The 110,408-nt window shown below is 37.3% G+C and overlaps 11 protein-coding genes and 1 long non-coding RNA gene across 18 annotated transcripts; 4 read left to right on the top strand and 8 right to left on the bottom strand.

The window, feature by feature from the left end:
- The first annotated feature begins 29,801 nt into the window (after positions 1–29,801).
- LOC116211621 (chitinase 2-like) lies at positions 29,802–31,026 on the top strand. Its single transcript, XM_031546079.1, has one exon. It carries the CDS (start codon positions 29,933–29,935, stop codon positions 30,848–30,850), a length of 918 nt encoding a protein of 305 aa, XP_031401939.1. The 5' UTR covers positions 29,802–29,932; the 3' UTR covers positions 30,851–31,026.
- Positions 31,027–31,110: 84 nt separating this feature from the next.
- Positions 31,111–32,316, bottom strand: LOC116211622. The gene is made up of 2 exons (XM_031546080.1): positions 32,185–32,316; positions 31,111–31,794 (listed from the first exon to the last, which is right to left on the bottom strand). The coding sequence occupies exon 2, from the start codon at positions 31,783–31,785 to the stop codon at positions 31,414–31,416; it is 372 nt and encodes a 123-aa protein (XP_031401940.1). The 5' UTR covers positions 31,786–31,794; positions 32,185–32,316; the 3' UTR covers positions 31,111–31,413.
- Positions 32,317–33,686: 1,370 nt separating this feature from the next.
- On the bottom strand, positions 33,687–35,948 carry LOC116211623. The gene is made up of 2 exons (XR_004157708.1): positions 35,659–35,948; positions 33,687–34,098 (listed from the first exon to the last, which is right to left on the bottom strand). It is a non-coding gene; the product is annotated as an uncharacterized LOC116211623 (long non-coding RNA).
- Positions 35,949–39,336: 3,388 nt separating this feature from the next.
- On the top strand, positions 39,337–40,458 carry LOC116210884 (chitinase 2-like). The gene has a single exon (XM_031545000.1). The coding sequence runs from the start codon at positions 39,414–39,416 to the stop codon at positions 40,329–40,331; it is 918 nt and encodes a 305-aa protein (XP_031400860.1). The 5' UTR covers positions 39,337–39,413; the 3' UTR covers positions 40,332–40,458.
- A 455-nt stretch (positions 40,459–40,913) lies between these two features.
- On the bottom strand, positions 40,914–44,851 carry LOC116210883 (probable receptor-like protein kinase At2g42960). Its single transcript, XM_031544999.1, has 10 exons — positions 44,452–44,851; positions 44,269–44,351; positions 43,707–43,956; positions 42,957–43,613; positions 42,621–42,869; positions 42,365–42,528; positions 42,197–42,276; positions 41,947–42,094; positions 41,653–41,802; positions 40,914–41,561 (listed from the first exon to the last, which is right to left on the bottom strand). Exons 1-10 carry the CDS (start codon positions 44,645–44,647, stop codon positions 41,316–41,318), a joined length of 2,223 nt encoding a protein of 740 aa, XP_031400859.1. The 5' UTR covers positions 44,648–44,851; the 3' UTR covers positions 40,914–41,315.
- A 20,317-nt stretch (positions 44,852–65,168) lies between these two features.
- LOC116211678 (farnesylcysteine lyase) lies at positions 65,169–67,985 on the bottom strand. Its single transcript, XM_031546152.1, has 5 exons — positions 67,232–67,985; positions 66,866–67,039; positions 66,382–66,741; positions 65,981–66,156; positions 65,169–65,642 (listed from the first exon to the last, which is right to left on the bottom strand). The coding sequence occupies exons 1-5, from the start codon at positions 67,793–67,795 to the stop codon at positions 65,375–65,377; spliced, it is 1,542 nt and encodes a 513-aa protein (XP_031402012.1). The 5' UTR covers positions 67,796–67,985; the 3' UTR covers positions 65,169–65,374.
- Positions 67,986–70,556: 2,571 nt separating this feature from the next.
- LOC116211041 (RNA polymerase II transcriptional coactivator KIWI-like) lies at positions 70,557–72,812 on the top strand. 2 transcript variants are annotated; one of them, XM_031545236.1, is made up of 5 exons: positions 70,557–71,028; positions 71,229–71,334; positions 72,159–72,181; positions 72,271–72,331; positions 72,457–72,812. In XM_031545236.1, exons 1-4 carry the CDS (start codon positions 70,897–70,899, stop codon positions 72,328–72,330), a joined length of 321 nt encoding a protein of 106 aa, XP_031401096.1. In that variant the 5' UTR covers positions 70,557–70,896; the 3' UTR covers position 72,331; positions 72,457–72,812. The 2 variants fall into 2 exon arrangements, with proteins under 2 accessions (XP_031401096.1, XP_031401095.1); XM_031545235.1 differs by having other exon boundaries at positions 72,271–72,638.
- Positions 72,813–73,173: 361 nt separating this feature from the next.
- LOC116211039 (NAD-dependent protein deacylase SRT2) lies at positions 73,174–77,160 on the bottom strand. The gene is made up of 11 exons (XM_031545234.1): positions 77,012–77,160; positions 76,841–76,883; positions 76,524–76,722; positions 76,268–76,333; positions 75,968–76,013; positions 75,420–75,580; positions 75,160–75,289; positions 74,582–74,746; positions 74,074–74,201; positions 73,679–73,778; positions 73,174–73,586 (listed from the first exon to the last, which is right to left on the bottom strand). Exons 1-11 carry the CDS (start codon positions 77,045–77,047, stop codon positions 73,533–73,535), a joined length of 1,128 nt encoding a protein of 375 aa, XP_031401094.1. The 5' UTR covers positions 77,048–77,160; the 3' UTR covers positions 73,174–73,532.
- Positions 77,161–78,121: 961 nt separating this feature from the next.
- Positions 78,122–82,134, bottom strand: LOC116211036 (lipase-like PAD4). 5 transcript variants are annotated; one of them, XM_031545229.1, is made up of 8 exons: positions 81,978–82,134; positions 81,524–81,890; positions 80,640–81,338; positions 79,387–80,516; positions 78,902–79,259; positions 78,759–78,802; positions 78,542–78,616; positions 78,122–78,442 (listed from the first exon to the last, which is right to left on the bottom strand). In XM_031545229.1, exons 1-4 carry the CDS (start codon positions 82,034–82,036, stop codon positions 79,737–79,739), a joined length of 1,905 nt encoding a protein of 634 aa, XP_031401089.1. In that variant the 5' UTR covers positions 82,037–82,134; the 3' UTR covers positions 78,122–78,442; positions 78,542–78,616; positions 78,759–78,802; positions 78,902–79,259; positions 79,387–79,736. The 5 variants fall into 5 exon arrangements, with proteins under 5 accessions (XP_031401089.1, XP_031401091.1, XP_031401090.1 ...); XM_031545231.1 differs by having other exon boundaries at positions 78,542–78,802; positions 78,902–79,015; positions 79,180–79,259; XM_031545230.1 differs by lacking the exon at positions 78,759–78,802 and having other exon boundaries at positions 78,902–79,015; positions 79,180–79,259.
- Positions 78,368–79,403, bottom strand: LOC116210939 (tRNase Z TRZ1-like). The gene is made up of 6 exons (XM_031545103.1): positions 79,377–79,403; positions 79,140–79,259; positions 78,902–79,015; positions 78,734–78,802; positions 78,542–78,616; positions 78,368–78,442 (listed from the first exon to the last, which is right to left on the bottom strand). Exons 1-6 carry the CDS (start codon positions 79,401–79,403, stop codon positions 78,368–78,370), a joined length of 480 nt encoding a protein of 159 aa, XP_031400963.1.
- Positions 82,135–85,801: 3,667 nt separating the features above from the next.
- On the bottom strand, positions 85,802–88,468 carry LOC116211038 (lipase-like PAD4). The gene is made up of 4 exons (XM_031545232.1): positions 88,332–88,468; positions 87,887–88,244; positions 87,021–87,719; positions 85,802–86,896 (listed from the first exon to the last, which is right to left on the bottom strand). Exons 1-4 carry the CDS (start codon positions 88,352–88,354, stop codon positions 86,126–86,128), a joined length of 1,851 nt encoding a protein of 616 aa, XP_031401092.1. The 5' UTR covers positions 88,355–88,468; the 3' UTR covers positions 85,802–86,125.
- A 15,500-nt stretch (positions 88,469–103,968) lies between these two features.
- Positions 103,969–109,679, top strand: LOC116211810 (ultraviolet-B receptor UVR8). Of its 2 annotated transcripts, none has more exons than XM_031546331.1 (12): positions 103,969–104,334; positions 105,742–105,928; positions 106,027–106,173; positions 107,114–107,195; positions 107,352–107,507; positions 107,602–107,775; positions 108,176–108,247; positions 108,353–108,424; positions 108,545–108,663; positions 108,831–108,916; positions 109,043–109,095; positions 109,248–109,679. In XM_031546331.1, the coding sequence occupies exons 1-12, from the start codon at positions 104,223–104,225 to the stop codon at positions 109,332–109,334; spliced, it is 1,347 nt and encodes a 448-aa protein (XP_031402191.1). In that variant the 5' UTR covers positions 103,969–104,222; the 3' UTR covers positions 109,335–109,679. The 2 variants fall into 2 exon arrangements, with proteins under 2 accessions (XP_031402191.1, XP_031402190.1); XM_031546330.1 differs by having other exon boundaries at positions 103,970–104,334; positions 109,245–109,679.
- The last annotated feature ends 729 nt before the right edge of the window (positions 109,680–110,408 follow it).

Genomic DNA, 110,408 nt, shown 5'->3' with positions numbered 1-110,408 from the left:
GCAGTACGATTGAGCCATGCGGGTCCGACTAGGGTTATAGGCGTGCGATATCGAGCAAGACAGATGACAATACAGATGTAATTAAGTAATTGGCCCCACCAGAGGCTTATCCATGAATCACAAACCCTCAAAATTAGGTCCGACAATTAATTGCAAAATTGGCATGTCGCAAAGACGACGATGCTGAGGTAGATCTACTGCTAATTAGTGTGCTTAGTTTTATTTATTTTTATGTATATTCGGTAACTCATATAATAAAAATAAATAAATAAATATGTACATGCATAATATCGAAGAGGTAACGGCATAGATAATATCGATCAAGCCATCAAGGCACAGGCAGAGAAGATCTAATGATTTGATTTACACCCAAGAGAGGAAGATTAAATTAATTAAGCTAGCTAATTAAGCTCGCAAACACCCACACTGGAACAACCGAACATAACGTCGATCGTATTTACATTACCGTTCCTTTAGGGATAAACTCCGTACATTGGCCATATATAGACCGGCTACATACAGATATAATAAGCCTTTTTATCATCGATGGAGATAGGGTTAGCCAGCTAGCTAGCTAGCTAGCTAGCTTCCTCCCAGCTCTCATATAATAAAATTACAGATGATTGATTTTCTCATCTAATTCTCTAAGGGCTACTTACCCCGGATTATGTTTTTTATAATCTGGCCGCGCGGAGGCGGGAGGTTGGCAAAGGTGGAGGCCGGGTGAGGCGGCCTGCCCGGAGCAGTTGTCGGAGGCGGCGGCGGCTGCGGCGGCGGGTTGTTCCCGTTGTCCATCCTGTCTCGGTGGTCGGTCGGTGGGATGAGGTCGACTGCCGATCGAGGGCCTTGGCCGGTGACAAGAGTACAGAGAGGAGAGGGAGTAGAACAATATTAGACTGAGCGGACACACTCAAATGCTTCCTTTATTTATTTTTATAGAAAGAGAGCAAAGGATCCTTGCCGTTTGTTCACCAAATTTATTTATTATATGGTCCTCAAAGTTTAGCCAACTTGCTTTTTGTCTATATATCTAAAGTTTAAACTTTGGCCATCAATTTATCTTAGAATTGTATGTTTAGGCAAGTTAACACCATGTGTAAGTTCAATTTTTATGATATTGAAGGAAAGCTTGTGTTGTTATTAAATTCAAGAATTCTCTTTTCTTTCCATACCATAGCTTAAGGTATTTTTCAAAAAGTTCATTCAAGCTAAAGTAGACATATTCAGAACGATCATAAAACGAAACGCCGTTGCATGATAATCTCATTTCCTTTTTTAATAGAATAACTTCTTACAAATAAATAATGTCGTTTATTTCAAGCATATTCTTTTCTTTTTCTTTTTACTTCTATCCCGGTTTACGCATAAAAATGCAAAATGTGGTATATTTGAAGGAAAAGAAGTAATTAAGTTGCATAACTTGTGGAAGTTATATCTAGAATATGTAGTTAAGATGGGGGTGGTGATCGCCTTACACGTAGAATTAAGTGGTGAATCATGAAAGTTCGAAATCAGGGTGATCAAATTGAAGTAACGGGATTGGGGGAGGGATCGATTTTTGCGATTTTCCATTATTGGGTAACTGAATGAATCACAAGTTTGTAAGTGAAGATAACCATGAGAAGAATGTGGACCCCCCACCAAGCAATGATGTTGTGATGATGCAAGAGAGTGACGTACGGATGCATGATGAGGGCAACAAATCATGTATTTGTTCTATATATTACACATATATTTCGAAATGCTTAACTAGCTAAACAATATAATTTTAATTTGAGTAGACTACCACTATCGCCCTCAACTTATTCATTAGTAACCGTTTTTGTCCATAACATATTTTGTCGTCAATTAGTCCCAAACGTTGACATTCCGTCTAACATTTATACCATTCCGTAACAGAAAAGTGACGAAAAATATAATGCTGTTTATGAATTTTGCATCGCGGAGGTTAATGAAAAAGTATAAATATTAGACGAAATGCCAATATTTGGAACTAATTGACGACAAAAATATATCAAAAATAAAAATAATTGATAATAAATAAGTGAAGGGCGACGGTTATAGTTGACTCATTTGAATTTGTATTCCTATAGGACAATATAGCATGGCCCCTTCGTTGCCTTTCACCATAAATATAAATATATGTATCTTTATATATATATATATGTATATATGTCTTCTTCAATTAATATATTCACCAAAATTGCTTTATGATAAGCAGTCTGCCGCCGCCACTGCCATTAGCTCTCTTTAATGAACTCTTTCAATGCTAAATTATTAAACAGGCGAATGAAAGCGAGTAGAGATATGTCCCCGAACGAGTTACGACGGGGTTGTAGTAAAACTCAAATAAGGATGGACTTGGAGCGAACATGGGACGGGTAGAGAATTGACAATGATTTCAATGTTATTGCATTTGAGAATTAAATTTAGTGGAAAATATAAGAGATCAATTAATTTCAAGAAATGATAAATAAGTCAAAAACTCAAGGTTGAATTCATAAAACGAGATATATATACACGTTGTGTATATGTTATCACAAATAACAACACGAATAGTAATTGGCCATGAGAAAAACGCTAATGATAACGGCAGAGGAAAATCGATTGATCTCATGTATGTGTATAAGGCTTCAATTGGAGAAAAGGTCTAGAATTAATTCGATTAGAAAGAGATACATAGTTTTGTTCCCCGAAAGAAAAAAAAGAAGAGAAAAGAAAAGAAGGGACACGTAATAATTAATTAAGCACATCTATTTGTTTCTAGAAATTCAATCTTGTCTATACCTTTTTGAACTCAAAGCTACATCACACTCATAACATATATGATATATCAGATATAGCAACATTAGAAATATAATAATTTCTTGACGGTCAAAATCAAATTCAAACTAATTAATCACCGTTTGAATTTTTCTTTTGTCGTCTAGATAATATTATGGGCGATACGTCATCGGGTTGAATTTTCCCCAGTTAGTAATGCCATACAGCTTTGGAATGACCTATATTATCCATTCTCTCTCTCTCTCTCTCTATATATATATATATATTCTCAGAAAACCATTATATATATATATATATATCAATTTTCTGGGATTGGATATAATATGTGTCAGTTAATTCAAATTCGATATTTTACATTTTAAAGGATATATGCTATCACACAAGTATCGTATACGTGCCTGACCTTGTCGACATAGTACACTTCATCGAAGTATCCACGCGTACGTAGTAATCAAGTATCAAATCTGTTTCTCTATATATATATATATATATATGTGTATGTAGGTTCTTCATCATTATTGAGCAAAGGAATGATGAATTATTAATCAAAAGATCATGTACGACGGTGTTGGATGGATTGGACCCACCCAGCTGTCTAAATTCGATGAATCTAATTGATTCCCTAGGAAGAAAAAAACAAAACCTTTTTTATATTAGTACATGCGAACCAAATGTTTGAATTGGTTCTTATAGCTAGGGATACGAAAAACTCTCATAAGATATTTTGGCTAAACCTACTCTCCGTCTTTTTCTTTTTCTAACCCCTTCTTCTTCTTCTTCTTCTTCTTCTTCTTCTTCTAATTAGTATGAGTTTCTTGGTTTATTTTTAATACTCAGTATTAGTCCATAAATTCCTCTTTTTGTTTGTTTGTTTGTCTTTTTAATCTTTCCCTACACCATTTGGAAATTGGGACAAGGCAACATCTTCTTCCTTTTAGTTCTTTTTCTTTTGCTTTTTTTTTTCTTTCCCGGCTGAATAAAGATACTCTTCCTCCTTTTAGTTGCAATTTGCATACAGGCAGACCGATTTATATTTTATATAAATCTATAAAGAAGTCCAACATAGAGCAAGGGGGAGGAGGGCCCACTACTCACATCAAATGAAACGAAAAGAAAATGCCAATCGTGAACGGAGGATTTTCTTATTGGATGGGGCCCTTTTGTAATGGGCGAACCGTAGCGTCAGTTAATTGGACCTTGAGCCCATCAGGAAAAGGCCCATGAGGCCCAAAATCCTAACTTCGGCCCACATATCTCCCGTCCGGACAACCACGTTCGTTCGCTTGACAGGTTCCGCACGCTCCCTAATATATGCATCCATTGATTGCGTTGCATCAGTCAGCTTTCGGCCAGGAATTCAGTCGAACAACGTTTGGTTCTATCGCCGAACTTTGATCCCGTCGAGCTCTGGAATAAATTTAAAATGGCATAACTACGTCTGTACTAGCCAATAGAATTACATGTGCACTTAAAAGGATTTGTGGAAAATTAAAACTTCATCTGTTGCTATCTGACTGTTCGACTCCCAAATTCCTCCTCCACCCTACACCAATCGATTACAATCCTCTACTGATCGATCCTCCTGAACCCTAATTGCAAAACCCCGTTATCAGTTTTGGTGGAAAAGAGACCGAGAGAGAGAGAGAGAGAGAGAGATCGAGACTCAAATAGACACGACAAATAAAATAAAATGGAAAGAAAGACCGAAGAAAATTAAGAATGGGCGGGAATGGTCCAACGTGCCAATGGGGGAGCCCACATTGAAATACATGTCGGCACCATTAGTGTGTTTAACCGGCCACGTCAGAATTGCCGTAAAAAAATGGATGATAGTGTTACAGCATGATAGATGTGAAACCAAACTATTAACATTTGACTACTTCAAAAAGAAAAAAATATTGAAAATTAGGATAAAATTGAGAAAATATGAAATCGTTCGTATACAATGTGCTATTTTCCCATTTGTTATTTGTAATTGATTTCTGGAACTCTTCTTTGCTATATGAGTTTCCAAATTTTTTCTCACGGTAAATTCTATGATGGAACATTAATTTACTATCTCTTTTTAGTCATTCCAATTTTGAAGGTAACATTTTCGCCTATAGAATTTTCGATTTCGTCTCAAATCTATCGGGACACACATATAGTAAAATAAATTTAGAGGGACGCTTAGTGGTTAAAAGAAATGTTGGTGGTATGGACATATGGATGACGTGTCGATGATGTGGTCGGATTAGAGTGGACCTGTTTAGATGAAAAAATTGGTTTATACCGGTCGGGTTACTTTTGCAACATTCAATTTCATAGAATCGATTTACAATTTAATAAAATGGTTCGTTCTACCAGTTTAATCGTTTTCAAGGACAATCGGCAAGGCTAGCGGCAGCGGCTACCACTGGCTTTCACCCATAGATCGCTCAATTTACTTTTGTGACATCGAGTTTCATCTTGAGTTACGTTTGAATCGACTGGTTCATATAATTGATTTAATCATTTTCAAGGTAAGTTCGCTGCCAAGGCCAGTGGCGATGGGGCAACCATTAGGTTTTGGCCATAAATTGTTCATAAAACTTTTGCAACCTTCACTTTACATTTTGATTTGCGAATTAATCGATGGATTCATGTAATAGGTTTAATGGTTTTTAAGGTAAGACCGCCGCCGAGGCTATCAGTGGCCACTGCCTTTCATTGAAGTTCAATAATGAAACCGATGACAACCTGAGTCCACTCGCTACCAGAGACGTGCTTCCATCCCTCTCAGTGCCTTTCTTTTTTTGGTCGAATCATAACTTCAACCAGCCGAAAACCGATTTCGATTTAAAACCAATCATAATTGTAAACCAAACCATTTATGTTTGTAAGCCGAAAAATATCAGTAAACCGGTTCGAACCGATTCTCTTATTAGTGTTGCTGACGTGGTGGTTACATGGATGAAATGTTCATGTGATGTGGTCGAGTTGGTGAAGTGGCAATGAAGGGTGATGTGGTAAAATATGATTGGTAAAAGTGGAAGGTAGATTTGACAACAGTGGTATAGTATTGTGGGCAAAAGTTGTAAAATAAAAGTATAAAGGATTGCAAATATTATGGACAAAATATACAAATAATTGATGGATGAGATTACAAGTTAGTAAGATCTAATGGCTGAAATTAATGTTTTACCATGGAACTCAAATTAGCATTTCATCCTAAAATTACCTATTTTCTCACATGATAAATGGACTCTTCAATTCAAGAAACAAATAACAAACTTACATTTATGAAAATACTAATTCTAACAATATTAATTACCAATATAGGTCGGTTGAAGCGGTTCGGTATTTGTGTTCCTTAACAAGGCCTCAAATTCAAGTCTTGTAAAGTAACGGAGAAAATCCATGATTGGTAGAGTTTTACCCTTTGATGGGACGATCTGACTTGAATAGAATTAGTCGGCCACTACTGAGCCAATCGAGGTTTCCAGCCTAGGGTTGCCGACGACCACGATTGGCTCAGTGGTGGTTGGAATCGGGCCACCACCATGCCACTCTACCTCTTTCCCTCTCTTCAACATGAGAGAGATATAGCGTAGATATCTGCACCTGTGGTTGCTCGATTCTAACCAACACCTCTCAGACAAGGTTGTCTGGGCATGCTAACGACTTTGCCTGGGTGGTGGTAACTGAAGTCGGGCAACCACTGCCTAACACAGTTTTTCAATGACTGGTTTCCCCTTTCTAAAAGAAATTGAAAAAAAAATATTTTTATTTTTAGAAGTTTTTCAAAAAAGTTATAATCTAAGGGTACTTTTGTCATTTCAATATATATATATATTTATTTATTTATCCCAATCGCATATCTATACATACCTCCAACACTTGATTAAGATATTAAGTATCCTAAAGACTTCAAATTTCACCATTCTACTCCTATTACAATCCATAACTCGACGACCAAACATAGCGAGTATAACTTAGTGCTCCACTTTAGGGTCTTCGCCAGAAAGCAAGAGATATGATTGCAATTGAAATTTACAAAGAAAAATGATAATAGTTCAAACCTCTTACCCTTTATCCTTTTGGAGGTCTAATGCTTTAAAAGATTAGATGGGTAGCAAATTCTTGAGCATGCCATTCTCTTTACTCATTTCATGTATTTGTTATATATATAGATATAGTTATACGAGATACACAGTTACTAAATGAACCTAATTGAATGCATGAAAAGTTGGTCTCTTGTTTCCACTGATACTATTGTTATAGTCATAGTAAATGTTGTTCGTAACACTGTACATGTCAGTTTTGTTATTAGAGATTACCTTATACACACACACACAGATATATATATATGTAAAGAAGCTGAAAAGCTTTTCCTGCAGGTGAAAATTTAATATTGCGACGTCCCATAACTGAAAATCGTTACAACTTTATCATGGGGGACCATTCACAAACCTTACCAACTTAGTAGTTAGTTAATCATATAAGAGAAGCAAGATCAATTGTGGTGGAAACTAATACTTTTGACCGTGTTCTATTTTTAAGTTGGGGGATTTCATGTTATGGTTGAATTGTATTGTCCAACTTACCTCTGTTTTTTTTTTTTCCAATTTAGTTTTGATGTAAAAAGTGTATTACCTGCTGGTTATTGTTGTCTTTTCCTATAAATAACGAAGATGATGATCTGATAACAAACTCTATATATCTGTGTATTTTTTTTTATAAGGGAGGCTTAAGCGTCTAATACAATTAATTATAATTTCTAATAATTAATAAAGAGGCATAGATAACATCACTAAGTATCGAATTTGGAACTTTTTAATTTCTAGACGAGAGCATGCACTATTACATTATACAATCTTTTAATATTTGTGTAGTTTTGTCATTGTCTATTAACACGTCCTTCTTTCTTACTATATTTATAGATTGTTGCAGTTTTTCTGTTTGAGTAGTATAGTCTTCCCTTTTTTCTGTGTGTACGATTGAGTCATCTCCTCTTTTCAGACATTGCTCTCGTAATTCCGAGAGATCGATAATTAAAAGTTATCCTCCTCTTAATAGCTGCGTTTCCCAAGGTTCGAACTTTTGTTCATCTCCTTACGAAATTTTGAATTACTTACTATTCAACCAACACACTTGATTGGTAAGTCTTCCCCTTTATTCGCTCTGTTTCATTTGTCTAGTAATTGGTTTTATAAATTTTTATTTTTTCCCTTGAACCCCCAAAAAGTTCTTCTTCTCTTGGAATTTCGCACTAAATAAAGTAAGTTTTCTTATTATAAAATCCTTTTAAGGAATGAAATAATTCTTTCATGCAGTTTAAAGTTAATAAGTTCATGAAAATGTCATTTATCATCGTCCTGCATCTATGACAATCGAATAATGTCATCTGTCAATGGATGAGTAATGTATACAATGTATTTGGAGAACCACTTTGAAGTTAATCAGTCATGAAAATGTCATTCATCATCGCTTTGCATGTATGACAATTGAATTTCTCGCATGCAAAGCACGTGATTTCATACTAAGGAGATGAAATTGATCTTTAAGTTACACTTGTTTAAAACCAATGTATCTTTCTCCAATTCCAGTGATCTATTTCATGCAAAATGCAATCCATCAAACCAAGCCGAAATGATAGTGACAATCTATGTGGGAAAGGGAGAGGTGAACATACCTTATGAGAATTCACAGAGATCAAATCCGATCTTCTCACGATATATTTTAAGCAAGAAGAACACACATAAACCATAACCGAAAGTTCAATCTCTTCCAATAAACTAGTTTTCTATCTCCTGCGTTGCATTGGTTCATTTTCATATATTCCCATACCATTTCTTATTGTAATTATTTACATTTTTTAACACAAATTGTCGAATAAGAAATTTTCAATTTTCAATTATAATGTCATATATTTATCTTAACATTTATTGCTACAAATTAGAGTAAGTTAATTATTCTTTTGCTGCAAATCAAGTTAATTATTATAATAATATTTTGAAAATATTTATTTCAATTGGTATGCATCATCATATATTTTTAATTATTAATATAGATTGATATATATTGAGTTCAGTAATTAAAATAAAACTTAAGTTCGCTAGTTTTTTAAACAATATATATGAGATTCTTATTTTTTTTAATTTTATTTTAATTTTACTTATGAGTTTAACCTCGTAGCGCTATATTATGATTATTCCATTTATAAGACCATAATTTCTTTTGGAAATTACATTTTTATTTACGAGCTCAAAACATTTACATATTTTTTATAATGATTATTTTGAATTTTAAAAAATATATTGGCCCTTAACATGATAAAATATTTTTAATAATTAATTTTAAATTTCATCCTATACTTAAATAATAAAATTAGACTAATTTTGCATGGTTCAATATATTTTTTACAACAAACAGTCTGAATAAGTAATCATTATATTATATATTTATTTAATAGTAAGTATATTAGAGAAATTTGTTGTAGATGACATCCTTACAATGAGTTCATATATACTATTTACTTCATCAAAAAAATTTAAATACCAAATATTGTGAGATCATTGTTTAAATTCTTAATTTTTTATATTATCATAAGTTTATAAATAATAATAGCAATTTTGATCCTATATTAGAAATTAGGTTAACTTCCAATTAAAAAAAATAAAATTCACATCATTAAACCAACCCTTGTAATTTTTAAAATTTTGTTCGCTGATGAGAGATCATTTATTAATATAGGAGTAAATTTTAGTTATATGACCATAAGTTCGTAGAATTAGTGATTTGTTATTATTCATTTGGGAAATTTTTGTACGAAAATATAATTATTTTTCAGGGTCCTATCTTGGTATTATACGCGGATTCATCATTTATATAATAAATATATATATGTTTTTGATAAGTATGGGCAAATTTCATTAATAAAAAGGGAATTACAACAGTGAGTGAGAGGTTATACAGAGACGACTACCTCTCAAGAACAAAATGACTTACAACCATGGACAAGTTGAACTACTCTGAACAAACAATCATGAATCACCACATCCCATAAACAAAATGAATTACAGAGCTCGAAACTAGAAGATACAAGCTGATTGGGAAGGTGGCCATACACAACAAGATAATAACATTATATCGTCAAAAAGGATAACCAGACCACAATGATTCCCAAAGGCTGCCAAAGACGAGAGTAATCGGTTTTAATTAGTTGAGCTAGTCCATGCAATGAATTCAGCTTCCCTATTTGCACCTTGTTTCGCCAAAAAAAAAAAATGCCATGCAATTGCCCTCTCCGAGTGTATGAACAAATTTTACCTCAGCAAAGCGATCTTGCAGAGCCAAAATCATGTTGATGTCAGCAGATAGTCGCCAGGGATGCCCCTTGTTCTTTGTCACCCAAGTGTAAGCATTCGAAGAGTCCAACTCAACAATCAAACGCAGCCTATCAGCACCAGGCGAGGAACCTGTGTTCTGCAAGGCCCTTCTTAGAGCAATCACCTCAGCTTCATTTGACTCTTTCATCCCCATTGGCGCCGAGATGATGCAGAGGATGAACCCATATGAGTCTCGTAGAATGCCTCCAATACCAGATCTTCCAGGCTTGCCAAGAGAAAAGCCGTCAACGTTCCACTTGAGCCATCCATTAGGGGGCTTTGTCCACTGCAACTGTCTTCTAAGCCTGGACTTCCTCGACCATCTTTTGACTCCATCAGCAGAGCGAAGAAGGTCTGCAGCTGAGTATGGGAAGTTGGTGTTCTTCGCCTTGATCCAAACCGACACCCTGCAAATTATAAATGGAAAGAGCTCTTGACAAGACAAAACTTTCCTGTTGAAAACTATACTATTTCTTTCCGACCAAACAGTCCAAAGATGTAGCAAAAAGAACCATATGCACAATTTGTGATTGGATTTTGCCATTTGCAAAGAGAGACCATTGATGAAAAAGGTCAGATAAGGAAGAAGGGAATACCCATACCAGACCCCACCATCTCGCCACCTCATTCCAGATGCCCCAAATGCGTACACATTTAACGAAAATGTGTGATGAAGATTCACCCGCCGCACCACAGAAAGGACAGACTTTTCATCAGCGGTGACCGTCCCAATTTGAGAAAGGAAGTCTGTCTCTAGTATTCAACTTTCCAAGAATGGCTAGCCAAGCAAATACTTCCACTTTTGGGGGAGCAAGGCCAAGCCAAACAAAACGGCTTGAAACGTTTGAAGAAACCGCCTCGATTCTGCTTGCTTCAAGGCAAAAAGACTTGTCGGTGTACTTGCCATCAGGGGCGTACTTCCATATCAGCTTGTCCTTAGCATTCGGGCATAATAGGACTCCTTCAATAAGCTTAATAAGGAGTTCACCTCTCTGCAACTCTTCCCGATCGAACGAAGACCTCCTCCAACTTAAACGCCACACCCAATCTGATCCATTCCACATGCCCAGATCAGCGATAACAGCATCTTTGTCCAATGAGAGGGCGAAAAGTCGAGGAAAAACTCTCTTTTAATGACGCTGCTCCAACCCCGCAATCATACCAAAATTTTACTGAGGTTCCGCATCCAGCCGAAATGACTAGCCTGGGCTTTATCTATCAACTGCCTTAATTCTGAAGTGTCTTGCCACATCTTTTTAATGTCATTCCAAACAGTAGATACATCGGATACCCTGGATTCCGGCAACCAAGCATTTGAATCTACTCGATACTTCTCACATATAATCTTCCTCCAGAAAGCCGCCTTCTCATTTCCAAATTGCCATAGCCATCTGAAGAGTAGAGCTTTATTTATTTATTTTTTTTCTAATTATCAAATATTTTTTTGGATGAATGGCAAACTTTCATTAATCAAAAGTAGTTACATCAGAGGCCATTAACTCAGTACATCATGAAAGACTAAGAAACCCCAAACTCCACCCAAAAAAAATAAAAAAAATACTAATTAGCTGTGTGCAAAATCAGGAGGGTTAAACATTTGACTGACTAAGATAGCATTTACAATTTTGTATGAGAGACGAGGGTAAACACTCAACTTCGCTTTCACATCTGCAAAAACCTTCCGAACTATAGTCGCTGGAGGTGAGATTTGCTTTTGGTAAGTCCCGGTATTCCTCTATCGCCATATACAGTATATGTAGTGAGTCCAAAGAAGTTTTAGGCAAATAACATTAAGCTTCCTGCCTCGAAGGGAAGTAATCCAGTTGAATTCCATATTCCAACTCAGCATAGTTCGGTACAAACCGATTCGAGCTAACAAACTTTTCCAAATTCCTTGGGTGACTGGACATTCAAAAAAAAGATTATCACGAGTCTCCCTCTGCATACTGCAAAATTCACACTCAGTTGATGCGAGTTGAATCCCCCATTTTAATAGCCGGTCCTTAGTAGCTAATCTATTATGTACACTGAGTCAGCTAATAAAAGAAGACCGAGAAAAATGTCCATCAAACCATATTGCATTCCTCCATTCCACTTTTGGGCCTCTAGGTCTAAGACACTGCCAAGCATTAGCAATAGAGAATTGCCCAGACTTCTGGGGGGTCCATAAGACTCTATCTTGATTGGAAGATTCGAGTGTAGTAGCCAAGTCTCGGATCAAAGTAGCCTGTGGGTCCGAGCTCCTCGGCCGGTGCCATTGCCCTTCTACCAGAACTGCACTAATTGTTGCATGCTCCTTGAGTGAAGGGAAGCATTGGAGTCCTCTGCAACAATATTTGATCAACGGGCCAACATGTAGACAGGTATCATACCAAAAGGACACAGCTATGCTTGAACCAACTCTGCATCTAATATAAGGGAACATGAGAGCTCTGATCTGCATTAATTTCCTCAAGTTCCATGAGCAGTCTCCTGGTATCCGTAAAGATCAAATACTGCGGCCTTTTGTTAAGTATTTATTTGCCCAAGCCACCTAAAGAGAGCCCGAACTCACAAGGAGATACCATAAGTTCTTCAACACGCACACCTTGTTCCACAGATTAAAATCCTTGATACCGAGACCTCCCTCAACTTTTGGGAGGCAAATGGTTTCCCAACTGATCTTGCCCCCACCTGCATGTTGCTCCAGACCTTTCCAGAGAAAGGATTGACACTTCTGTTGCACAAGTTTGATGACTTTTTTGGGGAGAATAAAATCGTAACACCAATAGCTGGCCATACTAAAGAGCACAGAGTTGATCAACTGCACTCTTCCTGCGTAAGACAAGTACTGCACAGACCAACTCTTGATTCTTTTTACAATTCTCTCAATAAGAGACTCACAGTTTTTCGAAGAGAGTTTCCCGGAAACAAGAGGAAAACCTAAGTATTGCACATGTAGTAAGCCTCTTTTAAATCCAGAGCAAGTCACCAATTCAGAAACAGAATCCCCAATAATGCCTCTCGTAAAAATCTCAAATTTTTCAGGGTTCAACTTCAGACCAGACCAATGATAAAAGGTATTCAAAACATCAAGGATAGTAATGATGGACTCCTTTGAAGCATTTGTGAATAAGAGCAAGTCATCCGCAGAACAGAGATGGGTTAGTTGTGGTGACTTACATCTTGGATGATAGCCGACTTTACCCTCAGCAGCAGCCGAATCCATAATGCGGGAGAACACCTCCATGTCAATGACAAATAGATATGGAGATATCGGGCCACCCTGTCTCACTCCACGCTTACCAAGAAAGTAACCAGCTAAGGTCCCGTTGATAGCCACAGAGAAATAAGGGAAAGTGATACATCCCTTAATCCACCAGAGAAAACTGGGCGGGAAATTCAAGGCTTCCAAACTGTTGAAAATGAACTCCCAACTTAAAGAGTCGAAGGCCTTCATAAGATCGATCTTTAGAGTACAACGAAGGGATACGCCTTGCTTGTGGTAATTTCTCACAAGCTCGTGAGCAAGTAATACATTATCCAAAATTTTCCTACCCTGCACAAAGGCTGTCTAGTTCAAGCTAATAATATCCGGGAGCAATTCCTTCAATCTATTTGCCAGCACCTTTGAAATAAATTTGTAGACTACATTGCAACAAGATATAGGCCAGAAATCTCTCATGCAGTCTGCTTTTTCCTTCTTTGGAACAAGGGCTATGATAGTTGAATTTACCGCTCTTCGAAGCTTCCATGAGGAGAAGAAATGTTGCACAACATTAATGAAGTCCTTTTGGACAATTTGCCAAGCATGTTTATAGAAATAAGTTGTGTAGCCATCAGGCCTTAGTGATTTGTCATTTCCCATCGAGAACAAGGCTGCTTTAATTACCTAAACTACCATCCTTTTTGCTTCTTATGAGTTCCTCCCATTTAACTCTGAATAAGCTTGCTTTATCAGGATTTCCACTCCAAAAGAAGCGTCTCATAATGGATTCGAGCTTCTTCGCAACTCCCTTAGGGATCTTGAATGGCGACAAGTAATAGAGCGGGAGATTGACAATTTAATTCTTAAGAGCCATAAAAATATCAATAATAAATATTTTAAAATTTCACATAATAATCTTTGTATAAGAATCTTCGATGAAATTAGACTAATTAACTTATTCAATATATATATTTTAATTCTCTTGCAAAATTTAATTTATACATTTTTATACTCAATTTCATATATTTTAATTTTTTTCACACACATATATAATCAATTCATTATTTTTCAATATAAGTTATATAATATCAAATTAAATACTTTATTATTATATAATTATAAATTGACCATTTTAAACCTATTAATTATGGCCCCATTTAATGCAAAGTGGGGTCAATTTTACTATATATATATATATATATATGTGTGTGTGTGTGTGGATGTTCCCAGGTAAGTCCTAAACGTTCAAGTGGCCAATCTACGCTGCCCAGCCCGATTGGTTCTCTTCTCGCTTCACCCAAGCCTTCAGTGGTGACAGGTTTTCTATGTGATGACTTGTGGAAATTATATTTATGTGATCAATGATGTCGTCGTTGATGGAAACTAGATCGTATTTGTTACCTTCTGTGGAATCAAGATGGGACATGGAATCGAGATGAAAGGCTTGGACAATTTCCGAAACACGTCGTTCCTGGCCTCGTAGAGGTAAAAAAAGAGGAGTAAGAGATGTTGGGTTGCCATAGTAAAGGAGGGTTCGAAAACTTTATAACATGCAACTAACACTGACCAACCCACGCTGATATGTGATATCATATATATTGCATACGTGTATTCGACAACCTAAGCAAGCATAGGTGTCATATATATATATATATATATACATACAGGGGCGGAGCCACATTGTTGCTGGGGGGCAATTGCCCCCCTGGATTTTTAATTTCTTTAAGATTTGCGCCAACAACTTATAAAATTTTAAATTCTTGCTCTATAATATGTATATTATATCATTATTTGTCCCCGCTGGAATTTATTATATATATCAACTGTCAAGTCATTATTTTGCCCTCGCTAGAAGAAAATTCTGGCTTCACCCCTATATATATATATATATATATATATATATATATATATATATATATATATATATATATATATATATATATACACGCTGATAGACTATAATCTGTATTATATATACTATGTCATTATTATTTCTTTGTGGTTTAATTCATTATTACTTAACTATCTTTTGGATGAAACAATATGAAAAGAGAGAAAAAAAAAGGGTGGCTAGTTCTGTCCTCGTGGACTATGTTGATTAACTATACTTTTTTTTTAAGTTCTATATTTTGATATCTGTAAGCCTATGGGACCTTCGTTTATTAATACATAGAGATTAATGAAAAATAAATATATATATATATATATAACCAATACGGATTAGTTTAAGCGGTTTGACTTGTTCCCCTTAAGTGAGGTCTCGGTTTTGAATCTTGCGAATGGAAAAAAAATCTGCACTATGAGACTTTTACCCCTTAATGGATCAACCTAACTCGAACTGAATTAGTGGACCCATTAGGCTCCCAAATACTTGGGTCCGAACTGGGAAAAAAGAACATAGAGATCAAATAACTGGGAAATATTTAGTCCTTATAGCTAATACGAGTGGAAATTATTAATAGCAAAGCCATTGAGTCATACAACCGCTCCGGCAGTTGGCAGTTATTAAAACCATTGGGCTTTTCTTGTTCATTTCCCGGCCTATTCCATGAACTATACACCTATATATTCTGTTAATTTCTCTCTGTAGATTGACTATACTCATGTCGATGAAGATGTTCGAGAACGCCTTGGCCACATAACATTCTTCTGCGCCCTCTGCTCAAGCCCTATCGCAAAGTCTTCGGATATGCCAACTCTCTACAGATTCTACGTTCGTGTAAGTCTCTCTCTCTCTCTCTCTCTCTGAAATCTATTAGCTCGTCGTGCGCTGTTATGTGCAGTCGCTCGGGAAATTAGTAATTCGGAAGAAGCATGTTCTGCACTTTATAATCATTCTTTCCATTGTTATGGATGAAACGGGAGGACAATAGAGTGGAGAGGATCGAGGTCTTTATGGAAGCGGACATATATTAAATTATTAACTTAGGTTGCGTTTGTTTACAATTTAATTAAATAAATGCTTAGAAGTTAGTTATATAGGAAAATGAATAAGAGAGAAAGAAAAAGATAAAAGATAAAGGTCTTATCTATTTAATGATTGAGTCAAAATTCACTTAATGAGTAAGTAAAAATTTTCACTCAATGAAATAAGTCATGTTTCACTTATTGATACTTTTTTTCCTCACAAAATATTTTTTTATCCTTGTCATTCCTACACTCTTTTTATATATTTTTTCTTTAATTAATTAAATGCTTAATTTTTAAACACTTAATTTATCAAACACCACCTTAGAAGTTCCTTTTTTTTCCCCACTATTTCTTTCATTCAATTGATCGTGCAAGATAAAAGAAGAACTTCCCTTTAGAGTACGAATGTATTTGTAAATATTGTGTGCCGTGTTTCATTTTTTTATTTTATGTTCAACCTAAAATGTGTGAATTAATTGTATAGTGAGAATGTGCGAATCTATTATCAAAGGGGGAGAACATTTGTAACTCGTCGGGGGACAGCGGATCATCTTCCCGATGTCCATTGTAATAGATGCGACGCATATCTGGGAGTGAATCAAGTAAGACCGATCATCCGATAATACTATTCCTCCGACTTTTTCCAAATTGATTTGTTCTTTGATATTTTCAACTTATAGTCGGGACGGGAAGGATGCATGTCTTAATACCGTTTCGATTCATATATACATCAGCGCTTTGCCAATAGCCGATGGGAGGACGAGGAACCGGGATTATTCATCTTCATGCTAACGTAAGTAATCAGAAGCGATAAATTTGTTTCAAACTTTTGTCTCGATCTATTTATTTACATGTCTCTTAATGCAATTACTGCAAGCATAGTAATATATAGTATGTGTTGTAATTGTTATGGGATTCATCATTCTCATGCTGATTAATATTGATAATTCTTGTTTGCGGGGATACACTAAACATTGTTGATGATCCGTGATTGTTTCATCCATCTGGTCACACTATACGATGTCACCACCCATTTCAATATTTCGTGAACTAAGCTGCCTCTAATAAAATAGCCAGATCAGGTTTTGATATATCTGGAGAATTCTTCTCGTGGGATGATTTTTCTTTTGCTTACGTGTTATGATCGATGGAATTTCTGGACCTTTTGAGATATTATGTGTCCGGTGGCGATATTGATGGTCTTTCGTGTCAACATATGGCAAAACTTTTAGCGAAAATGAAATTGGATTTTTCACTGTGAGAACGATTTCATTGGTCACACTTTGCATTAATTTATAAGGTCCACTTTCAATAGTTAAATACGTTCGACGCTTTAAAAGTACGTGGTTCATTTCGACATCCTAAAGTAAGGAGGGTTTGAAAACTATATCTATGTTACTATTTAAAGGGAACGATTTTTTTTGTTAATTAGCCAAATTACGAAGTTTAATAATAGTAATATTAAATTAAATAACTAATGTGAGTTGACTCAAGCAGTTTTGCGCTTGTTCCGTTTCAGTAATGCCTCGGGTTCGAGTCATTGTAAATGCAGAAAATCCATGCTATGAGAACTTTATCCTTTAGGGGGCCGACCCAGCTCGACTGAATTAGTCGGGGTTTAATTGAACTTCCGAATACTAGGATTCACACTGAAAAAATATTAAATTAAATAAAACGCATATTAAATTAAATAGAACACAAAATATGAGTATAAAATTCCTCTTCCGCAACTTTCTTTGCTTTTGGACTAAATTCACAATTCGGTCCCTGAAAGATACACCTCGCTGCAAATTGGCTCATGAAAGATTTTTTGTATATTAATTGATCCCTCCATTTGAAACGTTAGTACAATTTAGTCTTTTTGTTAAAGTTTTATCTAGTCCCTGATGGCAAACATTTACATAGCCCTTTATACGCTGACCTAGCCCGTTAAAAGCCACGCTAACTATACGGCACCCGAAAATGACGTCATGTTTTACTCTTTGTAAGTGACTTTTTTTTTTTTTTTTCAGAATTGGGGCCGAAGGTGTGAGGGACATTCGGTGATCCCACCCAATTGGGTGGTCGTGAAAATGGGGGCCCTGATCTCTCCCTCATGCCCTCTCTGTCTCCTGGTTGAAGAGAGAGAGAGAGGATGGGGGAGACCGGGGCCCCCTCCCAGCAACCTCTCCATGGGCGAGATGGGATCACTTTTCGATTGCTTTCATTTGATTTCTAAAAATAGTCCATCTTTTAAACGACCATAAGAGAACAAGGGATGTGCCTTGGTTGATCTGTTAATGTTTATCCAGCAAAAACTACTGGCTTAAATCGTATATAAAGTCCAAGCAAAGCTTTTTCTTATATAATAGTTAAAATCTATAATTACGTGCTAAAATATAATACTTAATCCTTTCATCAACAAAACAAATGTGAAACTTAATCATAGATAAGATAATAAGTATAACTACGAGTAATGCCGCTCGTAGTGAGAGTACTCGATCTAATTCTTAATTAATTATCTATTTATCATTTGTGATAGTAAGGTTTTGTTGTTGCGAGAGAAATATAAGAAAACGCACATGTGGTCAGAAAATTGTAGTGGCCGAAAGAAATCAGAAAATTGTATATCATCTCATCATTTTCGTAATTTGACAATTCAACATTTATTGATCTTTTGGATGAAACGTTAATTCTGCGTACTGTATATGGAGTAAACAATATATATAGGGATCTTTACTGATGTGAATTCTATATGCAAAGCACGCAATCAGTTACGTGCTTTACAATGTTACGTGCTTTACAAAAAAGAAAAAGAAAAAGTTACGTACTTCCAGAGTCGTCGGTGGCAATATATACATATATTTTACCAAGGCGGTGCAATAATCTTTTTTCACCAACGGCGGTGGCAATAATTTGTGGGTTCTATTACTCCCGTCTTGATTACTCGATAAATAATTAACTCCATGGAAATTTCCTATCTAATCTGTTTACATATAATGCTTCTAAATAGTGTAATACTAATGTTTGCAGCAAATCAAAACAATAGGATATTCGAGAATTGGCAAAACCAAACTATATAACTCTGAGATGTACGATCGTAATGGATCCATCCGATTGGGTACAGGCAGGGTTGAGTCAGAGCAGATGGATTGATCTTAACATACTAAAGTAATATGTTGTTTCAGATGAAATTTAATAACTGATCTTTTTTATGTGCACCACCACCTGATATTTAGAAATCCAGTGGATCCCGACAAATTCAGGATCGAATCCGGTCTCCCGACTTGGATAATATCCATTTACAAGACACAAAAGCGAGTCATAACTTAAGGATAACAAGTACGAAATGACTTGAACCAATTTATGTCGGTTGGTAACAAATCATTAATTATATGCATATATTTCCTTTTTTTCCGATTACAATGGAAGCCATGAGCCTAATTTGGTTGATAACTGATCATTAGTTACATCGATGATGCATATCTTACAATATGAGAAATTCGGCCATGCACATGAACGAACAGTGCCATTTTAATCCATAGCTAAATATCGGTGTGGAAGTAGTTATTATTATCACGGTCGTAGAAACAGCCTCTTCATTCCATCGACCCGTAGCCTCTGTCGGCAGTGAATTAGGAGATATATATATAGAAGAAACTGTACGTCCGATAATTCTTTTATTTTAAGTTGACATATAGTAATATGGAAAAAAGAACGTAAATTTCTCGATTCTACTCAGTATATACAAATTTATCATTTTTGGGACAGAAAGATTCTCATCAAAATCCAACTACGAAGTACCAATTCATACATACATATATATATGAGTTTATGGAAGTTTTGCAATTTTGCAGAACTTTAGAGGCAGTTTGTCAGAGACATTCTAAAGAATTTCTGAAACTTTTTGGAGGAAAAATCATTTCTGGCCAAGATTCGATAATTTACTTATGGATTCTTTACATTTTTTTCCCTGTGGTAGCATGTCGGGAGTGGGATCAGGAGTAAGCCAGGTGGAAAATACCTCTCTTTTCATTGTCTCGAAAACGAACCGAGGGAACTCTCCTGGAACAGAAGAAAACGCACCAATAGCAATGTGCCAAGACGAGGCAATGTATGTAAAAGCAACACATTCATTCGCAGGGTTAATTGGGTACTCTAAGAGATTGAACTTCCCGACTAGCTATAAAATGGGTTGAGGTGAAGAAAATGGGTCCATCAAGAACAACTCTTCTCTCCAAGTCCGATCCTTTTATTGCTCAGCAGCAATCCAGTTCCCGTAATTCCCACTGGTTTTACAGAAAGATCACCAAGTAAAAGTTAATGAAATATTAAAAGTGAGATAAAGTCTGATTGACTTAAATTAAACTAAGAACACAAAGTGATCAATCGATCAATAAGAAGAGATTATCTTACAGAGTCAGGAAACACCACCCAGCATGAATGTTGAGAGCCTGGCAATGGCTTTCCACTTCAACCTAACCATTAAGTTAATAATAATGAAATCGTCAACAAGATACTATTAAGTGATTGATCGATAACTAAATTAACAGTACAGCAGAGATGGAAAATTTATCGACCGAATCCCATCGTGTAATGTAACTCACATATTTGTCCCCTAATAGATAACAACATTTGGTGCAGTGAACATCGACTGACGTCCAACCTTCATCAGGGTAATGGTATTTATGATCATCATCAGTCCAAACATTGGCCCTACACATGCACACATATGTATGGAAAGCTACATGAGAAATATATAAAGGTCATCTTTCAAATTTTCTCATGAAATAATTAAAACATGCATTAGATATATGGGATGCTTGGAATTAAGAATTAATGTACGTCGGCGATACCAAAGATCGAAAAGAAATTATAATTAGAATCAACAAAAGTCAAGTAATCAAAAAACATTTAATTATGTCATTAATTAATTTAAATCAGTGAATATTTGTTTGAAAGTCTTACACTTTGGTGAAGGTTCCTCGCACTCTACTCATATTCTGTTCGTCAGCTGGGGTCATGCCGGCATCAAAGAAAAAGAGAACACCTCCTCCTTCATTCACCTGAAGAAAAGAACAAGAAATCCTAGAATTTCAACCGGTGCATCTGCTAGTAATTACCATGTACGATCAAGAACTTCGTACGTATGTGAACCCGATGAAATTCTATCATTTCTCTTCTTTCTTGTTCAATGATTAACAGATGTTGTCAATATATGGGAGAATTAGAAGATTTGCACAATAAGATATAGATTATACGTACCGCCCTTCTGAAAATATCAGTGAGAAACGCAATGGTAGTATGGCATTGTGGGCACACACACCGCTCCCAGGCACCCTTGGCAGGATCATCCATATCGACTAAGAACAACCTCCCCATAACTCCGAATGTAACTCGTCGAGTTCGAGAACAGAAGAACTCGATCTTCTCTGGTCGCTACTAGATCAGTCGAATGTTTGCGCGAGAAGTTTTCCGGGGACCAGAAGATTTGGATGAGTATGAATTTTATAGGAGTGTAAAGTAATCACTCTGTGAAGGAATAATAGATGTTCACTCTAGAAGATCATTCGTAACTGTAATCAGGTGGTGATGCAACCGACTAACGAACTATGGTCTATGTATATGCATGCATGCATGTATGTATGCATGCATGCATGTATGTATGTAGGTAGGCTTGCATGCATTAATAAAATGATAGTAATGCGTTATCAGCTTAACGTGCCATGTCCCGTTGTGCAAATTCGGGAAGTAAGTAAAGGATGAGAAGCTTATTCTGTACTTCGTAAAGGATTTGAAACAGGCTGCCAGTAGAGGCATTAAGGTCGGAATCTTCAAATTGTGTACGTATAATAATAATCTATACACTAAAACGAAGCCGCCACGACAAACACGTACATTAATTTTTTATCAATATATATTTTTAGATGAGAGAATTCTCCCCAGTAGCTATATATTTTTTTTCTTTTTACCTTCTTCAATAAATGCCATAAAGTAGTTTTAGTGGAAATGAATTGATGTCTCTCTATATGATTTTCTTGAATTTATTGGACGATTCACTAATTATGATTAACGGAAAATGGGAAGGTTCTCAAACCCTGATATCGTTAGCAGAATCTAAGCACGCATAAGAGGCTATTCAAACCGTGATTCCCCCCTGCCCCAAGGCGCGACTGTTCCGTTGTGCTCGGAAACGTTACATATGCTTGCATCCTGTGCATCCACATAATTTAAATATCCTGGAAAAATAAAGTTCAAGTAGAATAAATAGCAAGAGATCCAATAGAAAGCTTATCAAGGTTTACCAATGTGCTTGAAACTCTGTTGGCGTGGCACTCGAAGAAAGGTTTTCCGATGAGCTTACAGAGATATGTATGATTACCAATATTAACTTGATACAGGGTCCTCATATTGAGAGGAACATAGGAATGCGGGTTTCGAGAATTATCACGTGTATATACAGAGAGCCACGAAGTCGAGAATTACAGGTTTGGAGAATGATCGCGTGCATATACAGAGAAATTTACAAGTTCACTTCAAGGGACATCGAATAAATCAATATAAAGGAAATTAACCAACCGATAATAAAGTCATTGCTTCATGTTCCCAGGCTTAATTAGCACGAACCAATACAATAGTTAATTAACAGTTAAAGAGACCGACTGGCAGTTGACAGTTCAAGAGGGGAAGAAAGGAAAGACCGTGGGTTTGTTTTCCCCTTTTCCCGCTCAATCTCATTCTGTTCCTTCCTCAAAGAAATTTCCATCTCCAAGTTGTAATTTCTCTTTCATCAAACTCAATCTCTCACTTCTTGATCACCCAAATTGTAATTTCTCCTTCACAAAGAAATTGAAGGAAAACCATGGCTGCAGCAAATGCTCAGTGTGCCAACAAGCCCAACGTGATTATCCTCAGCGATGATGATAACGATAACGATGAATGCGAACTCTCAACATTCATCTGCACTGCTTGCACGACTCTACTTGCCCATGAGACAGATCTTCTCGGTCAGATGGCATTTAATCTCACTCTCGAGATTTTTGTATCATCCTGCATCCCAACCAAGACCATAAATACATAATTGCTATTTGCTCGATACATTTGTATATGTATGTATGTATATCGACAAAGTATTATTATCCAATAATAGGCGTTTTTTTATTTGCTGACAAGCTACGTTAAATATATATGATATTATGATGACTTAGGAAAAGGGATCGGGGAGGATGGCAGGCATGGGGCTGCGGTCTTTTCCAGACTGTAAGATAACATACAAATATGTTCTTTCAAGAGTGCCGTTTCTTGCTACATGACATGTAAAACCGATTCTGTCTTATGCAAAGCCTTAACGCACTCATCGGTCCAGAGAATAGACAACTTGAAGAAGATGAGATGGCAGCTAGGATCCTGTGTACAAATTGCAGTATACCCTTGGAATGGAAACTGGTGAGTACCCGGCCAATAATTAATCTTAATTAATCCTCTTGAATATTTGCTTACCAAATCGTCGGAACAATGTCCCTATCGGATATTTTAATTTCTCAGGTCCGTGTGCCTCGTCCTCATGATATGATCCAACAAGGAAGAGACATACTGCACTTGTAAGTTAACGGTTATTAATGTTATACTATATCGTTAATAATTCATCTCTACTATCTCTGATTATAATCATATTGCAGCTCTAGGGTATCCCGGATTCCGGTGGATAGTTCAATAGCTTCTACATCATCCGAAAACTGACCGAGGATATATTCCGGAAGATTTTGAACGGTCGATGAATCTTTTTTTTTTTTTTTTTGGCCCTGTCGGGTCATCATCTGCTGGATGATTGATGTATTCTAGGACTAATAGATGTGTACTTAGTCTATACGTCGAGTTTCATACACGATATATCTGCAAACTCTTTGATATTGATCATAGCATTGCTCCCCTCTCCCGAGTTTCATCATGCTCGACCGTTCGGTGCAAAGAAATCATATGAATATTTTTTACGTTTTCTCAGCCACACGTCAGTTGTCGAAGAATTTTGATTGCATTAAAACTATTTAATTTATTTATATATAATATAATATAATATAATATACACATATCTCATGCCTACATATATAGTGCACCTGTTATGTGCTGATAGGGCACAAGATGGAACGATAATCACTATATCACACCCTTTGAGGCCGTTTCTCAATTGTTAACCGCCAAAATTTCGATCAACCGTTTCACTCAGCAAAGCTTTTTTTTTTTGGTAAAAGCCTTCACTTACTGATTGTAATCTGCCCGGAGAGGACGAATTTGGGTTGATTTTGCAGAACTAGATCTCATTATGTTTGAGTTTTTATTTATGTAACACCATTAGTATTCATAGCGCTTCCTGCTAGAGGGCTGATCTTTACAATATTTTTGCACTTTTTTATATTCTTATGAATTTTATATTAATTATTTATTTAATTAGTCTCTGTTTTTTAAAAATATTTTATTATTTTATCCTATTTTTTACTATTCTCGGATTTTAATATGTTACTTTTATGAATTTATTAAAAATTAGATAAAAACCCGCGTATTGCGCCGACGATTATAAAGGAATTTAACATAGAAATCTTGAAACATCAAAACTTATTCGTATTGTTAATTAAAATTGGAATACAAGTAATCAATATTGAAAAAATTAGTTTGAAAAAGAAATTACTTTACAAAATTCTTTCTACAAATTAAAATTCAGTCAAAGAATAAGAATAAATAAATAAAACTACTAAAATTTAATGGAGAAAAGATTTTTATTAAATTATGAAAAATAAGAACAAATATAGGTATATAGATTGCATAAGTTTTACCGTTACAGAAGCGACGTCCATAATGGAACTCGAATAAAAATCATGTTAAAACGATCAATATCAAAATAATTAATCTCGAATAAAGTTCATTGAACAAATTAAAGTTCAATAAAAAAAGAAAATTATTTTGGAGAAGATTATTAAAACAATAAAAAAATTCTATTTATGAATCAAAATTCAATCATAAAAAAGAAAATTTGAAGAAGAAAGTGAAAAAGAGATTTGAAATTATATGTAGAATATTGTTCTCCTTTAATCGATACTCGGCTAGGCAGAGAACTATACATACACAGAGATTGAAATGTCAGAAAACGACAATTATATATTTAATCTATATATAGTAATCATTATAATCTATATATATTTAATTCAAGCGGCAACTATATATATGTGCTATCTATATATATTTTGTTGTGGCAACTATATCTTTTATATTATATATATATATATAGTAATAAAAATTATTGTAATGCCCCTATTGAGCTATATTCTATTATAATCTAAATATTGAGAGATGTATAGATAATCTATATAATTTATTGCATATTTTGTTCCATTGTATATATTCCGTGTGCTTTATGTCATTTTATTCCCTTATATGTATTTCGTTATGCCTTATATATATATTTACTATATAATTAACGAATTAAATTTCCTTAATAAAAATATAAAAAAATTCCTTAGTATAAGTTTTCTCCTTTCTTTATAAGAATATAATAATTTTCTTAATATAAATCAATAACGTGGCAACGTAAGATAGCTCCGTTTTCTATTTTTAATGATGTGGCGGCGTGAGAATTGGACTCATACTTTATTTTCATATGTATATAGATTTCTATATATATATATATATATTTTTTTTTTACTTTTTAGTGAAACTTTTTATTGGTGTTAATTTATTTTTTAAGAATTTTCTAGATTTTAATTGTTACTTTTATAAATATCTTAAAAAAATTTGGAATAAATCTTTAATTTTTTATTGCCTTGAGTAGAGAAAGAAAGTACCAAGGCAATTCATTTTAATTTTTGCTTTTTTTAACCACAAGTCATTTGCCGATGAATTATGATTGAATTGGAACTGTTCAAATAATATATATATATATATATATATATATAGAGGGTTGCACTTATTATGTATCGAAAGGGCACAAGATAGAAGGATAATGTATATATAATAGCCTTCCAGGCCATTTGTCAATTGTTTACCGCCAAATCTCAAAAAATCCGTTCCATTCAACAAAGGCTTCATCACTTACTGACTAAACCGCTGGGAGAGGAAAACGAAAGAGATGGCACAACCAGGCGACGAATCTGATCAAGAAATGGAACAACTGAGCGGCGATGAATCTGATAAAGAAATGGAATTTCCGGTCAATGATTCTTCTCCTAATTCGAGTGTTGATCCTCACTTCGCCTGTTCTTTTTGCTCTACTTGTATCGCAGGGTTCTTCTATCTGCATTACGCCTACAGTGTTGATGTAATCTGTCAAACGATCATATGACAATATGGTATGCTTTTACTGTGACATAGTTATTTTTTGTCAACTGATCAATTTTCGATTCTTTTGGATTGAGCAGACGGCTTCCGGAATCTGCAGAGATGTTGGAGTCTTTAGCGGAGTGTAAGTAGGTCGTTCCGGTTTTTTTCTTTTTTTCTTTTTCACTTCACTATCACCAATCTCGTACATTGGATTGACGGATCAGACAAAACGCATATATTCAGAGTGAATAATAATCGAATTTATCTTCTCATATATATGTGTGTGGCAAATAATGTGTAATGCAGGGGCAATGTGCTGATCGATGATGAAAGGTTGGAAGGTTACGGCATGGCCGCTCCAGTCCATTGTCTAACATGCCTCTCCTTCTTGGGATGGAAAATTGTAAGCGTATACTCAATAAGATAATGTTTCTCATCTTTGTCATCCATTTGAAATCTTTCTCGCATTCAGAAGCACAGTATCTGAGATGACTTCTCGCTATTATTTGTCAGGTCAATGTATTTTGGTGCTCGGAGTCGAGTATCCGGAATGGGAGATATATTTTCATCATGTACGTACTGACCTTTTAGCTATACTTAAATCTTATTATTATTTCCGAATAAGAGCAAAAATTCACTCTATTTCTCTAATATCAGTTCTGCTACCAAAAATTCGTCTGCATGCATTGCAGGGATAAACTCACTCTATTTCCCGAGGATCCATAATTATGGCACCAGAATCCCAATTACATGCATTTGGATTTTGCGCGAAATAATAACGTTCCGCTGAATAGCTAATGTAATGGTGATTGAGACCAGATTAATTGTTTGTCTTATGTATTACAAAATTGCATTTTGAGACATGTAATTCCGTTCAAGCGGGATACTTTTTGGATTTCTATACCGTGCACGACCGTGGAAACCAATTTTTATAAGTATTTTTTTATAATCATTTTTAGTAATATATTACATATATGGTAATATAAAAATAGTCATGTATATAAATTTTCATTCTTATTATCTGTACTTATCTGGAAACTGCACTCAAATGATAAGAAAGAAGGGAGGTTAAAGAAGGGGCGGGCAAGGGAGAGGGGGTGGGGGGGAACGGTTGGTGCCTTTTGGCGGCAAGCGGTGCCGCGTTGGCCAATGTTCACACTCTGCCGCCGGCGGCCAAAAACCGTCAGCGTGTCTTTTATGTTTTTTTCCCGCGCCATTTCAAGAAGCGCACCCTGTTATTCGGGTTTCTGTTTAATTAATTAATTGAGTTGATAATTTTATTTTAACTGTTGACATATCTTATGCAAACGAAAATAAAAATCATTCACCCCCCAAATCGAGTTAAGATAAGTCATTCACGACGCTTGATCCAGACCCCTTGCGGTGGAGGGGCGCGTTCACTCGATGAGTGACCAGAAGGAAAACCCCCGATGAACAATGATCGTAGGAAAAAACATGTCCGCTTATACTTTTCATTTCTTTAGTCTATTGTGAATGCTATGTAATGCAATACGATGCGCTATCAGGTTAATTGACCCTCTTGAGGTTAGGTTAACTTGTTAATTCATGTAGAGAATAAAACCTTGATTTGTTAAGTTGCTAGTTATCTTTATGAAACTCAATTGCATGAAGCCTAGCTATATTATTAGCATCAAAATTATAATTTATAGAGAAACACCAATCCTTATTACTTAATTAATTAACAGTGATTCTGATTTCGGCTTTTTTTTTCTTAATTACAAATACAACATAATTAGACAGCTTTCGTTGCACTCTATTCTTATAGTGATTTGTTATCATCTTTTGAATACAATAGTCATACCTGGTCTAGCCAAATAAGAAGAAAGGAATTCTATTTTATTTGTGGTATAATTAATAATAATAAAAGTAGATCGAAAAATATGAGGCACGTGAGTATCTTGCGATGACACTGACCATTTTTTGATATCAAGAGTTTTTGGATTAGATTTTTGTTAGTAGAATATTCGATACCCCTTCATTTATCCTTTCTCTGTCGGGCCTATCCCGCTGCTAAGTCCTTGTAGCCAAAAACAATTTAATAAATAATGAGGCAACAGAGTGAATTTGAATTTATTCGGCCCGTTCCGTTGATTAGAAATTGATTATTTTTGGCCATGATTAGAAATTGATTGATCATGAAAACTCCGATGACTTTAATAGGCTAAAAGCGATTCGTGGGGGAAAAAATCGATAAATGGAACAACGAAAACTCGACATGATGCAGCTCAGGGGCGAAGTTAGGATTTTCATTCAGGGGGGGCAAACTCATACTTTTGGGGTAAAATTTTAAAAATTTAAATTTCAGGGGGGGCAAAATACTAATTTTACATTTAAAAAACTCATAGTTTTGGGGTAAAATTGAAAAAAATCAAAGTTGGGTAATCAGATCGAGCGATCCATGCATGTATTACCGGAGGCATTTGATTCTTCGTCTCTCGAGTCTAGCTAACTAGTGATCATCAAGGCAAGGGATACATTCTAGGGATTGCTACATCCTTATCGTAGTCTTTAAATTGACCGTCTTATCGTAGCCTTTAAATTGTCACGTTATAACTCGAGTCACGCTAACTTCGAAAACAGACAACTAGAATGGCCTTTGTTCTATAGTGTTCATGTCATAGTTCATATGGTAAGCTCATCTCATCAGGCAATTCATTTAAGGTAGTTATTTATAATGCATCGTATGAGTCTTAGAACTTATTTGGATAGGAAGAAAGGGAGCGAATGAAAAAGAAAGTCGTATAGAATTTCTAAAAACTCTCGTAGTAGAACTTTCCATCCCCTTCCTTTCTTTTTCCCTCAACCCAAACGAAGGGTTGGACAATGTCTCCCTGTTCGTGGGGTAAAGGCTAGTTAATATTACAAGGAAGAAGCTCAACTTGACCACCCAACTAATACGTTGGTCAGACTTTTCCACTCTCCCTGGGTACGACTTCATTGAACCGATCATAGTTTGAAACGTACATTTGAAGTAGTTTCTCAAGTTACATGCTTCCCGGGCGACAAATGCTGGGCTATCATTCAACAGGCTCTGTCAACAGGTTCGGGTACCGAGCCAAATCCAAACCCTTGTGCATCAATAGGTTGATAACAGAAATAGATGAACTCGCGCGCCTCGGGTTCGCTCGCCTGCAATCCCTTTTTTACAGGTTGTACGTAGCCAGGCTCACCCGAAGTCCATAGATGTGGGGTTTATTTCCACACGTAGCTCGGCAAGAAATTTCTCGCCGACAATTAAGTCGAGTCAGAGCGCTATTTCCGCCTTCTCCCATTAGCGAAATGTATCTCTTTAACAGCAGACAGTGACAACATTAGTATAAGACATAGCTCGGGAAGAAATTTCTGGCCGGCAATTAAGTCAAGTACAAATTCACCAGAGACAATCAACGAACCAATGGCTCCCCACAAGCACTTGATCGCCCTTTTGATTCTTCAATCGCTTCTCCTCTCGTCTCAGTTCCCGGCCCTATGGGCGGCCCCGAGCTCAAACTTGTTCAGGGAGTACATTGGTGCTCAGTTCAAGAACGTTCGCTTCTCCGATGTCCCCATCTACGGAGGGGTCGACTTCCACTTCCTCCTCTCCTTTGCCATCGATTATGACTCCTCGGGCTCGTCCCCGACAGACGGGAAGTTCAACGTCTTCTGGGACACGGACAACCTCAGCCCCGATCAGGTTTCCTCGATCAAGGCCCAAAACTCGAAAGTGAAGGTGGGCCTGAGCCTAGGAGGCGATAGCGTGCACAGCAGCAAGGCCTACTTTGACCCTTCCTCCGCCCAATCCTGGGTTTCCAATGCCGTCGCTTCACTTACATCGATCGTCCAACGTTACAATCTTGATGGGATCGATATCGACTACGAGCACTTCAAGGCGGACCCCGAAACATTTGCAGATTGCATCGGGCAGCTCATAAGCTCCCTCAAGAACAACGGAGTGATTCAGTTCGCTTCGATAGCCCCGTTTGCAGACGACGATGTTCAGTCGCACTACTTGGCCCTGTGGAGAAAATACGGGCAAATCATTGATTATGTCAACTTCCAATTTTACGGTTATGATAAGGGCACCACCGTGTCTCAGTTCCTCGACTACTTTGATCAGCAGGCCTCGAACTATGATGGTGGGAAGGTCTTGGTTAGCTTCATCAGCGATGGGAGCAGTGGACTGTTACCAGAAAATGGGTTCTTCACGGCATGCAGCAGGCTCAAGAGCGAGGGCAAGTTGAACGGGATATTCATATGGTCAGCAGATGATTCAAAGGCAAACGGGTTTCCATACGAGAAACAATCGCAGGAAATGTTAGCGAGTGCCAACTAGCTCGGAGTTATCCGCAGTACGCATAATTTATTAAGAGAGAGCAGAGCTGTGTGTGTGGATTTGTGTTGTATGCTTCTATTCGACGTTTTATCAGCGTGTGGCCACATGCTGTATAGTATCGTAACATATACAAGTAAAGATCGATATAATGTGATATCTAGTCGATAACCGAGTTAGTATCTCTCTCATAATAACGGAACTTGATTCCCGAGCATCTCTTTACTCTGCTTCTCTGCAACCTCAATGCATACACCAAAACAGAAACAAATAATCATCCATCGAATGTATGAAGTGCGAGTTTATTGCTGAACCGACAACTCTGTGATCGACTAATATCATCCTCAATATCACATTTTGGTTTTCCCCAAGTAGAATATCCCAACTTGAATTTGAATCTGATCAGAACAGCTGAAAGCCAGCCTTTCCCATCGATAGTCAAGACGACTATGGCGCTGTTGTACATCGCCTCCACGTTGAATCTGCTTGATACACATGCACCTTCTCTACCAGTGGAGGTAACTGTAACTACAACTTCATCATTCCAGGGCAGGGAAATCATGGAACTACTGGGGAGCTTTATCCGCGACAGGCGGGGCCTTGTCTGCTGACACAGCGGCAGGAGGTACTCCTGTAGCCTTCTCTGCTGCTGCTGAAGATGATGAAGCTGAGGCTGCTGCAGACTCCTCCTCAGCTCGGACGAGCTCCCGGAGTCTCTCCTGAAGGACTCGGACCCTGTCCTCGGTCCTCCGGAGCTTCCTCCACCGGTAAGCCATCCAAAGGCCGAAACCGCCATAAACAACAACGTACGAAGCCCAGACATAGGGGTAGGCCTCCGCATTCTCTTTGATCTTCCGGTACTGTTCTTCCACCGTTGCTCTCCACCCAGCCGCTGAGGGACCCACGGCCTGCTGATCTCCTTGTTGCTCATCCGCCATTGCGCTCTCCTGCACAACGAACAAAAACAAGTATCGATCAGACCAGACACAACCTCATGACTTTTCATCTAAGCAGAAACGCCCCCCCGCCGATCACCAAATCCCACCCCAAGTCCCAACTTCTGCAGCGCATTTCCACAAACACATAGTAAGCAATGCACCATGCCCCTCGCCCAACAGCATCATCCTATGCCGTCAAATTCCTCACACCCAAAGGAGTGACGACGCAGTATTCACAAAGATATTGATTTTCAGATCAATCCAAGATCTTCTATTTCTTCTAAGCAGTCGAAGAAGATCGCAGCTAGCTGATACACCTTAAACTCCATATCCTACATATAGAAGCTTGGGAACATTAAATTCCATATCCTACACCATAGAAGCTTGGGAATTAATTACCTTGAAGCGAGCTGGTTGATTCTGCGCCCGCCTAAAGATTTATGGAGAAGGTGATGGTGATCGACCGGAGCTCAGTGGTGATCGATTCGAAGGGGGGAATGAGGATTCCACAGAATTCGAAATCCGACCCAACTAAGAGCCGAGGAAGGCAAACTTTAATTAGAGGCGGAATTGGGCCGGAATAGAATTGGATTTCGGCCCAACCAAACGGGCCATAAGTCCCAAGTTGTTTCTCTTACCGACAGATATTGCATATTTTTTTGTTGCTGATAGATATAGTTCATGATTGTTAATTTCGTCCATATCAACTATGTCGCACAAGGTATGTTTCCTTCATACGTCCTTTGGTTTTTTCCATAGCTAGTTAGTGACGTTAAGCCGTCATTATAATAAGTTACTCGAACAGTACTTTCTGATCGACTCATTTCAATTATAGAATTGTGTTTTCCCTTTAGTTTCCTCGTGTCATGACGTCGGCTTTTCTCGACCTCCCATAAAATAAGTGCCCAGGTAGTCTTTGTATATCAATATATGACATGACTCATTCCGGTGAATGGATCGGAATCTGAAAACCGGCCTCATACCGTTGACAGCATCCATCATCTTTAATAGTCAGAAGTGATGGCTTGCATGAGCCACACTCGAAACAGTTTTGGATAATTAGAGAATAAATTAACCAAACTATAACAATTATATGTAAGATCGAAATAGCTGTAAAAAAGAAAATACATGCATGTTTGATTGAAATAGATCGATCTGATTGAGTGGCATGGATGGACATGTACATGTCATACATCAGAAGCAGAAGGGCGAGAAAGAACACTAATATAGCATTGAAGATATTGCATATTGGGCAGCCTGAACGGGTGGTAGTTCACCAATTGTCCATGTTCAATTCTTTTACCTTCTTTTTTTTTTTTGGGTGATCTAGTTCGAGTTCGCAAGACTTGAATCCGAAATATTGATTAACGAGAATAATGCCGAACAGTATGAACCTATCCACAGTACAATGAAAGAGAAATAAATAATAAAGAGGCACGCGTAATCCCACTAAGTATTGAACCTGCAACCTTTAGATCAATAAGCGAGGGCATGCGCCATTGCGCTACTCCCTCTTTTGATTACAAACCTATTTTTAGTTAGTCTTCAATTTCTCATTAATTTAGATACACTCTAATCTAGTCTATCTAAGAACTATTGACAAATATAATATTTTTGAGCTCAAATAATACATATGAAGTGCACATATGTAGTTTTGCAGATTATACGACTGAATCATTGTCGACATATATTTTACAACTCGCATCTCCATTTCAGTATCTCTTTAATATTTTAGAATTTCCGTTATAAATAACATACGCGAGCGAGTGCTTTATAATTTGTTTAGAGAAATTTAAGGCAAGAAGTCAAGAACCCAAGCTAAGTGAGATCGATTTACAGGTTTCATTTCACGGGGCATCCGGTGAATCGATACGAAGGAAACTGATCAATAATAGAGTCAATTGCTTCATGATCGATCCCGAGTTTAATTAGGTATTATTAACAATTAAGAGAGGCAGTTAATGAGTTCGTTATATAGTTACCTTACCGCCATAGTGTGAGAAGGAAAACCGTTGCTTTCTCTTTCCGCTTTCCCTCTTAGTTTTTCCCTCTCAGTTTCAATATCCATCACCCCGCAAATATATTATCATCTCAATCACATACAGTTCTCCCAGAGGAAAACGATATATTGATCGATTGATGGCTGCAATAAATCTTCAGTGTGCTGCCGATCCTTCAGTGATTATCCTTAGCGATGATGATGAACAGGAGTTCGAACCCTCAACATTTATCTGCACTGCTTGCACTACTCAAGTTGCCCATGAGAAGGATCTTCTTGGTCACATGGTAATGATCTTCCCTCCCCACCTCTATCTGTCTTGCATCAATCACGATCCCACTAAACATTATTAATAACTCGTGTTGCTAATTAAACACGTGTCGATCGACCAAGTATTGATTAATCAGAGGTCAGCATGTAATTTGTATATACAAGAAATACATATGTTTTCTAATGAGCTTATAACCTTTACCACTTAGGAAAAGGGAATCGGAAAGGATGGCAGGCATGGAGCTGTGGTATTTTCCAAAGTGTAAGATCGATATGTAGCGTACATATATTCTTACGCACTTTCAAAGTCATATTTCTTGCTTTATTATATATATATGTGTGTGTGTGGATGGCAAGTACAAATTTACGATACTCTATCTTACGCGAATTAATTCGCAGTCATGATCGTCAAAAGTTTGGAGACTAGGCAGCTTGAAGAAAATGAAACAGCGGCCAGGGTCTCTTGTAATAACTGCAGTATCCCCTCGGGATGGAAATTGGTAATTAACGCCTTGACTGATCGACAATTTATCTTAATTAAGTTTGATTACCGAATCTCAGACCAACGTTCTTATCGGATAATTTGTCAGGTTCATGTGCCTCGTCCTCGTGGTATGATCCAGCAAGGAAGATATATACTGCACCTGTAAGTTCATAGTTTTTCTTTTCGATAAGTAAGTTCGTTTGTTATAACTGTTATATATTGTTATTATATACAATCTCTGTTGTGTTGATATTGCAGCTCTAAAGTATCCTGAATTCCGGTGGACAGTTCAACAGCTTCTACATCACCCGATAAGCCGTAACTTATCGAGGATATATTCCATGACATTTCAAATCAACGATACTGCAACCGTCATTTTTATTTTTATTTTGCCCTTTTGGCCATCGGGTCATCATCTTTTGGCCGTCAGGTCATCATCTGTTAGATATGAACTTAACCTATACGTCCAGTTTCATATTTCAGCAAATTTTCTTTGACATTGATCATAGTATTGTCCCCTCGCTCCCCAGTTCCATGTTACGAGTCACTAAAATTTAACAAATGACAAATTAGATGAAAAGCTGATATCTTAAAATTGTACCTGGAAAGACCAGAAAAAAAATATTCATCGTGCACAGGAATGGATCTCATGTATTATACTATTTTATGAATCATTAAAATGAAAAATTCATATCTTGAAATTGTACCTCGAAAAGACTAGAGAAAAATATGCGCCAAGCATAGGAATGGATCTAATGTATTATACTGTTTCATGAATCACTAAAATGACAAATTACATGATAAACTGATATCTTAAAATTGTACCAAGAAAGACTGGAAAAATAAAATTTAGATCATACATAAGACGGAACAATATACACACACATATATATTTGTCAATATGTATAGTCCCATGCATAGTGGGGATCATGTCTGTAATATATATATTTTTATATATATAATACACTTCTTACGGGTCGAAAGGGCACGAGAGGAATGGTAGTTTCTGCTAATTTCACGGGGCGCAATGGAAGCGAAAAAGGAACAGAAATTCAAAATTTCCTACCTGTGAAACTAATCCCTAGACCTACTAGAAGAATAAGAGTAAATAAAAGCGTACCTGTAATATTTAATATAGTCGACCGAGCGTCCCACGCGTGACGCCTCTACTGGTATCCACACCGACTTTGTCGACGAGTCTTCGAGATCGGCGGTACTAGCGACCAACACTCGAAAGAAACACCGATGCAACACCCGAAATTTTTAAACTAATGGACCAATTTGAGTTTGAACAATTCAACCCAAATTATATTAATATAAACTTATATGCATACACATATCATATATGTATATAAATGTCTGCACGTGTATATATATATATGCATACACATTATACATATAAAACATACACACACACTTTTTTGAATCCATCTCTTCTACTGCTTTTATAAGCAAATGGGGAGACAATTTCTTTTCCCATGACCGATGTGGGATGAAGGGAAATTAGTGTCCCCAAGTGACATGTGTCCATACACATGTCCATCCAAACAAAAGCCATGTGTCACCATATTAATCGTGCATCAATTTAGTCCATTTAATCTAATAAATCGAGTCTAATTAATCGACAAATTTAATCTCATTAAATATCCGATTAATCGGTCACACCATAAATCATCTAATCTCAATTAGACGTTTTTATTATTTCAAAATATCTCGTCAATTTAGTCGTAGTGTGTGACCCTGTAGGTTCCCAATTACGTTGACAGTAATATCGAAATCTCTATTTCAATATTACAAACAATGAGCGGCATCTAGCAATGCATCACTATTACTCAAGTAATCGGAAAGTCAATTTCTCGACGAACCTTGTGACCTACGTTACCATGTAATATAATCCATTTGTCCTCTATATCTCTATTGAGCCCAAGGCATGGTCGATGACATCCTTGTATGGCTCAATATCTCTTTTTCTTGGTTTACCGGGTAAGTCTATCAGAACAAATGAGCTCGATATCGTTATATCGACTCATTTGGGTATGCATACACTTTTAGACTTAACCACCAAGTGGCCGTGAGATATCGCTCCCGTTTCGTAGGAGGGACAAATCCTATCTTGGTTACTCACATTCCTCTCCATGCTCTGTGATATACCCAATAACTGTCTTTATAACCAGCCTGTTACGGTAGCGTTTGACAGTATCAAAGTATATGACATTACATGTAGGAATCCATGGTGACCTCAAGTCAAAGGACCATTACACTATAGTCACTTTGAGATATGCTAATGACAATCACGTAACAAACCATGTATCAATCTCATGGCGGGTCAGTCCAATACACATTACTCTTAATGTATACATGTGGTGTGATTTGATATCTCCATATCCATGACCTATGAGATTTGGTCATCAATCAACACTCACACTAGTCTAACCGTATTACCGTTGTCCTAATTAACGATAATATTTTGACTATGGACATTTAGGAATAATGTTCAGTAATTATAGGATCTCACAATCAAGTCACACTTGATGCCTATTGAACCTACTATTCCAAGGACATTATTGTGTAAAATCATATTTAGCGCAATCTACACAATAACAGATATGCCTCGTTTTATAATGAAATAGATATCATATTACAAAACTGATTATAAATTGCCTCTAGGGCATACACCAATTCCCAACAGTTTCTATATAATTACCTTTCGAGGAAGGGCAACTATTATATATAATATATATAATGCACCTGCAACTATTATATTTTTTCTTTAGCGGAGTGTACGTAGGTCATAAGTTCTCCTTTTCCTTCTTCTTCACAATCATCAATTACATTCAATCGAGCAGACGTACTTTTGAAGTGAATAATGATCGAATAGATGTCCTCATATATCGAGAATGTACGGTTTTATGCGGTGACAATGTACTGATCGATGATGAAAGCTTGGAAGGTAACGGCTCGGCAGCTCCCATCCATTGTCTCACATGCCTTTCCTTCTTGGGATGGAAAATTGTAAGGGCGAGTATACTTAATTATGATGTATTTCTCTTGTTAGGTTAATCGACTTCCATCTTTTCGCATTTTAAAAAATCTAACACGTCTGTGTTAGATAAAACACATACACTTGTTGATGTTTTTGTTATTGTTAATTTGTCAGGTCAATCTGGTTTGGTGCTCGGAAACGAGCATCTGAAATGGGAGATTCATTCTCATTATGTATGTACTGATCCTTCACGTTATTGTTCAATCCTTGTTAATATTTCCACACCTAACAAATCGAATGATTGTTCAGAATTGCGATTCTTTTTGTTTTCTGTGATTTAATTGTTCATTTACCGAAAGTAAATTCTTCCGCACGGCATGCATTTGCAGGGATAAACTCACTCTATTTTCTGAAGATCTAAGTTACGGCACCAGAAATTAATCCCGATGACAGGCATTGGGATTTCGGACAAAACTAATTAATAAAGTCCCTGCGTATAAGCAATGGCGATCGAGCCGACGAGATTAATTTATCTGTCTTCTGCATTACCAAGTTGCATGCTATGACATGTAATTGTGTTCATCTGGAGATTATTTTTTTTTCGGTAGATGGAGATTATATATTTTATATATGGTAATATATATCTATTCACTTATGTGAAGACTGCACTCTTAATAGGAGGGAAAGAAAAAAATAACCTTGGTGTCTTTTCGCCGCAAGTGTTGCCGTCGGGCGCGGGTGAAAAAAACCGTCGGTGTTTTCTTTTAATTTTTTTTTCCTTGCTGTGCTATTTCAATAAGCATTTAATTTATGTCGGATTTATGATTTTATTACGTGTTAAGTATAAATTTCGTAGTGTTATCATAAGTTTTGGCATATATTTTTATTAAAGTAAAATAAAATTGAGGCTCATGCAATTATATTTTATCCCACGAGCAATTAGGTAGGAGGAAGATCCTCGGGGAATTGTCGTAGGAGAAACTTGTCCTCGTGCACTATTCATTTCTTCAGTTTTATTTATGAATGCAATGCGATGCGATCTGCTATCAGGTCGACCGTCTCAGTGTGTGATTAATTTGTTAAGTCACACATAGGATAGACATTTATGTTGTTAAGTCGTTAGTGGTCTTAATGAGGCTCAATTGCCTATGAAGCCTAGCCAATGCTAACACTAGTATAGTTGTCAATTGATTAATAAATTATTCTAATTCCGCTCCTTTTTTTAATTACAGATAAAACATAATAAGACAGTCTTCCTTGCACTGCATTCTTAGTTATTTATTTATTTATTGATCCGTTTGAACACTATAATATGCCATATCTGGGGAAATCGGAAGAAGAGGGGACTCTATTTTATTTTATTATATATATGCTTCAAATTAATTCAGCCGCCCTGCAAGTTGCAACACAATAAATAATCCAATGAATAAAAAAAAAAAAACGCACACACAATACGAGAGCTTTTAGTGCAATAGGATATGTCCTAATTAATAAACTCGAAAAAGTAAAAGATTTCACAGTCAGTTTCCATCAACGTGATCATCCGTATCTCTTCATTTCATTAGCCTAGCCTATGGACATTTCCCGTTAAATCGGGGTCTCTTACGACCGATAAAATAAATGGACGTGCCTAGGATTATATTTTGACAAATCTTCCAACTATTTTTCTGAGATAAGAGTTCCTTAGACGGCAAATAGTCCTACAATAATAATTTAGCCGTCCCACGTCTCCATCCCATATTTGGCCCCTTCCCCTTATTGGCTTCCTCATCGCATCCATCCGTCGCTATATGTAGAGAGGACTAGCAACGACCCTCAGCTCAATTGACTCACCTCTCTCCAGTCCAGAGCAGAGCTTCAATAGCTCAAACCCACAAAAAAAAAAAAAAAAAATGGCTTCGCGCAATCTCTTCATCGCTCTTTTCATTCTTCAATCGTTCCTATTCTTATCTCAGTTCCCGGCCCTACGGGCGGCCCCCAGCTCGAACTTGTTCAGGGAGTACATAGGCGCGGAGTTCAAGAACGTCCGCTTCTCCGATGTCCCCATCCATAGCGGGGTCGACTTCCACTTCCTCCTCTCCTTTGCCATCGATTACGACACCTCAGGCACCTCCCCGACGGATGGGAAGTTCAATGTCTTCTGGGATACGGACAACCTCAGCCCGGATCAGGTCTCCTCGATCAAGGGCCAGAATTCGAATGTGAAAGTGGGCCTGAGCTTGGGAGGTGACAGCGTGCAGAGCGGCAACGCCTACTTCAACCCTTCGTCGGTCAGTGCTTGGGTATCCAATGCCGTAGCTTCCCTCACATCGATCATCCAGAAATACAACCTTGATGGGATAGACATCGACTATGAGCACTTCAAGGCGGACCCGGATACATTTGCCAATTGCATCGGACAGCTCATAAGCACCCTCAAGAAAAACGGAGTGATCCAGTTTGCTTCAATAGCCCCATTTGCAGATGACGATGTCCAGTCGCACTACTTGGCCCTGTGGAGGAAATACGGGCACATCATCGATTACGTGAACTTCCAATTCTATGCTTACGACCAGGGCACCACCGTGTCTCAGTTCCTCGACTACTTCAACAAGCAGACCTCGAACTATGATGGCGGGAAGGTCCTGGCAAGCTTCATCAGCGATGGGAGCGGCGGACTGACGCCGGAAAATGGGTTCTTCAAGGCGTGCAGCAGGCTCAAGAGCCAGGGGAAGCTGAACGGGATATTCATCTGGTCGGCGGATGATTCAAAGGCAAATGGATTTCGATATGAGAAGCAATCGCAGGCACTGTTAGCGTCTGCTCACTAGCTCAAACTTATGTCATACGCATAATAATTACCAAGTAATAATGAAGAGTGTGTGAGTGCGTGTGTATTGTGTTGTATCATGTATGCTTCTATATGACCATGAAGATCTTCATTATAGTTTTGGTGCATTGGTTTCTACTTTGTCGACACCAGGACGTGCAACTCCTACCGGAGGCAGATGGGGCATGTAGTATAAATTCCATTTGAATTGAATACCATAATGTTAAAGTGATCGATAATCAAAGGCGAATAAAAGTCGGTCCAAAAAGAAGCAAGACGTAAAAAGAACGGAGAAAATAAACTATTTGGAAAGCCATGCCCACCAAGAAAAGAATTCAAGAGCAACGCGACAGCCAAACGCAATATTGTAAAGGAAGAAAGGACAGAATCCAAGAGGGATTGAAGAAAGGAAAGAAATACCTACCTTAAACCAGACAGCATGTTCAACCCAGAAAAAGGGGGGGGGGGGAAGAGGAAAGAGAAAATCATAAACTCGTCGAAAAATTTAACTTAAAATACCGTAAATATGTTTATTAAGTTAAAATGACATAAAATAAAAACAAAAAGGAGCAAAGACAATATCTAGAATGCCAATAACATCAACAGCTGAGTATTAAGATGAAGCAGCGGCAACAGTAGTAGTTCTTGTGTTCTTAATCAGAAGAATTCCTCATTTACAATTGGAAGATACTACACCAGAGATTTACACTAACGATTTGGAATTAGACGACACGAATCGAGCCGAAACAGAAGGTGCAACGACTTCCAAAACAAAACCGACTGCCTGCAAAGTGGGCTGAAACGTGCAGACCCAGAAAGTCCAGGAGGGGGCAGACATCTTTCGAAAGAAACCTCTCTTCCAAGACCTATCCTCAACTCATCAAAGCCAGCCGTGGAAAATAAACCGAAAACCATTGGATTACATACAAAAATAAGAAGATTTGACAGATGTCTCTCTCTGGCTTCGACTAAAGATACAACTGTTTTAGTCAAAGCTCGAGGACCGACTCCATCTTCCCCGCATGTAATCCTCCAACAATGAGATGCTTTGCTCCGTGCTGCTGGTGGAAAGGGAGTCATCCTCCAAATCTTGCAAGGCGAGATTGAGGTGACACTGGATGGTACTAACAGGGGAGTCTTCCCCGTCCAAACCATCGAGTTCTGATGACGAACTAATTTGTTCCCTTGCCCACTTTATTGCTTCCTCATCGCCTTGGAGAAGCTTCAATATCTGTACATCAACCGTGGAATCAGCTCAACAGATACAAAAACAGAAATAGATAAGGTGGACAGAGCAATAGAGAGGAAGGTAAGAAACATACAAGGCTAATTTCAGGACGAGTTTGGGGCGAATGCCTGACACAAAGGGTAGCGGCTAAAACCATTCTTCCGATGTGTTCATGGTCATAATCACTTCCCAAGCTCGGATCTAGCAATTGGGAAACCTTCCCAGACCGTAAAATGGGCTTCGCCTGCAAATGTTTATTGACCCATGGTGTTCAGATAAGTGTCGCCTTTGACTAAAAGGATAACCATATAAACCTCGTAATGAGAAGCTTTTGCAGTTTAAGATTTGATTTACCGAAAGAGATCTTCAAAGAGCAACTTATACTTACCCACATGACCAGGCTCTCTTGACCCTTTGGGTACTCACCACCAATCGGCTTTCTACCAGATAGAAGCTCAAGAATTACAACACCAAATGCATAAACATCGACTCTGTCGCTCACTTTGCCATGCATGAAGTACTCTGGAGCCAAGTAACTGAAAAAACAAGACATGTCTCAGCCAATGCATTTATTAAAGAAAAACTAGACATCGCAAATCATGATAGCTATGTTCCAGCCAACAAAATATACAGCATACCCAAAGGTTCCAGCAACATCGTCTGTGGTCACTTGACACGACAGATCTGCAACCCAACTGGCAAATCCAAAATCTGATAACTGAAAAATCAACCAAAATGTGGACGAATGAGCACAAGATCTCGACCAAGGTAACCAAGAAGAAAATGGAAATTTCAAATGCAGACACCTGTGGCTCAAAATCCTCAGAGAGAAGAATGTTTGAAGACTTCACATCTTTGTGAATAACTGGTTGAGCACAGCCGTTATGTATGTAGTCCAGTGCCTCAGCTATGCCGACCGTGACCTTGTACCTCTCTCGCCACCCAAATGCATGAGGATCCTTCTTTTCACCTGCAGAGCATCGATGAACAAAGCAAGCATAAATAAAAAGAAGTAAAGATGCCTACACCTACTTCCATCCAAGAAAATTTGCAATTATGTACCATGAAGATTCTCCTCTAAGCTTCCTCTTTCTAGAAAATCATAAACCAAGGCAAGGTTGTTGTTCTCATAGCAGAAACCGAGCAGGGATATTATGTTCTTGTGATTTAAGGTAGTAATGATGTCAATTTCCGAAGCAAATTCCTTCACTGCATCATCAGATGGCTTCAAGATTTTCACTGCCAGTTCCTTGCCATCAGAGAGACGCCCTTGATAGACCTGACTGCTTCCACCTCTTCCGACCAGATTCTCTAAAATCACATATATTAAATTAGTACACAAAATTTTCACCATATTATCAAAATCCAAATCCCACAGCCAATGATTTATCAGTATACCAGGCATCAAGTTCGAAGTAGCTGCCAAAAGTTCCTCATAATTGAACAATCTGCAAGTGGAAGAATATTTTTCGTGTAGTCCCTCCAATTCCTTTAGAGTACTCTTTGAGGCACTGTCAAGTGAAAGAGGACAGACACCTTCAGATCCAATGGGTACAATAGCACCTCGCTCTGCATTCAAATCACAAGATTGATCATCGTTTTGAACATAGTTGCTCTGCTTTTGATCAGGATAGACAACGGCAGAGGACTGCGTGCTTGGTAGTCTCAAAACCCGTTGAACAGCAGTTATCTTCTTTCCGGTAGATTTTTCTGCTTGTTGCCACTTTGGCAAGAACATCCGCTGAAGAAATGACCAACCAGGTCTAAATCCACGCGATTCTCGAACTATTATGGAATCTGAGCTTGTGGCAGCCTCCTCAATCTCCTGAAATGGTACCAGGGCCAAGGAATTGTCAACCGCATCATCTTCAGCCTTTTCTGATGATAATGTGACATCCTGAGAAGACGTTTCTACACAATCCTTCCTCAACCCACATGAGGAATCAGACTTATGCACGCACTGCCTCCTGCCAACATCACAATTCTCAGCCAATTTCAAGTTTTTGCTCAGAGAATGATGGAGCAGGCGCGTGTAAGGTTTGTGCCTCTTATCATCTGTTCCGCAAGACGAAGAAAACAAAACATGTCAGCATCACTATGAAATTTCCATTTTTTATGAGAAACTTCCATGAAAGAGAAGAACCCTACCTTTTGAGGGATCTGAATTGAGCTGAGACACATCTCTCTTGAACACAACCTTTCCACTCTCAACGGCCCAAACTGAGAAATTCTTGGACAAATTCCTTGCACAGTACTTAGCTACACAAGCAGATGACCGGATTCTGTGTTGGGTCTTGGAGGTTCCCACAATTATCTTTGCTGATGGGGACAATTTTGCTTCCCGAACTAACACTTTACTCACTGATGGCCCTCTGCATACCTTCAACTTCAAATCCACCTACAAACAAACGAGTCAACCAATAGAAGCTCAGCTTCCAATATCTCTCGGTTACACCACATTAACACGACAACAATTCAATACCAAAAGGGCTCGGAAGCAAGTGACAAGAGGGCTAGATGACCAACACAAAAGCATAATTATGACACAACAAGAGATCATACCACTCTGTCAAAAGAACGAAAAAAATGATGTTTCGGCAAATGTCGTTCAAAAGGTTTGCTTTTTCTTACCCCCACACACACAGAGAGAACAAGCTCCCTTTTCCGGAAGAAGGAAAGAGAGAAATTCAAGGATTCTGCATGTTTTTACCTCTTTCAAGTTGCAGAAACCTTCATAGACAGCGAGCACGGAATCAAACGCATTCACCAGAGAAATCAACGACGATGTTCCCTCTGCAAAACGAAAACAAGAAGAATTTTAGCAAAAAATAGAGAGACGATGAAGGACGGAAAGAGAGAGAGAGAGAGAGGGCAGGGGGGAAGTGGAATTTACCAATGGAGGAGGAGGAGGAGGAGGAGTCAAGGACGTGAAGAGCAATGACGCGATCTCCAGGCTGAGCAACCTTTACCAGGGCCCAAGTCAGCAGCTCCTTGCTCTCCCCGTCTAATTTCACACCGACCAGCACCACCGCCCCTCCACCGGCCGCTCCCCCACCAGCGCTCGCCGCACGCTGCCTGGTCAGTTGCATCTCCCTCTCTTTACCAGGTCCGCCACCACCAAAGTCGCCGTTCCACTACTTTCTCTTCCCTCTCTGTCTCCCTCTCACACGCACTCTTCTATATGTCCTCTCTCTCTCACCTCACTTTCTCTCTCTAATGGGGGGAGGGGGAATGGAGGAAAGGCAGGGAAAGGAGGACAGTTGCAGTCACTTCCTTGCATTTTGTATCGGGGAAGGTGAAAGAAAGGAATCTCACGTTTCGGGGACTAACTGCTCTCTCTCTCTCTCTCTCTCTCTCTAGGCCAGATGGGCTTAGATCCTCTGCTTCGCGGGACCGCAGCCTTGTCGTGCGGCTTCAGCATCAGTCTGTCTGTCTTGTGGGGACCGCTTCTTTTGTCGGACGGTAGATCTTGACCCCCAAACCCCACCCCAACCAACCCCCCACGCGGGCCCACCCCACTCACGAATGTTTGCCCGATCGATCCATTTTCTCCGAGTCTGGGTGGTTCCTATTCGTCCCATTTATTTTTCTTATGTGAATAGAAATTTAACTATTCCTGCTTAATTTAATTTGGTCCATTCATTATCGAAAAAATTTAATTCGGTCCATTAATAAGAAAATTTTCTCAGCTCTCAATATTCGAACTCGTGATCTTTTTTAATGAGAAAAAATGTTAAATCACTTAAAAAAATTTCGCTAATATAAGACTTTATTGATCAAACACTGACTTTTATCACTTATCTCGATGCTTTAGTTGTCCATAATCATGTAAAACTTCAAATATTTTAAAAACTACGAACATCTTTTAAAAATTCAATTTCTACAAAGCTGCTATGTCTGACGAATAAGCAAATTGTCTAGAGAGTCACTAGCAATACTGAACTCCGTGTAAGATGAGTATGAAGGTATTATATTCCAATAATAATCTTCACAGAAATTGAATTCGAAGGTGATTCATTTCAAATAATCATTTATCTGAATTTGACTTATAAAAATGAAGGACACATATAACAGTTTAGACTACCATTTCATTGGCCCCTTGGTTGCAATAATCTTTCCTGTTTCATTTAGCCTTTTTCCCCCCTAATGATTGGAATATCAGGTAAGATTTTTAATAAGGGAAATTCTTTAGGTTTCGTTGGCTAAATTTTCAGTCACGGGCCAAGTACAAACCCTCAACTCTTGTTGTATAAGAGTTTTGGATTTTGTACAAAAATATTTTGTACAAGTTAGTAGTGTTATGTACTTGGCCCGTGATTGAAAATTCAGCAATAGGACCCATGCATTGTCCTTTTAAGTAATTCATTAAGAATATTTGGACTTTTCGGTAATTATTTTTTAATTTATTTTTACTCTATTAATTGCTTAGAATTTGCAATTTAATGCACCGAAAAAATTTTAAATTAATGACGCACTGTTGCCTTCTGAGGAAGAAATTTATGTCTGAAATAAATTATTTCTAGCCGATCAAATACAGCACCATGTCATATCAATTCTTGGGAATTAATAGGCAATTAATAATAATAATAATATCGCGCCGATTTAAGATTCTTTTTATGGAAGAAGTAAATAAATGAGGAGACATGAGACAAGTAGCTAGCTAACATTCTCGTGATGTTTTGCAAGTTAATACACAATATTGACCAAAAACAAAGACGATTGGTATGTATATTTGGTGATACGGCACGATTATCACATTCTTATCAATTTGCGTTCACTTAAATGATTTGTTATTTACGCCACAATCAGTAAGTTAATTAATTTTTTTACCGTAGTATTTTTTGTCTTTCCAATTGTATATAAATACAGTAATTCACATATTATATATATATATATATAAATATATATATGAACTGTGATGAGAGGAAAAAAGAAAGGGACTAATATATTATTATCCTCCATCATGGCAGCATGAGGTGCCATAGGACAGATCAATCTGATGATGATGATGATGACGACGATGATGACGATACTAAGTAAACAAAATACATTATTAAAGGGGATAACTTAACAGCAGCAAAGCATCGAATCATCAGCATCAAGTGCAGGCATAGGCAAAGATGGTGATGAATTATATATTGATTAATATAAAAGGATCAATGACAGCTTTGATTAATTGCAGTACCTTTGTGATTAACTTAAACGGTCTCATTTCATCATGATGATGACCATTAACAAAGATTAAAAGGCCAAAAACAAGCTCAAGCGATCTTATAAATTTGACGCCACTTGGATATTTGATCCGTGTGTATCCACTGCCATCCAATGTTAATGTTTGTTAATTCTCTAGGATTAATTCCAATGTCCACTTGCAATATTCCTTTCTCTTTCTTTTTCTCTAATTTCCCATTGAGGTACATATATATGTATTTTATATTCATGTAAATGAAATCATTGTTTGACCAAAATTGACGACAAAATGAGGAGGACGTTAAGGAGAATCCTACTAAGCCAAAGCTTACATTGGATACGACGCTGTTGGGATGGCTTAAAAGTGGCTTTTTAAGTTGGTTGGAATCGGAAGGATGGAAGACAGTCAAAGTGATTCTCATCCCTACTATGTTTTTGGTTATTCTTTCTTTTGTTAAATTCACAATCACCTAAAAGGGGGGGAAAAAAACTATGTGCGCGTTTGGTTATTCTTTCTTTTGTTAATTCACACAAACACACAAAGAAAATGTACTTTGTAATTATATAAGATGATTGTCTTTAGATTCTAATTTACAAAAGAGGCGGGCATAATTATGGCAACCAGTTTGTTTTCTTCCCCATTTATTAATATCAAGAAGTAGGATGCATACTTTTTAATTTCCTTCTTTAAACATGAGTAAGAGATACATAGTATTACCAAAACCAACTTCATTGGTCGATATAAAGATTGGCATTCTATGATCCATCGAGCACTTGAGTTAATTGAGTTTTCTATATGAGTTAAAACTTATCAACCCAGATAAAAGGAAAACATAATGCAATGGCAAATAATTAAGACATTTTATGTTCGATTCTTGTAAGCAAGACTTCTTGAACTTCTTTCTCTAATTTTCCAATTTATTTATACTAGACCCACATATTCTGTAACCGATCGAAGAGGAAAAAAATTCACGAGCACATATAAACTTTAAGATTAAATATGCAATAATTTGAGTTGAAATTATAATTTCCATTTTTATATTTCGCTGTAGAATAGGAGATATGGTTTGGGATAAAATAAATGAGATAGAGCATCCGAGGAAGGAAGGTTGCTGAGCACAAAGCTAACAAGAGAGAGGAGTACTTAAACAAGCAAGCAGACATGTTTTAAGTCAGTCGAGGGAATGTATGCATATATGTGTGCATTTATGTACATAAATGTCTGCATTGATCTTCCAAATGAAGCAAGATCAAACATATTATTCAATTCAATTCTTGAAAAGTATAACGGCACATACTCTCGTTTATAATCGAAATTAGTTATGAGTTTGATAATCATCAGTAAAATTAATTATTTCCTCTCCTGTTGGTCTACAATATATCTGGCTTTCCTTGTTAAATATATAAATATATACATATATATGTATGTTCAAACCTACCCGCTCATCTCTTTTTCTTCTTTTCTATTGTTTTTTTTATTTTTTGGCTCTTTTTTTTTCCAGCATCAGCTCACCTTAATTTCCAACTTCGGTGAAAGAGTTTCACAACTTCCCACTTACATTGGTATGACCAGTCTGTATATAGTTTGAAACATTTTTCTTTCCCTTTGACCCTAATGTTACGTGGATATATTTTATCACTAATATATCTTCAATTCAAATACGAAATACGTATCATCAATAGGTCAAATAGTAGCACTTAATTAGACAAATTAGGGTCCTTTCAGTATATATGAACTTCATATATATAGTGTCAAAAAGCTTAATTTCCTTTTGAATGACAGCTGAATAAAGTGATATATGGCCATTTCGAGATCAGAAATTTTTAGCTGCGATCTAATTCGTATGCAAAACTGAGGTCGATAATATCCTTATTGACCCAGGTTGTAAACCTCGGGCAATCGAACAAAGTACAAAGTTATGCGTGGCAGGAATTGGGACTCAATGACTACTTATTCATATACTATGCCATTCGATGTCATTCAACTATTCGCAAAAGAAAGGCGAAAAGCCGATCATTACACGGGAAATAAATATCTATATAGCCAGAAAGGATATAAGTATATATGGGAATTATTGACGTGATAACTTCTTTGCTTGACAGGACAACAGATTAACAAGCAACTTCACCTTCCGCTGTCACAATTAACCAAAACAAAAAGGCAACTCTATCTTCGAAGACACCTAAGTTAATGTTGGATTTGACCATTGAAAGAAGCTAAAGGACAACTAATTAATTAATTAATTAGAAGTTAAATATATATTTGCTAATTAGTCGTCAGCTATTATTGACCTCTTTTATTAAAAGAACAAGGGGGCAAAAAAAAAAAGTCAAGGATTTGGGTCATGCGGATATTAAATGTATCTGTTTTCCCGATTGACAATGGGGGATGGGGACGGATACGATTTGGATTTCTCCTGTTTTTCCTTATATATACAGATTATATCCTTTCGTTTTAAATATTTGGACGGTTTGTCTGTCACGCGTGGCAATAAATAGTAGAGAAGAGGAGGAAATAAATTAATATCATATGCACAGTACAGGAGTGGCCCCTTCTAATTAGCTAGAAAATCAACGGATGCATATAACATTAACGGGATTCTTCGTGTTTTATCTGGGAGACAAAAATTAATTCATTTATGCACAATATTGTTATAAATTGTAAAAATGCATTTTCCCTTTCAATTAATAAATATCTGCAATTATCAACACCTAATTTTTATACACGCTCATATATATATATATATATATATATATATATTAAATTTCAACAACTTAGCAATGTATGATCTGAATTATTTGCAATTCCATTTTTTTCCGCCCTAAAAATTATAAAATCTAATATTCGATGTTTCACTACGTGTATATACAACATATATATGTTCATATATTAAAGTGAAGTATTAATGCCATGTATATGTGTGTTTATATATTTACATATAACTATATATTTGGGTGAGACATTTTATTTGCTTTTGTTTTGTTAACACATTACATGGATAGATCTCGGGCAAATCTTATATATATTTATGTACCTATGCATGCCCAGTCCGATGCATCGACTAATGTTCTTAAATAATTTAATTCCATTCTTTTAACCTTATTCAATTTATAAATATATATATATATATATATATATGGGACTAAACTAAAATCTGCCTGACGACAATGTTTCCGAATCCACAAGCCAAGGGAGGCTGCTCCCATAAAACACGTTACTTTTTGTCAGTTTCGACGATGCAAAAGAGACCAATTAAATGAACAAACAGAAGAGATTGATTATGATAATTGATGATTCTTCATCAGATCCAAATAATATTTCTCATTATTTTCTGCCTTTTTAGCAGAGATGGAATTTTTCGGTCATTAATTAAGCTCCCTGGGATTCTGGAGTCTGAGGAAAATTTTCCAACTCAAACCAATGTACGTAGCTCAGCCTTTGATTGCGAGTGAGAGGGCAATGAACTGAATATTTCGTTTTAGTGCGATGTTTTGGTATATATGATGAATGGTTGCGTGCCGATTGATCATCGCTACATATATCGTGAGAGAGGATCGTCATGTTTTTCTACTTTTTCTTCATATTTATATTTATATATGAGTTAATTACCTATTTTCATTCCTACAGAAATTGATGAAAGCTACCGCTCAATACACGGGTATCGAGTAGTATTGAATTTAATTAATAAAGGTTTGACCAAATTAATAACTTTAACACTAATCAATATATTTTTGTAAATAAACTAAAGGGGTATTCCTAGAGAAAAAGAGTGTGTAAGACAATGAAGCATGTTCTTGCTTGTTAATCTAAAGATTATAGGTTCGATTTTCGTAATGGAATTACCCATGTCATTTTATTAATTATTATGATTTTTATTTTATTATAACTAGTATCATGAGTTTTTCTAGTAATCCGAAAAAAATTCTATAATTAATGGAAGATAATTGAAAGAAAAAAAGTAAAAAAAAAACAGTAGTTATTAAAAAAATCTATTGATGAATTAGCATAACATGCTACACGTGGAAGATTTTCTTTGGACAAAAAATTCAATGCGTTGCATATGTTGTGAGTCGTGACGTTGTGACATTAATCGTCTTTGATGGGAGGAGGAATTTTGAGTCTCTCTTTTATTAAACAAAATGGGGTTAATTATTGAAGGGGCATGTATGGCTGCCTGCTTCACATTTCCATTGACCATATGCACATGCAAATCAGTGAAATAGGACGTCGACCCGGCACGTGCTTTTAGTCTCTTCTGACCAACCGCGCAAAATTTCGAGAAAATTCGTTTTGCATGCCAATCCCCAAATTAATCTCTATCTATCTATCTATCTATTTAATATTCAATTTGTGGACAGAAGATCGAAGAATATGACAAAAGGATAGGTGAGATGTCCATGAGATTTCTATACATTCGAGGTTAGCCTATCTCTTCGTTTATTTGGGATTTAAATTATTGCGTAAAAGGTCCCATATTTCGTTATTAACTAAAAGTTGCTTCAATATTGAAGGAATAGTTTCTATTTTAATTAATACTTTACTCTCTTTCTTCAATATAATCAAAAATGAAAACCATTAAAAATAAAGCACATACTTTTAAAATTATATTATATATAATCAATTATCTATTTTTTGTTAAATTTTCCATCCACCTTTTCTTTAGTTTCCTATTAATAGCTTTGACAAAAATTAAGAATTAAATTACACAAGAAAATAAAATCATAAAATGGTCAAAATATATATAATAGAGGGGGCAGGATGATAAGCTCACGAACCAGAACTTGATAAGAAAGAAGGGTGGAGGGTATAACCAACTAAACTCACTCGATAAGATAACTCGTCACAAGTAAGAAAAGTAGTTTTGATTCGCTACGTTCAAGGATGAACGATAAAAATCAAGTTTTTCGCCACTAAACAATGAACTTGTTTAGATAAGAAAAGAGAAGAAACACTCTAAGTAATTTCATTCAAAAATATTCATTTATGGTCTAAGCTCCTCTCTTACAATAAGGTGCATATTTATATAGAGGGAAGACACATCCCTTGACTTTAGATTAGGAAACTGACATATAATATTCTTTAGATTACTTTCCTAAAATATAATAAGGAAACAATCTGAAATAGAAAACTTAAGATTACTGACTCAATCTAATATAGGAAATAATATCTAATTAAGGGAAACTATATCATAGCAATATAGGAAACTTAATATCTAATTAAGTTAAATTCTTGTTGCGGAATTTTCTAAAATGCGTATCTGGTCCTGAAAATTCAAATACATGTTGGGCTGCAATCTGAAGTATATCACAAGAAGAGACCATGGGATACGATGCTGAGGACAACACAACTTTATTTAAGCGGTGGTGACTAGTTTCGAGTCCGATTCTATTGAAGTTCTTTTCAAGTGGTGGTGACCGACTTTGGGATCTTACTAAATCCTGATGTGGTGACAGGCGAGGGCCCTCCACCACATTCCCTACCTCCTCTTCAAGTATATTCATTTTTATTTATTTTTCATTTCAATTTCCTCAATTTTGTATTTTTTTAATATTATTTTGTATTTTTAATTTAAAAATATATTATTCTCCCAAATCGATAAGTTAATATATAACTTAAAAATGGCTATCAAGGAGATAATTTTGGAAGTACACTTTTTAATTTTTGACAATATTCATTTTTGGTTATATTTAGGAAAGAAAGCATATTTTTTTTTATTTTGAATTATTGTAAATTGTAGTACACTATGGAATTTTACTGAATTATCCATCAACTTTTACCCTTATACTATTATTTCATGAAGACATGGCCATATACACATATCAGAGTAACAATCTCTGAATATAATTCAAACTTCAAAATTATGTTGAGAATTTCTTCTGAACTGGTGGCACTAGACCTTGACAAGTATATAGACATGATTGATAGTAAGCTGGTCCGATCCTTAAAGAAAAACTTCGTCCTCGAAATTCAAATATACTTCCTATATTTTTCTCATAGTACCAGCACTTGCTTAGACAATGAAAAAAGTTTACGAATTGTTTAGCTAACAATCGGGAATTACCAGTCTCTTGCACTGTTACATAAGTGTGAAAGACAACCACATATCTCGACTTAGTACTCTATTTATTACTTTCTTATATTTTCCTTTTTGAGGTTTTTCTTATTTTCTTGTGACTGAGATCCTCTAATTTTCTTCCTTTGCCCCATCAGAGCACCTTATAAATATTTTCTATGTACTACAAAAAGGGAGAGAAAGTAAATTTGTCTTAATCTTTTTTTTCTTTCAAAATGCCCATAATTGAAAACATATATGGTAATTAAGATCTAAAAGATGATGGAAAAGTTAAGAGCAAATATGTAACTTCGACTTCCTGTCCACCCTTTCCAATGTTCCCACCCATTCTCACTTCCTTCTCTATCCTCACTATACTATTGTTAAATGATTTTATCTTATATAAATAAATTTTTCCATAAAATTTCAAAATCTATAGTCCAAACACAGTAGATATTTGTTGCTTTATATCTTTAGAATATAAACTATCAAAAAATCTTTAGAATATAAAATATAAAATAATTTTGCAATATCAACCTCAATGGTGCGTAATTTTTAAATTGAAATTTCGCTAAATTCAACGCGTAGCGAAGTGTAGATCACCCTCTACTGCAATTGATATGTTATTTCATGCTACTACTATAAAGCCCAAAAACCTCTTTCATCTCACTCTTGAATCTTGATTTCATAAAATGCCCATATCTCACGTACTTCAAAATTATGAGAGCCATTAGATAAATGATAACTTTGTATATTTAGATAAATGAAAATTTTGTATATTTAGATAAATGAAAATTTTGTCTCTTCGGATATATCCTATATAATTGGAAAAATAATTGGAAATTATCTACCCACTGCTTCCGTATATTAGTCCCAATTTTTCTCACCTTCTCCTTCTCCCTTGATCCATCACAATAATTTTAATAAATTTGTATAATTTATACAGCTTTTGATTAAGAAACGAACCTATATAACTCACATGAATATCAAATGGCACCGCACATAGTGCGGGAAAGACTCTAGTTTCTCATGAGTTAGAAGGGTGGAAAGTAGAAACTAGCGATAGCGGGACGCTGAGAGTCAATATTAGCCAAATTTAGAAATTATGCATACCTTTTTCTAGCTATCAAATACTGAGAGAATGACAATAAAAAAAAAAGCATTGAGATACATTTTTATTTACTGAAAAATGTAATGTATTTATAAAAAGAAATTAACTCTTTTTAAATGCATGATTTACAAAGTAATCTCTTAATTCATTTCTATTAAATTCTTTAATTTTTTAAATAATTTATAATTGGATCGGATCGAATCGAAATGAAATCAATTGAACTGTATTCATTTCTTACCAGAATTGATTCCAAACAGGGCGTAAGGTAGATCCACTTCTTCCTTTCTTTCTTTCTTTTTTCCCTTTTTTTTCTAATAATCATCAAGTTACAATTCGTAAAGAATATATACCCGGTCAGTCAGATTGCGAGGGAGACAGGGGCGGGCTTTCCAACTCTCGGGGGCCACCCACTCTTCGCCTTTTTTATAATTTTTATTTTATTTTTTGCTTAATTTGAGTATACGTACTTTTTTTTCAATGTGTAATAATTGATATTTGGAAGTTGAATGAGTCCGATTAATTTAGATTCATGTAAAGTCAACTTATTAAGGGATAAAACTCTTCCAATCATATCTTTTACAGTCACAAAATTCGCACTCGATACATTGCTTAATTGGGTATACATAATTTTTTTTTATGTACATAGCTTGATGTATAGAAATTCATTGGATTAATCTAGGTTCAAACGAGGTGAGTTCACTAACGAATAAAACTTCATCGATCCTAATTCTTTCCCAATCATAATGTTCACACTCGAGATCTTGCTTAATGAGAATAAGTCTTGAATTATCAAAATCAATCCACATTGATAAAAAGCATATTAAAAATTAATCATTAATTTAAGTAATTTCTTCTTAGTTGTGACGTTATAGATATCCTCTTTTTTTTTTTTGTGAATCGTTGCAAGGTTATGTCAGACTATTGACTAAGACTCATTCTAGCTTGAGCATACTTGGTTGCGACAACGAGATGCTTTTAATGAATTTTAAACTTAAACCCCCATTACAAGTAAAAATCATCCACTTAAAATTAGCTAGCCACTTAAGGCCTATTATATAATTATCATGATTTTCTAATTTGACTATTAAAAATTAAAATTTTACATGGAATTTTTCAATGTGAACTGTGATATCCGGAAGTCAATTGAGCACATACTAACCAAGTCAAGCCGAGTCGCCCACTAAAGGATAAAACTCTCCGAGCATGGATTTTCTACATTCGCAAGAACTCGAACTTGAGACATTTTTTAAGCAAAACAAATGTCAAATCGTTTTAACCGACCCGCATTGGTTATTTTACATGTAATTTACTATTACATTAAGGTTGACATTAAAATTAGTTTGGAGAAATGTTGACTTTTATATAGTATGAGAATTAATTAGTACAATCTTTTGGAAAAATTGAATCGTTTATGATCAATTGAGAGTTCAATTTTTATACATGTGTTTTTTTCATTACTTTCAAATATACTATATATTAGTTATTATACAAACTACTATGATAAACCAAAATTTTAAGGAATAATATTTTCGACCCGCCGCATACCACGGTTATGCATTCTATCTATATATAATATATAATAGCAAAACACAAAGGAGATTTAACGAGGCTGCGCCACGTGTCATCTTAAGTTTAATAAGGCAGTACCACATGTCAAAGAGAAAAACAAAGGAGTTAATCCTTGTGGGTCAAGTTACCTTCATAGAGTAAATGAAAAGTCATGTAATATAGAGTTTAAAGTAATTAATTTTTAAAATAGAAATATGTAACAATTTATTGAATTTAATTAATCTTATTTGATTCTATAATTCAATTTTAACATTTCTTAGCCAATAAACATATAACTAAATGTCGTAAACTATATATAAATTTAAATTGCAAAAATATCAATAATTAATAATTTCAAAGAATTAATATGTATTCCATGATTTTTTCACTTAATAATTGGTATTACTTGAAGAAAAAATTTACATGAATAAGAAATTAAGTAGTTACTTTAGTCCATGAAAAAATAATGCAAAAGAATTTAGATATAAAACTGTAAATGTAAATTTTCAAATAAAATGCACTATTAAAATGATAAATAAACCAGAAAAGTATTGGATAATTATATTAATTAATTACGTTAATTTTGTTCAAAATAATTTTTACTTTTCAAATCCACGTTATGAGAGTCTTACTCATGACTGAGCCATCTCGGTTCAACTGGATGTGTCTTTGCCCAAATGGCCTCCGGATACTAAGATTTAGTCGAAAAAATAATTTAAATTTTTTAAAGGATCAAATTGATAATATAATATAATATATTTATTCCTTTTAAGCGATTAAAGTTTCGTTCCTATAGATATACAAATAAAATATTAAACAAAGTTTATCCACTATGAACAATTTAATATTTTTTTAGTTTTGTTTAACTTGAAAATTATTAAAGTGTTAATTCTATAATTATAAATTAATCGATATATTCAGGGACCCATTTGAATAATATTTTTATAAAATTTTTAAAAAATCTTTTTATCAGTGACATTTTCGCATGACGCTCAAGTGAAACGGCTATATATAATATATAATTGCCGAAGCAATCACCATTGTTCACCATATGTGCAAAATATTGAAGTGGAGGCCTCTCCCTAAACCACTCCCTAGGATTTCTTATTTATTGCATTTCATACTCCTTTTCTTTTTCTTATTATTATTGTTATTATTATTATTATTTAAAAAAAGAGAAAAGAAGAGCCAATTTTCACATATGTATATTATATATAGATTATTGTTATATTATTATCTAAACATAATATATAATTGCCGAAGTAATCACCATTGTTCGCCATGTGTGCAAAATATTGAAATGGAGGTCTCTCCTTAAACCACTCCTTAGGATTCCTTATTTATTGCATTTCATACTTTTTTCTTATTATTATTATTATTATTATTATTATTATTTGAAAAAACGAGAAAAAAAGAGTCCATTTTCACGTATATATATTGTATATAGATTATTGTAATCTTATTATTTTTATCATCATCATCATTGTCATTATTTAAAAATGAGAAGATTAGCCCACATCTATATATAATATATAATTGCCGAAGCAATCACCATTGTTCTTCATGTGTGCAAAATATTGAAATGGACGCTTCTCCTTAAACCACTCCCTAGGATTCCTTATTTATTGCATTTATTACTTCTTGTTCTCATTATTATTTTTATCGTTGTTATTATTATTATTATTTGAACAAACGAGAAAAGAAGAGCCATTTTCACATATGTATATTATATTTAGATTATTGTTATTATTATCTATAATTGCTGAAATAATCACCATTGTTCGCCATATGTGCAAAATATTGAAATGGAGACCTCTCCTTAAATCACTCCCTAGGATTCCTTATTTATTGCAGTTCATACTTCTTCTTATTATTATTATTTGAAAAAACAAGAAAAGAAGAACCCATTTTCACGTGTGTATATTATATATAGGCTATTGTTGTATTACTATTATCATCATCATCATTATTGTCATTATTTAAAAAATGAGAAGATTAGCCCGCATGGGATAATTGCTAAAAAAAGAGAAAATTATTATTATTATTTAAAAAAAAAAGAGCTCATTGTAACATGGGATAATTGCTGAAAAGAATTAGAAAATTATTACTATTAATAAAATGTACATAACATGCACATCGGATAATTGCTAAAAAGAATGAGAAAATCTATATATAATGTATAGTTGCCGAAGCAATCACCATTATTCTCCATGTGTGTAAAATATTGAAATTTATACATCTATATATAATACATAATTCTTGAGGCATTCACCGTTGTTGGCCATAACGAAGGCTTCCTTTGAATCACTATTAAAATGGCACATTTAATGCATTTTTGTAACATACTTGTTGTTATTATATAATATTAATAATAATAAGGTTCTTATTATTATTGTAGTTGATATTATTGTTGTTGATATTATTGTTGTGGTTTTTGTTATTGTGGTCGTCGTCGTCGTCATCAATAACATTATTATTTCTGTGTTTTGTTAATTCTTTCGAGAGCATAATTGTTATGGATTTCGGAAATGGGATAATTGTTGGGAGAAAAACAATTGCTAGAGAGAAAATTAATATTTTGCACCATATGTGATAAGTGCTCGGGACAAAATCTATAACAATTCACCAAATCTATATATAATATATAATTCATGAGGCACTCACCATTGTTTGCCATTTGTCTTGAATCACTTTTGAAATGGAACATTTAATGCATTTTTGTAACTTAATTATTGTAGTAGTAGTGGTAGTAATAATAATAATAATAATAATATTATTATTATTATTATTATTATTATTATGTTGTTGTTGTTGTTGTTATTAGCATTTTAATTTATATGTTTTGTTAATTCTTTCGAGAGCATAATCATTATGGACTTCCGAAATGGGATAATTGTTGGAAAAAAAATATAATTGCTAACGAGAAAATTAATATTTTGCACGATACGTGATAATTGCGTGGAACAAAATCTATAATAATTCACCAAATAGGATAATTGCTAAGGAAATCCATCATCGATTAAATGGGATAATTGCTAGAATAAGAAATAAATTTACCAATCATCATCATCATCATCATCATCATCATCATTAACGAGATAATAAGAATAGTGACAAAGAAACCAATCTATATATTATATACAATATATAATTGCTAAATTTCACCATTATTTGCCTTTTTACTATTATTATTGTTGTTGTCGTCGTCGTCGTTATTTTCATTATTATTATTATTATTATTATTATTAGCAGCAGTAGTAGCAGCAGCAGCAACAACATTAGTAATAGCAGTAGTAGCAGCAGCAGCAACAACATTAGTAATAGCAGTAGTAGCAGCAATAGTAGCAATAGTAGCAATAGGAGGAGTAATAGTAGTAATTTACATAGCTTTCACAAAATGAGATAATTGTTAGGATAAAAATAGTCATTTAACAATGTCTAAGTTTTGAAAATTCTCCTTAAAATTTTAAAAACTCTTTCATTATTTTAAGTTTCTTATTCCCAATTATTCATATATAATTTTTTTATTCTATTAATAATGTTAATTTGGTATTCTTTTTTAATAACCTACATGAAAACATTACGTAACTAACAAAATGAAATCCATTACCCAATATTTTGAAAATTATAATTATAATTTCAAGTATTACAAGATATTATAATGTCTAGATTTTTTTTTGGAATTTATGAAGACAGAAAGGTTTCATTCTTTTATTTCCAATTCATCAGTTAGATGAATAATTCTGAATAATAATATCTTCAAAAATATCCATATCTGCAGATTATCTTAGAAAAAATTAAGGGAAATATCTATTACAAAATTTAACGCTCAATTTTTTGGAAAAAGTACAAAAACCTCCCTTATGGTTTGAGGTTAAAATAAATTGCATCATGTGATTTTTTAGGGACACATAACACCATGTCGTTCACTTCGTGAGACATAATGGACCTCACCGTTAATTTTTTCATCACTTTTGTCCTCAAACTTTACTTTTTTCCATTATTACCCTCAAATTTTTAACTTTTTTTGTAATTTGGTCCTAAAATTTGAAAAAAAAGAAAAAGAGAAAGAGAGAGAGAGAGAAAGGACTTGGGCCTCCAGTTGGCGACCTCGACCCTACTACCGAGGTTGTCGACATCCACAGAGGACGTCGAAAACCTCAAGGTTAGGGTCGAGGTGGCGATCTCGACCCTACCCTTAAGCTCGAGATCTCGGTCTATTTAGGGCTTGGGGTCGCGAATCTGCAGCCCTGACCCCACCTCCATGGTCGCCAACATCCTTTGTGGGTGCATGCAACCTCGGTGGGTGGGTCAAGGTCGCTCAACGATGGCCTCGGCCCCTTCCCCCTTCTTTTTTTTTCAAATTTTAGGACCAAATTGGAAAAGAGTTGAAAGTTTAAAAGTGATAATGACAAAAAGAAAAGTTTGAATACCAAAAATGACGAAAAATTAATTTTGAGGTTCATTATGTTTTACGAAGTGAATCACATGGTATTATTTATTCCTAAAAAAATCGTAAGGTCCAACTTATCTTAAACTCATATTACAAGGGGATTTTTGTACTCTTTTTTTTTTTTCCCTTTCTTTCTTTTGATGACCCAACGCAACTGCGCGGGTTAGTTTATAATAATTGCCAAATAATGTGGGTCGGACGTTGAGGCCGTCCCAGCACGTGCGTGGGCACACATAAGGCTGCATCATGAGTGGGACCTACCACAATTGGTGCGGCGTCACCCATCATCGATGTGGGACCCTGCCGCACGACATACATCTCACCCGTACACGTGTCCGATGTGATTAATAAAATGGTGATTTTATTAATGTGTGACGCGAGTCCAGGCCGGATTCGTGGGCTTTAGCAAATCCGCACGCAAAATACTTATCGGACCCCACAAGATCAACGGCAGGGCAGCGCCGTATTCGTGCAATTTCGTTTCATCGTGCCCTCTTCTCCTCCTCTTCTTTTTTTTTTCCCTCCCTTTTTTAAATTTTAATGTCTGGCTTAGAGCAATTCCTACAATTTTTTATTACAATTTGTGCTTAAACAGCCTCTTACGACCCGTTTCCAATCAAACTCTTGTGAGAAATTGTTTCGATTCAGTTTATTATGAATTCAATGATAAGTTGAATTATAATTTTGCAAAATTCATGGATCTTATCTGAAATAAATTGAATAATTTAGTTTGGACCCCATTGGAATTAAATCAATATATTTCAATAAATTAACCATCAAAAGATGTATTTAAATAAATATTAGTGTGTTTCCCTTTAAACATATATATATATATATATATTAATTTTAAATTAAAAACAGATGATATGGTGAAACTTGGTTAAGATCATACTAGTATAAATATCAAAAGCTTCCATTGGTAAACAATCTATAATTCAGAGAGAAAAAAAATCTAAAAAATAGCCAATGATATGGTGAAACTTGTATAAGATCATAGGCATTTTTTTCATATATTGTATATCTATATGTTATAAAAAAACTCTAAGCATAATTGCAGTGACGAAACATATATATTTGTGTCTTAACATACAGTGATAGGGCATTATTTGCTGCGTATGCAATTAGGGCTTGTTAATGAAAATCTAAAACCTTTATCGTAATCCAAGCTGCGAAGTTATTGTCAGTCACTATTAAAGTATCATATCTGATATATTGTAAAAATGGGAAAAAAAAATCCCTTTGTGATCACATATATAACAGTACTAACATCTATCATATTTGTCTATCTATCTATATAGAATATAGTAGAGTTTTTGTTTTTTTGGTGTATACCCCGATATCCAAAAATTCATTGATCCTGACTAAAATAGAGTTAATTACAAGAATTATAACAAGGTGACAGGAGGCACGGGCATGACCACTCTCTGTTTTCTACTTTATTCTTTTAATTGATTTCAACTTTTCTTTTACAATTAAACCCCAAAATTTGAAATCATCTTGCAACTTATTTTCATTATTTGACTCCTTTAATTTTATTATTTTTTTATAATCCCTCATATTATCTTCTAAATATCTTTTGTATAAGCTAAACTCTTCTTAACTTCCACATGTCGAAAATTGATTAGTGTAATAAAATAAGAGTAAAATACACTTTGCCTCCCAATCTTTGGCTTCAGTTACATATTTCCTCCTAACCTTTGAAAATTTACATTAGACCCCCGGACCTACTAAAAAATAAGCACTGTGCACCCTCTGTTTAATTTTCGGACATTTTTCTGACCAGAAAACGTCACATGCTCCTCATGTGACTAATCTAAAGGTCAAAAGGGTCCATATACAATTAATTGAATTGGAAAAAAAAATCAGCAAAAAAAAAAAAGAATTGGAAATGAAAAAGAAAATATTATTTGTATTCTGGATCAACATGCAAACTGCTCACTGTTTTGTATTCGGGAATATAGACATCTTGCTTCATGTTTGCATTGTCGAAGCTATTTTCTCAACAATTTGCATTTTCTAATTCAGATCACTGTGATGATACACAAAGACAAATTCTAGATCGATTTCCTTTATCCATCCCAAGAAAAATGGAGATCCAATATAACTGCACTAGAAGAACAGGGCAAAAGCAAGGATTGAGATCACCTCATGACAAAGAATATGCCACGAAGCAACACAGCCTATCATTTTTTTTAATAACCATCAACATCAATTCTTGGGCTTTGCAGGAGTTGGGGAAGATGGCAGTTTTCAAATCGAAGTACTGCTAACCAAAAGGAAAATTTTTAGCTTGTGTACTGCAATACGTCGTTAGAAGAGCAATAAAACACAATCAGAGATATAGAGAGAACATTAGGATGCGGTGAAGATGATGAACTACGAACAATTTTATCGGGCACATTGGATACTCTAGACTTATTTGAGTCCCCGAGATCGGATGCTCGACTCTCCACCATCGTTGTATTTGGGTAGTGAAAAATCCTGCCACTTAATAGGTTGGTTGAGTTGGGTGTCGGGAGGGATAATGGGATCATGGAAGAGATCGAGGTGATGATGGGTGGTGCGACGGGGCTATCAGCCATGCCCAAGTCCTCCAGTTTATTTTCTACTTTTGTTTTCAATGCAATTGATTGTATATGGACCTTTTTTACCTTTAAATTAGTCACATGAGGTGCATGTGACATTTTCCGGCCAAAAAAGTGGTCGGAAATTAAAATGAAGGTGCACGGTGCTTATTCTTTAAAAGGTTGGGGGGTTTGATGCAAATTTTCAAAGGTTAGCGTTATTGTGCATCTAGACTCAAAGGTTGAAAGGCAAAGTGCATTTTACTCATAAAATAATTATTTTTCCGTAGAATAAGTTGGAAATGAATAAATTGCATGTTTAATGGTTTTGTAACTTGGAATTTTTCTATTTGGGTTATTGTGTTTTTATTTTACACTTTACACTACCTAAATACTAAAATGATTACTGATTATATAATTGGTTATTCAATTAAAACTTTTTCATCTGCCATATTTTATGAATTGAAGAAGAATTGATTAAAATATAGAAAGTTCATTGCTATAAACTTATCAAAATTATCATAAAATGGTATTATCAAATCTTTAAAATTTATAATCAATCCCATGCATCGCCCGATTTTTTTCATTACTACTCTCCTTAAAACGCTACGTTCATGGTGTAACTTAAAACGCAAAACTGGCGGAGGAGAAACTTCGTGTCTTGGTCCATATTTATTATTTAATAAATATATATAAGGAAATAAAGAAAAGGGATCAAGACTACTTTAAAAAATTTGAATGGCTTGTTTCGAGGGCTAATCCTTACCCCTACTTCCATATATGTGTACGGATGCAGTGATTAACGATTATTAATTGCGTTTGGTAATGAAGTTAAGTTTAATTTAATTTAATTTAGTTTAATTAAAAGATAAAGACAAAAGTAGTTGAGAACAGTCTATGAAAAAATTTGAATAAGAAAATAAAAAGTAATGATTGCGTTGTTAAAATGGAAAAAAAAAGTGTTGAAATTGAGAAAAAAAATATTGAGTAATTGAAATAATTTAATATTAAAAAATTAATTTAAATAATAAATAAGAAGAAGTATAAAAATTTAAAAAGTAATAATTGTATTGTTGAATTGATGAAAAAGTTAAGTTAAATTAAATTTTGTTACCAAACTCTTCGGATATCATCATCTATCCAGATTCGTAGGAGCCCCTCTTGGATTGGGACCGATCCATGAGACATGACCCCAAATGCCAGGAGATTTTTATGAATGTTGGAACACATACAAAAAATGCAAGTGCCCTCGATATTATCATACGAGGGTTGGATCCGTGTTTCGCACCCAAATAATTTATTGACATGATATTTGAATTTTACATTAAGAAAGAGAAGTATACCGATCAAAATTCCACGTATCATATTTATATATTCTATCTAATTTGGGATAAATTGATCCGAACTATGATATTCCCATGCATCATATATAACATAAATGATATGTCAAATTGAGGAATTCCCCATCGACATGTATGTCAAACAATTAAAACAAATGAAATGGGCCACTCTTCTTGTGCCCTCAAACTTATGACGACGACGACGATGATGATAAAATTAATAAAATCTAAGTAAGTCCATTTCATACTATTTCCAATTTGTCAAATCCAATTTGCCCCCACAAATCTAAATAGGGGGGGACAAGAACCGGCAAGCCCATGTTACTTCGACATTAACCCATCTTAATTTAATTCCGCCACTTAAATAAAGCACAAAGTATATCGAACAGATGCTAGCAAGTGTGATCTCGAGAGCCCAAGAGGGGAATAGAGAAAGGGATACAGAGACATGAACCGACTCGCAAATGATAATAGAACCTATGATCTCTTAATTTTAAGTCGAGAAAGGTACCAACTATACTGAAACTCACTTCCTCAATACTAACACGGCAACACCGGACGTATTACAGAGAGAAGGTGCGGGGGAGGAGCAAAATTAGATGTGTGTGTGTGTGTGAGAGAGAGAGAGAGAGAGAGACATGATGTGGACCCAATTGATGTTCCTACGCACGTTGTATGACTTTGACAGTAAACACCATCTGGCCGGTGAGCAGAATCACGTTAGTCGTCATGTGTGTTTTGTTTTGTTTTGTTTTGTTGGGCATTGGCCTTTGTGAGGTGTTTGACTTCTAGTGACTGGCCACACTCACTGGCATATTATTCCATCATGTATGCATGCATGTTTGCATGCCCTCCCCTCACAATGCATGCACACGCATTGATTAATTAGGGAGTGAAACATGCTAGCCATTTGCTCCCAACAGATCAATTACTATACCACTGGATATCGACTGCCACACGAAGCCCTCGTCAATATTGACTGCGTCTAACTGCCACTAGGGTCATCAGGACATTTTTCCAGCATATGATCATGTGTTCACAATGCTTTTGTTAGCTAGATAATCTTTTAATTTTTGGCCTGGGCCTTCAGCTCACTTAATTGAATCCAGTATCATTAAATTTTCTACTGAGAGATGAATAGGCTCATGACGCATTAGATTTGCAAGCGTCCTGGAGTTTATTCTAGTAGTGATGGATGATTGTTCAACCTGTGTCGTCTTAAAAATTGCCAGACCAATACTGATCAATCTCCATTTGCCACTATTATTGCATTGCGTTGGACCGTGGCACCGTGCCGCCCCATGATTACTGACCAAACCATTGTTTGGGCCTCCGCCCAAAATGCTCAGGATAATATAAGAGGGGCAATGGCCCAAAGAAGGCCTTCATGAACAATGATAACATTGTCACTCACATTTCTCACATACAAAGTTTACATTGTCACTCTCACATTGCATGGCATTATTTGGGGAAAAAAAAAAAAAGTTTATTGTTACACGGAACGATATTTATACGTTAGATCAGTAGTCTCGTGAGGCAAAACACCCTTCCCATCGTTTAGAGATCTGAATGCAAACGAATATCAGAAGCAGAGGCATCTGAGCTCATAGAAACTGAGTGGTCCACCTTCCCAAATAGTCTCGTCAGGATTAGACGAGCCACGTTCTCGGCAGCAACAGCACTGGTCTCCATCGTGCTCGCAGCATTCTCAAAGGCATTAATGTAGTAGAGGTGACGCCCATCCAGTATAAACGGGGCAAAAACTTCCGGAGCCTGGTAGTGAGGATAGGCACCCCAGTCTATACGAATAGTTTCCTGCCGAACACTGAACAGACATTGCCCCAGATATATGATAAGTGCATGAGAACCGCAATCTGTACTAACACAATTTGTACCGCATTCTACATGAAAACCTCCGTTTGGCTATACTCTGATTGTATCTTGTTGTCCAGTGTTTCTAACTCTTAACTGATGTTTTCACTTTCGCATCAACTTAGAAACTGTAAAAGCACAGCAAATTCAATTCTCTCCGCAAGAAGCGATTTCCCCTCCCATTAAGATCAGCAAACAGGTTTTTTGGAGCGTTTTTCTATTGTCATTGAAATGAGATGAAAAACAAAATGCCTCCAATTAAATAATTTTTCAGAAAAATTGAAAGGTTACCTGAAAATTTGATCCAGCAGCGCGTCTCCCATTGTTTGGCGGGAGAAGACCTTGTAAGTTGCATCTTTCTCACTGTGTCGAGTCAGAATTGAAATGCTCGAGAAGGGTAGCCCTGGTTCCTCGATTGTTCCCACTAGATGAGGAATATCAGCGGCAGATCCGAGACCAAAATATGCCTTCAACATCAATCAACAACATATCCAGTCAATATAAAGTTAGCATGAGCAATTGCACTGCGCAAAAGAAATACATCAGACTTGTATAATGAAAAATAAACATTAAGTCCCAAATCACTCGAAATCTTCTGAAGAAACTAAAAAAATTATCAGAAGAGAACTAACAAATAGCTCATAAAATCCAATTAGAGAGAACATAAATTATGGACCACCAAAGGCACTCACGGGATTCAAGAGACCCCGAACAAAGGTGGCATGAGTGTGCTGCAGCTTCCTTGGGGGAATTGATACAGGAGGGTCGAAGCGAATGCTCAGCTCATCAAGAGGAGTTGCAACTATTGTGACCTCACACTTATAGCTGTTACCTTTGGTGGAATTAAGCTCGTAGTAGTTTCCTAGTTTCGAAATAGATTCTATCTCCTCACTCAGATGCAATGAAATGTCTGAAACATTAAGCAAACCCGAAGCCATCTGCCAATTTCCTCCTTCAACTTGCCACAGATTGTCACCTGCTCCTGCCATAGAAACAGCACCAGCAAGCCCACTGATTCGGCTGCTTTGGCCATAGTTAACTCTAGTTATGACCTGTTGCAATGTTGAACACGTCTCAATTAGAAGGACACGGTTTATTCTCTGCTCGGACAGTAAGTAGGACCAACCCGACAAGATCAATCAGCAAAGAAAAGGGAAAAACACCGAAGCTTCTTACCGTGATAAGTTCCTTTATCAGTGCCGGGCATAACCCAGCGTCGACTAATTCTTCCTCGAGCGTTCGAGTTGTGAGATTATACAAGCCTGCCCATTTGAGCATATCATCCACGGTCTCGAACACAGGTCTTGTTTCAAAGCTCTCATAATACTTGAGGAACTTGTTCACGGTACTCTGCAGCAATATCAAAACACCCACGAATTTTTGAGAGACAATATCCTTCATTTCGTTGCGATTTTTCAGCTCATCCACACATGTAGTCCTCAGCTCAGTGAAAACAATCAAAAGTGGCAAATTTTTCTTAGCTTAATTGTACTGGGACCATCCAAGACCCGTCAGAGAGAGAGGAGACGGGCTCTCACTCACCTCAGTGAAGCTGTTCATCCTGATGAGGGAAAGACCATAACGGAAGAAGAGCTGCAGAGCGTTGGCAAAGGAGACAACTTTGTCGACAAAGGGCAGCTTCTTGGTGTTAGGAACGCTCCAAGTCTTGAACACGAACTTCTTCCCGTCCCAAATCCCGAAAGAGCCGTCATCGTCGTCGCCATCGCCGGCCTTGGAAGAATTCGGCCACTTGATTTTTAATCCGATCAGCTTGGTGTAGTTGAGGACGTGGTAGTTCTTCGGGTGGAGGATCGACCCGCCGGCCTCGAAGGTGTCGCCGTCGATCTTCACCCTAGCCATGCGGCCGCCCACCACGGGGTTCCGCTCAAAGACTCGGATTCGAAGAGTAGGGGGTCCTGCAAAGGGGGCGGGGGAGTACTGGCGGAGGAAGTGGGCGGCCGATGAGCCGCCAATCCCGGCGCCCACAATGCAGACGGATAAAGGGTCGGATTGGGGAGAAGATGAGAGGGCGAGGGAAGAGATGCAGAGGGCGAATAGGAAGAAGAGGAGGAGGAGGAGGAGAGCGAGCGGAGAATCACCCGCCATATGCGTTTTCTTTTCCCACGGGTAGTATTAGGATCTCTGCTCAGCTATGCTCTGCCCTGCCCTGCCCTGCCGTGCTCGATGGGTCTGTTTCTTCTTCTTCAGTTCGTCAACGGTTGTGTCTGTGCGGGAATAGGTTTGGCAGGATCAGGAAATGGGAGACTCACGTTATCGATCTCTTTTTCTTTTTCTTTTTCTTTTTCTTTCTATTTTTCAAATATCTATATCATATTTATAAGGGAGAGTGACAAGGAAACTCTCTCATGCATCCACATGTCATTCTAAGAATAGCAGAAGTATATTATTTTAATTTATTAAAAAAAAATCTTCTATATATATTAAAAAATAAAGATTCGGTGGAGAGATTTAATTTAATATTACTAAATGGTAATAAATTTCTACTTTAAATTTTAAAATCTAATGATTTAAATAAATTACTTTTTAAAATGACACTTTTTAAAATGTCAATAAGGAGAATTTTATATTGAACGATAAATTTAGTTATGTAAAATTTTTTGAGAGATCCAACCACATTTAAAAAGTACTGAGGAGTTCATCGAAGAAAAAAAAAACTAAGGAATTTAATCTAATAACTTTTTTTGTTATATAAATGTATCTAAATTAGGGTTTTTTTTGGCAATTCTTAAATTAAGATATTTATAACAATAATTCAAAAAACATTTTCTAAAATAACGTGGTACTTCAAATAACATTAATTACTCTATAAATTTTATTAACTATCATTGATTTAATTATTGAGTAGCATATTAATTTACATTATATGTCATTGGCTAACTTTTTTATCATCAATTATTATTGAGGAGTTGATACTTGTATATAATAATAAAAATAAATTATTTTCTGCCGCAAAGCCTAGGGAGTTTTGGTAATATAAATTACATTGTGGAGATGGATGGGGAAAGGAAGGCATAGCTTTTCGTTTGGGGATGCAATGTAGAAGCCAGCCAGAAGGATCACAAAGAACGATTAATGGAGACGTACTGCTGAGGAAAAATATATAAAAAAAAAAAAACAAAGAAAGAAAGAAAGAAGGTTTAATTGAAATGGGAATGGAAGTGCAATCCATTGGTTTCGTTTTCGTGCTTCCTTTTAAGTTAATTCTTCATCATGTCATTGTATATAATCTTGTCCTTTCAGTATTTCCAGGATAGTTAGTTATAACACCCTTCCGTGGATGCATGTTTCACGAGCCGTACGTACATATGCTTTTCAATTTATTGGTCGATTACTCGACGATATTGCTAAATTAAGTATTACTATGACTGCGAATATAAGCTGCCACTGATCGTGTCTACTCTAGTATATTAATAATATATATAGATAGCATGTGAATGCAAGTTTGTTTTTCTTTTTTTTTTTGGTAATCCGGGACGTTCAGGTTTTGCCCGACTAATCCCGAGACTCCGTGAACCCCCCGTGACAAACGGAGTCGATAATCACGTCAACTGCACTCCGGTGGTTCTAAGGGATTTCGAACTCGGGATCGAATAAATACTTAAGTTCCTCCTTATCATTAGGCCAAATGCTTAGAGTTCATGGGAATGCAAGTTACTTTGTCGAGGTGGAGGGAGATGAAAAGTACATGATGTGAATAAATAATGGATTGTCCTGGTGATCGGAAGCATGCACTTGCTAGCTAGCTAGCTAGTATATCTTCTATTAATTTTTGTGATAATTGAAGTGTGAATGCACGCATTAATAAGGCCTAGGAAAGTACATCGATCGGGGAGGTAACCTTCGAACATATATACAGAAGGAATCAAAATCGGACATAAATCTTAAATGACCTTTGTCGTGAGCTCCGAGGTTAGAGTCCCTTGGAACCCAAGTACAAAGAGGGCATGGATTGGGTGGTCTCTTCGAGCAAATCAGGGAAGAAATTCACTAATGAGTCTCCATTAGATTCATCTTAAAATAATCTTCTCTAAAAAATTTGAAAAATAAAAGGATAAAAGCACTAATATCGACTAAAATTTGTTTTAGTTTACAGAACCCATAACAATTGCATCCCACCAAAGCTAAACCCTTTCACTTTTTATCTTGGTTTAAAATTTTTCTTTAAGAAAAATCCACATAAAACGGTTAACATATTTCGTGCTTATAATCAGAACCAAATCGAAATCAATTTTTTTTGGCTCGGCATAATTCTTCGAAAAGTTATACGGACTTTTTAAAATTTTTCATAATCCATTCTAGGTGATTGCGAGGGTACCAAAGAATCATCCTCCATTATATAGTTCCACCAATGCAATAGATTATGAAAAGATAACACTTGACTTGTTATTTTTTAACCCTCCTGCATTTATTATTCAGCCAAAAAAAAAAAAAAAGAAGCTCCTCTACTTATGAAATATCAATTTTTGTGAATTCTATTTGTGACCTTAGCTCTAGCCTACATAGTTGATTATTTATTACATGAGAAATGTTACAGCATTTGGCATCCAAAAATAACCACCACGATTATTATATTTATGACCATTAGATCTTCTCAGTTTAAGATTCATCATTCATAATTTGACTATTCATATTTTTTATCACGTATCTTTTCGTCGACTCTCAATCTTGCCCGTGATTGAGCCAGATCCATTTCATATTAACCAAACTGAATAGTACTGGTTCAATCAAATAAGAAATAATTTAATTACTTTAAAATATTGCACATGGTCTTCTCTTCCTCTTTCTCCAATCGAACATGAGATGATTGAACCCAACATATAATCACGAAGTCGAAGACGATCGATGATGATCTCGGGGCGGTGACAATCGTCTTCAACAACGTATGCTGGGTTCAATCGTCTCTTGTTCGATTGGAGAAAACGGGTAGAACCCAGCACAAAACACCGAGAGGCCTACCCGACCCGAGAAGCCCAATTGAATTTCTCCCACATTTGTGTTGAGCACTGCCTCTACTATACCCTTTGGCTCTGGCGCGCAGCAGAGTCTCTCTCTTCGTTTTGGCAGTTCTCCTCCTCCTTTCCCGACTTTGCGCAAGCGAAGCGTGCTGAGTGCCGATCAGTAGAGCAAGCAGCAGCAGCAGCAGAGGGCTTGCCTGTTAGATAGCTAGCTAGCTTGCACGAGAGAGAATGTCGCTGCAGATGAGAGGCAAGAGAAAGGACGAGGGCAACGCATCGGACATCGACTCCGATGGTGACGCCCCGCCCAAGAAGAACCCCAAGCAGGACTCTGACGATTCCGACGACATCGTCGTCTGCGAGGTCTCCTTTTTTCCAACATTTTCCACTTTCCCAATTACTTGACCATTTTTCTCTGTTTCCCCCATGGCATGGGGGTTTTTCTATTCTAGGGCTTACGGGAAGAAAAGAAAGGATTTTTATATTTTGCTTTTCCTTCTTGGGTTCGATTGATGATGAATTGTCCAATGGTGTTGTTCGTTCGTTGTTGAAACTGTATGCAGCTATCGAAGAATAGGAGGGTGTCGGTGAGGAATTGGCAGGGCAGAGTCGTCGTGGACATCCGTGAGTTCTACTTCAAAGATGGGAAGCAACTTCCTGGCAAGAAAGGTCACTCTCTCTCTCTCTCTCTCGAACTGCCTCTTGTTTGTTGTGCTCTCGTGTGAAGGAATTCTCTGATTTACACTTTGGGCTGCGTGGTGGTGATTCTTTGGGGATGGGATGAGAATTCGTATTGGAGTTCTTGTCATGGAATTTTTGGTCTGTTCAGAAGATTGATATTGCACCGTCCGGATTCTTCTCACTGCATTCCTTTGGTCGCCTTGAATTTATCATGGGAAATGCCATGACTGGATGATGAATGATATACGATTTTTAGCTTGTGTAGTGCCCGCAGTGCTTCTTTGTATGTTGGAGGGAAACAAAAATATTAGCTTCCATTGAAGTCTCTTCATCAGTTCGGTTGCTCCATGTTAATGTGCATGTGTTTAGTTTAGATATGTCGTGTCGTCCAAAGCTTAATTCCTGCTCGAAAGAGCACAAATCTTGTCAATATAAGGAGAAATCTGTTGTTTGTGGAGTGATTTAAGTTTATGATATCCACCTAATGGCACTATAGAATAGATAGCCTGTCGTGTTGTATATCAGCGAGATAGAACTCTTATTAACAACACACTAAGGAAATAAGACTGAATCGGTAAAAAAAAAAAAAATTTGCAGGGAACTCTCTGCTTCGACAAAGTTGTCTTCTCTAAGTCATGTTTGTAACTCCCGCTAATTTAAATACCTAGTCTAGTTCGGTTTGGTCTGTAGCCATGCCCTTGTAAGACTATGTAATATTACTTTCCGTGTCTCTTACCCTTTCTTCATTCCCTTGCTCTATAATTAAAATACGTCATCGTAATTCTTACTGTTGATGATAAATTTTCTTGCAGGTATCTCCCTATCCATGGATCAGGTAAGCGATTGTGTTGGTTACATGTCGGGTGCTCTTTCCAAGTACTGGAATGGAGCGAGAGAGTCTCACTAATTCTATTGTTTTTGCAGTGGAAGAAACTAGCGGATCACGCGGACGAGATCGACAAGGCGATGACCGATAACTCATAAGGTAGGGGATGGGAAGAAACTGGTGAAGGGAGGTTCGTGTTTATGTTGGATATTAGTAGGAATTTTAAATAGCTTGCCTAACAGGACCTTTTTTGGTTTATGGCTCATGTGACCTGTGGTTCGTAGTGCGGAGGTTCTCTATTTTGTGTTTACTGAAGGAGGGACACAGTCAGGTATATAGTGGACTTGTCTTAACACTTCATCTAGTATAGTAAGAGATGGTTTTTAACCCTTTGAATTCTCTCTATATCACTCTCTTCCACTTTCAAATGCTCGGGCATTAAACTGGGATGGTGATATTCTGGTCACACCGGCACGGTGAGTCTCCTCTGAGAAGGATGGATGGGGCTGCGTAGCGGGTGATGAACGTAAAATGAATTGACTGTTTAAGGCAGGGTGAAGCAATGTTAAACTGCTTACTTCAATATTTCTGAGAGCTGGAAAGAGAAATGCTTTCATGAACCTAATGCAGTTAATTATTATTGTCTTGTCTTCTAAAAACGAGAAGATGCTTTCATCAAGAAAATAACACTCTCATCCGAAAAAATCTATATTTACGTACTTTAAAATATTATTCAAAATTGTTGTAAGAAAGCCAAAAATCGAGAAAGTTCTCGTCCATCCTACAAATATCTATATATTTTTAAAAAAATTATTTTAAGAAAACTCTTCAAAAAAGATTGAAGAAAGTTTCATCTAATTAACAATCGAGCATTATCAGACCATTTGGCCAGATGCACAACTCTGCTATATTATATATATATATATATATATATATATGTATGTATATAATAGATATGAGCAGTTAAATCGCATGAATCGACTCCAGGGACCTGCTTGTCCTCACATGAATCAACAGCGTATCTTCAACATTCCATAGTGAACGCGAGATCTGCCCCTAAAAATTAGGAATGCCCTCGCTTAGACATGTTGATACAGTACAACCAGTTGAACTGAACTATCCAATGTTTCTGCAGACCAACTTGAACAAACTGGTCCGGCCTTATTATGATATGTCAATTAAATAGGCAACAGTGCGGACATCAATTTCACGTAGAGTCCTAATCCGATATGATTAAATTACATCCAATTAAAATTTCCGGGAGATCGTAAGCAGCCTAGCCAAATGAAAGAGCCATGGCGGAACAAGTTGAGCACGGTTGGTCATTACACTGAGATTCCACTTTATATGCAAATAATGATCATTGGAGAGCTGGGATACTTAGGGAACCTTCGTTTAGCACCCTTGGGAGAATCTGCATGAAACACCGAAAGTCCAATAAGAATCAGCAAAACAATCCACAAAATCAGGATGCACATATTTGAATAGCTTCCAGAAGAACTACACCTCTCCCAGTCGGGCATTAATTTTCAACGGCACAATGTCATCTGCTCGCGTCGGACCTATATTTACAATCGCTGTAGCAGCACCTGCCTCATGAGCTGCCCTATAGATTCCAAAATAATATCAAGAAATGTAAACCACCGACTTAAGGTTCAGCACATCCAAAGTGGTGTTAATGGACATCTCTCTTTGATTGGAAGCGATTGGCAGTAAACTTGCCAATTGTTGCAGCATTAGAGAATGCTCAAGTAACATAATGAATAAGATTCAACAAGTTTCTCACAGTTCATGGCTAATCAGTCCCATAGTTGCCAGATGCTGAGATGGGAGGAAGCAACATGATTGAGAATGCAATATGATGTCTGTGTAAAATAACTGCACATGCAAGTATAACGTACTTGACAAGCCGAAAAGCAGACATAGTCATCATAGATGATCCCAACATGAGAAAAGCATCACACCCTTTGGCTGCCTCCATTGCTCTATCAGCTCTATCTTTGGGCACATTATCCCCGAAAAATATGACCTTCAAAATCAAGAAAACAAAGCCTACTTATAGAACGATAGCTTATTGCTCTCATGATACAAAGTAAAAAATTATTTCACCAAAAATTATAGAATGACAGGATGTCCCCTGAATTAAACACGACAAGTTTGACGCATTATCGTGATATGCTCATGCCAGTCACCAAATTCCTTGTCTTTGTTACTAAAAAAAGAACACACAAATAACATTTTACATCCAACTATTTCATCTTCCTTCCGTCCATTTTCGATGCATGCCGCGTGATAAAAGATCTAATCTATTTTTTGCTATCATCTATCAATGACTAACCAGAGTGAAAATTCCTATGATGAACAATCGAAAAGTTTACAACCGAAGGAAAAGCATAAAAAGTTACTTACATCAGGTTTGAGAACCCCCCGGCATTTTTGACAGGTAGGTATATTGAAATCTTCCTCCCAGAATTTCTCATCAATCTCGATGTCACCGTCAGGCCTCTGCTTCATACCAAAGCTTTTGTCCGAGCCAGGGCTTCCACAGTCCAAATTTTCAATTGCAGCTGCCCACTGTAATAAAACATTGCCCGGATGATTAACTGTATTATCGCAGATCATAAAAATATATCTTAGAATTCCATTTACCTAGAGCTATAAACTTATATCAAGAGGTCTGCTGGTTGGTTACACAATCCAGGAACACTTGAAGATCTCATAACAGCTAGAAAATATCAAAACTAGTTGCATAACTTATCGAAATACCATGTGACCAACGACTAAGTCCGCACAAATATATTGAGAATAGACTAGAAGTCAAATCTACTTTACAGAAGCAAGTGCATTGCACGCCCTATATGCAATATCAAACATATTCTTGAAATTGAATGAAAATAAAAAGTTGACTGACCATTGTAAGTTCCTTGAGAGTTTAATAAGAGCAATAAGTATTTCAGACTACATCAACTACTCATAGGAGGACTGACCTTCGGATTGAGGGCCTTCACTTCTTCCTGAAACAGCTCCCGACAAAAGGAAAAGCCGCAATCAATACAAATTACACTATACACAGTTCCATGCAACTCCAGGGGATTGCTACCAGCACGATGATGCAACCTAACAACAACTTCAAGAATAAATGGCAGTTCTCATATCTAGTTTATGTTATCAAATATTGAGAAAGAATTTTTTTTTAAAAAAAATTACTACAAGTTCTTTGAATAATAATGTAAACTTACACAATTACCTATCAACATTTTGTGTTATCATAAAATCTATCCGCCCAGCCATTTCAAGCGATGCTAATGCATGATGAGCTGGACTAGGCTGTGCCGCAGTAAATTTTCTCCATCCAGCATAGCTTCTAGCCCAGTATCGCCTTCGTGCCCGCCTAGAGCGAATGAATTCCTATAGAAAAAACTTGATGAGTTGAAAAAATTGAAAGATTCAAAATAGCAGAACTGGAAGACAGGATAGGGAAGACGATTAGGACAACAAAAATCCATACTTTCTCATTGCAGACTAATGTCCGACACATGAAGTTAGATATAGTTGATGATTTGGATCAAGATAATCAATCATCCATACGATGGGGAGAAAAGAATGAAGCCACGTACGAATAAAATTATATTTAAGGGATCACTAATGCAGAATGACCCCGTGCTTTGTGCCTGACAGGATCTCTTATTTGTTTGATAAAACTTGTCACAAAGTAAAAACAATAAATGGAGTGATCTTCATGAGACGAGGGATAAACCAACAAAGCAGATCTATAGCACGTGCCTTTCAGATCACCTGGTGGGTAATTGGTCTGAAACCTGTACTATAAGCTCCATGGGGACTGCAAGAGGATGATAACCACCATTAAATTAGAAATAACTAAGAATTATTATCACACAATGGACCAACTAAACAGACAAATGCACCAAGCAGAGACACCTAAAAAGCAACATAACTGATAAAAACAGCGAACAAACCTGAGCAAAGACAGTAACCGCAATCACGTATGGTTTACGAATTACCCAAATTTAGCCCTACCCTACTACAATCATCACTTTAGGCTCAGTAGCAAATAGGGAAGATAATGAGACTGACCTTCTATAATCAGGAATTCCACACTCCGTGCTTATCCCTGCTCCAGTCATCACCATGAGCTTTTTACTGAGGATAGATAGAAATAAGAAATAAAGTCAAAGCCGGCAATTAGCTAAACATTTCCTTAGGCGAAAAAGTAAACTCCTCATTGAGATTGAGAAGAAAATGTAGAGCTGATTAATTACATGGACCACGGAAGCGGCAACTCTACGGGAGGGACAAGAATCTTAAAGCAGAGCACAGAGCACAGCACAACCTTTGATCAATGAACTGATACAAGAGGTTGACGTCATTGGCGGACGGAGGGTCTGCATCAGGGACCACCTTATTGTCCTTATCCAAAGGCTTATTGATCTGTGGACTTATGGGAACAGTCCCGGGTGCCGTCATCCCGGAGTTGGTCCGGACAGACTTTATAAATACAACTCTTCTTCCAGCAGCTCTCTTTCCCAATCCTGAAACAAGTTTATCACTTACAAAAAATCACCTCCAGTGCAGTGCGCAACGCTCGAAGCAATGGAAAATGGTGTCACAATCAATCCTTACAAAAACAAAAATATAGATAAATCTCACCGGAAAATCTAAGTCCCAATAACTCCCTCACTCCTCGTAAAGTCTGTCAATTTGAAATGCAAATTCTTTTATAAGAAGCAATGAAATTAGGATATGATATGAAGCGGTGAAATTTCACGAATAAGAGAAGGAAAATCCGCCATGCCCAGAAACAAAATCGACACAAATCACCTCCATTGACAACCGCATCAGCATGGCATCATTCATGCCGAATAAAGCCACGAGCCAATTCAGACGGAGAGGTCCGTTGCCTTGCCGCAATTCAGTATCATCAACCAATTACATAACTAACTACTATTGAAAATTTCTTCGCGATGGATACTGAGAGAGAGAGAGAGAGAGAGAGAGACTTACAGCGGAGAATAGAGGCGAACGGAGGAGCACAGAGGCCATATCCTTCCGGATTAATGATTTCTTAGGCTGAGAGACAGCGAAGCTCAGAGAGTGGAGGGGAAGGAAGAAGCGGAGAAATGGCATATGGATGGATGGATTGCAGGAGGTAGAGGGAAGAAGAAGAAGTAGGAGGAGGTTTGCGTCGATCAGATCATCAATTCATGAGATAGAGATAGCTGCTGGGACTGGGACTGGGACGGTCGTCTGTCGTCTGTCGCCGCGAATTGGTCCCATTCAAAGCTTCACTATGTGCCTGCCACGTTGCTTTCGTCACCACCGTCTATTCCTTTCCTCCTAATAAAAACCATAAAGATTAAAGATTGCCATTGCCATTGATAGCAGGTGGCTGACCGGAACTGGATGGAAGCCCATCTTCCATAGAATAGAAGATAGTCTCACGGACGCTGGCCTGAACAATTACCATATGATGAACTGATGAATATGAAGATGAACAATTACCATACGGTCCACTCTGGTGAAACTCAATACTGCCTCACCTCACCGTGCAGGCTGGGGAACTGTTCACTTCTCACTGGCTTAGGACAAGTATCAGTATCACTCCTCTCAAGTTGAGATGAGACAGGTTATCGTGCTAGTGGGACTCGGATGTAGTTACCGGCCGGTCACTATAGCTGAGACCAGTGTGCTTCTCTCATAAAATGAAATCATGACTAGTTCATTTGACAACATTCATACGCGCAATTTACTCCAATATATACGCACCGCGTTCGTGATTCGCTGAAGTCACAGAAATTGGCTAAGCTTGTAATATCGTTATGTTCTCCAAACATATGTTATGCTAAGGATCATTATCTTTTCAAGTCAACCCTCTGAATTTACGCAGATTACAACTAACCCCACAAAAAAAAAAAAAGAAGAGAAAAGACCTTTTCAGAAGGAGACCACACACTCCATTTAGATCGAACGATACATTATTTTCGATCAGTTACATACAAGCAAGCAACAGTTGTAAGATCCTAACTCGCCATGCCTTGCTAATTTACGGAATTATCTTACTGAAGAGAGAAAAAAAAATGCAAAAATATCATGAACCCAAACCAACTGTTACACAGAACACGTGACAGCAAAGAAAATGCCCCACGAAACTTGTTTAATTCCAATGGTCGAGTAAGTTCAGAAACCTTGAGTGAGTGCAAAGACTCTTCCGGATAGAGGTGGCTCCAACGCAGAGACAGCTGCTTCGATTTCCTACCGAGTGAGAATGCAAATTAGTATCTCCACCAAATACAAGATAAATTCTGTTCTTTGGTTTGTTCTGTTTTTCATCAAGGAGTTTCAGAAGGGTACCTCACGTTTGTGTCGAGCTGAGAAATGGATTAGAAGTATGGCTTTGTTCTGAAACTTATCTGCATACCCAACAATCTGAAAGGAAGCGCGAAGTGTTATTACGAGTAGCAGACCATGTTATGCAAGCAGAGACAGATGAGTTAAATTCGATGAATGCATTTAGGGGACAAAGTAGATGTCTCTAAAACTAGCCTCTGACAGGTGAGTGTGTCCATACTCTTTTGCATCTTCGACAGTCACCGTGTCATTAATGAAGGTGCTCTAGAAGATATGGTGCATCAGAATAACTAACATCAGAAACCACTTATTACCCTTTAACTTAGCACATAGTGACGGTATTATTAGAATAGGAAGTTATACCTCCAAGATTAGAATCTTAGCCCTCAAGACATCGACGTTATCACTATCAGCTATAAAGTCAGACATTGTGTCTCCTGTAAAAGCAATCTCAGGTACAGTAATGGTGTTCGTGACCTGAAATGCGAAACATCATTACGATTTATGCATGGAGGCAAGATAACAATAGGATTGAGACACACAAATTGGAATTTAACAAAATAGAAAGAAATGCTGCCACATCTCCCAAATAAAAGCTAACTGCAACGACAAAGATCTGCCTCCCTTCAACACCAGACAACCTCAAATCCCGAATCTCTCTGCCAGAAAGGCCTGCATACTCCTGCTTCAGTTTCTGCTTTACAGAGTAGACTACGTAGCCCTATGATACAACAGAAGGAGAAATAGAACTGTCAGGCTCAGAATCACTCTTTGATCTAGAATGAGTGATTATCTTTCCTATGGAAATAAACATAAAGAGAATCCAAAGACGAAAAACCAGGACTAACCTGGCTCGAGATGACATGGTAAGTCCTAAAAGCTCTTACTTTAAGATCTTTCTTAAAGTAAGAAATCAAATGCTGACGGATGGTATGGAGATAGTAAGGCTGATCATGACTAGCACGATAGGAATTTGTTACTATAGCTGAGACCAGTGTGCTTCTCTCATAAATATCACATATCTACCACGGTATTCCCTCTCCACTTGTCTCTCAGGCTGGAAATTCTGAGCGGATCCAAGTCATCTGAAATCCTTTGCGGTTCTTCCTTCCTCAATGCTCTAGTTCCGGTTCAGTGAAATCAAATGCGACGGATGGTATGGAGATAGTAAGGCTGATCATGACTAGCTATGTTATTGCTAGGACTTGCTATTATTGATCAGTTGCTGAAACCTCGGCTTCAATGCTGTCCACTCTTGGAGCCACTTGCTGTAGCTCGAGTTTGCAGCTAGAACATCCCTGGACACCTCCTTGCTCTCAATTAATTCCCCTGCGTACTTCTCGAACTTGCTTATCCTCTCCAAGACTGCCCCTAGCTTCATTGGCTCGGTCTCCTTCTTAGCCATCTCGACTGACTCCTTCACTTCCTCGACCCTCGCCCAGAAGCAAGAGTCCTGAGTCAAGCCCGCAAAGTTGTTCCTCTTGCTACTACTCTTCTTTCCTTTACTTCTTTCCCTCCACCACCGGTCGAAAACCCGATACCTCCTCTCCCTTCCATTCTCGATGTAGTGCCCCTTCTCCCGGTGCTTCTCCATTCGGTAGTAATCGGCTATGTCCAGGGGCTCCACAAGTAGCTTGTAGAATTGAGATGCATTGATCCACTTCGACCTCCGGTGGAAGTCGAAAGGCAGCTCGTTCCTCTCCCACATTCCGACCATCCCATTCCAGAAGGTCGCGAGGACGACCCTGCTCATGTTCACGGCGTGCTCCCGCTTGGCGGTCCGCATCTGCCTGAACGTGTCATAGTACCCAAGCTGCTCCTCAGACCCGTCGCATAGTGCTTTGTACCACTCAATCTGGGCCCTGTTGGGCGTGATCTTGGACAGCCGGACTGCTAAGTGAGCGCTGTTCAGGTTCCGCGTGCTTCCATTCTGCCTCGCCATTTCCAAGCAGTCTCTTGCCGATCCTAAGACCATCTCCTGCAATCGCATACGAAGCAATAACAGGTTTAACAAGCACTCTACCAATCGAGTTCAAGTTCGTTCCAGGTTCTGCACGTCTAAAGTCTTACTGCGCCAAAAAAAAAACCGATCCTTACATACCTGTCTGTCTATTCCGGACGACTGCAATGCCAATGAAACTCCAGCATCGTAGGTCGATCCGTTCAACCCCAGTCCCCCTTCCTCTCCCTGCAGTTCCCTCCTCTTCAAGAACTGAAGAAGCAGTTTCCCGATGTACTCGCCGTACTTAAAGTGATCCTCGGTGCTCTGTCTAGGGCAACTCCTCGAGAACAGCAGGTGCATCATCTTGACGACTGAAGCGCCATTGTCCAGACAAATCCCCCCCTCCTCGGAGCAGAACACATAGGTTCCCAGCGGCGTGAAGCACAACCCGTCACTCTCCGACAACCCTTCCACTTCCTCCGCCGCCTTCTCAGCACACGACAGCACGTAACTAAACAGCGCTTCTTCGGGAATGCTGTTTGTTCCGAAGTGGCATAGGTGTAGTAGGGAGAGGATGTGGGCCGAGGGAGGGGCGAAGAGGAGGCGGGGGATAATGTCGTGCTTGGAGACCACGTGGCAGAAACTCCCAACCCACCGTTCCCGGAGTATGGCCTTCGAGAGGGCAGAGTTGCCGAGGAGGGGCGAGCCGAAGGTGATACAGAGAAGCGGGATGGAGGAGGAGGAGGAGGAGGAGGAGCGGCAGAGGAGCCAAAGAGAGGTGAGTGCTGCGGCCGCGGCTCCGATGGAGTGGCCAGTGATCACTATTGACTTGCAATTGCTCCTCTCTAGCAACGTCATCTGGAGGAGGAAAAAAAAAGGAACAATCCTCGGACCGATCAGGAATTTGTTTCCTTGGATCATATTGGATTAATCGATAAACCTCGTACATAGTACAATTTACAGGTATATTAGACATGTCGAGATTCATTTTAGTTTTAGAGCAGCATGCCATGTCAGTAGTAAGGCGGATATTAATTTTAGACCTGGTCTTGGAAGTTGCAGTTCCCATAGAAATCCAGAAACAGCTGCAGAAATCCGGCGTGCACCATCACCGGCTGCTCCTCCTCCTCCTCCTCCTCCTCCTCCTCCACTGGGCTCTTCAGAGCCGAGAACAGCCCGTTGCTGGCCACATCCAGCGGGACCATTGATCCCCATTTAGGATCACACAGCTCGGAGTCAGAGCCCCCGACCACTTGAACTCCAGAAAAGGCCAAGTAGCCCACACCCCCAGCTACCTCGACCACATATCCTCTCGGGGCCACCGCATTGGCGTGGCTGCAGATCCGCCACGCGCTGTCCAGCAGGGGTGTCGAGGTCACGAAACTCGCAAGCATCTCGCTAGTCTCGAACCTGCAGGGAGGCATAGGCTCGGGTTAACTAATCGAATTCAGCAAGCCACCAATTATTATATATGCAGAAAAAAGATTGGAGCGTTACGGGGAGGCGTTGTCGCAGGCCATTGGAATTGAACTCAGAAGTAGAGAAGTAGAGTCCATTCATTGGAGTCAATTTATACATATATATATATATGCTGCAAATTTCTTGGCCTTACTCTTTTTTTCTTTTTCCTTTTTTTTTTGGGTCAACGTTGTTTATCTTCATTTATTTTCTTGCGGGCTTCATTTCATTTTCATAGGAAGGAAGGCGACGCTTGCGTGGAAATGAAGTGGAAGGCCTGCAGAAACTACAGCCTGTGCCACATGTATTTTTAAATCCAGCTACGAATGAAAGCATTAGTTAAAGTTTTATAATAATAATAATAATAATAATCATACCACTAAATTGTAGTATTAGGAGAAAGGGGTGTAGTGCAGTGGCTAACACTCTCACCTGGTAATCTAAAGATTTTAAGTTCGATTCTTATCAGTAAGACTACCCGTACTCTTTTATTTAGATTTCCTTTCAATTTCCTTGTATTAGGCCATGAGCCTCCTATTATAATCGAAAAAAAATTATAGTATTAGGATGTACATATTTAATGAATGTATGTAACTATATACATGCATTCATTAAAACTGTATTATATGATGTTGATTAACTAATGAGATCAACTTTAGTGTCCGTTAATATTCTTGAAATATAGAATATTAACGGAAAGAAAATAAATGATTTTTTCTAATATTGTCAGTGATTTACAAATATATATATATATATATATATATATATATACACACATATGTGTGCGTGTTATTTCTTTCCATGAAAGTTCCCTTTGAAAATGACACCTCTGTCCTATGTTCTCTTCCTTCCATGTTTGTTCCGTGAAATTTCGGAGAAACTGTGACAACTATTATAATAATAATAGTGTGAAATTTAGTATGAGAAAAAAGAATAGTTAAGAGAAAATAATGATTTTATTATTGAATTGTCAAAAAAATAATGATTGTATTATTAAATTGTTGAAAAAATAATAAATAGTTGAGAAAAATTAATATTAAAAATTGAATGAATGGTTAAAAAAATTAAAGAAAAAAAGTAATAATTATGATGTTGAATTGAAAATAAGTGGAGTAAAGTAAAAAAAAATTATAAAACCACGTGGGCTTTCACAGTTTTCCGAAATACCCTTGCAATACAGATCTCAATCTATAAGAGCCATTAAATTAATTAAGGATGTGATTGTAATCAAATAAATAAATAAATATATATATATATATATATGAAAACAACTCCAGACTACATCAACTACTCATAGGAGGACTGACCTTTGGATTGAGGGCCTTCACTTCTTCATGAAACAACTCCCGACAAAAGGAAAAGCCGCAATCAATACATATTACACTATACACAGTTCCATGCAACTCCTGGGGATTGCTACCAGCACGATGATGCAACCTAACAACAACTTCAAGAATAAAATGGCAGTTCTCGCATCTAGTTTATTTTATCATCTATTGAGAAAGAAATTTTAAAAAACAAAAATTACTACAAGTTCTTTGAATAATAATGTAAACATACACAATTACCTATCAACATTTTGTGTTATCATAAAATCTATCCGCCCAGCCATTTCAAGCGATGCTAATGCACGATGAGCTGGACCAGGTTGTGCCGCAGTAAATTTTCTCGATCCAGCATAGCTTCTAGCACAGTATCGCCTTCGTGCCCGCCTAGAGGCGAATGAATTCCTATAGAAAAAACTTGATGAGTTGAAAAAATTGAAAGATTCAAAATAGCAGAACTAGAAGACAGGATAGGGAAGACAATTAGGACAACAAAAATCCATACTTTCTCATTGCAGACTAATGTCCGACACATGAAGTTAGATATAGTTGATGATTTGGATCAAGATAATCCATCACCCATACGATGGGGAGAAAAGAATGAAGCCACATACGAATAAAATTATATTTAAGAGATCACTAATGCAGAATGACCCCATGCTTTGTGCCTGACAGGATCTCTTATTTGATTGATAAAACTCGTCACAAAGTAAAAATAATAAATGGAGTGATCTTCATGAGACGAGAGGGATAAAACCAACAAAGCAGATCTATAGCACGTGCCTTTCAGATCACCTGGTGGGTAATTGGTCTGAAACCTGTACTATAAGCTCCATGGGGACTGCAAGAGGATGATAACCACTATTAAATTAGAAATAACTAAGAATTATTATCACAAAATGGACCAACTAAACAGACAAATGCACCAAGCAGAGACACCTAAAAAGCTACATAACCGGTAAAAACAGCGAACAAACCTGAGCAAAGACAGTAACCGCGATCACGTATGGTTTACGAATTTACCCAAATTTAGCCCTACCCTACCACAATCATCACTTCGGGCTCAGTAGCAAATAGGGAAGATAGTGAGACTGACCTTCTATAATCAGGAATTCATCACCTTGAGCTTTTTACTGAAGATAGACATAAATAAGAAATAAAGTCAGCGCCGGCAATTAGCTAAAACATTTCCTTATGCGAAAAAGTATAACTCCTCATTGAGATTGAGAGGAAAATGTAGAGCTGATTAATTACATGGACCCACGGAAGCGGCAAGTAAACTCCTCATTGAGATTGAGAAGAATCTTAAAGCAGAGCACAGAGCACAGCACAACCTTTGATCAATAAACTGATACAAGAGGTCCACGTCATTGGCGGACGGAGGGTCTGCATCGGGGACGACCTTATAGTCCTTATACGAAGGCTTATTGATCTGTGGACTTATGGGAACAGTCCCGGGTGCCGTTATTCCGGAGTTGGTCCGGACAGACTTCATAAATACAACTCTTTCTTCCAACAGCTCTCTTTCCCAATCCTGAAACACAACTTCATCGCTTACAAACAATCACCTCCGGTGCGGTGCGCGGTGCTCGAAGCAATGGAAAATGATGTCACAATCAATCCTTACAAAAACAACTCGCCGGAAAATCTAAGTCTCAGTAACTGCCTCACACCTCGTAAAGTCTGTCAATTTGAAGTGTAAATTTTTTTAAAAGAAGCAGAGAAATTAGCATATGATATGATATGATATGATATGAAGCAGTGAAATTTCATGAATAAGAGAAGGAAAATCCGCCATGGCCAGAAACAAAATCGACACAAATCACCTCCATGGACAACCGCATCAGCATGGCATCATGCATGCCACGTTGCTTTCGTCACCACCGTCCATTCCTTTCCTCCTAATAAAAACCATAAAGATTAAAGATTGCCATTGCCATTGATAGCAGGTGGCTGACCAGAACTGGAAGGAAGTCCGTCTTCCACAGAATAGAAAATAGTCTTACGGACGCTGGCCTGAACAATTACCATATGATGAACTGATGAAGATGAAGGTAAAGACGGTGATCTGATCCGATCTGGTCTGCAGATTATTAATTCCCCGTAAATGCAACCCCAAGAAGCTATCGAGGGTATCGAGTGCTTATGAATGAGCAGTGAAGCTATGGTAATGGGGCAACGTCAAGTCAACATCGTGTTATGTTAGGAATCCGAACAAGGAGAGGTTGGCGGGACATTCAATGGGGATCTGCCCCAGTCCGGTGAAACTCAATACTGACGGCACCTCGGCAAGGAGGCAACTAATCCGGGAGGGAGGGAACACTGCCTCACCGTGCAGGCTGGGGAAGTGTTCACTTCTCACTGGCTTAGGACACGTATCGGTATCGCTGTGCTCTCTAATTGAGATCGTGCAATTGGGAATCGGATGTAGTTACCGGCCGGTGGCGATAGCTGAGACCAGTGTCCTTCTCACAATATCACATATCTACCACGGTGTGTTAGAAGGTCAATATGATATTAACGAGAGGGGAACTCATCTGCGGGTTTGTAATCGGGCTTAAGCAGCTCTTTTTTTCTTTTTTCTTTTTTTAATTCCTTTTTACAACGAAATAGAAAACTATTTACTGTGTACAATATTCTTGAATATGATATCTACTCTTGGGACATTGGACCTATACTGGATCAATATCCAGGCGTTTTTAAATGGCAGTCTAGCAAGGTATTCCCTCTCCACTTGTCTCTCGGGCTTGAAATTTCGAGCAGATCCGAGTCATCTGAAATCCTTTGCGGTTCAGTGAAATCAAATGCAACGGTTGGTATGGAGGTAGTAAGGCTGATCATGACTAGCTTTGTTATTGAGGACTAGCTATCGATCAGTTGCTGAAACCTCGGCTTCAATGCTGTCCACTCTTGGAGCCACTTGCTGTAGCTCGAGTTTGCAAATAGAACATCCCTGGACACCTCCTTGCTATCGATTAACCCCCCAACGTACTTCTCGAAATCGCTTATCCTCCCCAAGACCGCACTCAGCTTCATTGGCTCGGTCTCCTTCTTAGCCATCTCGACCGACTCCTTTGCTTCCTCGACCCTCGCCCAGAAGCAAGAGTCCTGAGGCAAGCTCGCGAAGTTTTTCCTGTTGCTACCACTCTTCTCACCTCCCCTTCTTTCCCTCCACCACCGGTCAAAAACTCGATACCTCCTCTCCCTCCCATTCTCGATGTAGTGCCCCTTCTCCCGGTGCTTCTCCATCCGGTAGTAATCGGCTATGTCCAGGGGCTCCACAAGGAGCTTGTAGGATTGAGATGCATTGACCCACTTCGACCTCCGGTGGAAGTCGATAGGCAGCTCGTTCCTCTCCCACATTCCGACCATCCCATTCCAGAAGGTCGCGAGGACGACCCTGCTCATGTTCACGGCGTGCTCCCGCTTGGCGGTCCGCATCTGCCTGAACGTGTCATAGTACCCGAGCTGCTCCTCAGACCCGTCGCATAGTGCTTTGTACCACTCAATCTGGGCCCTGTTGGGCGTGATCTTGGACAGCCGGACTGCTAAGTGAGCGCTGTTCAGGTTCCGCGTGCTTCCATTCTGCCTCGCCATTTCCAAGCAGTCTCTTGCCGATCCTAAGACCATCTCCTGCAATCGCATACGAAGCAATAACAGGTTTAACAAGCACTCTACCAATCGAGTTCAAGTTCGTTCCAGGTTCTGCACGTCTAAAGTCTTACTGCGCCAAAAAAAAAAACCGATCCTTACATACCTGTCTGTCTATTCCGGACGACTGCAATGCCAATGAAACTCCAGCATCGTAGGTCGATCCGTTCAACCCCAGTCCCCCTTCCTCTCCCTGCAGTTCCCTCCTCTTCAAGAACTGAAGAAGCAGTTTCCCGATGTACTCGCCGTACTTAAAGTGATCCTCGGTGCTCTGTCTAGGGCAACTCCTCGAGAACAGCAGGTGCATCATCTTGACGACTGAAGCGCCATTGTCCAGACAAATCCCCCCCTCCTCGGAGCAGAACACATAGGTTCCCAGCGGCGTGAAGCACAACCCGTCACTCTCCGACAACCCTTCCACTTCCTCCGCCGCCTTCCCAGCACACGACAGCACGTAACTAAACAGCGCTTCTTCGGGAATGCTGTTTGTTCCGAAGTGGCATAGGTGTAGTAGGGAGAGGATGTGGGCCGAGGGAGGGGCGAAGAGGAGGCGGGGGATAATGTCGTGCTTGGAGACCACGTGGCAGAAACTCCCAACCCACCGTTCCCGGAGTATGGCCTTCGAGAGGGCAGAGTTGCCGAGGAGGGGCGAGCCGAAGGTGATACAGAGAAGCGGGATGGAGGAGGAGGAGGAGGAGGAGGAGCGGCAGAGGAGCCAAAGAGAGGTGAGTGCTGCGGCCGCGGCTCCGATGGAGTGGCCGGTGATCACTATTGACTTGCAATTGCTCCTCTCTAGCAACGTCATCTGGAGGAGGAAAAAAAAAGAAAAAAAGGAACAATCCTCGGACCAATCAGGAATTTGTTTCCTTGGATCATATTGGATTAATCGATAAACCCCGTACATAGTACAATTTAGTTTTAGTTTTAGAGCAGCATGCCATGTCCGTAGTAAGGCGGATATTAATTTTAGACCTGGTCTTGGAAGTTGCAGTTCCCATAGAAATCCAGAAACAGCTGCAGAAATCCGGCATGCACCATCACCGGCCGCTCCTCCCCCTCCTCCTCCTCCACCGGGCTCTTCAGAGCCGAGAACAGCCCATTGCTGGCAGCATCCAGCGGGACCATTGATCCCCATTTAGGATCACACAGCTCGGAATCGGAGCCCCCAACCACTTGAACTCCAGAAAAGGCCAAGTAGCCCACACCCCCAGCTACCTCGACCACATATCCTCTCGGGGCCACCGCATTGGCATGGCTGCAGATCCGCCACGTGCTGTCCAGCAGGGGCGTCGAGGCCACGAAACTCGCCAGCATCTCGCTAGTCTCAAACCTGCAGGGAGGCATAGGGTTGGGTTAACTAATCGAATTCAGCAAGCAACCAACTATTATATATGCAGAAAAAAGATTGGAGCGTTACGGGGAGGCATTGTCGCAGGCCATTGGAATTGAACTGAGAAGTAGAGAAGTAGAGTCCACTCATTGGAATATTTATTTATATATATATATATATATATATATATATATATGCAGTAAATTTCTTGGCCTTCTCTTTTGTCTTTTTCTTTTTCTTTTTTGGTTAACGTTGTTTTTCTTCATTCTGGGCTTCACTTCGCATTCATAGGAAGGAAGGCGAAGCTTACGCGGAAATGAAGTGGAAAGCCTGCAGAGACTAGAGCCTGTGCCACATATATTTTAACATCCAACTATGAATGAAAGCATTAGTCAAAGTTTTATTATATAATAATAATAATCATCATCATCATCATCATCATACCACTAAATTGTAGTATTAGGATGTACATATTTAATGAATGTATGTAACTATATACATGCATTCATTAAAACTGTATCATATGATGTTAGTTAACTAATGAGATCAGCTTCAGTGCCCGTGAATATTCTTGAAATATAGAATATTAACGGAAAGAAAATAAATGCATTTTTTTTTTAATTTTGCCAGTGATTTAAATATATATATATATATGTATGTATGTACATGTGTGTGTTTTATTTCTTTCAATGAAAGTTCCCTTTGAAAATGACATTCCTATCGTACGTTCTCTTCCTTCCATGTTTGTTCCGTGAAATTTCAGAGTACCTGTCACTGTTCCGTTGGGTGAACATATCAACAAAGCTATCGCCATACGCAAGTTGTCTTGGGCTTGAGCCAGTTATGGGCCTAAATTCGTGGGCCCAGCCACTGGAAAATCTACACCTGAGGCCCAATTTGGCCCCTCTTTGAGCACCGAGCTAGCCCACCGTACCTATACTATTATAATTATAATTAGTGTAACATTCAGTTTTCCGAAATGCCCTTACAATACATATCTCAATCTATAAGAGCCATTAAATTAATTAAGGATGTAATTGTAATCATATATATATATGTCTGTATGTATGTATGAGGAAATGGTGTTAGTGCAGTGGCAAAGACGCAGATATGTGCCCCTTTATTTCGTTTAACTTCCTATTTTTGTAATAGTCCCCCAAGCCTTCCTTATAACCGAATATATATATATATATATATATATATGAAAATATAGTCCTAATTGAATTCTCATGTCGTCACATAGTTCAACATATAAAACAGAGCTTTCTTACATTGCCATGTCGTCATGAAAAAATATTTTAATATTCTTTTATCATGAGAATATTCTCATATAGATTGTCAATAGAATATATAGATTATATCCACAAATAGCCCAATGAAATATATATATTATACGCAATGCAAGAATATACAATAAAATACGTATATTATACACTGCCTAATATATAGCCTACATATAATGTAATATAGTCCAAGCCATATACATATATATAGGGGTATAGATGAGCCGAAACATTCGCGAACTGTTCGAGCTCGACTAGATGAAAGCTCGAATTCTGCTCGCTCTTATAAAGCTCGAACCCAGCTCTGCTCGAGCTCGCCAGTTAAACGATCGAGCCGAGTTCAATGTTTTTCGGTTCGTGAAGCTCGCAATCCTAAATGAGCATTTTATTTATATATATTCTTATAAGTTATATATATATATATTTATAAGTTATATATATATATATATATATATATTAAGAGTTATTACGGTAATCTAATTCAAACCCATGCCAATTCAAGCCCATGCGAGCTCGAGCTCACGAGCCTATACGAGCTCGAGCTCATGAGCCTTATACGAGTCGAGATCTGTTGATGCAGCAAGCCTATACGAGCCAAGCCGAACATTCACTAAATACAACGAGCCGATCCCAAGCTAAAAGAGTTAGGCTCGCGTGAGCTCGAGCTCGAGCTTGCGAACTAATAAACGAGCCGAGCTTGAACCTAGTATATTTGGGCTCGGCTCGGCTCATTTACATCCCCTACATATATATAAATATATATATTATGAATAAAATGCTAGGTCGGGTTATTAGCTTGCTGCCCCAACTAAGAGAACCTAATCGCCATGGAATGTTCCTTTCGCCATAACTCGTCGAGACTTTAGCCCAACTGGGTCACCGTAGTCCCACTAACACACTTGTAAATTAAGTTCAAGGCCCACTGGATCAAGTATTATGAGCCAGCCACCGCCATCCCATAATACACCCATATAGTGGCGAGCTCTACGTCCTTAGTGAGGTTCGAACTCGGAATGTTCAAGTGGAACGTTTGATGTTTAATCACTAGACCACCGTGCTGGTGGTCCCCTATATATATATTACGTTTGCATATATGTATATATATGTCGTTTACATATATATATATATATATATTGTCGATGGAATATATAGATTATTTCCACATTGGAATGAAATACATATTATATACACTATGCAAGAATATGCAGTAAAAATACGTAAATTATATATACATTGCCCAATATATAAATGATATAAATAGAATATAGTCCGCACCATATGCATATGCATATATATATATATATATTCCATTTGCATATACGTATATATATACGCCGTTTGCATATATATATATATATATATATATGCAATTTATAGATTTATATATTCCGCTTGCATATATATGCATATATATATAGATGCCATTTAAATTTTATGAAAATATATGTAGACTATATAGGGTTGACTCTTCTAACTTTTATATATATATATATATATATACATATCCACGAAGAATCAAAAAATTGAACATAGTACATGGATCTTTCAAAGAAGAACATCATTTTTTGTGCGAAACGCGAGCAAGGTAACTATAACCTCTTCTTCCCATTAAATCTGATCAGGTGTGTGCCTTAGAAAATCTAAATTCATGCTCAGGTGTCACAATAATTGATTTTTTAATTTATCATTTTTATGTATAATATTATAGATTTTGGGACCTGAAAGAGATACATGAAAAAATAGAGTGACATTCATAAGATTGTGACATGCTATGAACACAAGGAATAACGAAATCACTAATATGGATATGATTTTCCTTCATGGAAGAATGCTTTACACTTTGTTATCAAAATATATTTTAGTTCTAATACAAAATTTGATTGTTTTATTAAATTATTACTTCTATGAAATTAGAGTTCACTAACGCATGCAAGCATGAGAAAGTCTAAAATCTATTGTTCCAACCGTTACTTAGTGAATGAGGCTAATAAAACGTTAAGAATTTCAAGATAACTGCAACTTCATTGAAGTACCGTCCAATAAATGCTTATGTAAATAGTCATATGTTAGTGGCTCATCCATGTCCATTCGGCATGAGTATGCACTTTTCTTTCTTGGATACCCGTTCTTATTTCCTTTTAATGACATCATATTTGAAAAATTAAAGAATATTTATTGTACCATTTAAATTTAAATAAAAATAAGTCTGCATTTTGAAACATTTAAAATAATTATAATAATAATTTCCTTGGAAAAAATAAAATATTTGTCAAATATAAGTTTAAGGTGCGTTAGAGATCCAATGTAGAATTATGTTTTGTTAGTTATATAGCAACCAAAACAAATTATAATCCCATATTACAGCATTATTCATGTACGGAATATTTCAAAGTGATGCATTTAATCTTCATAACATTTAATCGATAGGGGCGTCCGTGCTACGTGCGAATATACACCTAGTGTATATAATAACAAACTATTTGCTTTCTCTCACACAACCATCTCCTAAGAATGAAACGCTGGAAGCATGTCATCGCTTACAGGCCTTTTTACGAAGCCACATCATCATCTTAATTATATAAATATATATTTATTTATAAGGAGGGTGTCCTATTAATTATGTAAATATTATATATGGAATGTTTGATATATAATAAAATATATAATGAATTGTACGTAGTGACAGCTGAATATAATATACAATCTTACTCGATAGGAATATATATATACATATATATTGATACAATGAAATATATATTTTACTCTTATATTGAAAAATATATATACAAAGACGTGGCTATCTTTCTGGACTATATATATGCAGTTCATGCTGCATACTTGACCAATACAAACACCTATATTATGTCAATTTGGTCCGATCTTACGTTAATTTGATCATTCCAAATCGGCTTCATCATGGTTTGCTTGGTAAGATCATTATTTTCTTTTGATTAATATATTGGTTTCATATATTTTCATTGAATTCTTGTTTTCACATGACAATTTATTTTTATGCATACTTTTGTTTTACCAATATTATAATAGATTTTGAGGTGTCATAATAATATATCATATCTTAGAAAAATTGGGATCTGAAAAGATATATGAACAATTACAATAAGGTTGATACGATTGTAAAATATTGTAAACACAAGGACTAATGAAATAATCAGTTTTTGCATGATTTTTCTTGATAAAGAGGGATGCACAACACACGTTATAAGTAAAAATGTTATTTTATTTATGTAAAAAATTAATTATTTATTAAGTTGTTATTTCTAATGAAATTAGAGTTCAATAATGGATGCAAAGGTAAGAAAGTTTTAGATCTGTCCAGATCGTTACTTTACAAAGAAGAGTTATACAATTCAAGAATTTTGAGATAATTACAGCCTCGTGGAAGTGCTGCCTAAATGGTACCGAAGTAAAGATATTGTTATGCCCAGTTTAAAGACATTTTTCTTTTTATTTTCTTCATCAGTTAACTGTGCTTATTATATTGTTGTATTGTATATAACAAAGCAATCATTTATGGCAAATTACACAAAAAAATCTAAATTTTATAAAACGTCTCCATTTTGTCCTAAATTTTGTTTTGTAAGAAAACAAACCATAAGTTTTCTAAATTGTCTCAAAAATGACCTCCGTTATAAATTCCGTCAATTTTGTATACGTGGACTGTTAACTTCAAACATAAATTAATAAACAAATAAGATAGGTTAAATAAAAAAATTTTAAATTTTCAAAAAAGTTTCAATTTCATCATAAATTTGGTATGTAATGAAAAAACCATATAGTTTATTAGATGGTGTGTAAACTTTGTGGGTCCCGTGAAATCCACGTAAGCAAATAGACGGCAAACTTAACAGAATGGTAACGAGAGGTCAAATCTGAGACGATTATCAAAACATGTGAATTTTTTTGTTACAAAACAAAATTTATGACAAACCTGAGACGTTTTACAAAACTTAGATTTTTTGTGTAATTTGCCCAATCATTTATAACACGTGTCTGAGTCAGACCCTGAAAAACTTGAGTCTGAGTCAGTAAGGACTTCCAGGGCGGCTATGGAAGATGGCCTAGCTTTTTCATCCGGAGAGAAAAGGGATTCAAAGTCATCTTTTTCCAGTGAGATCCTTCTAATTGCTGGACGAGCTTTGCTTCTTGCTTCGGGACCCTTGGACAGTTCTTAGTGAAGTGGCCTGGTCGGTTGCAATTATAGCACCTGGAGGATTTGTACTTTTTTCCGAACCTGCGCTTCTTTCTAGGGTACTTCGATTTCTTTCCAGAATATCTTCTGGACTTTGCTTTTGACATTTTCAACTGGATGCCAATAGTAGAACAGTGGCATGCGTACCAATAGAACCATTTCATGTCTTCAAGATACGGCGCAAGTACGGAGTATCGGAATGGATGGATGTACGGGAAATGAGGATGTATCCCGAAAGGTAGGAGAGTGAGTCCTCCATAAAATCGGAATATCCTCCATTGATACTGTCAGAGAAGGTTGCGTGCCTCTGTCTGAAACCGCTTTCCTTGTACTAAGTCATGGATTTCAGGGGGTATATCACCCTTTATTCTTCCAGGACTTCTCCAATGGACGCCTGCGGCTTGATTTTGTGCTCGCAGGGTTGTAAACTGCAACCTTGAAAACATGCAGATTGCGGGCAAAACCTGTAGAGTCTGCCGAGTCAGTGCTTGTTCTTCCTTGAGAAGAAGTCTGCCAGCGTATTGTGTTTCCCCTTGATGTGTTTGACTTCAAAGTCGAACTTAGAGAACCATTCTGCCCACCTGAGCAGTTGAGGGTGAGGCAATTGCTTCTGCTTGAATTACAATATCTTGGGGAAGCTAAACATATCTATTTCCACCAAGAATTTGTATCCCACTAGGTGGAACTCGGACTTCTTTATCCCATTCATAACCGCCAGGATCTCCTTGAAGGTGGAGTGATAGTGCTGTTCTGACGGCTTGAATCTCATACTCCTGTAACCTCAGATGTGGCGTTTATCATTCAGGTCTTCAAGCAGGACCGCTCTCCAATACTTATCACTTGCATCTGTCTGGTGGATCCTTTTCCCCGTAGAAGGAATTTGAAGTGGAGGCAGGGGCTGTAATTGAGCCTTGAGCTCTTTGATCGCTTTTGTTTGAGTGGAACCCCAAGCAGGGGCGTCCTTTTTTAGCATCTTCTCTAGTGGGCGAGTGAGCTTGGCTATTTTTGGAAGGAAGTTCTTAAGGTAGTTAACCGTGCTAAGCATGGTTCTTAGAATCACGATTCGAATCATAGAATCGTACGATTCTACGATTCTAGGGGGGTCATACGATTCCGATCCTATGGGCTGAATCGCAATCTGTTGAATCGGGCCTGAATCGGGCGTTGAATCGCTGAATCGCGGAATCGGGCCAATTTCGCGATTCCGGATTCGGCCCACACTCGCGCAGAGGGCAGGCCTGATTTGGGCCCTTGGGCCAAAGCCCAGCCCATTGGCAATGAGCCCGACTCTTCTTAAACACAAAACCCCCCTCCTCCTCCTCTTCTTCTTCTCCGGCTCTCCCCCCTTCTCCCGGACATCTCCGTGCCCTAATCCACTGGCCTTCAGATTCTTCTTGTTCTACCCATACCGGTGTCTCTTGTTCGGTTGTTCCGAATCCGACGAGCTTGAAGGCTGACTAAAAAAATCGGCAATCCCCACAAGGGAGACAGGCGATTCTGAGAAGCGCCAGAAGGACTGAACTAACCGCCTCTGGGAACGCTATTCTTCATTGCCGTCCGAGCATCAGGGCGCCTCCGACGATCCCCCGTCCAGGTCGGTGCCGAGGCGGAAAGGCATTTGATCGGCGGAGATATTCGGGCACCGCCATGGCCAACAACGACGGCTTCTCAGGTTATTGGCTTTTGCAAGTTTGATTCTCATACTGTCTTTACTTTGTTGGTGGAATGGCCGTACGTTTCGGTTTGGATTCCTGTAACTCGTTAGATTTTCAGTTGAGCTTTTTGTGCATAATGCTCAGCAAAAGTTTTGACTTTTGTGGTGCAATTTGCGATTGAGCGTGAAAGTTGACACTTTGATTCGATCAAGTTCCGCTATAGGTGATGAGCACTTTGATTAACTGCTCATTCTTAAATGGGGTGGAGTTGGGTTCTGCCGGTAGAGTGGATTTGCTTTGCAGTTATCTTCGTCTGTGCAATTGGTTGGTCATGTCGACTCATTCTTATTGATGAACAAAATGCTATATGATTTTAGGACTTTAGCAAGTCATATGATGCTTGTCTAGCTTTATCTGCGGATGAAATGCGTAGAACAAATGCCCAGTAGATGATAAACTAAGTATGCAAGACCGATTCTTGATTTCCGACATTGTTGCCAATAGCCTATAATCCTGATAAAATCATAGAACGTCTCAGCAACCAACACTAGTAATTGGGTGGAGTAAAGGGAAAAAGAATTGAACCAGGACTTGCTGCATTGGAAGTACTTATTGAGATAGAGAACAACTTTTGGTTTTTGGTATTTTTTTGAATTTAAGGAATCAAGGATTGATTTATTTATTTTTTGTTCAGGAAAGTATAATACATGTATATATGCTATTTTTTAATTACAGGTAGAATCTTACGATTCACGTTACGATTTTACGATTCACGATTCGACGACCCTCGACCGATTCTAGGTAGAATCGCGATTCTAAAAACCTTGGTGCTAAGAAACTGTTGGATCTGCTTCTTGGTAAGTGACTCCTCAGGGTGCTTGATTAGCTCCTGAGCCACATGTGACTCTGGTTGGTATTGGCTATTGGCAAGCTGCATGCCAAGAAAGTTGATTTCTCGTTGGCCAATTACCATATTCTTTTTAGATAGCATAATTCCGTAATCTTGGACAATTTCTAAGAATCGACAGAGTAGGAGGACATGAGCTTCTTCTGATGGGCTGAATAGAAGGATATCATCAATGTAGACAAGGGCTTGTTCCATGATAGGAGCAAAAACCCAACACATGGTCTTCTGAAACAGCGATGGTGCTGTCTTGAGCCCAAAAGGCATGACTTTCCACTGGTAATGGGCATTTGGGATACAAAACCCAGTTTTGGGCCTATCTTCTAGGGATCCCAAGTTGCCAAAAGCCCGCCTTCAAATCAAACTTCGAAAACACCTTAGCCTTTGAAAGGCTAGAGAAAAGGGCCAGTTTGTTCGGTAGTGGAAACTTGTCATCTTGTAGAAAGTGGTTGAGGGGCTGGTAGTTGATAACCAGCCGCAGTTTTCCTCTGACTTGCTCGGACCGCTTGTTCATATAAAAAGGCCTCACAAGCCCATGGTGCATCAGAGGGCTCTATGAGATCTTGCTGAAGTAATTCAGTACATTCAGCGGTAGTAAGTTTCTGGTGCTCAGGGTTCATTCCTGAGTGACTGGCTTTAGTAAGATTGATGTCCTCGTTCTTCTTGAATGGCAGTTAGACAAAGAATTGCTCATTTTTCCACAATGGGTGAGGACATTTCTTGAGGAACTCCGAATGAGAGTCCGCACAAGAATGGCGTTTTAGCTCTTGTACCAGTTCACTAAGGATCTGCTTGACTTCATGTTCCTGTGCCATGAAGAGTCGAGGGGTCTGCACATACGGTTAAGAGTAGTGTTTAAAATGGACTCCTTCTGGCGTCATCCTGAGCTTGTTCACCTTAGTGATGATGTCCCAACCAACAACTATATCCTTCTTGGGTAGGGCTGAACCCAGTACCCTAGTAATGAGACAACATCCAGGGACGAACTGAATCTTGAGGGGTCGGTTGATAAAGTGAGTGGAGAACACCTCACTGGAGGCAGTGCTGAAATGCTTAATGTGTGGTTGAAGTAGTTGGATCGTCTCTGCTTTCGATGGAGTCGTTGTTGTTGTAATCACTGCTCATGACCCTTTTGTTGACTATCTTTCTCTGCTTGTCTTTTATCTTGTGCAGAGCCCAATCGATATCTTCAACGGTCAAGTCATCATCCCACCATTCACGAATATGTGACTGTGACGGTAGGACAGGCTAAGGCCAGTTGTCAAGATCATGCAAATATGCAGTTCCACTTAGGCCTGCTTGATCATTGAGCTAGGCTGCCTGCTGGGCAGTAGAGTTGGGCTGGACTTGGTTTGCAGTAGAAGGATTGAGATCCAACTGCATGAGATTTTCCAATTGCATGAGGGTTCTAGATCAGGAAAGTACGGGTCTTGAGAGTTAGAAGGAGGGATAGAGTATGGAAAATGCTAATCTTGAGAGGCAGGAGAAGGAGCTGGATTCTCTTCATTGTACTCCTTTAGGGCCTGTTCAAGACTGGGTCAAGTGTGCTGATAATCCCCTGGATAGTCCCATTCCATAGGAACTTGGGCTGGTGGCCATATGGCCTGTGGGACTATGCCATTCTTTTCACAGATAATTCGTTGGAATTCTCTGTATGCATCATCATTGTCAAGGATATTTGTGAGTAGAGTCTGCCAAACCTCTGAAGAATAGGTCCGCTAAAACTCTGATGGCTTTCCTTGGGCTCGAGCTCGAGTACTTCTTCTCCTAGGGGGATCAACATACCACATATGCTGAAACAGAACTATAACATGTCTTTCCCCATATGGCACTGGTTGTACCCTTCTTGCTTCTTCAGTGAAAAGTTCTTCCAATTGCTGAAGTGGTTTGAACCATTCAAGGAACTAGATAAAATGAGTGTCCGAATTCCTTTCTTCAGTAGGGTAGCTGATCATATCTCGAACAACAACATGACGGCCGAAAAACCTGAGCATTTTTGCTAGCTTGAACTGGATGCCAATGGTATAGCAGTGGCATGCGTACCAATAAAACCATTTCATGTCTTCAAGATACGGCACAAGTACGGAGTATCGGAATGGATGGATGTACTCCATGAGTTTTTGGCCTATCTCACTACTAGAGCACTTACAGTTCATGACAACCATGAGCTCATGTCAGATTTCGTATCTCGATTTACCGGGACTATGGAACTTGTGGACTGGACTGGCAGACCAAGATCAAGTCCAGTTCATTGTAAGTAGCCCTACAGAAGCAGTCTATATCCTGCATGTTTATTTTGTGGGACATCCTTGACTCATAGCCATTTTTTTTTCTTTTTTAATTTAAATATGTATGTGAGCTCCAACGAAGAGACTTAAAAATAAACATGATGGTCGGGATGTGAAGTCTCTCTTTTATTGAATGCATCTCTAAATGATGTGGTGATTATGTAGCAGTGATAGGCCAATTTCAGAGATTCGAATTAGAAACCGTGGATAGATATAGTCTAACTATTGGAAACAAATATTCATCCGAAAGCTAAATATTCGTTTCATGCCTACTATCATGCTTTTTAATATATTTGAAATGTAATATGTTTGACAAATCTATCTATATATAATACTAAAGATAACGCATCGAGAAACGCCATGTAGGATGAATGAAACTTCTCATTACGTGACATTTCATGTGATCATTAACGTGGTTTGTGGCACAACATTGTGATGTCATATTGCTTCTCAAAATAAAAAATGACCTAAATCATGGAAGATGAAAAGGCTAATGTGTAATATTTTATTAAATTACCATGTTGAGTCTTCCAAAATATAAAATCGTTCTCCAAGGTTTGCTTAAGACCTTTCTTAGAAGAGGGAATCACTTGCTTTCCATAACATTTTACTTGAGATACTTCTCAGAAATTGGAGCGTGGAACACTTATTCATCTAAATTTAGGTTATCTTTCATTTTTTAACTTTGCCATGTTGAAAGTGGGAATTACGTTTTTTATATCACGATTGAAATATAATTTTAACTTGAGAGTGGAATTTTTTTCCTGATTATGGAAAGAATGGTGATCTCCATTCCCATATGAGTAATGTTCATTCATTGAACCAACTGCCTTGCAAGATCGTATGATTATAGGTATTTTAGTCATTTGAAATTATATGCTTCTACATATTGAGAAGATCCTGAGAAAAGCAGGAAACCTTCGGAAAATTTCATTGTCCAATATATTCAAGTTCTTCTAATAAAATTATAATAAATTAAGATAATAAAAATGTTTCTCATCTGCTCTTAACATTTCTTACATTCAGCATATTAAAGCTTATATTTCACACGTGCATATTTAAATAATATTAAAAAAATACTTGGCACCGATAACTCTAGCTTGCGCATACGTGCAAACTTATCATATAGTTTAAACTTATTCGACAACATTCTTCCAAATGATGTATTTTAAAACCAAATATTTCGTTGAATACTCATCCAAATAACATATTTAATTCAACAAAAAAACATAACGTATTTGACAAATATAAAATTAAAAAAAAAACACTAAAAGAATCCAACATATGTATTTTCTTCAATAAGTAGATAACTACATATTTAATTTATGGAGAGGTACGCATAACTTGCGGGTACTCACCTAACTTCAATAAAAATAATTAGCCGACTCCCATCATTTTTTCTCTTCCTCCCACTTTTCATCCTTCTCTCTCTCTCTCTCCCCCCCCTCCCTCCTCCACGCAGCCACCTTCACACTCCTATTGCACTTTTATATGCTTTTTCTTAATTAATTGCCAATTGATATTGTAATAATATTTTTAAATCTTCATATATAAATCTAATTATGTACTTATATTAAAATAAAAAACTATAATTTTACATAACCTGCCCGGCCTTAATATGGATATAATACATGTGATACTGGGTATAACCCGGCTACACGATCTGGTTGTGTATATATTGATTGTACATATACATTTTTATCTTTCAAAATACGCTAAGTCCTAAAAAAATGTGTGTAATAATACTCCTGATACTCGCATATAATAAGCAACCCTTGAGTATTGAGAAAAATTACAACACATGCCATTGAAATAATTAAGATTTTAGAAATATAAGAGGATTTGGCAAATCTCCTTATTTATATATAACAGCAAAATATAATTTATCACTGCCACCATATGCGGGCAAATTACATATAAAAGAACGTGGTTCGCTTATCTTTTCAAAATACACCAAACGTTTTAATTTTGAAAAATGAAATCACGTGGTTCCATGTTTTTTTCCCCTCAAATCAAGTCAATTCGCGAACTTTACAAAAATAAGAGATACTAGAGGAGTCAAAAATAAAAACTGATCTTACACAATTAAGGATTACCAAAAACTACCTGATATACACAATTAAGTCGAGGAGACTTCATGATTTCACTGGGGGTGGAAAAGAAGGGAAATTTGCGTATTCCCAATCTAACTAGATGTCCTACCAGACTAATCGGTGATTTGGTGTAGTAACGGTAATGAAATTTCTGTATGCACATAGAATAGAGGAGTATAGTCATAACAATAGCAACAATAATAAGAATAATAATACCAACAATAACAATAATAAGAATAACAAGAACAACAATAATAATAATAGGAAGACACATATAGCTATTAGCTAACAATATCTTATCCGCGTACTATTGGAAGAACATTGTCCCCCACATTGGGGAGGTACGTCACCTATAAAATGGATAATATCATATAATATAATGAAATATATTAATATACTAATGGGATTAACTTCAGTTCAGATTCCCCATAAAAGGAGGATTTTACGGAATCCAATCGAAAAGTGTCACGTCGTAAGTTGTCGGATGATTGTCATTAACAAAATAATAAAAAAAATTTAAATAATAATTAAACTTATTATTTAATAAGAAATTTATTATTTTTCAATATAATAATATGTCTACTAAATAATAATAATATTATTATTTTATAAAAAAATATTAATTTAAATATAATAAAATTCTTATTAAATAATAAATATATCGATATTTAGTAAGAAATTTACCTTCTTTTGAGCCTCAGTAAAAGTATAATTTTTAAGGAGGCTCCGTATAGGCATTCCTAAATACTAGTAGGGGAAGGAGGCACGGGAATCCACATGCCAAGTGGTGTGGCTTGTTGGACCTTCCGACGGCAAATATAATGGTTAGAGTCGTACCATTATTAATATTTCCATACCTAATAGTAATAACTGACTCCCTCCCTTGTCCTTTCGTCCGTTCTCTTTTGGTTGAACATCAATATAATAATAGAGCCCTATCACTTTAATTTCTATCTTCAGATAGAAAGCGTCATAAATCGAGTACCGAAAAAAAAAAAATTAATTCGGTCTTATATCACATCATATTCATCCATAGTCATATCAATTGATTACATCAATTTAGTTCTTGAACATACCGATTTTATCCTTGATCATAACAATTTCGTTATTGGTCACATCAATTTAGTTCTTGAACATACCAATTTTATCCTTGATCATAACAATTTCGTTATTGGTCACATCAATTTAGTCATTAATCACATCAATTTGATCATTAATCATATCAATTTAGTTTCTTTGTTTGGTCATATCAATTTAATCATTGTTTAGTCACATTATTTTTTATCATTGTCAACATCAATTCTTTACATAAAAAATGTCTATCCCTCCTTTTTATTACTATTGTCTCCAAGTCAATTTTGGAGTATTCGTTCTCATTGCTTAGACTTCCGATTCTCGTGTTCTTAAGATCAAGTTTCGAGCCATAAAGCAAAAAAACAAATTAGAAAAATGTGAGTGGGATTTTGTTTTCACTCACAAGTAGAAATTCAGAGAGTGATATCTCTCAAACTGTGCAATAAATTACGATCCATCAAGTCTTGTAGCTTCCTTACGATATGAGGAATTTGTCTTTGTAATTTTTGGACAAATATTGACTATATAAGAATTTACCATAAATAACTCATAAAACTTTCTCTCTCTTAAACACATGAACAAATTCTTATAAGTGAATATTGATCCAAAAAATTTATATAGACAGATTTATCATATCGTAAGGAAGCTACAACACTTAACGGTTCGTAATTTCGTTGCACAATTTGAGAGATATCCCTCTCCGAAATTTTTGCATTGTGAAAATCGAATTTTAACCGCATTTTTCTAACTTGTTTTTTTACTTTTTGGCTTGAAACTTGATCTTAAGCAGTAGTACTAATTATAAGCTTTCTATAACCACCAAGAACACGAGGGTCAGGGGCCTGAGCAATGAGAACAAATGTTCCAAAGTCGACTCGGAGATAAGAGTAGTAAAAAGAACGGAGAGACCGGGTGAACCTTTTTTATGTAAAAAAATTGATGTTGACAATGACCCAAATGATGTGATCAAGTAAGGACTGAATTAATGTGATCAAACGGCGAGACTAAATTTATGTGATCATGGACCAAATTGATGTAACAAAGGACTAAATTGATGTGATCAAGGACGAAATCGATGTGTTTAAGGGTTAAATTAATATGACTACAGACAAATCGATGTAACCTAGGATCGAATTGATGTAATATTTTTCTCAGGGATCCAATTGATGCCACTTACATAAGTCAGGAACGAAATTGATCATTTACTCTCCATAAATCTGATTACTTTATTAGTTATTTATTAATTAAATAAATACAACAATGAGGCACCCTACAATATACGTAAGTTGCGGCGGGCGGACGGAGTTTATCTATCCTACTGGAACTTGAAATTAATTAGAAATGTATCGTGTTTAGGCCAATCGATGCAAAATAATAATAATAACAATAATAATAATAATAATAATTATTATTATTATTATTATTATTTCAGCCTATGCTGTGATTTGCGAAATTAGTGAATGAGCATTAAATCATAAATTTTCATATTTTTCTTGAATCTACGTGAATTACGCTTTTATCATAAAATTATGAACTTCTATTTTAGTTTTAGGTCTGTAATACAGTCACTTTTATGTCTTCCAACTGACATAGTGGTTCTTTTTTTACGTCTTAACTGACATGGTGCAATCACGTAATCAAAATAGAAAAAATTAAATGAAAACTAACAGCTCGGCTTAATTTTCTTTTAATTTTCATTTTTGTTTATAAATATTTTGATGATCGGCAATGTTACTTCACTTAAAAAATGAAAAAGAGTTAACATCAGTCAGAAGGAAAAGAAAGAAAGAAAGTGATGGCACAGTGGATCTGAAAATGAAGTATAAGCTAGTAATTTCTTGTGGAAAAAATAGTCCATGGCCATGGGTGAAAAAAGAAGGTGAAAGTTGGTGATTTCATGCACTTTCTTGCCACAAGCAAATCATATTAAAAGAATTTATAACAAATCATGACAATTTGCAACTATATCTATTCTGATTTGATTAGTTCACATTGTTATCTTTTGCTGTTTGTCCAACGATAAATCATTGTATTTCGCTTTGGCTGGACATTTTTTCCATTATCATTCGGAAAACAAAAGTAAAAGAATTTATACTTTATTATATAAAAAATGAGAATTCCTTTTTACCTGAAAGTAATTATGGTAATGAAAGAAAGAAAGAAAGAGGGAGGAAGCACGTCCCATCATTTTCACTATAAATACTCCCCCCTCCTCTCTCTCCCCAGTCAAGTAAAGGACTGAACCCGCTCAACCTCTTCTCTCCATTATTACAGTTCTGCGTTCTCTTCACGTCCCTTCTCTCTCTCGTCTCGTCAAAATCACTGCTTTCCCGAAGATTTCAGCACCCAGATAGATAAAGATTGCTCTTCTCTTCTTGCTCCGGGATCGGTTGTCTTTTTGGGTATTCCCGTTTCAGTCTCGGGCAGAGTGAGGCGAGGGAGTGAGAGGGAGAGAGAAAAAAGCTACGAGTATGGCTGTGGAGGAAGCTGAGCGTGGGACTGAAGTGGCCCCCGCCCCGCAGGTCCCACCTCGACGCGTGCTTCTCATCTCCGCCGGTGCCAGCCACTCCGTTGCTCTCCTCTGTACGCCCTCGCTCACGCTCCCTTGTTTGTTTATTACTTCAGTTCTTTAGCCAGCTTCTCTGCTCGCTCTCTGTTGATGTGGGATTCATTCATTTGTCATCCTAAAATGAGAGCTTGGCCTCCGAGCCTCACTCAAGTTCAGCCCAACATCTTCTTTCTAAGATCGAGCTCGAGCTCGGCGAAGTTCAAACTAAAGAATGCCGAGCTTGAGATCGATTCAGCTTGAAGATCAATAACTCTATAACGGAGCATATCTGTCATTTAATAGTTGGAGTATTTTTAGAATAACGATATGATTGTGATAGAAGCTCCACTCCATCGAGCGCACAAACTGCTGCTGGTGAGTACTGACCAGCTCGAGTTTGCTGAATTGGTTAAGAATGCCTCTCAGTTCAAATTAGAGAATGCTGAGCTTGAAATGATTGAGCTCGAAGATCAGTAACTCTGAGAAAATGGAGGATACCTGTCATGTGATATGTGGAGTATTTTTAGACAATGATATGATAGAAGCTCGACTCAGTCGCACACGCAAAGTGCTGATGGTGACTATTGACAAGCTCGAGTTTGCTGAATTGCCAGTTAAGCTCGGTCATAACTCAAACGAAGTGGGATCAATTCCCTCTCACGTAGCTTGGTCCTATCTGCGCGCTTAACTGGTGTATGTCATAATTACAGTTTTGCCCATCCGATCTGAAAGCACTTGGAAATGGCATGAAATTTGTTTTTCTTTAGAATATTCGTCTCAGGTATAAAAGTCGTTTAGTCTATTTTAACAATTAAGGTCGCAGGCAATTTTGCGGTCAGTTCAATGTGCACTAGGACGTCCTGTTTGGTGCATGAATTTGATGGCAGTGTTGCTTATAATAGTTGGTCAATTGCACAGTCGATCATTTGAATCTACATTTGCTTTCCTTTTTGTTGATATTTCTTTTTTCTCAATTACTGTATGGTATATAAAAGGGTACTGTGATTATTCACATTAGAACCGTTAATCGTTTGTTTCTGTGCGTTTTGTAGTTCCACCTATAAGTGTCTTGCACCTTTTTCTGCTGTTATATATTGCGTCTCCTTCCTTTTTTTTTTTTTGTCCCTGAGTCTGTACAGTAAAGAGAAAGACAAGTCAAGGAACTGTGGAAATGATTGTTTGGACAATTATCCTCTAAACTCGTTGACTGTCTAATTAATGAAATTACTGGTCGAGCATCTTGGGTAGATTCTATTATACTTCCAAGTCAGTAAGAACAAAAACCTAAAGATGTTAAGGAAAAAGGAAATAGATTGAAGAGCCATGGTCTGTTCATTATACCTCAGTATGGCACTTTTTTTAGCTCAAACAGCAAATATCATGAAAATCCCAAACGTTGTTCTGGCTGAGCAATAAATGATAATTTATTCATGATTTTGCAGCGGGAAATGCCATTTGCTCTTGGGGCCGTGGAGAAGATGGGCAACTGGGTCATGGGGATGCCGAGGATCGCCTTTTCCCTACACAGCTGAATGCACTTGATGGTCATGAAGTAGTTTCTGTTATTTGCGGAGCTGACCACACGATCGCATACTCTGAGTCCCGTTTAGAAGTATACAGTTGGGGATGGTTGGTCTTACTATTTTATTATTGCTTCTTCTTCTTCTTCTGAACTATAGAGTACGTCGAAACTATGAATGTTTCAACTGCTCTCTGATCTTTCTCAGGGGCGACTTTGGGAGGTTGGGACATGGCAACTCTAGTGACTTGTTTACTCCCCAGCCAGTCAAAGCATTGCATGGTTTGAGGATTAAACAAATTGCTTGTGGGGACAGCCATTGTTTGGCAGTGACCATGGAAGGGGAAGTGCAGAGGTTTGTATTGATTGTCTCTTGTTAGAATTTTATCTATAAGAAGCAATACGTCCGTAGCCATACTTGTTAGAATTTTAACTACTAATCTTCAAAACCAGCAGGAAGTGATTTTCATCATGCTTAATCTTGACAACTTGGCTTGTCTTACTTTTACAATCTCGGATAAACTCTGGCTCGAGAAAGCTCAAGATGGGTTTGCCTTCACTAGCGCTTGATCTCAAGATCTAAGATAACCTGGAAGTGGGTATATTTAAGATGTGAGGCGTTAATCACCCAGAAAAAGCACGACTTTTTCATTTTTTCTTAAATATAACCGACATTTAGAAAATAGCACATAAATGCACGACCTTTGTATTTTTTTCTAAATATAGCACGACCTGGAGAGTAACGCAAAAATGCACGACCTTTGCACTTTTTCTTGAATATAACAAAAACTTTAAAAAATAGCATAAAAAGACAAGACATTCATGTTTAGCGGTGATTTTGACACGTTAAAAAGGAAGATCGTGCATGAAGGTCGTGCCTTTCTTTACTATTTTTTAAAGATCATGCTATATTCAGGAAAAAGTGCAAAGGTCGTGCCTTTTTATGCTACTTTTCAAAGGTCATGCTATATTTAGGAAAAAGTGTAAAGGCCGTGCTTTTATAGGTGGTTAACCCATTTGAAAATTAAAAGTTATAAGATAAGCTCAATTAGGCTCCTGGGCCTCTTGAGTTGAGCACTTAGGAGATAGAATATGAAGAAACGGAGAAGCCATTAGGTCGAACTCGAAGCTCCATTGAACTCTTCTTTATTCCCTGTTTCTGTAAAGTACAAGCTCTTCATATGTGCAGTTGTTCATCTTTCATCAACTCCTATTCATGCCGAGTTTTTGGGTTAGCTTGAGCATGTCATTGTTGTTGAGATTATTCATGAGCTCTTGTCTTGATCCCATTGAAGCTGGGGGAGAAATCAAAATGGTCAACTTGGTCTTGGCCACACCGAGGACTCTCTCATGCCACAAAAGATCCAAGCTTTTCGGGTGCACAATCTTCATTCCTCTATGTTGGACAATTTTATCATTAAACATGATTTCACCATCAACTCCGGAGTTTATTAGTATTTTCATTGTCAGAAGGCTTATAGGTGTTAGCAGACGATGAACACATCTTCTGCTCTTGCTGATTAATGCTAACAGGGCCTGTCCGTAAAAATGGTTGCTGCTGGAGCTGAACACACAGCTGCTATAACGGATGATGGGGAGCTTTATGGATGGGGATGGGGTCGCTATGGAAACCTGGGCTTGGGTGACAGAAATGACAGGTCCATACCAGAGAAAGTTTCTTCTGTTCATGTACGATTGAATTGTCCGATGTTTCATATTCTCATCTTATATATGCTTGCTTTGGTAATTCTCTCCATGGTTCATTAACAACTTCGAGTTGCAGGGGGAGGAGATGGTTCTTGTTGCTTGTGGGTGGCGACACACGATATCTGTTTCTGCTTCAGGTGGCTTATACACTTACGGGTGGAGTAAATATGGTCAACTAGGGCAAGGGGATTTTGAGGATCACCTCATCCCCCATAAACTTGAAGCACTACGTGATAGTTTCATTTCTCAGGTGAGATTTTGTTTCAGTTGCATTTGTTTTTAAAGGAAAAAAGAGAATAAAAAAATATTTGAAATGAAAACCTTAACAACTGTTGAAATATAAAGGAGTTCTTACATTTTCCAAGCTTAAATTTCGACCTCTCTGTTCAGTGATGGGATCAGGGGGGATGACAGTGCAGTTGTATCTCTATTTTCTTGAACTTCTGATGAGTCGTTATGTAACTCTGTCATGAAGAAACTAACGTTAACTTTTCTTACTTTCATCCCAGAAACTCAGAAATACTCTTGAACTGCCCCTCCGTTCATCCATCTATGTGCTGATCTGTTGACTGAAAAACAATAACTGCCCTGGCAAAATGTGTTAGCTTTGCATGTGCATCCTTTTAACTCTTCCATTTTCCTTTTTTCAGGTGTCGGGGGGTTGGCGACACACAATGGCACTCACCTCTGATGGAAAACTCTATGGCTGGGGTTGGAATAAGGTTGAGAACTTGTTAGTTTGATTTAATCTATTGAAGCATTTGGAGTTCTTCAGGTTTCTGATCTTAAAAATCACTCCTTATGACTGCCTTCTTGTTCCTGAGCAGTTTGGACAGGTTGGAACTGGCGATAATGCCGATTATTGTGCTCCCATGCATATCAAGTTGCCAAATGATCAGGCATGCTCCTGTAACCTTCCTCTATAGTTGAGATATTGTAGTAGCTGAGTTCTGCTCTTGCTTTCTCTTGTCTTGTCTTTCTTAATTCAGTTTATTATGGGCCATTTTCTTTTGAGGCAGAAAGTGGTCTATGTGTCATGTGGGTGGAGGCATACATTAGCTGTTACTGATAGACACAATCTATTTTCTTGGGGAAGAGGCACAAACGGACAGCTCGGGCATGGAGAATGTATTGACGGGTAAGTGATTTCTCTTAAGAGCATGCATGCTCAGTATTCATCTCTTTCACATAGATTCATCATCATGACATCTATTGGTAGAATCTCCCATGAGCAATCTGATCGGATTTTAGTCCATTACACATTTACACTGACTTGTGTTCACACCGAATCATTACAATGTCAAGAAATGTGCCAAAGATTGTAGAGGCTCTAAGTGTCGATGGATCGAGTGGACAGAAGATTCAGTCCTCGAATATCGACTCATCATCAGGTGCTCTGCTCTCGCTCCGCTCGTATCATTTGCAGCCAAAAAAAAAAAAAACCTTTTTCTTCTTATGGATACCGTGAAAGAAATTTTATTTTGGTCTCATCTCACTGGTTGGATTTGCTTGAGCAGGAAAGTCTTGGGTGTCTCCATCAGAGAGATACGCACGGGTTCCTGATGAAATCGTGAGTACCATCTTCTTTTGCAAACCAAAACGCATTAGTAACAAAAAAATTTACTTGAATTACATTAGCGGTTTAGAAATATTCAGGTCCCTAAGTTTATGTACTGTCCAGTTGCTATATTTTGCTATACCAATATTTGCCTTTTGCAGCAGGTCCAAGAGCAATCGGCTGCACCGGGTCAAGGCAATGCGAATGATGCTAGTGTACCAGGGAACGATGTCAAGAGGATGAGAGTCTGATGCAGGAACTCCAATGGCTTTTACCCGAATGCTCTCGTCTGAAATCTCAAACTCTACATTAGAAACTTTATAACCTCAATACTATATATTTCTTTTTCTTTACTTCCTTCGTTCTTCGGTCTTTTGGTATTGTCTCTTTGATCTAGTGGCCACCTTAGCATATGTATACGAGCTTAATGTGTTCGCAGAGGAAACCTGACGGTGCATCTCCGGAACTAGGGCAGAATAACCAGCTCATACCATCGAGCTTATCTTTTATTTCACTGCTCTGGGTAGTGTATTCTTGTCATGATGATCTTATATGGAAGGAAAGAAGAAAATGCAAAATGGGTTCAGCATGAGGTATTTCCACGATTTCCTTATGGCTCCAACAACAATTATTCAATATGGTTCCATATTTAGCAGGGGACTCACTTTTTTTCTTTTTGGTTGTAAGGAAAGTTCATGAGTCTAGTACATTAAAATAGAAATTATAAATATCTAATAAAGGAGCACGGATAGTCTCACTAAATATCGAACCTGAGATCTCTTAATCACTAGACGAGAGGTGCATCACTGTACTATTCTCTCTCTTGATAGCAGGGGACTCACTTTTCACTCCAACTTGATAATTGTAAGTGGGACTTAACGGTTTCGTGACGGAATCATAAAATTTTTCTTTCACTGCAACCTGTGGTCCTTCGCCCCTTTCTTATATATACACCTTCCTCCCCCGCCCCCCCCCCCCCCCCCCCAAAAAAAAAAAAAGAAGAAAAAACTAGAAAAGTCAGCTACAACAATGATTGCTTGCATCATTGTGATGATGATAACAAGAACCAAATAGATTTTTCATGTGCACCCACAAACGAATCCTATGAGTGGATATGGGGATTTTATTACGACACCTAGGTTGGTTTGTCTTAATACATTCGGTTTGTTTTTTCTTTTTGGGTTTTACCTCATTTGGACAAATCTAAAAGATTATCTTAAACTCCCTCATAATCTCAACAACTATATAGATATATATATATATATATAAAATTAAAAAACATTCGATGTATAGTGTCTTATGTTTATTCAAGTAGCGCGTGTCAA

This window comes from Punica granatum, chromosome 6, assembly GCF_007655135.1.
Source record: "Punica granatum isolate Tunisia-2019 chromosome 6, ASM765513v2, whole genome shotgun sequence".
Taxonomy (NCBI): domain Eukaryota; kingdom Viridiplantae; phylum Streptophyta; class Magnoliopsida; order Myrtales; family Lythraceae; genus Punica; species Punica granatum.
Note: the sequence above shows the minus strand (reverse complement) of the source record. Positions and strands in the feature narration are given on the sequence as shown.

Bases quoted from the DNA above. Each gene is read 5' to 3' on its own strand.
- LOC116211621 (XM_031546079.1), top strand. From the start codon at position 29,933: ATGGCTCCCCACAAGCACTTGATCGCCCTTTTGATTCTTCAATCGCTT.
- LOC116211622 (XM_031546080.1), bottom strand. From the start codon at position 31,785: ATGGCGGATGAGCAACAAGGAGATCAGCAGGCCGTGGGTCCCTCAGCG.
- LOC116210884 (XM_031545000.1), top strand. From the start codon at position 39,414: ATGGCTTCGCGCAATCTCTTCATCGCTCTTTTCATTCTTCAATCGTTC.
- LOC116210883 (XM_031544999.1), bottom strand. From the start codon at position 44,647: ATGCAACTGACCAGGCAGCGTGCGGCGAGCGCTGGTGGGGGAGCGGCC. The intron at 43,957-44,268 runs GTAAAAACATGC...GTTTGTTTGTAG, and splicing joins GTTTCTGCAACTTGAAAGAG to GTGGATTTGAAGTTGAAGGT. The intron at 42,095-42,196 runs GTATGCTGTATA...TTGTTTTTTCAG, and splicing joins GATGTTGCTGGAACCTTTGG to TTACTTGGCTCCAGAGTACT.
- LOC116211678 (XM_031546152.1), bottom strand. From the start codon at position 67,795: ATGGCGGGTGATTCTCCGCTCGCTCTCCTCCTCCTCCTCCTCTTCTTC. The intron at 66,742-66,865 runs GTAAGAAGCTTC...ACATTGCAACAG, and splicing joins TGATAAAGGAACTTATCACG to GTCATAACTAGAGTTAACTA. The intron at 65,643-65,980 runs GTAACCTTTCAA...ATGTCTGTTCAG, and splicing joins CTGCTGGATCAAATTTTCAG to TGTTCGGCAGGAAACTATTC.
- LOC116211041 (XM_031545236.1), top strand. From the start codon at position 70,897: ATGTCGCTGCAGATGAGAGGCAAGAGAAAGGACGAGGGCAACGCATCG. The intron at 71,029-71,228 runs GTCTCCTTTTTT...AACTGTATGCAG, and splicing joins ACGACATCGTCGTCTGCGAG to CTATCGAAGAATAGGAGGGT. The intron at 71,335-72,158 runs GTCACTCTCTCT...ATTTTCTTGCAG, and splicing joins GCAACTTCCTGGCAAGAAAG to GTATCTCCCTATCCATGGAT.
- LOC116211039 (XM_031545234.1), bottom strand. From the start codon at position 77,047: ATGAATGATGCCATGCTGATGCGGTTGTCAATGGAG. The intron at 76,723-76,840 runs GTGAGATTTATC...AACTTGTTTCAG, and splicing joins ATTGGGACTTAGATTTTCCG to GATTGGGAAAGAGAGCTGCT. The intron at 76,014-76,267 runs GTCAGTCTCATT...ATCCTCTTGCAG, and splicing joins GGAATTCCTGATTATAGAAG to TCCCCATGGAGCTTATAGTA.
- LOC116210939 (XM_031545103.1), bottom strand. From the start codon at position 79,403: ATGTCATCTCGAGCCAGGTTAGTCCTG. The intron at 79,016-79,139 runs GTTAGCTTTTAT...TTCGCATTTCAG, and splicing joins GGCAGATCTTTGTCGTTGCA to GTCACGAACACCATTACTGT. The intron at 78,803-78,901 runs GTATAACTTCCT...CATATCTTCTAG, and splicing joins CTAAGATTCTAATCTTGGAG to AGCACCTTCATTAATGACAC.
- LOC116211036 (XM_031545228.1), bottom strand. From the start codon at position 82,036: ATGGACTCTACTTCTCTACTTCTGAGTTCAATTCCAATGGCCTGCGAC. The intron at 81,891-81,977 runs GTAACGCTCCAA...GCCTCCCTGCAG, and splicing joins GCCTGCGACAACGCCTCCCC to GTTCGAGACTAGCGAGATGC. The intron at 81,339-81,523 runs GTCTAAAATTAA...TTCCTCCTCCAG, and splicing joins ACTGCAACTTCCAAGACCAG to ATGACGTTGCTAGAGAGGAG.
- LOC116211038 (XM_031545232.1), bottom strand. From the start codon at position 88,354: ATGGCCTGCGACAATGCCTCCCC. The intron at 87,720-87,886 runs GTCTAAAATTAA...TTCCTCCTCCAG, and splicing joins ACTGCAACTTCCAAGACCAG to ATGACGTTGCTAGAGAGGAG. The intron at 86,897-87,020 runs GTATGTAAGGAT...ATGCGATTGCAG, and splicing joins CGTCCGGAATAGACAGACAG to GAGATGGTCTTAGGATCGGC.
- LOC116211810 (XM_031546330.1), top strand. From the start codon at position 104,223: ATGGCTGTGGAGGAAGCTGAGCGTGGGACTGAAGTGGCCCCCGCCCCG. The intron at 108,917-109,042 runs GTGCTCTGCTCT...TTGCTTGAGCAG, and splicing joins GAATATCGACTCATCATCAG to GAAAGTCTTGGGTGTCTCCA. The intron at 109,096-109,244 runs GTGAGTACCATC...TGCCTTTTGCAG, and splicing joins CACGGGTTCCTGATGAAATC to CAGGTCCAAGAGCAATCGGC.